Below are 144,179 nucleotides of genomic sequence, written 5' to 3'. Positions count from 1 at the left end.
ATTTGATTTCATACAATTTTGTGTGAGCACAGGAAAGTACGAGTAAGTGACCGCTTATATCAGTAGATATGATGTTACATTCGGTTAAGTAGGCCATGCAGACATCTATAGACTTTGAAATTTGAGATTTTGTTAATGTGGGGATGAAAAAAGATATCCCACACTCAGCTCGATATAGAACCTCTGGTCCGTCACAGGCCACAGCGCAAAGTATGGCAGCAGCAAATCCAGCACTTACAAAGAAAACACACGCTACATCCGGATCCACTACAATGGCGGCGTGGTGCGGGGCGTCATGGGCATCGACAGCGTGGGCGTCGGTCCGGCCACCGTGATGCAGTACAAGTTCGCCGAGATGAACCATGCACATGGCAACCCGAAACCCGAAAAGCGCTGAGCTACCCGAAAAGCGCTGAGCTACACGCGCATGCGCACAGGGTACTACAAAGGAAAAGTTCGGCCTCGCAAGGAACGGACATCGTCTGCGCCTGCGGCTTGAAACGACAGAGCCTACGTCACGGGTCTCTCCGTATAAAAGAAGCCACTCAAGCCCCGAAGCCTTCACTTGGCCGTAGCGACGAAAGTGCAGTGCACGACACTAAGCATCGTTCTGCTTATCCTGCAGGTTAGCGCAAAGCTACTGTATTTGCATATATTCGTGCTTTTTTGTCGCTGCTGCCGAGTATCGTGAGGTTTATTGGGGCTATTTGTTGAATTTCTATTTTTCTCGCCTGTTATTGTTAAGTACGACTGCCAAACTATGTCGAAAGAACTGGCCAAGATGAAGGATGAACTAAAGTCTGATTTTGCTAAAGTAAGAGACGAGATGCGACATGAACTGAAATTGTTTCGTGAAGGTTTAGAAAGAGATCTACGAACAGAAAACCGCGAGCTCAAAAATGAGCAGACTAACATGGCAAAAAGTCTGGATTTTGCACTTCACACAATTGAGGAACTGAAAACAAAACTAATGAAATTTACTGCGAAGAATGCTAAACTTGAGAGTGAAAACGCGGCTCTGCACGCTAAGTGTTCTTCTTTAGAGAGCACAGTGCAAAGCTTAGAAAACCGACTCGTGCAAACTGAGCAATACTCTCGTAAGACCAACCTAGAGATTCAGGGTGTAGTGAAGACCGAGAATGAGTGCTTGAGTGACCTACTTTCCAAACTTGGCTCTACGATCAATGAACCAATCGCTGTATCGGACATTGAAACGTGCCATCGTGTACCTACACGCAGTAGTGATCGGACGAATATAATCGTCCAGTTCAAGAGTCGTGCGAAGCGGGATAGCGTTTTCCACAAAGCCAGAAAAATGCGTCTCACAGGCACAGATCTTGGGTTGGAAGGCTCTTCTTCGGTTTATGTGAATGAACACCTTTGCCCTGCCCTGAAGAAGCTTCTCGCGATGGCCGTGAAAAGAAAACACGCGCATCACTGGAAATCGGTGTGGTCGTTTAACGGCAAAATTTTTGCAAGACAAACTGACTCATCGCCCGTTCTCCAGATAAGGTGACAACAGCTAAGAAAACAGCTGATGCCTGTCAAAAGTTCACTTATCAGCGTATAACACAAGCAAGTTTAGAACAGTTCAAACATGACGTTATGAATCACAATTGGTCACATGTTTTGAACAAAACAGATGCAAATAAGGCATATAACGAATTTATTAGAGCTTTTACCCATATGTATGCCAGCAATTTTCCAATGAAGACTGCTAAACATTCTAAAAAAGTAAGAAAGCCTTGGGTTACTCATGAGCTTGCAGAAATGATCAAAACAAAAAATAATCTCTATCATTCCTTCTTGCGCACGCGGTGTGAGTTAGCATTACAAGCATTCAAAAAATTTAGAAACAGGCTGAATGCTGAACTAAGAAAGGCAAAGGCGGCGTACTATGAGGACTTATTCGCAAATGTTTCGAGACAACGCCCAGAGATTGCGTGGCAAACGATTAATCTTGTTCTAGGTCGCCGCAAGGACGATACGCACCTGACATCGATGAAGCTGGGTTCACGTGAGATAACAGGCAGAGCACTTTCCGATTACTTTAACCACCACTTCGTAACTGCACAAAGCGATATTCCTGAAGGCAATGATAGCATAGGGGTGGCATGTCATAGCGATGCTGTTCGCGAAAGCGCTTTCTTTGTGCCTACTGATGAATATGATGTATACAGTGTGTACATGGGACTGAAAAACAGTAAAGCTTTAGATGTAAATAATTTGCAGATTAAACCTATAAAGCATGTCTTGCAATTTATTATACTTTCCATCTCTGCGGCAAACTCTCTGCGGTTACCGGTACTATGGCACGTTGCCGCGCATTTCTACCTACGAGAGCAAAACTTCAAATATACTATGGTCTCTTCTTATCGTATATAAATTACTCTTACCTTGTCTGGGCTACAACATCTAAATCTAACTTGCAGAAGCTGGTAATACTTCAAAAGAAAATCGCTCGGTATATAGAGAACGTTAATCGACTTTCACCAACAGAAAATATATTTCTTAAATACAGACTAAACCGCGTAGATAAATTATACGAACATAGATTACTAGACACGATTTACTTCTCATCCGAATATGTTAAGAATTATTTGACATCCCTTGCTCAGCTAGAACTCTGCACTCATACAAAACATGCTACACGAAACCCCGAGGTATGGAAGGTACCATGGTCTCGAAACAATTACAGCCTACAGTCTTTAACACATAATATACCGACTGTACTAAACAAATATAGGCACACAGCTACGCTAAACAAAGATGGTTTGCGTGACTACTTTCTTTCTTTATAGCGACCGATCAGTATATTGCATTCAAGTGTAAAATGTCAGTTTATGCATACCTGCGATGTGTAATGCTTGTTGTGTATTAAACCTTTCATGAAAGTGTTGTGTATAAAGCCTTCTGTGTATATGTCATGTGAGTGATACTGCCATGTAGGGGACCCTGGGCCTCCGTCAAGCTGCTACGACAGCTTTTTCCCCAGGTGTCCCTCCAGTTCCTTTTGTTTCTGGTAAATGAAATTGATTGATTGTTAATCGATTGATCGATTGAAACAACTAAAGGGTCATTACACGGCATGTTATCCAACGTTCTTACGACCAGCATAGATTTCGGTGAAAAAATCTGTAGGTGTTGGTGGCAGCATAAAAATACATTTCTCGCATTAGTTTGCTCACCAGAAAATTTCGCGCCACAGGGCGCAGAGATGCCATTTTCAGTGAAAACAGGTCCGTAGTGTACCGTGTGGCATTTTCATTTAGTCATTTATGAGATGAGTGATTGATGCTAGTGTTTTTTCTTCAGTGTTTAGGTTTCTCTGATTGTTCAGCTATATTTTTCTTCAAATAATCAGGTGTCAGAGAACAATAAGGGCATATAAATCTGTTGTCAAATTTTAAGATTTCAATAGCTATAAAAGCAATGCTAGATATATCTAGCATATCGAAGTTACAGAATGTGTGAGATAATATAACACATGATCACATGAAATATCCTCTCTCCACCTATGCGGAGTAGCACTGCCGCGTCGCACAGTCACAATGTTGAAGTGGACACCAACCTCTGTTTTGCGTCTCTCTGTTCACTACGCGATCATGTAATCAATGCCCAATAAAATAGTTAAAATACCGCTAGCACCCGTAGGCAGAGTTGTGGTTCACGCCTAGATTTGCGTGTATACCTTCCAACCTATCTTCGCGTCATAAGAAAAAAAAAGGACGCCGACCAAAAAGGCGTGTTTAATAAAATAAGCTTCGACGTTCCTGATTCCTTATGGAAATCTTGTTGGCAAACCTAGTTCAGAAAGTTTTTTGAACAAGACTTTTGAACAAGACTTGAGCCGGAACATCTGAACTTAAGCACAGCGTCTTGGTCAGCGACCTCATTTTTCTTTTTGGCATGAACTTACTACGATACCAGAGGAGATGCCGTCAAACCACCAATTTCAGCCTAACCTTGCAACACATTTATTGTCGCTGAAGGTTGCGCGGCGACTTTTGTAAAAATTTTTTCCCAAATCCCCGAATAACTCGCCGGACTATAAATAAAGTTATCGTTCTTCTTCTTTCTGGAAACTTCTTGAATATCCGAGTACCCTCAGCGCCGACAAAGTCTTCCTTTGGATCCTGCCTTTTTATTGTACAATTTCCGCTACTTAGAGACATTTTTATTGTTCAAGAAATCATGTGCTTGCACAGAGATGTCAATAAAGCCACGCTGACCAACGGACTTATGCCGAAGAATAATTCGCATTTAACATGTAATTTGACAAAAGGCAGCGACTACCGACGAATTGTCCTACAGCCCATAGAACGTGCATGCTGTGGATGCCGTTCAAACGACAATAACAATAACGTCTGCACAGGTTAAAAACAATAATTTATCGCTGTCGCCCACCAGTGCTGCATGTCACTGTAAGTAATGCAGAGGCCTCATGGTGCTAGTTGTCAAAACAAAATGAAATATGTCAAAATCATCACTAAAGAACTAACAATACCGAGTGCGTCTACTCGGTAATGTTACTGCAAGGCGAAGGTGCTCGTAAACATGTCAAACCATGGAATGTAAAAGAACGGCGCTTTGACTGTGCTGCTTATTATCGCGTTATGTAATACCCCTCCTTATTTCTTTCTTTAGATTGCATTACACTGACTGGAACTTTCTTTGACATTGACAGCATCGAAGTTGCGGGTACTAGGCTATGCATCGGTGGCTGCGACGCCGCGGTCGATTCTGGAACATCCTTTCTTAGTAGGCCCAGAGGAGAAGTCCAAGATTTGCACAGGGCTGTTGGAGCTACGCGCACTGGTGCTGGATATGTACGTACAGCATGAGAACTCCTTCCAAACCCACCTCTACTTTGCATGTGTGGCCTAGAGAACGTTAACGCTTCTATTTATTTTCATGCGCAGAACTTCTAATAGACATTTAAAGATTTTGTAAAAGGGTAGTCAAAGGTGTCATCTGGCCATAAAGAGCAATTTATCTGTCTCAAATTTCTTTAATACCCAGGCAGATGTAGTCCATTACCCTTGTCTACCAACCCTACCTGTTCCTATCTGTACCTTTTTCATACTGATCGCCACGCAGTGGCTTTTGCATCGCAATGCTCCCTACATGTCTCGTTTATTTTTTTCTATTTGAATACAGTTAAAAAAGGGTACCAGAGTTAAAGGAGGACAATGCGTGACAGGGGTCCCTGTACCTGTCACTTTGCAACATCTGCATCTTCTTGCAGAAGCTAGTTCTCGATTAAAGTTAGAGATAACATTGCACTACAACGGCACATTCGACATTTGATAATTATACAGCAACAAAAGTTCGCAAAACGCAATACTCGAGAAAATTTAGGTATATGAAACGCAAGTCATGGAATATGAAAGTTATGCAGAATAAATGTTATACAAAACTTGATGCTCGTTAGTCACAAGCAGATGCACAAAGACGCAAGAAACATTTCGAAAAACGAGAACACCCGTCTGCGCACGAGAAACCAAAGTCACGAGAGATGTGTATTCCCCCTGTGTGAACTCTAGTTTCAGCGCACAAAGTTATCAGGAACACAATCACACTAATACATTGAGTATGTGTAAAATTAAGACAAATCTTTCTTATTTATATGGTCTGACAGTGTTTTCCGGTGGTACAGTTTTTCTTTTAATATGAAATTAAAGAAGAGGTTGGCACCTTCACTGACTCCGGCTACTCCTCTTCGTAGGGAAAGCAAAACTAAAAGCACGAATAACACTAAACCCGCCACGGTGGCTCATTGGCTAAGCGTTACGCTGCTGAGCACGAGGTCGCGGGATCGAATCCCGTCCACGGCCGCCGCATTTCGATGGGGGCGAAGTGCGAAAACACCCGTGTACTTAGATTTAGGTGCACGTTAAAGAACCCCAGGTGGTCCAAATTTCCGGAGTCCCCCACTACGGCGTGCCTCATAATCAGATCGTGGTTTTGGCACGTAAAACTCCATAATTTAATTTAATTTTAACGGGGTCGCGGGATCGAATCCCGGCCACAGCAGTCGCATATCCATGGAGGCGAAATGCAAAAATGCCCATGTGCTTGCGTTGTAGTGCACGTTAAATAACTCCAGGTGGTCAAAATTAATCCGGAGCCCTCCACTATGGCGTGCCTCATAATCACAATTGGTTCTGGCACGTAAAACTCCAGAAAGAAGAAGAACGAATAACACTAAAAAACACTGAAGGACAGTCAAATTGCACGAACATTTCCTAAGTTCTACACACGAGTAAAGGAACACAGAAGATAGTAAAACGACACTAAGAGATGTACACAGTACTGTAAACAAGTAAAAGTTCACAAAACAGTGAAAACGCTCATAAGTTGGGGGTATTGCAGACGAGACGGCCTAACGTATCTTGCACATAACAGAACACGTAACAACATACGACAAAATCGAAATTAAGCGTAAATTGGAGATATACGACCTGTCGTATTTAAATGAAAAAACAGTCGGCTCAACCACGAACATGTAGCATGAGCAGATGATTTTTGCCTTTTCTAAAAAGATTTTAAAAGCTGCAAGTGGTCCTTTCCGTAGCATTTTTTCAGAGTGATCGGTCAACGGTCTAAGTACAATAAATCAGTCTTTACTTTTCGCCTCACAGTATCGTGTCGCGGGCACTCAAGAAGCAAGTGTTGTACATCTTCGACAGCGTGGTCACAATGACACTGCGGACTATAGTATTTATTGCATTGAATTTTGTGAGTTGGTATGATTCTTTAGAGTGGTGTTTTTAAAGCCACTTGGTTGTAGTTAAAAATCGAGGTTGTGTTCTCATTTGCTTAAGACATACTATGCGGTTGCTTGTGGCCATAGTTTCTTCTTGTCAACGTCATTTGTCATCTCTTGTTTCATATGATGTTGCAACTGAACTGCAATTATCGCTGATGAAGATGGTTTTCCGGTGTATATGCTGAAGTGGTGCTTATGATAATAAACGTCATTAACTTGTACCATCCTATATTTCATAAGCAGTGGATACATGCGTAGATCATAAACTGGTCCTTGGTAATCTTCATAAGTGCACAGTATTATCTTTTTTTTAATAATGCGCTCGTTATTTTTGTTAATAGTGCCCAGTATTAATTTCGTGTAACACAGTCTTCAATAATAAAAATATGTTTTGACTTAGCCGGAGAGGTATGAAGTGAGCTATATTGAAGAGGTTCCCTATAGCGCAACAGGTGTGTGTTGCTGGTTTATTAACGTGTTCATTCCATGAAAGATCGTCTGGAAACATACATCAAGAAACTTCTGCTCCTTAACCCAGGATATGGCAATTTCGGCACTTCATCTTTCTCTGCCCTTACAGTACGAAGTTGACTGCAACGAAATACGTAGCCTTCCAGCAATCATCTTCAATTTGAACGACAAAGCCTTTGCGCTGCAAGGAGAGAAATACATCATAAGGGTAAGCCCAAATTATACTTTCCTGTTACTGAGATAGCAATGTGCTTATTTCCGAGAGAAAGAAGCGGTGCTACTCACAAACAGCGCAATGCTCACGAAAGCCGCTTGCCTTGTCAACGCAACATGCTTGTCATGCTCTGCTCTTTACCAGATCCCGATCGAGGGCGGCACTGTTCAATGCTTCACGCGCATCTCTGAGTCGGATGACTTGGGATCGCGACTATGGATCCTGGATGCCGTGTTCACGCGCAGTACTACACCGTGTTCGACAGGAACCAGAACCGCGTTGGATTCGCCATGGCAGTGTAGCTGCACGCCTTCGCCGCCAGTGTGGAAAGATATATCGAACTGCGGCGTTTGTGGAGAGGCAAAGCGCTTCACTAAGCAGTGAACCAAATAAAAGCGTCAGCTCCCAACGGCCTTTCTCTTTCACACTTTTACTGGTATAATTTCCTTAATTTTCTTTCATGTGTGGGAGGCATGCTTATCTGTATGAGCCTGCTTTCGCACTGTTATAATAGTTGTTTCTCGTAATCGTTCTCACAGTCGTTTACAGTACATCACTACCCATCCAAGTCGAGCTCTTTTGTCAAGTTCCCTTATTTTATTGCAGAAAATACATGCAAAATCTTTAAATTTGGAGACCCCTAAAGCTCACATTTAATGGCAACACTTCCGTCAAGGTCACTGATCAGTTCACTTTTCAAGTTATTTAGGCAAATATACAACATCAATGTCGCTACCAACACCACATATAGAGTTTTTTTTTTTACGTCAAACAGTTTTTTAAAGCATTCCAAAGTTACTCGAAGCACGTCACTACACAATAATTATCCGCCCTAGCGGGCATCATTTGCAAGAATAATCAAAGCAATTCATTCGCTATTTCAACTAATTACATTAATTGACTTCTTAGTTACACACTTTAGGCGCATGTTTATATTGGAAAGTTGAAGTAAATTGTCATGAAAGTCTAGTTCCGTGTTTCTACATTTCAGAACGGGCTTGTAAAGGGAAATAACTAGCGTCAAATTATTTGTTCAATTTACCTAATTGCGCACGCAGAACAGCGAAGCGCGGCTCGCAGTGCAGCCTTCCTGTGACGCAGTGGGCGGCGTGTAATGAAGCTTGCCTGTACGGCACGATAAAGCAGCTTATCGTGCCCCTGCCTCTGAAGTGACTATGCATCCAACCGGGAGTTGCGCACAGTGCCAATCGAAATTAAATCGTGGGAAGAGGGATGTGCGGAGACAGGTTCATTTAACGCCAAGTTCTTACGTCACGTAGGGTTTGGACAGAGAGCTGCATTTCGCGGTGCCTCGTGCGTAATCAGGTAAATTGAACGAATAATTTGACGCCAGTTATTTCGGTCTGTATGGCCATTTTTAAATGCAGAAACGTGGAACTAGACTTTTTTGACAATTCTCTTTTACTTTCCAATATAGACATGCGCCGCCAAGTTGGTAACCAGGAAGTTAATTAATTAAAATAGTTTACTTAGTAAAGAGATCGCTTTGGTTTTTATTGCAAATGATGCCCCCCTCGGTAGGTAATGCATCTGTAGTAACGTAATTCAAGTGACTTTTGTAAGCTTTGTTTAAGCGTTCAAAGTAAAAAAAAAAAAAAAACACCGTAGTTGTTGTCCGCAGACGCGCTGATGCGTGCAGTACGAGTATATGGAAGCTAATAGCGAAGCCGATGAGAGCAACATTAAAAAACGTAAGGCTATAAGCACCCCACCTTAAGGCACACCACGAACAACGTGATGATGGCTAGTATATCACCATTGCTCGTAGTCTTAAAGACAATACGGTCACTGAGGTAGCTTACAAGCCACGTGTAAATAAGGCCACCGATGTCCAAGTTGTCAAGGGCGTTAATTAAGTATAACTTCAGGGAGGATATTATCATACGCACCCTCGATGTCTAAGAAGACCCTTTCTACAAGTCACCTACACTTATTTGTTTTTACTCGATGTTCGACACCAGCTCTAGATTCGATGAAAGAGCGTCCGCGTCGCAAACCAATTGTGAGGTCTCAATATAGGTCGTTCTTCTAGAGAAACCACCAAAGTCCGGCCAGCACCATCTGCGCCATCAGATTTATCACGCAGCTCACCAAGGTATTTGGCCAATAGGATGAGTACTCATAAGAAAATGGTGACCAGAAAGCTTGTTTTTCCACTGTTCAGGAACGGCGCCTGAGATTTACGCAGTATTATAAAGTGAGGATAGAATCTTACATGCCAAGTTGAAACAGCACTGCGTCAGAGATATCGTCGGCGCCAAGTACAGATTATCGTTTTGAAACAGCGAGAGCATCTTCAAGCTCCCACAGGGCAAAAAACGTCGAAAATACATTTTTTATTAATATGACTGTACATATCTAATTCTAGGGGCCGAGAGCTAGAAGCTCCAACACTTCCAAAATCTTCAGCAACTTCCGAAACCTGGTCGGCATAATTTGTGAAGGGCCAGAACTTGAAAAGGGTGGCTTTGCATACCGGAGGAAAACAAAGACTGCTCACGCCATGCCAACCCCTAAAAAGCGGCTTGCGCAGGTCTCAAGTCGAACAAAATGTTCCCCAGCGTTTCCTTCCCAATTTGCGTAGGTAGCTTTTGACATGTCGTTGCGCTCGAACAGTATTTGGTTCCTCTGTGGTTCCTCGGCACGCTTCGGCGAATAGCCAATTGGCGATCTTGACAAAGATGTGCTGAGAAATTTAGTGTCGTGTCCCGCACTGAACATGCGATAAGACCTTCGAGTTCACACAGCGAGCTGAGGTTTCCGCACCTCTGCTCGAAGAACGTTTTGAAAGCAGACCATTCAATAGAGCATAAGGTATGAGCCATTTTAGATGCATGTTCGTACGTAATTTTGGTCGATATTACGATATTCGCGTGGTTGTAGTTTTTTTTGCCGGACGTATGTCATATCTCAGCATATGCACAGCAACACTTTAAGGGTAGCTTCGGTTTTCTGTGACCATGGGCGCTATAACGTCAAATGATTCCAAACTGTTTTGATTCCAATTTCTGCAATCAGCCTCGACGATTTGTCAAAACATTTTCGGGTCACTCCCAACTTCGCCTGTCTGTAACGCGACGTCACGAAAACCGCGATAGCTCCCCATGTGAGATAACGTTTACACACTGATTAAGCATGATTAAACCGCACAAGAGAAAAATAATCATTCTTGATTCGACGCCTTTTCACCATTAGCCCTCTGCTATTGGTCCAATGTTTTCTGGCTACGCCCACTTCGCCTGTCTGTCACGCGACCTCACAACACCGCGAAAACTCGCCACGTTCATGTGACGTGTACGCGAAAAAAATGCACTCATATGCCGAACAAAACTGGAAATTTTTCTGAATAGCCACAGACTGCCCCGTTCCGAAAGGAATATAAGATGGCTGCCCGCCGATCACTCAAGGCCTCGCTACTCGCAGCTGCCGGTGAGCATGTATTTATTTGCGCATGATAAACCTTTTTGCGTGGCAGTAAAACGTTATCGAGCCCTTTCAGCATGCATACGACATCGTTCTGCCAACTCTTCCTTGCTGAGGATCCGTTTTAGCGGCATTCTTATCCTTCCGTTGCACGCCACCGCTATTTTCGACCAGCCACCGCAAGCTAAGGCGAAGCGGACCAATCGGAGAAACCGGCACCACCCTCTTCATGCGGTTATTTTTTTTCACTGTGCTGGCTCGGCCCCATCGAAACCCTCTTCACTAGAGCGTGCTCCTCGCCTCTTGTCAGCCAATTAGATAAGAAAAACCGCTCAGTGTAGACAATGTTATTGGTTTTGAAAGCGAACAAAGGTGACCTCCTATAAACGAGGAGAGTGTTTGATTGGGTTGTTCAGGCAACGCTGCGAGTCACCACCTGATGCTTGCGTCGGTGGTTACGTAAATTTGACGTCAGGAGTTTGGAATCAAAAGAATTTGGAATCATTTTACGTTATAGAGCCTCATAACTGAATGTATTGCGCTAGTGGAAATGTGTAAGTCATATTAGGTTCGTATATAGCCAGCAAAAGGGAACTTCAACATACCCACCCGCCTCTGTAGCGCAATGGCTATGGCGTTCTGCTGCTGCCCACGAGGTCGCGGGTTCGATTCCCGGAAGCGCCTGTCGCATTTCGATGGGGGCGAAATGCAAGAACGCCCGTGCACTTAGATTATTTATGTGCAGATTAAAGAATCCCAGGTGATCAAAATTAATCGAGAGCGCTCCACTACGACGTCCTCATAGCGACAATATTGCTTTGGGACGTTAAACTCAATGAATCAATCAATCAACACTTGAACATGTGCCGTTGAAAGAGTGCCAAGAGACCACGTAGGCTGATGGTATTCCACTGCACAAGAAGAAAATGGTGCATTCACTGTTATGTCCATTTTTGATTGACAGTGTCAGTGTCGGGACAGATTACTCTAACGCCTACAAATGCAGCTCAGGTGCGTCCAAACCTTGAACGATAGGCGTTATATCTGGCGTTCTAAGGCATAAAAGTGGCATACGCGCATAGTATTGACAAGCAGCTAGAGCATTTCCGCTACATCTTTTCATTTTCATGTCCATCAACAACCACCTTGACTGAGGAAGCCATGAACTCACGGCTGATCACAGGAGGTCTAGGTCCCATGAGGTCTAGTCCGTACGTCCGTCCGTCCATCCGCGTCTAACCTCGCTAGCACCAACTTGGGTCACTGGGTATTCTATGGTCTAATGGGTAGAGCATCGAGCTGCTTTGCCGAGGGAACCTAGTTCGAAACCAAATGTCAGACCAACTTTGGTCACTTCGTATGTGGCATTGGGCATGTGAATCTCTTCAATGAACCTCCTTGGGGCACGTGTGGCTATTCATAATGATCATCATACCATATAAATTAAACATAACATAACGCTAATTTCACCCGGAATACTGTAAGTGAAATACCAAAACGTGCAGAGGCCGAAATACTCTAGACCGCGCGAACCACGTTCTCAGGACGTGTCTCATGACACGTGGCACAAAATCGGCTGGATGTGAGGCTGCGTGACTACTTTTACAGCTTCCATTTACTTCTCTCCAACCGGTGGCTGGCTCAAGCTTTAGTAGCTACTTCGGCCTTCAGGAGTGCCTTCTATACAAGTATGTTGACTTCTGTACAACAGCAATGCCCCTAGCAGATGTCCATGAGTGACGTGACTCGGCCTCGCCGTCTCAAGAGCATGAAGCAATGTATATCTGGGCTTGATAACGGCGTTTGCTCTCGTTCACCCATCGGTGAGTCGAAGTCACACATAAAGGACTTCACTCACTCGTCGGGACTGTCTGCTGTCATCTGGAGAGAGATAACAAAGTAATATTATGTTAAGCTGCATTCGTAAATCACGCTTCCGAAAAAAAAAACAAAGCAGTGCTCTCTTACCGTGACAGGAGGCTCTGTAAGCCACAAAAGACACAAAAACGAGAGGCACGTGGCGACGCCGCCATAAAGTCCCCGCTGCAGCGCGCCGAGACGTCAAATCATTTAACTGTGTTTACTAAAGGTGTAAAAAGCTGTAAATTGAGTTCTACTGTCTAAAGAAGCTAAAGACTCAACGTTGACAGTTACAAAACCTTTTGCTGCCTCCAAGCGGCTCAAATACCAGAAAATACTTAAGTCCATGACGTCACAGTGATGTACCGGCGCTGAGGTTTCGGCACGAAATTCAAAGTGGGAATTTGGCCTTCATTTTCTCTAGCACCTAAATTTTTCATTCGAAATAGTGTTAAAATACTTAACGAGTATAAACTGATTTAGGGTTCCCGTTTAATGTCCCTTTATTAGGAAAGTCCGCATGCTGATGTGTGTATGCGAAGAACAAAGCCAAGCGTATGGATGTGAGGGTATTGTTAATGCGCATTATCCTTAGGCAACCCACAACCGCAAAGTTTTCGGAGACGGGAATGCAATAAAAAATATTTTGTCGCAGCCAATGCATCAGCCCTCCAATCGAAAGGTGCGAGAGTGGCTTTACCGTAAGCAGACTACATTGCCCACATAAATTCCGAATTCAGCGGCAAAGCCCCATCGAAATTTAACTTTTTGTGACTTCCTTAGTACAAAAGCTTTTGCAATTGGTTGTACTTTCCTGACGCCCGTAACCTGCGAAAGGAGTGGCCACAGGACAGCTTTTCTGGGTGGTCTGGTACTTCTGGCTATAAGCACGGCTTCTTCGTGTTCACATTCTCCGTTAGATTTTTTAGCGAAGCACGTTGGGGAATCGAAACACCCTTTGAAGCCAAGTGCAGGGATGCGTTTTATACCCTCCCTCAAAGCTACATAATCTCATTCGTTACACTAAATGTCGGTGGGAACGAGTATCCAATGCAGGATGACCTTGGCTGCCATTTTCGTAAGTTCTCTACTTTTGTTGTGCATGCGCGCCTCACCCTACGACTGCAAATAAACGCTTCAGCTTGGAGTCCAAACAGACGTCAACGTGGTTGAACTTGCGATCGGCTCGATTCGTATCCGCAGTCATGACTGAGCGAATGATACGAAGTTCAGCATCACGCAATGTGACATTATTACTAACTAAAATTCAGACAAGTAGTATTCGTTTTGTGGTTGTATTAGGTAATGCCTACTTTGTCGCCAAGCACTACTGCGTCCTTGTGTGCGCAGTTCCTTGTGTGAAGAGTCTGTAGAGTTCGTGAGATCGTGATATGACTTGTGACTAAGAAAGCCAGGCATCTCCAATGCAGAGGCATGGAGGCGAACTATGACCATCTTCCGAGCTCATATTCAAGTTTTCGGGGTATTACTCCCCCTGACTCAGTTCTTTCAAGCCGCAATGTCTGTGCAGCGCGACGAGCGTCAACCACGCTTCACTGTGCCTCACAGCATAGCGTATCGAGGTTAGTGCAGGCGGTCAAGTGTACGTAGTGCCTGTCTGGGTGATCGAGCGAGAGACTCTCTCGCTTAGTGAAGCGCTGGTATACGCCTTGTCCTGTAGAAGCTTTGGCACTCGAAGCCCGTCTACGAAGGACCGCTCTTACCAATTTCAATCACACAAAGTTTACAACTCGTAGCAGCTTACCTTTTACCTTCATGTCGCACATTATTTAAAAATCACATGCTCGTTTGCTTCACTAAGACAGTGGAATAGTCTCTCATATGTACCTAAATAATCTCTATCGTCATATTCATGAAAATCTCAGCTCAACACTTATTTCATATATTACTGTAGATGTCAAAATGTCCCGTTTCATTACTTCTGTTATATATCCGTTACCTGGTCGCCGTAATTTGTCTTATATCCCTAAAGAAATCCCATATGACACAAATGACACATCTCCAATAATATCGTATGACTACATGAGAACATACATGTTTCACATGTGTTCTCATATGATCATACGAGATCATGGGATAGGTGTCTGTGATAGGAATTAAGACTGTGTTTGAATTGCACGGCCGAAGGTGCGTGACTGTTGTGCGAGGAAGAAGAGCCAGGGCCAGGCGCTGAAGGGGCAGCCATGCCCCCAGTCTGAGCTGCTTGGTCTGGGCTTACGTCCCGAACGAGCCGAGCAGTCCACCTACCCCAGGCCGGTGTTCCTGGTTGAGCTGGGAGAGCGGTCCGGGCTGTCGCTGTACCTGGGCTGAGCCTGTGCCCGGTCTGAGCCTGTGCTTGGTCTGGGCTTTCGTCCCGAACGAACCGAGCTGTCCATCTACCCTAGGCCGGTGTTCCTGGGTGAGCTGGAAAAACAGGTCTGGCTGCTCGTGTGCCTGATCCGGCCTGCTCCACTGCTGTGTGGGCATATGACGCCGGCGTGTTCCGGTGCAGCCGAGGAGTGTTCTGGTGCAGCCGTGGCGGGCTGACGTCCCGACCCAGCTGTCACGCGAGCGGCTCGTCGTGTGCCGGGCCTCCGCCCCGGCCTCTATCCCCTGCGCCACCCGCTGCTAGAGTCATCACTGCGACTCCTCGTGATGTGAGTGTGTGATACCGCCACGCAATTGACAGCATCCTACAGTGACGCTTATGTAAGCGACAGACCACTTAGAAGTGAATTTTGTGTGTTATTGTGTACGTCGTCATAGTCCCGTCTCCGTGTCATTAAAGCCTCTCTGTGTTCATTGTGTCATCTTTGTGTGTTTGAGGGCTGGGCCCACAACCTAATCGTCACAATTTTGGCGAGCCTGCCAGGATTCTCAAACGCACAGGAGGAACGATGGAGATTGAGAGGCTGTACGTCATAGGGAAAGACTTAGGAATGACAGGAGTGGAGCTACAACACTGGGTTGACGCAAAAATCGCGAGAGAACGGGACCAGCGCGCCCAACATCGCGAAGACATGAAAGCGCAGGCAGAACAAGAGCGCCTACGATTGGAAGCGGAAGAACGAGTGCTAAGGCTCAAGATTGAGCTCCAGGAAAAGACTGCTGGCGCACAAGGCGCGTTGAGTGACCCAGCTACGCAACAGTCGGTTACCAGGGCAGCTCCTGAGGTATTCAGTCCTCATAAGTTGATCCCCCCGTTTACCGAAGGCTGAGATGATTTAGACGTCTACTTGCAACGTTTTGAGCGAGTGTAAACAAGTCAAGAATGGCCCCGGTCGAAATGGGCACTCTCTCTCAGCCTTTGCCTGACACGAGAAGCGTTGACGGTCATAGGACGGCTTGATACAAATTCAGGCCTAGGCTACGACCAGCTGAAGGCTACTCTCCTCCAACGGTTTCGGTGCACAACTGAGGGATAACGAGAAAAGTTTCGAACCGCAAGGCCTGAAGACCACGAGACTGGCCTGCAATATGCAGGAAGAATATCCGGCTACTTCGACCGCGGGGTTGAAATTTCCCACATTGAGAGGACCTTCGAGTCGCTCAGGGACGCCGTGATTGCTGAACAGTTTTGAGAAGATGTTCTGCGTCGTTACGAGTGTTCCTGAAAGAAAGACATTGTAAGACCCTCGCCACGTTGTCGAAGCATGCCGATTGTTTTAAAGAGGCACATAACCTGACCAATCTAGGTGGAGAGAAGCTCTACAATGAGTTCGCGTTAGACTCTGCTCGCAAGACTGCAACCCCAACGGCGGCGCCGCGGACAACTAATCGATGTTTCATTTGTGATAAAGCAGGACATCGAGCTTCGGAGTGATGGTTCCGGACTAAAGAAAACCCTGATGGTCACGAATGGTCCGGCAGAAAGGAACAAGGTGAACCCTCGAGTAGGAAAAATCAAGGACAAGCTGCGTGTATGCTGGCTCCGTCGCAAACCGAAAAAGCGACAGAAGAGCGTGGCGGATACGTCGTGCTTCAAGACGGCGAAAGAGTCCCAATAGTCATCGTGACGTTAATGCCACCAGGCCCCAAATGTGACGGTGGAAATCTGCCAGTGGAAAGAGGCTTTCTTGAATCACAACCAGTGTCTGTCTTACGAGACACTGGTTGCAATACCGTGGTAGTGCGGCTCTCTTTGCTACCTCAGGACAAAATGACGGGAACAAAAGGCGCGGTGTTCTTCCTTCATAGCATGATTCGCTACTTGCCGGAAGCAATGGTACATTTAGACACGCCATTCTTTACAGGTGTCGCGCGAGTTAAATGTATGCGCGACCCTTTGTATGACGTGGTACTGGGAAACATTGAGGGTGCCCGCCCCACGAATGACCCGACCAGTTCATGGTCTCCACAGAAAGCTTACAGCGAGAAGAAGAGTTACCCTGCCACGAGGACATCATTCACTACTCAGAGCTACGAGCCATAGAGGACCGCACGTTGTCCCAAGCTAAAAACACAGCCACCTCCTCGAGACAAACAGAAGGCGATGAAGAATCTGGTGCCGAGCTCATCGCTGTTTCCTAGGAAATGAAGACACCGTCGCTTCCCACACTTCCTGTCATGCAAACCGCAGTCACTAGAGTAGAGCAAAGCAAATTAAAATTTTTACAGAAGGACGATGACTCTCTCAGGCCATTGCTTCGAAAAGGTCGGCAAGATGATGATTGCGGATGGCCACGAAGACGAATATTACTTACATGATGGCGTTTTATACAGGAAACACAAGTGTCAGGTGGACAAATACTCGACCAACTAGTGGTGCCAAAAGATCTTAGGGTGAACGTGATGAAGCTGGCGCATGAAGGGATCCTCGCCTGTCACCAGGGTGTGACGAGAACGATGAACCGCGTAGTTGCTGAATTTCTCTGGCCAGGGGTCCCGTCGGAGACGCAACGATTTGTGAAATCGTGTGGCGTCTCTCAACGAATGGTGCCACGTCATTTAGTCGGACCCGCTCCACTAACGACGATGACTGTAAATGACACCGCACGAACAGACAGTTATGCGACCAAAGGAGCTGTTACATCAGCCTGTACTGAAGGCTCCAGACTTGAGCAACCACTTTTTGCTGCGCACGGACGCCTCTTCGAGAAGTCTCGGAGCAGTTTCGCAAGAACACGACTGAAGTTTGCTCCCCGTGTCCTACGCTAGCCGGACGCTTCTCCCGCGTCAAGCTGCCTATTCCACAAGTGAGGGAGAGAGCGTGTGCTTCGACATGGTGTGAGCTTTGGATACTCCGCCGTGCTAGAACCCTCCTCGACTTCTTGAACTTGGGGGAAATATGATAGGAGTTAAGACTGTGTTTGAATTGCGCGGCCGAAGGTGCGTGACTGTTGTGGTGCGCGATGGACGAGGAAGAAGAAGAGCCGGGGCCAGGCGCTGAAGGGGCAGCATTTATTTTCATTTTTATACTTATGTATTTATAAATTAATTTATTTTAAATTTCTAACATAATACCGCCCGGTTCGTGGCCTATCCCCCTCAGTGGATTGTGCCAAGTGTTGAGGCATCATCATCATCATCATCATCATCATCATCATCATCAGGGGCAGTCATGTCACCAGTCTGAGCTGCTTGGTCTGGACTTACGTCTCGAACGAGCCGAGCAGTCCACCTACCCCAGGCCGGTGTTCCTGGTTGAGCTGGGAAAGCGGTCCGGGCTGTCGCTGTACCTGGGCTGAGTCTGTGCCCGATCTGAGCCTGTGCTTGGTCTGGGCTTTCGTCCCGAACGAGCCGAGCTGTCCATCTACCCTAGGCCGTTGTTCCTGGGTGAGCTGGAAAAACAGGTCTGGCTGTTCGTGTGCCTGATCCGGCCTGCTCCACTACTGTGTGGGCATATGACGCCGGCGTGTTCCGGTGCAGTCGAGGCGTGTTCCGGTGCAGCCGAGGCGTGTTCCGGTGCCGCCGTGGCGGGCTGACGTCCCGACCCAGCTGTCACGCGAGTGGCTCGTCGTGTGCCGGGCCTCCGCCCCGCCCTCCATCCCCTGCGCCACCCGCTCCTAGAGTCATCACTGCGACTCCTCGTGATGTGAGTGTGTGATATCGCCACGCAATTGACGGCATCCTACAGTGACGCTTATGTAAGCGACAGACCACTTAGAAGTGAATTGTGTGTGTTATTGTGTACGTCGTCATAGTCCCGTCTCCGTCTTATTAAAGCCTATCTGTGTTCATTGTGCCATCTTTGTGTGTTTGAGGCCTGGGCCCACAACATAATCATCGCAGTGTCATATGTGTCATGTCATATTTTTGGCAGGGATATATATTACTATATATTTGAAAATGACCTGTTTCATTACTGATGTGTATATAATGCTTACCTGCAGTCGTTGTGTTTTTGAATATTCTTTTATTCTTGCTGTGTTATACTGCATGTGTGTATTTTTTCTTATTCTATTCCTTACAGTAAGCTGATTTATGTGTTCACCCTCCTGCAATTAATGACTAAGGGTTCCGTTGCAGCCTCAGACTTCGTCTTTGTTTAGGTGTTTCCAACTGGCAGTATCCTGAATTAATAATAAGCTGCATGTGTTTTTGTGGTAATGCTGGTGGAGAAGATAGTCACCGGTTCGCTTCTTCATTCACAGTTTCCGCATGTTTACTGCAATATTATATACTATGAAACAAATCGTTCACAGTTGATTCGAACAGTAATTTTTCGAAGTTATTTGATTCAAAACAAATTGCGGCGCCTTCCCTTCAAACTTTCGCAAAAAAAAACACAAAAATCCCTGCTATGTTTCGTTCTTTTTTTAACGAGCAGCCAACGTAACTGTCTGTGACTGAACATATGCTGTTCACATAACTCTTCAGCGTGCGTGCGTGCGTGCGTGCGTGCGTGCGTGCGTGCGTGCGTGCGTGCGTGCGTGCGTGCGTGCGTGCGTTCTCCTTGTAGTCACCATCACTGTCCTCTTTTTACAGTGAAGCTGTTAAGGGCTCACTCTTATATGGTCGCGTCCGGATGTAGAAAACAACTCTCATTGGCCGTATGCTGTATGTGCGAGTGAAAGCACGCGAGGGCAAGGGACGCGCGCTTTCAGGGGGAGCGAGCGCACGGCGGAGAGCAAACGCGATTTCCCAGTGGAAGGGGAGCGGTGGGCGACGATAGCATCGAGGCACCCTAGACTGTGCGTGTGCGTGCCCGCTCTCCCACTGCTGCGCATGCGCGCAGCCCTGCCGGCCTCTGCCGCCTGGGCCGCCGACTCTCTCTGGGTCTTGCCCGCCTCTCCTCTAACAGTGTCGACAACGGCGTTTAGCCGTTCCGTCACGTAGAAATAGCGCTAGTCCTATTATCAGTTGCCCTTACGACTCGCCATGGCCCAGCCGCGTGCCGTTCGTTCGGAGGAACAACGCAACGAGCGACGGTGAACTGGCGACTCAATCTCTCACGCGAAAGGAGGACAGCGGGAAGGCAGCGCGGGAGGGAGGGGTTGCGGCTTCTGCTCTGCGAGCAACTTGTACTTTGCGCGGCGCCAGGCGGTCCCGCGCACCGTATCTTGAAAGCGATCTGCTACACGGCTCCTACCTTTGTATGCGGTGTGCTTTCGCCGCTCAGTTTCCGTTGAAACGATAGACCGCATGAACCTTCGGCCGCTGCTGCTGGCGCGCTCGCTCAAGCCAGCGTTTTTAAAGCGGTTGTGTGCGCTCACACAAACAACGCGCAGAACTGTTGTCGACGGTGGCGGCGTTTTGCACGCGTTCACAACGAACGCGTGCAGCGTTGGTGACGTGTTTATGAAGAACGTGCCAACCTTTGCCGTACACCCTATGGCGGTGTACCGTGGCGACCATAAGGCCATGGTCCCTGTGTCACTAAATAAATGAAAACCACCGGATCATATATATTTCTCATTCTTTATTAGTTCAAATAACCAATTATACCATCACATCTTAATAGTCATAATTAGAAATACATAATCCCCACCATAGCACAGCTTCGCTGGTCTTCCATCTCCACCCTAGTGGAAGGTCTGACAGTTTTCCCCTTCCCCAAAGTAAACTTCCAACCGAACTCAGCCTGGTCAACCACCCAACCTTCCCCTATCGACCTCTCTCTCAAAACGTTTTATATCCTCGGTATTATGACTTGATAACTATCATTCAACGGAACCTACTACGGCTACAATGATGACATGCGGCGGCAAAGTGGAGCGATCGCCGTTAGTGCGGCTGGAATATCCCTATACGAAGCGCTCGGCATAATCTAAAAATTCCATACCGAACCTTTTGCTTTTCGCACTCCGCCAGTGGTCCGAGCGGCGCTCCACTTACGTCATAACCGAAATGGGCCTCTCGTGAACGGTTGATGATAAGAAAGAAATAGAATCGAGCGAAATAAATCCTTACTTTATAGCGCACAGCTCTCACTCTGTAAAACGCTGGCTAATTGTTGGGGCAATCTGGTGAACTGGCGAGAACGCAAACAAAAACAGAAAAACCCGATGGTTTTCCCTTCAACATGCTGCGACCTGTACACGACCGCGCACGCGAATCCACGGTTTGGTTATCATGGAAGACACTTCGGAACAAACACAACGCGTGCGTTTTGACACGCGCCGCGCACGTCAGCGTGGCACGGGTCGGAAGCAAGATTACCCGGACGTACAGTGCGTTGGCCCCACGTAGGTCTAAAAAACGCGACGTGGACGGGTCTTGCGCCTCTTCACGAAAAACGTCTTGTGTATCAGCTCTTCTTAGATATGTACACCAGGACATGAATATTTTGCTGCCCGTCGCACTGAACCGCGAAGGCTTTTGTCACCGCGTGAGAATGGGCTGCTAAGCATCTCTCTATTTGTGCACGTGCACGTGGCAAAATACTGACTTCTGATCATAATCAGGTGCGATAAGCAGACACCGTCCCGCAGAATTCCCGCGGCTGTGCTTGCAGCAAGGCAGGATGGCGGAGGGGGCCGTAAGGCCAGGTGCTTAACTAAGACAAAATGAGTTTTGTGCAGACCGATAATTTATGGTACATTCGACTGATCGTTTTCGAGCGCTCGGAACACATTCGGCTGGTTCGGAACACATTCGGAGCCGCTCTCATCTTCAACCTGGTAGCGCGAGCGAAACCTGGCAAAATTCTAGTTACGTGGCTTCTGAAACTTCCGTTGTTGGCGTGGCGTCTGTCACCATGGTGCCTCTGAGTATGCGCGCCTTTTTTTGTTTACAACAGAAGAGGCGCTGAAGTGTTTACTGTTACGGCCTTCGATCGCTCTGGCGAGCGACTGCACATTCGGCTTGATAAAACACGTTGTGGGGCTAGCTGGTGATCCATTATGTTTTCTTTCTTAAGAATATAATTCAGCGCTACTTTTTAAGACGAGGACACAGTCCCCGTCCCTGACAGGTCTTTCTGTGTCCTCGTCTTAACAAGTATCGCTGGATTACTTTCTTAAGAAAGAAAACATAGTAGTACATTCTGCTTGGATATAGTTTATTTGGTTCCGATCAAGTTCGGGCTCCGCGTCGTTGCAATGCGAGTCAGAGCGCTATAGGGACCAACCGAAAGTACCATTAGTCGTCGCTATCAAAGCGCACGATGACAAACCAATGCAACCATCGAGAACTTACGCTTGACCGTCTGCAGGTTTTTTTTTTTTCTCCACGAAGCTTGACGCGCTGAGAGGTGACGGCAACTGCTTTCTACAAAGTGACATGAGGGCTCCAAGATACGTCTTTAATAGTAATGAGCCTTAAAAATATATTTCCTGGTTACAAAACGCTTTGCCCATTAACACGACGTGAGATTGCACTGGCTTGCTCGTGAACGCCCCAATGCGTATAATTGTGGCAAAGTCTTGCCACCTAGTTTGCAGAGGTGCAACAATATCGGGGCCACAGCTTTTTGAAGCCTGGCACAGACCTAGCTTAGCGCTCTTGCACATGTGCCCTAAATACTACAACAAATAAGATACGTCACCAGGCACAGTTCAACCAGACATCACGCGTACTGATATAAAAATGGGAACTGGTCTTGTCCTTCAAGTTGAGATTCATTGTTGCCCCTTTAGATAAGGTGTGGAAGTCTAATATACCGGGTGTTCAAAATTAAGCTTTACGGAATTTTTAAAAATCGCCTGTGGCAGGTAGCATAATTCTTATCGTTGAGCTGCGTTATTCGAAGAGGCGAACATTAGTAGCACGAGAAATCGAAACACATATTCAACTAATTAACAAAAATTTACTAATTAACTTAGGAAATTATTTTACGACACACATTGCAATTTACGAATTGTAGCCGGTGAGCTTGCAAGACGCATCCACTTGAAATGAATTTCCAGGATGACACCAGTTTCGAGATATTATTTCCCGAAGTGTGGGACGATCGAAATACATGGGCGTTCCAGTTACTTTTGTGCTTCAATGTATAAAACAGCATTCTGCCAAAAAAAATTATGGGCAGCATCAAACTAGTGGTGCGAAAACTGAGCAAACAGCGATGCTGGCGACCCCACCTAGCTTTATCTCGGTTCGGCCAAGTTTTTGCGAGGTTATGCTTCGAGATTCGGACACGTTTTGCGCAAGATCACCCCGGAGTCATCGACAGCCCAAGGAGCAACGAACACTCGGTCATTAAAGTATCTAGCTGGACGCTTCTGGACGCTCAAACGCTTTTGCTCGGTTTCGCGGGCTCGTAACTCCGGATCTTCTGCGAATCGCCGACGTTTCGCTGCCGCTTCGGCGGCGCGATACTGGGGATCGGACCGAAGTCATCTAACTCGCTCTCGAGTAGCGGCGCGGCGGCTTTCGCGCCGCGCTTCCTCTTCTTCAGGAGTACGCTCTTCTTCGGCCGCCCCATTTTCGCGACGATGTGCTCGGCGCGGAGACAGCGGGGATTTTGTGTCGCCGCGGCGGCGACGCGAAGCTATATATCCCGTGGGTCGGCGCACTGACGTCACGGCTTAGCTCCGCCTCTGCGCAACCACTCCGCACGGCGCGGTGACGTCTTGGCTCGGGAAAGCTAAGGCGAAGCGATGCTGCGCGCGCGATGACGTCACGGCTCCCGCAGCTGTGGCGAGGCTCGGTGTGGTGGGCGCAGCAGGGTCGAAGCGTTGCTAGGCGACGCATGGTGACGTCATCGCTAGGCGGAGGTTTTAAGGCTTCCACTCGACGGACCATCCTAGTTCACAGGGGTATGTGCCATTGCGCTGGCACCCTTTTTGCACTACCACCAGCATTGGCCCACATTTCGGCGTTACACCTGACGGCAAAGGCCAGGTTAAACAGCTTCACTGTTAAAAGTAAATGGAACAACAGTGCGTTTTTACGGCAAGTTTGATGGCGCATATCTCCAAACTGGTTTCATTCATTTCAAGTGGATGCCTCTCGCAAACTCACCGGCTACAATTCGTAAATTGCAATATGTGTCGTGAAGTAATTAACTAGGAAGTTAATTAGTGAATTTTTGTTAATTAGTTGAATATGTGTTACGATTTCTCGTGCTACTAATGTCCGCCTCATCGAATAACCCAGCTCAATGATAAGAATTATGCTACCTGCCACAGGCGATTTCTAAAAATCCCGTAAAAATTAAGAATGAACACCCTGTACACTGCCACAACGAATGCAAGTTTCTTTCTTTGAAAGTAAAGCGAAAAAAAAAAAGAGTGAGGCTGAGAACAGATGTGGTTCCAAAGAACTCAAGAAACAAGCACCAAAGGTCCTGAGTGCGCGCGTTGAGACTATGCACAAATGTAGCCACCTCTGCGACTCTCCAGCACCGCTGCTGTAGGCGCTTGTGTTGTAGACGCCGATAAGAAGTGCACTTTCAGAGCTGGGAAAACACGGGGAAGGCGGGAGACGGAAATTCAAGACGATGAGCAAAACGAGAACAAGGTGAAAGCAAGAGCCAACGCTTAGACAAGTGGACTTATCTTATGTCGCCATGAAAAAGACAAGTCCATTTGTCGAAGTGTTGCTCCTGCTTTCATTTTCAGAGCAGAAAGACGTTAGCTCCCAGCAGTTACGATCGTGCCGGCACTTCACCGCAGGAAAGGCCCCACCATGGCGTTCCAGGCAACGCTTCTCCTAGCTCTCACTTTGATCTTCGGTTCACATGCGCAGTTTAGGTAAGTTAATTGAGATTGTACTAATTACGAAAAGAGGGGCACTTAATTCGTTAACCATATGAAAATTTAAAAAAAACCTGCAGCATTTTTGTTTACGCCTAAAAGAATTTTCACATGGTTGCATATTTCTCAGGGATGTAATAAATTGTCAGCATTTTGTGCGCCTATCATAGTGGTCAAAGCCAGAAGAAAAAAAAATCGGGGTAGCTTGCACTAGTGGCGCAAGGCTAAAGACACAGCGGAGCTGATTGGTTCCTAGCTGGTCTTGGTTATACGAAGTGATGCTAAGTTATACGAAGTAATGCCAAGTGATGCTAAGTTATACGAAGCTGTATAAGCATTTCCTCGTGGTCCGTGGCATCGGGAAACGCCTCGCGAAGCACTTGCAGTCCGAGCACACGTAGGGTAAGTGGGGCGAAAGCTATGCACAGTGTACGGGCGGCGCGCAGCAGACGACACGGCGCATGCGCAGTAGCGCGCAGCTGGTGGGAGCTCGGCAGAGCCGCCGCCAGAGGCGCCTGCTGCAGTCACGGACTAGGGTGCCTCGATGCCAGCGCCGCCGTTCAGGGTGGAGACAACCCCGCTGGCACCGCCATATTGAATCACACGAGCTCAGACTCAGCTACGCTTGCGTTCATAAATAGTGTTACTCGCGGCGCACTTCCAAGTGCTTTGCCTTGATGAGGATTTTTTTATCGGTATCGCATCTGCACATCTTTATAACCAATAGCCGTTAACTCGTCGAAGGTCGAAGACGTAAATGTATGGCGCCGAGAACATGCCCCAAGTTGCCTAATTCAATCACATTTAATATTCCGTGTGTGTGTTTGAAATACGCACTATTTTTTTTTTGCGCTTCGATGCTTGGTATATAAGGTTAGCGACCCCCTTTGTGTGGAAGTTTTTCTTTTTCGATGTTGTATTTTGGTTTACACGTCACGCCTCCTTTACCGTAGCCAGCCACTCGCGCACGGTGGTTAGTTTCCCTTGCGTTGCGTGTGCTCTTTGCGTTCGTTGGAATTATTTGACGATATCTACGCGCAATTTTGCTTTTTTTTTTTTGCCCACAAAACTGTGTGCTGACAGGATTAAGCTGGTGTAAAAATAATTGCGATGTGAAAATAAGGTTTAGTTAGTGCTGTAGAGAAAAATGTAACGTATTTTGTCTGTGTCAATCTTGCGTAGTACACACAAGAAACCAAACGATGCACAAAATACATTTACTTAGTAATGTCTAGTACAGTCAATCATGAAAGAGTGCAATCATGAAACATGAAAAATTATATGTACTGTGTGGCGCCTGAAAGTTATGTTGAAAGACGAGATTAAAAAAAATTTTCGCAAGGTAAGCTCGACACACACAATTCGGGATAGGGAGAGTTTTTTTTTTATTTATTCATTACATGGGGAAGGGGGGGGGGGTTTCAAGTGAGTACATCAACCTTATTACACACAATATAAATCGAAAACAAGAATACAAACAAGAAAACGCAACCGCGGGTAATATTAATCAAGATATCCAGCCAGAATACATCAGCTACCATCGAATACGTCGCATCAGCCAAACACATCGATGGCTGAGTACAGAACATTTTATAAATAACCATTAGAACACTGATAACTACATTGAAAAAATAAACAATACTGCATACATATCGCGTACAAAAACCGTAAATGAAACTAAGACAGTCAAATACAGATTAGCAATGTTTTTCACTTCGAAAACATAGTCCATGATGATGTAGGGCTGTTTACTTTAACAGACGGCGCCCATCCTGTTGATTTCCCTCGTACTGGTCCTCTTCAAAGTGTTTCTAAGTACAAGTAAAACAACAAAAGTGATTATTGATATGAAAAGTTGCCTTGTAAATACAGAGAACCCATTACAGTGCTTAAAAATAAATTTTCGCAGAAGTAATGCTGTATAACCTCGCTTCACACGTTTCGAAGAAATGCACAGGCTACAACCAACGCCACCTATATTTATTTAGGAGGCGTTGCTACAACAGACACCTTGCCAGAAAGCGCCCAAACATTTTGGTCCCATGATGCCCCTTAACTCTACTACACCTGGGCATACCGAGCACAGTTATTTAAAGACCGTCACAGTGCCCACTACGATCGGGGATGAGCACGAACGACCATCGGTTTACGAGCACCACGCTACAAATATATTCGTCTAAAAAATCAGCTATATAACGTAACAACCTGAGATCCGCAAGATATCTGTTGAGAAATCAGAGAAAATCACAATGCTTCGCTTGCCACGTACACAACAGCCGCTCTCCCCAGAAGAAGCACTGCGTTCTTTAGTCCCAAATAACCAGTAGCGAAAAAAGAAACTTAGGGGGAAAAAAAAGAAACAAGAGACACACGATGTGTGCTTCCCGTGCAAAAGTAAAATAGGTGGTTTACATGACGATTTGTAGCTAATGTAAGACTATTTCGCGGCGAAGCATTTTCGTCAGTCCTTAAAATAAGGGTACTACTCGCATAGACTGCGCCGATCAAAACGGCAAAAGCCTATGCGACGCGCGCTCGCAAACCATAGGCTACTCAGACAGCATCGGTGCAGTGCTTAGTTCGTGAGCGAACGTAGGTACGTGAGCGAGGATCAGAGAATACTTTATTATTTAAATGAAAGACACGGTGCGATAGTCTAAACTTTCTTGACACTTACCTCGCAAATGTAGGAGCTATCCGTTGCCTTCGGGTGATACCGCTTTACTTGGGCTTCCCATCTCTTCCTTCGCTCTGGATCCCAGGGGAAGCGTAAACAACGAAGCCCTTTACGCGTTCAATCCGGTGCACTTGGGAACACAACAGCCCGTCATGTCGACTCGATGCACTTGACAAGCTTGTCATTCATGCGGCTGAACACTGTCCAGCAAGTAGAAGCGTCAGCGAAGCATCCGCGCGCACTGTGTCTCCAACTAAGCAACGGCACCAAGCAATCGCAACCGCTCGCTGTGATTCAAGATGGCGTCGCAGCGAGAAAGTGGCGGCGCGGGGGCGGTCAAAGGATGGCACCACCCTGAACGGCGGCGCTGGCATCGAGGCACCCTAGTCACGGACACCGCGAGCGTTCGGCGCTAATGCAGGGAAACGGAGAAGCCCGGATGGCGTCGGCAGCACCTCTGCGCGTTGCCTCATTGGTGCTGCTACAATTTGTTTCTCTCTCTCGCTCTCATTTTCTTTCTCTCTCCCGAGCAGAGCGCGCGACGCGCGCACTCTCTCTCGCTTTCATTTTCTTTTTCTCTCTCCCAAGCGTAGCGCGCGACGTTCCGCGAGATGGTTGCTAGGCAACGCAGTGGCAGGCGGCACACATTACGGCTGGCTTAAACAGCTCCGCTGTAAAAACGAGCGTCTGATGACACAGAATCTATATTGCCGCGCAGAATGTTGCCTTAATTGTTGACAGAGCTGCGGCTATACTGCTCGCGCGCGAGAACACCGATGCGCCTCAAAGAGCTAGTTGGCATTGTCCGAAGAGAAATGTGCGTGCAATTGAGCCCGCATGCTCCTCCGACCACGAAAACGATGAGCCAAAGAAAGCTGTTCGCTTTAATAAAGGAATGATGCGCTTGAAGGCGTATATTTGTTGCAGCGAAGATATATGCTGGGGTTTGGTGTTTCATTGCGTAATTCCGTAAAGAAATGAAGACATCTTTAAGGGTATGTTCTGATGGCTATAAGTATAAGGCAACTAGTTTATGTGTGCTGTCGACATTTGAGCTATTCGGCAACATGATGACGACGGAGGCGGCGCCGGCAGCAGCAGCAGCCAAGCCGTTAATTTACTCCTCTAATAATATCTATGAAATTCTATGTGACAATGCACCGCCTTCGGGAGGGTCGGCTCCGGTCGTAACGGAATAGGTTGTAGCTGGAGTACAAATGTTTCAATTTGTTTGTTTCAATTTCCTTGCTGTTTTTTCAACTTTCATTTCGAATTTTTATATGTGCATGCCTTGGCTGCCTTCTCGAAATGCAGGAAAATATATTCGATATATCCTCGCTTCTGATGCAGTTTTTGACCGCAATGAAAAAGAAATAAAGTAAGAAGAGACCTAAAGAACGTGAGAGAATTTGGGTGAAAATAAAAAAGAGCGATCACCTTCGATTTCGCTGAAACTTGCCATTGATTAATCTCCTGTCATTGGTACTCTGTTTTCTGCCAATCGCACCATTTTGTTCTGAGTACAAAACAAAGCAAATGAAGAATGAAGTAAAACTTGGTGCTGTATAGTTGTGTACCGCATGGCCTCTCTCTTAGGGCACCACGTTAGGTTTCACGATGTCTGCTCCTAAACCCTACTCCACGTCCGATTTCAAAGGTTTCAATTAAGTGCTATGCAAAGAGTCATATGATGGATGAAATTTTATTTTCTTTCCAACTACGCGTGAGGAACTGTTCACGTTCTTCTACCTTCGTAGAAGTTTTGTGTCAATTGGCTTCGCGGTGACGCACATACATATAATTTCGTGTTCTGCATCCCGTTTTTCCACATATACCTACAGTAAATATGCACGTACCCGGCAACGCGAGCTTCTTCTTAGGTTTGATAATGCACTTCGGTCCTAGGATAAGAACAGAGCCGGTCACCTGGCACATCAGTAGGGCCAGTACAGATAGGGCTACTATAAGCCATTTCGTCTGCCTCTCCATCACTCCATCGTCTACTCGGAGAGAAAAACACCCAAAGCCCGGAAGTTGGAAATGAAAGCTTCGCCCTTTAAAAAATTGTCAAGAAACCACTCTATGGCGCTTTCCTCTCATAAGGCAAATTTGGCATTACTGTTCATGTTGTAGGTATGTGCAACTGATTGAATTATTTATATTAACAGTGTTTCGTTTAAAAAGCGCGAATGCGTATTTGGTGTTTGTATTTTTCACTGTTCAGTTTGTTAATATATTCGTGTTGAAACCCGTCCGATACAGCTGATATAAAGACAAGGGTCCCAAAGTCAAAGACGTAAGGAAATCGGCGAAGTAGTGAAATAGAGCATGTAAAGTTTTTTTAGATAGGAAATAACTTTTGCAACTGACTTTTAAGTTACCATAAGGATGAGGATGATTTAGGCGCATATGAACGACTATTCCACCGTTTTCGTGCAACAAAATGCATGTCATTTTTTTCATAGTTAGAGTGACATACATGTAAAGCAAAATTGCCTTGAGATCAAACCCTAGTGTTATTTAGATTGATAAGCAAGATATATAGCCTGTGAATTCGCAAGAAAGTTTATCACTAAGTAATTTGTAAAGTAAGATCACTAGATAACAGCTGAGCAAATTATTAACAGGAAGAATACAGTATACACGCAATAAGGAGGTATCACTCGAGGAATAGTGGCTATAAGTAATAATGCGAATAACCTTTTTTTATGTACTGAACAGAAAACAAAACTGACAGTAATAAGAATTAGCCTAAGAATAAGTACCACGAGTAATAAGATTATGTATGAGACCAAAACGTAGGGATAATAATGCCTCTTTAGAAAAAAATGCACCTGATTTGATTAGTACTCGTATGTCAAACACTGTCGTTGTTGTTGTATGCAAGCTAAGTGATAAGGAAGCATTAAGTGAAAATCTAATTTAGTACCAAGCGATTACACTTAATCGAAAGCCTTAATGAGGTGGCCATTGAGAGTTATTTCAGGAATACGAGGTAATGCTCTTTGAAATGGTAGTACGACCTGAACGTAGGATACATTATATTGTCGCGTATATCCTGTTGTAGTACACGCTGAGTGAGTCTCCAGGCGTTAGCACTTTACGAAGCGTAAGCGTCGACGCGCGATGCCAAGACGAACCTCGTTCTCCTCGTCTTCACTCCCTTGCTCTGCCACACCATGTGGCATTACTCCCTCCTCAAAAAAAAATATTGAAAAAAAAGAAGGAAAACATATATAGGCTTGACGTGAGAAGGCCGAGGTGGCCTAGGACGAACACAAAGGCTATAGTCACAATATGAATAGTGAAGACACTTGGGTAATTCATTGATATAACTACATAGAGAGAGAAATGAGGTGAAATAGGCACGGAAGTTAACGTGTAGAGAATCTACTGGTTTTCTACCCAACATTGGGCGACGTGATATAAATTCTGAACAGTAACGGACCGATATGAACCTCATGAGAATTCTTGGTTAACAATTTTGCATCCAGAATGAGCGGCTGCTGCACGCACTTTTATTTCTCGGTTAAGTTAGTAACTTTTTAACGTAGTGCTGGACTGGTTATTCTAATAAATAGCAGTTCGGTAAACAAAATGTTATGGTTTATAGTATAAAAAGCTCCTAGAACAGTCGAAGAAACTAAGTCAACAAAGTTAACAAGATTCATCATCATCATCATCATCATCATCATCCGCCTATATTTATGTCCACGGCACGACGAAGGCCTCTCCCTGCGATCTCCAATTACCTGTCTTGCGCTAGCTGATTCCAACTTGCGCCTGCAAATTTCCTAACTTCATTACCCCACCTAGTTTTCTTCCGTCCTCGACTGCGCTTCCCTTCTCTTTGTATCCATTCTGTAACCCTAATGGTCCACCGGTTACCCATCCTACGCATTACATGGCCTGCCCAGCTCCATTTCTTCCGCTTAATGTCAACTAGAACATCGGCTATCCCCGTTTGTTCTCTGATCCACACCGCTCTCTTCCTGTCTCTTAACGTTAAGCCTAACATTTTTCGTTCCATCGCTATTTGTGCGGTCCTTAACTTGTTCTCGAGCTTCTTTGTTAACCTCGAAGTTTCTGCCCCATACATTAGCACCGGTAGAATGCAATGATTGTACACTTTTCTTTTCAACTACAGTGGTAGTTCTCCCAGTCAGGATTTGGTAATGCCTGCCGTATGCACTCCAGCCCAATTTTATTCTTCTATAAATTTCATTCTCGTGATCAGGCTCCCCTGTGAGTAAGTGACCTAGATAAACATACTCCTTTACAGACTCTAGAGGCTGACTGCCGATACTGAATTCTTGTTCCCTTGCCAGGCTGTTGAACACTATCTTTGTCTTCTGCATATTAATCTTCAACCCCACTCTTACACTTTCTCGGTTAAGGTCCTCAATCATTTGCTGTAATTCGTCCACATTGTTCCTGAATAGGACAAGGTCATCTGCAAACCGTAGGTTGCTGAGATATTCGCCGTTGATCCTCACTCCTAATCCTTCCCAATCTAAGAGCTTGAATACTTCTAAGCATGCAGTGAATAGCATTGGAGAGATTGTGTCTTCTTGCCTGACCCCTTTTTTGATAGGTATTTTTCTACTTTTCTTGTGGAGAACCAAGGTTGCTGTGCAATACTTGTAGATATTTGCCAATATATTCACGTATGCAACCTGTACTCCTTGGTTACGTAATGCCTCTATGACTGCTGGTATCTCTACTGAATCAAATGCTTTGTCATAATCTATGCAAGCCATATGGATAGGTTGATTGTACTCCGCAGATTTCTCTACTACTTGGTTGATGACATGGATATGATCCATCGTAGAATATCTCTTCCTGAAGCCAGCCTGTTCTCTTGGTTGGCTGAAGTCAAGTGTTGCCCTGATTCTATTTGAATTTACCTTGGTGAATATTTTATACAATACTAAGAGCAAGCTAGTGGGTCTATAATTCTTTAATTCTTTAACGTCTCCCTTCTTATGAATTAGTATAATGTTGGCGTTTTCCCATCTTTCTGGCACAGTTGAAGTCGTGAGGCATTACGTATAAAGGGCCGCAAGCTTTTCAAGTATGATATCTCCGCCATGCTTCATTAAATCGACTGTTATTCCATCTTCTCCAGCAGCTTTTCCCCTGGTCATGTCTTTCAAGGCCCTTCTAACTTCATCGCTAGTTATAGTTCATCGCTCTGTACCCTGTCCATCACTACTTCGAATGAAAGTAGCTTGGCTGCTCTGGGAACTGTACAGGTCAGTATAGAATTTTTTCGCTGCTTTTACTATGTCATCGAAATTGCTGATGATATTACCCTGCTTATCTTTCAGTGCATACATTTTGCCTTGTCCTATGCCTAGTTTTCTTCTCACTGATTTCATGCTGCGTCCATATTTTCTACTTCCTCAATCTTTTCCACGTTATAATTTCGGATATACCTGACTTTCTTTTTGTTGATCAGTTTCGACAGTTCAGCGAATTCTATCTGACCTCTCGAGTTTGACACTTTATGTTTTGCCGTTTCTTGGTTAAGTCCTTTGTTACTTGGGAGAGCTTACCTACTGGTTGCCTTGGTGCCTTACCTCCCACTTCAACTGCTGCTTCTGAGATCAACCTAGTTACGGTTTCATTCTTTACCTCTATGTTTTCTTTATCTTCCTGTTCTAAAACTCCATATTTGTTTGCGAGCACCGGCCTAAATTGGTCTGCTTTTACCCTTACTGCGTCTAGGTTAGCCTGTTTCTTCATGACTAACTTTATTCTTTCTCTCTTCTTCAAATTGAGAGAAATCCTAGACCTCACTAACCTATGGTCACTGCACTTTACCTTACCTAACACTTCTACATCCTGCACTATGCTGGGATCGGCAGAGAGTATGAAATCTATTTCATTCATTGTTTTTCCATTAGAGCTTTTCCAGGTCCACTTCCTGTTGCTGCGGTTCCTGAAGAAGGTATTCATTATTCGGAGCCTATTCCTTTCCGCGAATTCTACCAACATCGTTCCTCTATTGTTCCTAGAATCGATGCTGTAGTTGCCAATTGCTTGCTCGCCAGCCTGCTTTTTCCCCACTTTTGCATTGAAGTCGCCCATGACTACATTATACTGAGCTTGCACCTTTCTCATTGCTAATTCAACATCTTCATAAAACTGTTCTATTCCTTCATCATCGTGACTAGAGGTTGGGGCGTAGGCTTGCACAACCTTCATTCTATACCTCCTATTCACCTTTATTACGACGACTGATACCATCTCATTAATGCTCTAGAATTCATCAATGTTGCCCGCTATGTCCTTATGGACTAGAAATCCTACTCCGAATTCGCTCCTATCTGGAAGAGGACGTGGCCGTTAGTCAGCACTGTATAAGCCTCACCAGTTCTTCTCACCTCACTAAGTCCAATAATATCCCAGGCAATACCTGATAATTCTTCAAATAGCCCTACTAAGCTAGTCTCACTCGATAAGGTGCGCGTGTTGAAAGTGTCCAGGTTCAGTTTCCATTGGCGGCCTGTCCGGACCCAGATATTCTTAGCACCCTCTGCCGCGTAGCGGGTCTGACCGCCGCCTTGGTCAGGTGCTCCGCAGCCGCTGGGGACTGAGGGCCATGGGTAAATTGTAGGAGTCATTTGGGAGGTAGCGGCCGAATACTGCACCAGGGAGGTATATTCCTGTTTTGGTAAGGGAGTGACTTTGTTGAAGCTTAGTGGGCCTTCCTAATTTGGTTGCACCTTGACTAGTATAGCCCCACTAGCTCTCGGCGATATTTTTTTTTTTTTTTTGCCGGTGTCAGGCGCTACTCCATGCCTGAAAATGTACTGGACTGGAGGAGGATTCGGACTTACGACCTTCAGCTTACTATACTAAAAAAAAAAAAAACAGAACATTACACGTCTAGGTATACAACACTCTAATCCTCCAACTTAACTGCAGGTTGACCCTAAATAAATGGTCATTGCAATGTCATATGCGGCACAAACGCCATTAACTGTCTGTGCGTACTCTACGTCCGTTATTAACGCACGCAATAGTGCCACTGAGAGCCTCGTTGACTTCACAGATGTACTATCAGCCTCGCTCTCACTTTGCGGTCAAAACTCTTGCGTGCGACACACACATTAAAAATACAATTAATCGAATAGAACACTACACTTCTATGCATACAACACCAAAATCCTCCAACTTAACTGCAGAATGACCCTAAATAATTGATAATTGAAATGTCATATGTTCGTACTCTGCATCCGTTATTAACACACGTAATAGTGCCACTGAGAGCCTCGTTGACTTCACGGATGTACTATCAGACTCGCTGTCACTTTGCGGTCAAAACTCTTGCGTGCGACTCACGCATTAAAGAAACAAAAACAAAACAACTTGCGCAAATTACGCGTTCAAGACTACAAGAAGATTCACGCTTATTTATAAGAACTTCCACGCACTAAATGAAACTCGAATGCAGCCGTCTTCTAAATACACGTGCGAGACACGCACAGCCTTAGACATACCCTTACATAATACGTCGAAGAGTGAAAAAAATCTGTAGAGTATACCATTACTAAAAGCGATCCGTGCAGCCTGTTTCTAAGGCGCGGTACTCTCTACGTGCGTGCGGGAACAACCATCCGGCGATTTCTAAAATCAGCTGAAGTAGACTGTAGAATAACCATGTATCTAACCTGATACAGCGTTAATTTTTTTTTTTCAGAACTCGCGAAATCCGAAAAGAAAGTCTTAGTTTAACGGAAACTCACGCGAACTAACTACATGTCTCTGCGAAGAAAAACCACTGACGCTATCCTTTCTCGAGCGTTCAGCAATCACGTTTTCCTGAAAGCCAACATCAAATTAACTCGAAAATTTATCTGCCTCTACCGCGATCAGAAGAGACCAACACTGCCCTCTGCCTAAAAGAACGTTCCTAAAACTCAAAGTTGTTCCAAGGTATCCTCGCAGAAATGAATAATAATGAATGCAACTTACCAAACGTGCCTCGAAAGAAAAGATTGACTGATCATTTAGCGTAATCAATCACTTATATCAAAACTAAGAAAATCAAACTACACCTACGAAAACCATACTGGCAAGGCTTCAGTAAGTTTTTTTCTTCTCTCTGTCTCTCTCTCTCTTTAACGCAGCTGCTGATACGATTAAGTAATAACCTCTCTACAACTTTACTGATCGATGATTTAATACAGACCCTTTATTTATTACCCTTTTTTTGGGTACAGGAAAGAATTTCGAATTTTGTGCCAGAATGAGAACGTCGTGCAATTGTAGGCCCTCTTTTCTACCTTGTTCGTAGTTATTTTTTTTTTTTAAGCCGAAACGAAGGCGTGGGCTTAAAACGGCCCTAAAGAAGAATAAGTTAGGCCGTACTGGTAACTATTGAACAACGTTTCTAGAATGCCGAAAATATAAATCTTGCTGTGAGCGGATGCCTTGGTAAGGCAGAAAATACGTGAATACGAAAGACGGGCGGCGACGGCCCCTTCAATTTCTAGCACCAGCTTTTCGTGACGTCCTAGATTTTGACAGCGGCTCTTGGGGTTTGGTTAACTGCTTAACGATTGAGAAAGACTACATTGTATTCTTAAATCGACCAATGTTTACAGAACGTTTTCCGCGCTAAACTGCTCGAAACAGTGCAGGACTTACTGCACATAATATTGCGCCAGCTTTCGCTTCACTGTTTCGCATATGGGCGAAACTGCAATTTCTTTTTCCCGTTTGTAGTCAACAGCTTCGCGCAAAAGGAAAGAAAATTGTGCTTCAAGAAAATACATTGCCATTCAAGAGGGATTTTGAGCTTCCCTTTAGCGTACCTTTCAAGAAGAAGCTCGATTCTGATGCATGAATTGATTTCGCTATTTATTACAAAGGTTTTGCTGAAAACAATGAAATAGCTAGGGTACAGACAAAACATAACCTTTGTTTAAACTTTACTGGTATTTATTATACAACAGTTGGTAATCTCGCGACCTAAAGCACAACTTTAAAGGAATCCGAAGTACTAGAAGTTCGTAAGTTATGCTACTGTTAATCTAGATAGAGCATGTATGCGTATGACATGTATTTCGAGCAAGAAATCGTAGTTGAATCAAACAATCAAGCTTCCCCGCAGGTGCCACGGCACTAATCTTTCTTTCTATCCATTTAGTGCTATGTGAAATGGTATGAGCAAGTTTTTCTCTAACCGCAATACTTCGCTAACTCATATTTATCCAGAAGAGCATTAAACATTACAATGAGCGTAATTATGTGAACCGGCGGGGAGTTCGCAGCTTCCCATGTCGCCTGCGCAGCGAAGTTCAACCATATATCACAGTCAGGCATTTTATATATGTATGTATGCATTTTTGGCAAATGCATATTTATAATTGCCAAGAGTTATAGACGCCAGCAACACAAGACTATTGGCACTCCTATACATGTAAACTAGTGCGTTGAAGCGGGTAATGGAGATTTAGGACACGTTGGAAATGCAACAGATCTATTGGAGATATTGCAGGTCTTATTATTGGAGCGAGATCCCGTGTACACGAGATCACCTTTTCCTTTTCCTAATGCACTTGCTTTCCTTTTTTTTTTTTTCAGTATCCAACTGGGATGGAAAGACCCCAATGTAACAGCGATTCTCGGACGCGCTCCTGAGATCCCGCTAACACTGACCAATTACAACAATGTAAGACTAAAAAAAATTCAAGAATGTGCTTACATGTCCGTCAACACTCCTAATTAGCTGATAATTGATGCGCAGTGCATCCCAGTTTCTTGTAGTTCAGGGCAAATAATTTTGAAGAACTACGGTTCCCCAACATTCATGTTATGACCGCATTTCTGTTGTCGCTTACTATTCCTAAACAGATGCAGTACTACGGCGTCCTGACTATCGGCACCCCGCCCCAATCTTTCAAGCTGCTCATGGATACGGGCTCCAGCAACTTTTGGGTGCCGTCGGTGAAGTGTGATCAGAGCATGGCCTGCCGTAAGTATACGCAAGCCCACTATGACTTTCCTTGCGCCCTTCAGAAAACTAATTCACAACCCTCGGTCTCTTACCTCCACCCGATCGCAGGCAACCACGCAAAGTACGACAGCAGCCAGTCAAGCACCTACACCAAAAACGGACGGTACATCCGGATCCGCTACAGTGGCGGCGTGGTGCGGGGCGTCACGAGCATCGACAACGTGGGCGTCGGGCCAGCCACCGTGACGCAGTACAAGTTCGCTGAAATGGATCACTCAGACGGCAAGCTGTTCAGGACGGCAAAGTACGACGGCATCTTCGGATTGGCCTTCCCCAGCATCTCGCAGAATAACCAGTTGCCGCTGTTTGACGCCATGGTGAAGCAGGGCGTTGTTCAACAGGCCGTGTTCTCGCTCTACCTGAGCAAGCAGCCCAGCGAGCAAAACGGCGGAGAGATCTATTTCGGAGGCATCAATGCGGAACGCCATACGGGTGACATTCATTATGTGGCCGTCAACCAGGCCGGTCACTGGCAGGTCACTATGGACAAGTGAGCCCACTTGCTAACTCCGTCTGAACACTTGGTCGATTTAGAAGGGAATGGGATAGGTAGATTAAGCTTTTATACAACGGACGTTGGCCAGTATGCGCGAACCTTGACGTGGTTTTAATGTTCTCTTTGCACTTTCGTAGTTGCCAAGAGTCTTTCGACAAAGATGGCTTCTTGACAACAAGGAGCCATCATCGGAGAAGCTTGCTTCTGTAACACCCTCTATATTATACAGAATAGCCAGTTTACTCGAAGTACTTATGTGTGCGTGTAAAATTAGAAGGTTCACATGACAACATTAAACGTCATTATTAACAAACGAGTAAACTCGGATATAACTTTGGCTCTCGTGACTCTGAAACCTGCGATCACATGCTTGCCTATCACCAGGACACCGGGAACCTGCGAGCGCTAAGTGATTCGTGGCGCACAGTGTCGAGACAACGTCGAATGCTGAACACTGATTATGTTCTCAGCGCCTAATGACGAGTGCTAGCGGTGTCTCCGCTAGGGCTTATTGGAGACGTGTGAATGGAGCGATCACACTTAAGATAGTGCACAAGCGATTATGACGCTTGTAAGAAGTAAGCAGGCGATCTGCAGGTGCCTGGAGAGCAATCCGAAGGTGGATGCGCCGTTCGGAGGCGCGTAGGAAGTGTATGTTGCTTGCTGCAGGCAGCTCTAGCCTTGCAAAAGTTCCCGGCTCCGCCCGAGCGCCACTTATCAAGTGCGGTAGTACCTAAAGCCCGTCACATTTCATCTGGTAACACAAAGACACTTGGTAACACAATGTAATACTAATTGCGAGGGTAGATTTGAACCGGGGCTAAACAGGCTGCGCGCGATCCGTTCCACGTGGACCCACAACCCTCACCATTCGCATTCTTCCTCTGCGTCACAGAGGAGCAATTTAAAAAGCCCAAGCACCTCCCAAAGTCACGGAAGGATTCGGTCAGGCTGGGCGAGAAAAGGTTTCTTCGTTTTCTTTTTTTCGTTGTATGCCGGCTCCTTCTTGCACCTGTGCAAAAGCCATCTCTAGCGAAATCAGAAGAGCCCCCTGACCATTCGCTCCTTCCTGAACCCACAGGAGCGACAGAATAGTGGCGCGAAAGCTTAGCGTGCAGACCTGCACGAGAAATTCGTTGTCCACAAGTGCAGAGGGCCAAAGCAATGAGATAAAAGTATTGAAATGATAGCTCATGCTATATAGCTAAAATTACGGAAATAATAGCTAGATTCATTTCAGGATTTCAAACAACAAAATAATTATTTTGCGGCAGCCTTCCTTTTTTTTCCCTCCTGCATTATTCAAGTAATATAGAAACACTTCAGAAAATAAAAGAGTGGACCACAGATGAGCGAACAAAACTGCTTCAGCACCGCATCCAAGACAAAAGTTGAAAGGGTAGCCGCTGCGGGTACATTTCAGAAAAGACCGCAATAGAGTGACTCCATTAACGTGTTCGTATATGTTTTCATACGGCACCGTTCACGTAGCGATATACGTAGTGCATAAGTGCTGCTGTAGAGCATGGGGAGGAACGGAGCGGTTTCCAAAGAGATTTTTCTATGGGTTTTCGATATACTGTGGCCTGTTCTCGGAATTTCTTCAGTGCATTTTCATTATCTCTATCCTGCACAGCATGGACGTTCAAGGCACGACGCTCTGCGTCGGTGGCTGCAATGCTGTGGTCGATTCCGGAACGTCGTTCCTCAGTGGACCCAGAGCAGAAGTGGAAATCCTTCACAGGGTCATTGGTGCTGTGCGCACAGATGCTGGATACGTAAGTATAGGCAGCTGAAACTTTACCGTGATGACGTGAATGCTTCCGCGCCTCGTAGGTGTTCGCTGATATTTCTTGCTCTATTTTCTTGCGACGCAAGGCGTATTCTCACACTTATGTCATTAAACCTTCTTCACGGCTAGCACAGTGCAAGTGTCTAGTCCTACACACGCAGACATAAAGTATCCGTGTTCTCACCACGACATTTGCGTTTTTTGCTACCACTGCAGAAACTGCGGAGAATGATGCATAATTTTATGTCCATGCATCTTCTGCTTACTTTAAATAAATTGGTGTCATTAAACTATTGTGAAAAGGACACAATATAGAGAGCAAGGCATACTGGCGTGATCATGTTTGTTACATAAATTACAGGTGTTAATGCCGCCCTCCGCATCAAAGCTGTCTACCCGTGTCCCGTCCACATTCACATGTGCGCAAAAAGAAGTGAACTTTGTGCTTCAATGCATAAAACAGCGTTTTCCTCAAAAAGTTAACTGGAACGCCCATCCATTTCGTCGACCACTTTGAAAATTAATATCTCGAAACTGGTTCAGTCCTGAGAATTCGTTCTAAGTGGATACGCCTTGCGAACTCAGCGGCTATAATTCGTAGATTGAAAGATGTACCGTTAAATAATTAATTAAAAACTTAATTAGCGCAATTATGTTAGTTATTCAATTAGACGTTTTGATTTCTCGTGGAAGCAATGGCCGCCTCATCGAGTAATTTAGATCAAGGATTATAATTGTGCAATGTGCCACAGGCAATTTTTCAAAATTTGGTGCAGCTAAAATGAAACACCCTGTAGACTGGCTGCTTGAATCAGCAACTCGGCGGTGGCCTTGGGGGCGAGTTCAGAGGGGGATGGGCGAATAATTGTTTTGGGATAGTAGCCTCAGAAGAGCGTGCGTCGGTGTGATGCGACGTGACGTGTGTCCATGTGGCGTTTTGTGACGCGTGCGTCTATGTGATGGCTTGCCCGAACTTGGCGCGTAGATCCTTCGCCTGTTCACATCGGCACTGTCACGTGGCAGACGCAATTCGCCAGTCCGCGTTCGAGTTAATCCGTGCTTAGCCATGCGAGGCACACGCACTTTACTCGGAGCACAGGCGAGCAGTTGTGCCTCGAACTGAGCAATATTTCGTTGCTTCGTACGAACTCAGTGTGTTGTCTCGGCTCGCTATAGCTGCGTGTTATGAAGCTGCGGTCACCATGGTAAGCTTCGCCGCGCGTTCTCTGTAGCACAAAGCCTAGCGAGCGGAAGACGCAATTTTAATTATTGCAAACTGGTATGTCTCGATCGGCTCCCTCAGCCTTCACTCATTGTTACATGAGCGCTTGTGTGTGGAGCTAACGTAGCTCACTTATTTCTTCAAAATTAAGCTACGCATTTTTTACACGCATTCATTTTTGACGCTTGCAGTACGAGGTTGATTGCAACAGGATACCCAGCTTGCCAGCAATCACTTTCAACCTGAACGGCAAGTCCTTCCCACTTCAAGGAGAAGGATATACCATTAGGGTAAATACGCACTGTTTATTTTTTATTCCTTTAAGAAATGTTGGGGGTAAAGCGGAAAGACTCTAAGCACAAATAAACCTAAGGATTAGCGACAGCCTACCTTGTCATCGTCTCCTAAACAAATCCTATTAAATTCCGCCAGCTCATACGTTCATATTCAACTGCGTAGCTTCGATGAAAGGCATGAAATTTCTTTCTCACTTTTATGCCTTCTGCACGCTCTCTTGTTTTTATTTATGAGTTATTTCTTTTGATTATTATTCTTGTAGATTTGATCCTATGACGTTGGAGTGGCTACTTTTGTACACTGTTATTTTGTTTGCTGAATGAACTCTATCTTGTCTTTTTGCCAATCATGTGCATACACTACCATTTCCTATTATTTTTGCGCAATGTTCTAATGTTTGTATAAAATGTTGTGTTTACATTATTATACTGTCTATTTATCATGTACGTATATTATGTTTTGTTATATATCCATTTAATCCTTACTGTGCCACCCCCCTTACACAATGCCTCATACAAGGTCTGTAAGAACATTTTAAATAAAAGATCCTCCCCAACCGCACTGACACGCGGCACTTGTTTCCAGATTCCGATCGAAAGCGGCGGTGTTCAGTGTTTCACGCGCATCTCTGAGTCGGATGCGTCGGGAGCACGCCTCTGGATCTTGGGCGCCACATTCACGCAGGAGTATTACACAGTGTTCGACAGGAACCAGAACCGCGTCGGATTCGCCACTGCGGTTTAAAAGTGCTTCTTCGCCGCCAGCGTGAAAGAATGCGACTCTTTCGGCCGTGCGAAACGATGGCTCTTCACTTCGATAGTGAACTGAATAAAGCATGCCAACCGTTCCTACGGTGTCATTATTTCTCCCATCTCCATGTGTGCAGCGCGCTGCACACAAACGGAAATAAAAGGTACGATGTTCCGTAAGCACAAGGGTCACGCGACACTTTGTTATGCATCGTTTACACCAAGCTAAACGTGCTTGGCGCCGAACGTACCGCAAATCGCTTTGTTTCACGATAAAGTTGCACGATGAAAGCTTCAACTGGAATCAGCCAATCGGCAACGCGATCATTCGAATGCACATGTCTTGGACTGCGTGGTCACCTGCGTCAGAACGTCGTCTTCTCAGTCTCGGACGACCGTCCCGAACAATTGTCAAAGTTGTGCAGGCCTGATAAAACGGGACGGAAGGAAAATCGCACTTGCCTGAAACACCACCAGCCCTTTCTGACACGCGTCGAGAATGATGTTTTATTCTCTTGAGTTGTCCTGCGGCAAGGCCTACGTAGGTCAGACTGGCAAGGTGCCTCAATGAACGACTTAAAGAGCGTAACTTTAATGTCACGAACGCTTTCCGGGGGCATCTTGAATTGGACTGCATGGAGTGCGGAAAGGGCTGTGCAACGCAGAGGTCGCGGCAGGCTGGCAGGAGAAACATTATAGGCAAGAGTAGGCAAGAGAAATGGCGGACTTGGTGATCGGTGTTTCAGTGTAGCGTCCGTTTCACAAAACGAACTTGAATTGGTTTCTGAGGCACGTGCACCGTATGCTGTAAGGTTCGAGGCAAAAAGGGGTCCTTTCATATTGTTACGGGGAGAAGAAAGGTTTTTAATATGTCTACAGGCTGTTTACTACGCGTTCAGTGGCGTATAATTGTTGATGTTGTTCATGTTTATTCTTTTTCAAAATGACTCATGCCAACCAGGAAGATTGCCACACAAACTTTTCATTTGTGTTGATTTGTTGGTTGGTTTTCCTTACGATTGGCTCGTGGCCCACTAGGGGAGATTGGCCAAGAATCGGGTGAGTTGGGAAAATAATTAGTGGAATCTAAAAAGAAACACTAATTAGAAAGTTTAAATAAATCAAACTAAAAGTAGAATGCGGTAAATATTTAAGCATTTAGCAAGGAAATCGTCCTAATTCAATTATAAACTTCACAGCACCTGCACAGACATCCCTATGACAATGTTCTAGGGAGGAAGCTCTCAGGGACAGAATATCGGGAATGGCAAGGTTCAATCCGACACAATGAAATAGACCTTTCAAATTAGGTTTTGTTAATGATAAAAAACGACGGCCTGATAAGAAGTTGTCTATCCTCTCATCATCACCGCAATATGAGCACAAGGTTGCCGGACGCCAGAACAGATATATGCAGATTATAGTATAAGGTAAGTACTTGACAGCAGAATTTAGTGAACAGGACTTCAATTTTTCTACTACCGCAGAGGTTTCTACTCCAAGAGAACAGAAGGTATCGGTAATCAGTAAAATTTGTTAATGATAGGTTCCAAGAGTCTTACATAACTGCACGCCTCCTGAACCTAGCAGCAGTTATGGCAGCTGACACAGTAAGGGTCGAGAAAATGGGACCACTAAAGGCCACTGTCACCAAGCTATCTGCTGTTTCATTCATAATTAGTCCTTTATGACCAGATACCCATACCAATATAATTAGTGCTAAGTGAAAGGGTATTAAAAATGAAATGTATGTGAAATGTGTGAGCCGCTATTTGCAGTGAGAGCTGAACATAAAGAATTCGTTACTATAAGAACTGTCAATAATGACTAATTGACTTTTCGTAGGGCGAATATAGACCGTTTTTTCATGGGCGCCGCCATTGCGTAGGCAGTGGCGCCATCTATGGGCAGTTGGCATGCTGTCTTGGGCGCACGCCCGTGTTGTATGCTGTGGTATACGCTCGGCGGCAGTTTCTGGTGGATTTTTTCGCACTCGCGCGGTCTATTTAGCATGAAATGGCGTCTTCTACGTGGGGAACGGTCCTGTGAGGCGTAGTGAAGGAATTTAAGTCTGAAGTAATTAAGCGGCTGGAGTAACTGCTGGTGTTAGGGCGGACGGAGCACCCAGCGCGAGGTGCGCGCGTTTGTTTGAGCTTACTATCAGCCTCGGATATCAGTTAGGTAATTCTGAAAATTCGTTTCACGAATGTTACCTTACTGCAGCATTCTCAGCACTGTAATTCTAAGCTCTGGTTTAGCTGCAACGAGTATAGTTACGAAACATTTGACGATCCTAACAGCGTGGGTACCGTTCTGCTGGAGAATAAGTCATGCTGTTTTCTTTGACAAGCGCTCAAGATGTTATGTGTAGATACACTGGGCGACTGCCTTGTTTGCTGGGCAAGGTTTCCGCCAACAAATAAAATAGTTTGGTTAATAATAACCGCATACCGTACAGTGTGAATCACACTTTTCGAGTGGTCAAACGACCAGCTGCAGACTGTGCGAGCGCCCGAGTCAGTACTAAATGCTGTGTTATAGATCTGTTTGTTCCATATGGCGTATGGTCCAAGTGATCCAAGCATGCGGCACGTCCATGCTGAGTCTTATTGTGTCGTTATCCCGTGTTCTGTTTTATTTTGCCGCAAAAGGAGAACATATGAACTCTTTTTTTTTTATATACTCCTAAGTTCAGTCATTTACGACGCATTCACTCACGTTACGGAAATTGTGTCCGTACAAATAGCTGTTGGATTCTCTTTATGCTATCCCCTTTGTATATTGTGCCTCACAGGACAAAAAAAGGCAATGCCGATCTAAGCACGAAGCAATTGTGTGTATCATGTTGGTTTGTCAACCGCAGTGGTCGTTGTATTGAGCGAAACCTTCGGCCTCTTGCAGGAGGCTAACGTAGACATAGTGATTTGAAGTCTACTAGACTTAAAATGCGTGATAACGATGCCGGTGACTGATGGAAATGTTCCACAACAACTCTTCGTCGAGTGAAAACCGACACATCCAACATAGTTCACAACACATACACACACCGCGGCTGATGATGCGCGTCGCATTTTTGCACATCCAAGATAAATGTCCAGATACGTAGCTACTGCTGCACCTAAAGGCTACACAATGGTTGTCCGACGACCTCGTAAGAACTGACATCCCGTAAATTGCACTCAGAACTAGCTAAAACACCTCGGAATCGTTCCGCAGCGCGCGACCGGCAACACATTCAAGCCGCGCCGCGCCGCGCCGGCTCGCACAAGCCAGAGAGGAGGAAAGGCTCGTCGCGCGCCCTTTCCTCCTCGCCCGGTGAAAAGGTCTATAAAAGCCAGCAATTCAGCTAAAAATACCGGTATGAAATCAGGAAGTGTTAGCAAGAACGACCAGTCATAAGCGGAAAATGCCAATTCCAGATTTTTCGGTTTGTGAGGCATCTGTCGCAATGTTTTAGCGTTTATATTTAGCTCCAATAAATGATTTTGTAATTAACCATTTAATACACTGTAAGACAGATGCTTTGCGTTGATCAGATAGACATCGTCGAATATAATCTGGAGATTATAAGTGGGACCTAACACAACCGTACATCTAAGGGACCAACAAGTTCCTCTACGAAGACCACCTGAGGAGTATAGAACCGAGACGAGGAAGATTGAAAAAATAATACAGGCTGAGAAATAAACACGATTTGTCATTTTATAGGGTATTCGTGCATATTTAAGAACGTTTGGACAGTTAATAACCGAAATCAACACAAAAAAGACGGTAAGCATGCTTCTAGGTGTAATACTTTGTTGGCAACGAAATTTGGCAAACCAAGGCATAGGCGTAGAGATTTAGATTCCAGAAGTAAAACAGGAAGTAATTTATAAACGGGTGCCCCCGAATATAGGACATCACAATTACGAAATTGGCCGCAGACATTTTATAGATTATCAGAAGAGAGTATCTCCACGTCCCCGATATATTTTTGCAAAGCCTTATTAGCATACCAAACACAACCCTCGGTCTCTTACCTCCACCCGATCGCAGGCAACCACGCAAAGTACAACAGCAGCCAGTCCAGCACCTACACCAAAAGTGGACGGTACATCCGGATCCGCTATAATGGCGGCGTGGTGCGGGGCGTCACGAGCATCAACAACGTGGGCGTCGGGCCGGCCACCGTGACGCAGTACAAGTTCGCTGAAATGGATCACTCAGACGGCAATCTGTTTAAGAACGCCAATTATGACGGCATCTTCGGCCTGGCCTTTCCCAGCATCTCACAGAACAACCAGTTGCCGCTGTTCGACGCCATGGTGAAGCAGGGAGTGGTTGGACGAGCCGTGTTCTCGCTCTACCTGCGTAAACAGCCTAGCGAGCAAAATGGCGGAGAAGTTTACTTCGGAGGCATCAACACACGGCGCTACACGGGCAGAGTGCATTGTGTTGCCGTGAACAAGGCCCGTCACTGGCAGGTCACCATGGACAAGTGAGGTTTCTCTCATGCTCTCTTTGTAGAAATGGCCGATCGAGAGGAGTAGGACAGCGGAGCCGTAGCTTTGCTGGCAAAGCTGAAAGTGATGACTTCTTCCCAAAATTACAAAAATAAATTCTGGGGTTTTACGTGCCAAAACCGCGATATGATTATGAGGCACGCCGTAGTGGGGCATTCCGGATTAATTTTGGCCTCCTATGGTTCTTTAACGTGAATGGTACGCGGGAGTTTCGTATTTCACCCCATCGAAATGCCGCTGCCGCGGCCGGGATTTCATCTCGCGCCCTCGGGCTTAGCAGCGCAACGCCAAAGCCGCTACGCGACCACGGCGATGGTCCAACTCCTGCCCTAGTTTGCAGGTGTTGAAGGAATATGAATCATTGGTCCCTTAAATACTGGTGCATGTCTCGCATCGCAGTTAAATAACAACGCTGTCTTTGTTTTCCGGCGTGTTACTCTTAAGCAATACATCTATTCATGCGATCGTTAGACGTAAATATACGTAGGTGTGTGTGGGGGGGAAGTGGGGGGGAGGGGGGGGGGCAGAACATTATTTTTCATTTTCGTTGAGGGTACACAGGAGCACTTAATCATCACGTGGTGCTTCAAAGTGGAAGGATAGGGCCGAAAGTTGGTGGTGGTGGGAATATTGGGTGGGCAGGGTCAGCCGTCCTGGGGTGCATCGATGCCCCGCTTCTACCACAAACATACCACGAACATTTTCCTAACATTTTGATGCTAAGTGGATGCGATTGTTGGAACTGACAGATTGGGTTTGAGCAGGCTTCTCATCGCCTTGATTAAATTACTTACACGGCAAACTCCTAGTGCATCAGAAAATTTCCCGAAGACCATTTTTCCTGCGTTCTCGGTCGCGGGGAAGTCAAAGACATAGGTGTCGCCTTTCCGGTGAGCTGGTGCACAAAGGTGAGCAGCAAACGGGCATGACAGAGTATTTCTGGTGATGAAACTGTCACGTATACGCACCTTTCATCTCACGTCGCGTGCCCGAAAAGTCAACTTAGCAAACACGTGCGCAGCACTGTGGAAGTTACAAACACAAGGCAACACAACCGCGCCGCACTGTCTAATGCACGTACATGTACGGCCACTTCAACAGCTCCTACACAATGTGGCGGAGGTGCGGCGCGGGTCTGATCAAAAGGTGTCACCACCCTGAACGGCGGGAGGCGTCACTGACATCGAGGCGCCCTAAATAAGCCATCCCATCTCGTCCCCCTGTTTGGAGCCGCTTCGTTAGGAGGAAGAGGGCGCGGGGGGGGGGGGGGGGGGGGGGGGGGGGCCTTTTGACCACATAGCGACAAAGATGTTCGTGGCATGAGCAGGAGGACATCTAGTCTTAAGCATGTCGTATAATGCAGAAATGATAGTTTGAATAATAGGGGTCTGCGAATATTCGAAACTTTAGAATAACGAATCGAATATTTGTGTCCTGTTCGATTCGGTCTTCGAATCGAATAGCCACTATTTGTAAATGCGAGAATCTTTTGATACTTTTCGAACATTTTAAATCGTCAACTGCGCCCAAGTAAACATAGAATTAGAGCAAAAGTACGGTAAATTTTCACACCCGCGGGCATAGTATAGACATAAAGAATGAGAACTTACGTAGTGGAGCAGGCGACATCACTTAGGTAGCCATACTTTACAGGCTATACAGCGATCATTCGCACATTCGCGGTTTCTGAAAAGTCTTGTGCATGTGAAGAAACTGCTTGTTCGCTCCTAATTCTCCATTTGTGCTTTTAATAAACAACGCTTCAGAACGTATTATGTAATGACAGAAACTTGTTAACATTGGAAATACTGGGATGTGAACATCGTATTATATTCATTGTGATAACGGCTGTTCATATTCGAAAACTATTCGAAATGTATTCGATATTCAATTCGATTCGCTTCTGGTACTCCAATTCATATTCGATTCGGTCTCAAAAATCACTGTTCGCACACCCCTATGAAGAAACATCCGAGATGATGATAAAAAAAAATAATGCAATGCCGCGTGAACTATACGTAGCGATCTTGCCAGAAGCGCAATGCAACAGCCTATGCGTAAAGTACTGGACCGCTAGGAGGAAGACTATTTTTCATCAGACTCCAAGGGCAAATTACTGAAGAATAATTAACCAAATCAAATGGAATAAAATTACGCGCGATATCCTCAGTTCCCGCATTCTTTTTTTTTTTTGTCATGCTGAATGCCACAACCTTCTCCTTGACAGCGTGGACGTACAAGGCACGAAGCGCTGCACCGGTGGCTGCAATGTCGTGGTTGATTCCGGAACGTCATTCGTCAGCGGGCCCAAAGAAGACGTGGAAACTCTGCACAGAGTTATCGGTGCCAAGCGCACGGGTACTGGATATATGTACAGCCGCCCAAATCTTTAACTAGCGTGCGCGAGCGGCGACTTTCTGTGCGCCAGCACCTTAAATTAGGAACAAACTGACTATGCTCTATGCTATCTGACTATGCTCACAAAGCTCGTGAAGATAGCATTGTCATTTGTAAGTTTGTTCCTAATTTAAGGTGCTGGCACACAGAAAGTCGCCGCTCGCGCACGCTAGCTAAAGATTTGGACGGCTGTACGTCGAGCGCGTGCTCTGTCTGAACCCATTTGGTATAGACGAGAAAACGATCGCCAGAAGGCGCTACTGCGCCTCCTGACAGCGCCCCCAATGTGGAAATGTCAAGCAGCGCGGTCGCGCCGTGGTGCAGTCTCCGCTTTGTTTACATTGTTTCGCCCGCGCTTTCCTTCGCTGCTCGTGCTCACGGCGTTCCGTTTTCGACGGCGGCAGATCGCGTGCTTGCTGAACCGCGATGCAAAGACTGCAATGCGGTTTCAAGAAGGTTGCCGACGCCGACAGCTTTTTTCGTGGCGGCAACCTCAAGAAGGGGGAGCGTCTGCTTCCACACGTGTATGGCGTTGAACAAAATGTGGGCGGTGATGTGACGGTGAAAGGCAAGTGCGTGTCGGAGGTGTCAGACAAGATTGCATACGACATCGAGTTAGAGGTACACACCGAGTTCAGTAATTTAGTAACTTTTATTTCTCTATGGTGCAGTCACAAAGCGGTCATGCATGTTTGCAGAGATGTGCAGAGACGGTGACGATTGCGGTTGCACACACGGCTGCTCTCATTTTGGCTCCCAGGGAGTGGCATCAGCACTGTCGGAACAGAAAGAACACATGCATTAGGCACCAATAAGCCAATAAAATTAATTAACGATGTAAGTACTACATATGCGCATAATGCCTTATAGCATGCTGTATAAATATTTAATGTATCTCATGCCTTATTCAATGCAGATGTTAGAGTCATGGCAACTCATTGCATTAGTGAGCAAGGTATCTTTTCACTGCTCATGAGAAATCGCTCGTACAAACTGCTCCGCGAAATGAACCCAGATCACGGTAACCAGCGATTACCTTGGGACCAGCAGCACGAGCGTAGGAATTTGCGATACATGCCTCATCAAAGCAAATCTACTTTCTGGTCGGGCGAATTCCCCGCCGCAGCTAAAGTAAGTAACAGGCGGATGTCACTGTACGATTCAACTACGCGACACATCTCAAACAAACGGCCATGCGCTAAATATAGGCATATTACTATTGCGTTTTTATCGAGCGGCCGTGATATTGCACGCGAATGCGAAAGTACGTCACTTACTTGACTCGGCGCTCTGCAGTTATCCACGCTTGTCGTCTGTCCTTCTCGTACTACCTACCCGGAATTCTGTAAGACTTCACGGGCGGCTTTCGACCTTTCTAGGCTGTTGTGGCAATCAAGAACACATCAGTATTAGGTGCCACCTTTCCTGGTAGATGAGGTCGCGCTCGCCATCGCGAAAAGAACGCGCACGATCGCTCGCGTCGTTGAGAACACGGGCGCGCGCTGGCCCAGCGACGACCTTCGACATTTCCATCCTTCCGCCAGGGGAGCATTCGGCGCTGGTGACGCACGGGCAAACTTTAGGTTGCCTCGTCTATAGTATATCATTGGGTTATCATTTCAGTTATCGTCTATAGTTATCATTGCTAACACGATCCCAGCACAACACACCATCCTCGCATATCCACATGCTCAGCACCCAGCGGTATTCACAACACCTGCACGTGCCCTCTACATAGTACAGGTTAACCATCGCTAAAGCAATGCTTATAGTAGTACGTTTTAATAATGAGCAATGGTCGTTCTTCAGCCGCTGCGGGTCAGACTATAGTCTGTTTCGCGCTTAATAGATAAGCGAAGAGGATACCTATTGCGTCCATCGTCCACTTTTTAAATATTTATTTATTTATTTATTTATTTATTTATTTATTTATTTATTTATTTATTTATTTATTTATTTATTTTTACATACTGCAGCCCTGTTAGGGCTATGGCAGGAGTGGGGAATTATACAGTTGTAGAGCGTACACAAATTGCAAATATAAGCAGCACGAAGCAAGAACAAACAACACAAAAAATAAATCAATAACAGTCAAGCTTGAGCAAGAAATCGTCCAGAGGAAGGGAGCGAATGGCACCAGGCAGAGAGTTCCAATAATCAATGGTAATCAAAGGAAAAAAGCTATATTTAAACGCATCTGTTCGTGACCGATAAGGTACAATATTAAGATGGTGATATCTCCTAGATGAGGAAGGTTCCACAAATTTTATGTATTTGCTAAGGCAAGAATTGTTCGATGAGTTAATTAGTGAATGCAATAGCTTTAGGGATTCTATGTTGCGACGGGTGCTGAGAGTTGTTAGATTTAACTCTGAAAGTTTAGAAGACGGAGAAAAGTTGCTGTCATAACGACGGTAGATAAACCGGATAGCTTTTTTCTGGACCATTTCCAATTTCATGGTGTCTGATTTCTTATGCGGATTCCATACCACACAAGCATACTCCATAAGTGGCCGGATAACTGATTTGTAAGCGACTACTTTAGTATTTAAAGGAGCTGTGCGCAAAGTACGCCGTAAGTAGCCCAGCTTCTTAAGTGCTTTGTTGCAAATATAATTTATATGATGAGACCAAGACATGTTATTAGTAAAATATATGTTATTAGTAAAATATGTAAATATGTAAAATATGTAAATTATGTTATTAGTAAAATATCTCCATTCTTCTTCCAGTTTCGTATTTCTACTTCACTCATCTCGAACTCACCCTAAGTATAAGCACCCGCTGCTCGTTTGAGGGCTTAATTTAATATCAGCAGTAACTTAGGAAGCGTACTGTCAAAGGTGTAGTGCGATACGCTATGCAAACGTGTCATGTGCTTGAATACCCTGTCGGTATGCCGCAACGCTCAATGGTCGGTGTGTGCACTTGGTTTTCTCGTCGTGACTGCATTTCAAGACCTCACAAAGTGAAAATCAAGGGACGCGTTTGGATAACATCGATATCTACGCGCATGACACGAACGCTCCAGATGAGTAAGAATGTTCTCTGCGAGAGTATGCGAGAGTGCACCGCTGCGTCTGTCGAAATCCCGAAGGCGGCAACTTGTAGATTGCCACCTCCACACGACAACGCGGAGCAGAATGAGTCAGCCATTTAGTATCAATATGCAATCGTTTTAAAGGGACCCTGAGCCACGCCTCGGGCTTGGTGAAATAACATAGTCCGCGGGTAGCATACGCTGCTGTGAACATCTCAGCCAAGTTTTGCTGTCGTACGCGGTGCTTGGAGCTCGCAAGCGGAGCGCGAAGTCACCTTTCTGCGGTCGGTTACACTGCGGCCGCCGCGGGGTGCCGCCACGAGTCCAGTCCGCTGAGCACAACCGTGTTTGGCTTACGATTAGCGCGTCTAGAGTGTACTAGAATATGGTCGAGTGGGACGAGCGGCTGGGGCGGCGCATGCTTTGCCGTGAGGCGCCCGACGTGGAAAAATACTGGGGCGTCGCTGCGGTCGAAGTGGATTGGGCCGCATCAAGGTCGCGCCGTTGTAAACTGCTGGCGATACTGCTCGGCAGGGTCATTCGTACTACTTCGCGCGCTGGTATTTGCGTTCAGACCGCTCAAATGGGGTTCATAATTGCATATGACATGTATTTATGCCTTAAGAATAAATTAATTTATTTCTCTTCTTTATTTATTTTTTATTATTTTTAATACCGCTCGGTCATTGCGCGTGCATGCGGCCGCAGTGTCGGCTTTCATTCTACTATGTTATTGTACGGTTCCCATCGGAGAAAAAATATTTTTATCGTTGTTCAAGCAGCATATATCTCTCGTGTGTATTGTTGCACATAAAGTTTTTCATCAGTAGGTCCTGGGAAACGCAGAAGGAGAAAGACATGGAACCTTCCTGCTTGCCGCTTCAAACAAATAAAACATAGCTGCCCAACCGGTGCCTTGTCCTCAGATTTACGGGAAGTATTGTTATAAAAAAAAGCTGCAGCCCAACATTTCATTCAAATTTTCGCCTTTCTCGCGTAACAGAATGCGGAGTAATCGTTATGGGGTCATTTATTGCAGTCGGACCTCGAGCGCCGAAAACGGTTTTAGTTAATTAAATCAAATCAAAGGGGAATTTTATTAGACAATAATATAAAAAATGCGTATAAAGATATTTGGTCCCATAGCCTAAAGCGGCCATTCTAATGCTAATATTTGGCCGTAAGCCGTACGTGAATTTTTTTTCCAGTCGATACTTCAAAAAAAGAAAAGAAAAAGAAAAGAAAGCCTGCGCGGTAGCCTAATTAGTGGCTATATAGTATAGTGGATACGGTCTTGAGCATGCGGGTTCAATCCAGGTCGCGGAATTCCATGGGAACGAAATGAAAAAAAGACTCGTGTACTTCTATTTAGGTGCACGTTAAAGAACCTCAGGTGGCAAAAACTATATAAACCGGGTGCCTTAATCATATGGTGGTTTTGCCAAGTAAAACCGAAGAATTTGCTTATATTAAAAAAGAAAAAAGCAGGTGGCTGCGTTCTTCGGCTTATTTCTGGGTGTGTCAACAACATAAATTATTCTCGAGTCTGATTTCCGAGAAAAACATGTTACGCTTATCCTACAACTCATGCATAAATGTAATGCCGTTCTAAAATGTATGACCGCTTAACTCAGCAGCTTGTATATTATAAGCGGCTGCTTTCAGTTATTCGGTGCACTATCATAATGACCATAATGAAACAATTAAAGGAACGGCATGTCTCAACGTCAACAGATGCATATGTGCAGATCTGTTGCGTTCGTTGAAGAAGATAAGTGTGGCGCCACGTGGGGCACTCAGTTTTAATGGGTTGAAAACACACGGTGAGGCTGTCAAAAATTCTTGTCTGAATCAAGTTAGCAGATTTACAAGCTGCCCTAAAACGGGGCGTTCATATTGATTGAGAGCTAGGAACTTGTTAAGCAGGACTTATTACCACCCGACCGTTAATTCTCTCAGGAACTGCGCCCCTGCGCAACAGCCACGACTCTGCGGCAGCACAATCATTCGGAATAACAGTCCTCACTTGCATGCAGTCACTCACCTTTGAGACTTCAATAGTGCTGTTATGCGTTACATTCGAATGGAAACGACTATTCGGCGTCGTACACACACACACACAGATATATGATGGTTTTGCCTGCTATGAATATTATTTCTGCGAATGCGAGTTTTATTTGCAGTATTCACTAGTAAGTGTGTTTGTTGCTGCAAACACGTGCGCTTATTCCCGGTCGGGAGTTCTCACTTTTTCAATTATTGTATTTAGAAGATTTGTTATTTTTTCCCTTACATATATATCGTGAATATATATGTCTATGTACCCTTTGATTTAATTACCTAGAAACACATTGGTCATTCTTCGCGCCACGCAGTTAATAAACCTGGTTTATTTCACTCTATTATTGTTTTCTTCGATCATTGTCCCTGATCAATATCCAGCAACAAGAAGCGCGCGTAAAATGACACGGTATCAATATTAAAATTTTCAACGTAGCCTTCATGGTGCGGAGATACCAGTTACTTTTAGAGGACAGTGGTAAAAACAGCAGTTCACCTGGCTAAAACTACATTTGGTACAGGCCGTCAAGAGTCATGGGCACACCGAAGCAACTAAAACATTTAAAAAAATGTACTGCACAGAGGTTCTGCGAGAAAAACTGGGCGTCCCGCGCTCGCTAGCAGACGACGCGCTTGACAACGACAGCAAAATTGAAGACGTCGCGTTGTATAATCCATGCCTCAAATATATATGTTTGGCAAAATGGTGTAAACATAAATTTGCAGTTGAAATAAAGCACTATTTTAAGAGCGTACTATGCGCAATCGGCCTCGGCGCCCGCAGCGAAAGTACGTCGAATATGCCGCGGAGCGCGTCTCCGCCCCAATCCAGTTCGCTCGCAGCGCCCTCGCACTATTTTTCCACACGCGGCGCCTCAGCGGCAGAGCGCCGTTCGGCCCACTCGACCATTGTCTAGTACACTCTAGCGCGTCGTAAGCCTCAAAATCGGAAGTCATGGCGTCTACGTCAACATCCAAAATGAAATTTGAACTGCGCGCAACGGTGACATTTCGAAGGCGCAGCGTTGCGGCCGAGCCCAACTCCGCCGTAGCCTTCGCAGTGCAAGGCATTGAAGAAGGAACAGAAGCACAGCGGAGGCCGTGTTTGATTACCAATAACTCCACTTCGGCTGAACGCATTGGAGTACTTTTTGCGGCAAAGTATTTCTGAAATAGCCTATTTTAACTTCAAACGCCTTTCTCCACTTCGATAAAAGGTGGATCAGGGCCCCTTTAAGATAGTCGTAATAGACGAACAACTTTTGGAAATATCTCAAGATTCTACAGAGAAGTCTGTGTAGTTGACCTTCACATTTGTGTATTTATTGTTTCTATTCTGTGTGCGTTTCCAGTACGAGGTAGACTGCAATGGGATTTCTAAAGTACCATCAATCATCTTCAATCTGAACGGGAAAGCCTTTCCGCTTAAAGGAGAAGAGTACACCATCAGAGTAAAAATGCACCCAACTTATTTCTTCCTAAAGACCCCGATGTTCTTGTTTCTTAATGAAAATTAACACCACTAAAATGTCAAGCATAAATTAGGCCTTTAACGACACCTTTCCAACCTCTCTAACACGTTCCTCTTCTCTTCAGATCCCGGTGGAGGGTGGCGTACACTGCTTTACCCGAATCTACAAGTCGGATGGATCGGGATCGCCACTCTGGATTCTGGGCGCCTTGTTCACGCAGAGTTACTACACCGTGTTCGACCGGAGCCAGAACCGCGTCGCGGCCGGATTCCCCACTGCGGTCTAGTCGAGCGTTTTTCAATTTTTTTCCCCGTCTCCAGCATGGGACGACGCGTCGCTGCACTGCACGGTGGAACAAGTGCCAGTTGTCAGCCAATAAAAGTATCGTTTTGCAACATGGCGTTTGTTGCCTGTCCATACATCAGCCGCCATGCAGGTCACTGCATGTGCACGGATGCGAATGACGCGTTGGGCCACTGTGGCTTTCTCGTGCCGCAGTGCGCACCATTGAACAGGGACTCGCGCCACGACCCCGCTCCACACCCATGTACTCAAAGTGAAGCACCGACTCGCCAGACGTGACATACTCGCGTCCCGTATGTGTTACCCGCACACCAAACGCCCCACGGCGGTCAACTCGCGCGTGGTCGGAACAGCTGCGCGACCAAAAAGGTGTCATCGAAGCGCTATAGATTCTATCACTGGCGTGTTATTAAAGAATTACTATCATATATTATTGATACGATTTCAACAAGAGCATTACCTTTTATTTCGAGTGGTTTGCGCGAACTGATGTATGCAAATAGAATGTAACTTTGTTGCGTGTATAGTATCTGTAAACGGAGTTGACGCCTCGCTAGGCATACTTTACCCTTTAGCCTCGTCCTCCTTTGTTTGACGCTGTCAAACGCACGGAATGGACAAACTGGAACGTACCAAAGCAAAGAATGAAAACAATAGAGTGAATGGCAGGAAGGTTTGAAGTGGCTCTTTGCCGCAGCTATGGCTATCAGCATCCTGCTGCTAAAGCACGAGGTCGCGGGTTCGAATCCCGGCTGCGGAGGCAACGTTCAAATTTAAATTGGAGACGGAATGCAAAAACGCTCTTGCACTTCGATTTAGGCGGATTCCAAGAGGCCTGAAGCAATTCTGTGCACCCGACAAAGGCGTCTAGATTTGCCATAGCCCGTGTGTCGCTTTAGGACGTCAAACAAAAATTAATTTCTCAGGTGGTTTCTGCGCTTTTGACTCTGGTACTATTTATTGCCAGCATGAATAAAAAGACTGAATATCTCATAAACTTGCGCCGCACAATTACATGTTCTAATTATACCTTCCTCGGAAGAGTTCCAAAAAGAGCTAAGGCCGTAAACATATTCCATGCAATTTGCGTAGAAGCTTGCCTCACCGTTAGACTAAGATTAAGTGTATCGTGAAATTTGAAAATTTATTTGAACAGCTTTAGACATTTCGAGTTCCAGTGCAATCACATAATTTGCTCAACGTTTCCTGACGAAAACGAATCCCTGCGGTCTGGCAACTTCTTTGTTTATCCTCAATCAACCAGAACGGGCGCACCGTCCCGGAGCAGTTCTTCGTTGATCTCCCATAGAAAAAATCCGGGATGGTGTCGAGGTGTCATGCCGGCAAGCATAGCTATAGCATAGTGGGAAGCGCTCGCACATATTGCGAAGACGGGTCGCACAAATATAGGCGACGTTGCAGATAGGCGACTCTCCGGCATGTTCGATACTGAACAAGATACGGTTGTCGACATAGTGCATAGGATCCAATGCGACAAGCGACCATGCAAGCTGCATGCAGCGTTTGAGGAAACAGTAAAAAAAAAAAAAAAAAAAAAAATGCTAGGGTTTTACGTGCTACGATATGATTTTGAGACATGCCGTAGTGGAGGACTCCGGTTTAATTTTGACCCCCTGGATTTATTTAACATGCACCCAATACACGGTACACGGGTGTTCTTGCATTTCACCCCCATCAAAACGCGGCCACCGCGGCTAGGATTTGATCCCGCGCCCTCGGGCTTAGCAGCGCAACGCCAAAGAAACAACGCCAACACGGCGGTTGAGGAAACAGTAATCAGAAACGTCTACGACGCAGCGGTATAGGATAATTTGCGCTGTGCGCATCTTCTACACGAAAAGCCACCCGCAGGCCTGCTTCCATTTGGTAGGGCCCCAAATACAGGACGAACCGTGGACGAACAACACTGCAAGGCCTTCGTATATTCATTGGCTTCATCTATTTATTCCACACTGCATGCCTCGTGCATAAATCATTAAGTTTTCCCATCTGGGTGGTACGTATATTGGAACGCATTTTCGCGCCAGAAGGAAATTTAAGGCGTCATGCTATGACCCCCCCCCCCCTCACCCTCATGTTCACGAGGATGGAAAGCCTGCACGGGGCAAAAAAAAAAAAAAATGCGGTTGTATAGGTAGTCTAATTTCTTGCGTTACAGAGCCCTCCATCAATCTTTGCGACACCAAGCTGTCGAAGATGACCCATACATGACAGTTCATTCCACTTCTTTTGACGCTCAGTGTAGACGGTACATACAGCTTGTAGTGCTACTATAGGAGCTGAACTCGGCCTGCTAGGTGCTTCACTTAACTTGAACCTAAAATGTGAAACTCATAGACGGATCAAACCAGCAGCACATTGGTCGCAGTTGTCGCGAGTTACTCGGAATACTTATGTGGTGTTTAGTTTTAGCAAGCAGCTTCTAGACAAAAAGAAATTGCAATTTTATTTGTCTTTATTACGGAACATAAGTTGTAATTGCGAAAAAGAGCAATTTTTTTTTATTTGACAATACAGTATTCACTGTATTTAACAATACAGGCGATTCAGCATTACTCGGGGCAGTTGTTTCGACTGTCGGTGAACTTATACCCATTACGTCACTCATTCTTTTTTTTTTTTTCAAACTCAAAAGAGCCTAGGAAATATGACAAAATATTAAGAACAAAAGGTGAAGGCACTATACGAGCATGCATTCACGCCTGGAATGGAGCGCTCTGAACCGTGTTTTCAAAAAACGAATCCCGTATGTAAGCTGCGAAGAAGCGACCGGCCACGGCACCCAGTCAGAGCCTGACAAATAGTAAGATGGTAAGCCACCGCGGTAGCAAGCAATAAGCCTCGTGTTTCTCGCCGATCATGCTATAACCTGTGCCATGCGGACGTATAGTACGTTGAAAACACGCTTGAAAGCGCTGCAAACTATAGGCGCACGTAAAGCTTTAGTAAGCTAAGCCCTCAATGAAATTTTTCGCATTTCGTCAGCTTTCTTTTGAAAATTCGGAACCATGTAACATGGAAACAACTGCGTCAAGTGTTTCTTCCAATACATTATCAACAATAAGTCAATTTTCTGCAAAACTGAACTTATCTAGCTTACCAAGCGCGCTTTAAAAGATCAAATATTCTGAGCTAACGACCCGATGATGCCCACTCTCATTGATCAGCAAGTCACGGCAGGGTAAGCGGCAACCACACGGAACGCATATTCCGAGCAATTTCGGCGTGGCGTCTACCACCGCCGGTGCATGCGTCTATTTCGCGCAGCGTAATGGCTGAAATGCGTTCTATATGCGACATACACTTTTGTAGATAAGCACAGAGCACACATTTTTGCCGGTATTAAAACGCGGTCATCGAGAAAGGCAAAATTGGTGACGGCTAATATACGTAGGAAGCGCGTTCCATGCGGCTGCCGACACGCTGCATGCCTCCTCCCGCAGGATTGCGCCGCCAGTTTCAGGAAACGCAAGCGACCAGACGCGTGCTGCCTTCTTTTATTATTAAATATTGTACAAAGGAAAATACGAGTCAACGGCGATTTCGTGGTAGAACAAAGTAAACGGTGACTTTGTGATTTTCGTAGTTTGAAAAGGCAGGCGTAGAATTCACGGACACATGTTTTCACATGTCCGCGTGTGAAGCGGTCAAAAACATGTCATGCCCAAACAGTTACCTGTCGAGTGTGTCTATATGACTGACGGGTTTGCGCCGCGTTCCCTAGTGCAAGCGCAGATAGTTTTAAAGCGAAGCTGTCAAGGGAAGTTCCACAACGGTTCTCGTGCGGCGGCGTGATGTCTGTAAAAGAACAGCCAGCGACGCAATCAGCGTCAGAGCCCCGAAGCGGCGTGCGGCAACGTGGATATTAATCAAAGAACATCCAGCGACGCAACCTGCGTCGGAGCCCCGAAGCGGCCGTATGACCATGGGGTACACGCCATAACCAGGGCATCGGCAAGAACGCGCAGCCGGACGCCGGCGTCGGTGATGAGCTATCACAAATGCAGCGACAAACACGGACGCAAGCGAAAGACGAGGACAAAGAGTGCTGTTGGTGCTCGCTCTGCTTTGCCGTTCACCGGACCGTTTTCGTGTCGCCTGATTATTTATATAAATCACGCCCTGAGCGTAGCCTGCACTTCGGTCGCCGTCAAGTGCGCGGAAGTCGCGGCGATAGCAAAAGCGTGCGACATGGCCAGGAAGGTGGCAAAATAGCAGATCGGCTGGTTGTCTGCAGTACGCCAAGGGTTTGCAGGTGGTGGGACGGGACGCAAAAGAGAGAGCGGTGCCGTGCGTACAGGAGGTCGTGCCACGTAGAAGGCGCTTGATGGTTGCCCGGGATCTCTGACGAAGGAAGCCCAAGGCCTGGCTGCCTTTCAGCGTAGGTCAGAGGGGCGGAGACAGGCGGATGCTGTTGTGCATGTGGCATTGGGCATTGGGCAATAATAGGCAGCGCCTCGGAAACTTGCTGCTGAATGGCGTGTCGAAGCGAGGGAGCGAGTGATTGCGTAGGCTCCGGGATGCACGACACAAGGGACAATTGGCGTGCCACTTCTTCGCGAACAAACTGCTGTATTTGCTGCAGCAAGGAACTGTGGTCAACTGAATCATCGCGAACGGTGAGAGCCAAGATGTTTGTCGTGTCGAAGTTAGAGCGCCGCGTGTAAATGCGTTGTTTCCTCAGCTCGTCGTAACTTTGGCAGAGCTGAATCATGTCGGCGACCGTTTGGGTGTTCTTCGCAACGAGCTTGTGGAAGGCGTCGTCTTCGAAGCCTTTCATAATTTGTCTGATTTTGTCAGCCTCACTCATGGAAGGGTTGATGAGGCGGCAGAGGTCGACGACATCTTCAATGTAGGCGGTAAAGTTTTCGCCAGAATTCTGGGCGCGACCACGCAAGCGCTGTTCGGCGCGGAGCTTGCGCACAGCGGGTCGGCCGAATACCTCTGCGAAGCTCCTTAAAAGACGCTCAGTTCGCAACGTCAACTTCGTGGTTGCGAAACCATATAGAAGGGCCACATCGCTGAAGTAAAATATGACGTTGGCGAGTTTGTCGGCGTCATTCCACTTGTGCGCGCTCACACGTTCGTAGGAGGACAGCCAGTCCTCCACGTCGTGGTCTTCGGTGCCACTGAATGTAACAGGGTCGCGCTGCCTTGGTACGCCGGAACAGATGACAGCCGTGGGTGGCGTAGCTTCTTGCGGCGCCATGTCATCAGGCATAGTCGATGCTGGATGTAGAATCCGGGTAGGGAGTTCCAGGGTAACGAGTGCAACCAGCAACCTCCACCAAATGCAAGCAGACGTCCAGGGCGTGATTTATATAAATAATCAGGCGACACGAAAACGGTCCGGTGAACGGCAAAGCAGAGCGAGCGCGAGCACCAACAACCGGTAGTGCACCCAGGATCTCTGCCAGGGGGGGAAGCAAGCACTTTGCATAATATGCAATTTCCTTGCTTTAGCCAGAGGAATCCAACAGCAAATAAAGTGCCTAATAATTATAATAAAGACATCAAGGATGATGACGATGTTTATTTCTTCAGCGTGTAACTCAAAGTAATTTAAGCGTGAATGAATAAATACAAGACAGTGATAGAGTGTTTTTGTTAATCAGGAAAATTCGACCTCAAGCCACCTCCTGAATTCTAATGACAATGCGCACAGAGCACTGAAGGTACACGTTGGATTTGTGGGGCTGGACGCGCGTGTGTGTGTGTGTGTGAGGGGGGGGGGGGTTACAACACCCCCCCCCCCCGTCGGTGCGCCACTGCCAACACTCTTCGTCCTCGTCTTTCACTTGCGTCCGTGTTTGTCGCTACACAAAGAAAAAAAAAAACTTTAGGCGGCCTTACTGTTCCCCGTAGGTGTCTTTAATGGCGCTATAATATATATATATATATATATATATATATATATATATATATAGCCCCTAGACCTTAGGTTAACGCACGTCCTTCTCCTATACCCCACCCAGAGGAGCAACTGCCGATGAGTCCTAACGCGCCGGTGGAGCGTGCGTTAGGACACGAACAATGAATGGCTCATACCCCCCCTGTCAACGCGGCCTCACCATTACGACGACAGAAGAGAAGTGAAATTTTATGCTGGAATGGAAGCGGCAACGGAGCCAGCTGTAGAAGATGACGACGATGACGAACGCGTGAGCAGTGACACGATCACGTTCGAGCGGTTGCGCCTAGGGGCGCCAACAAGCCAGCTGTGGAGAAGACGACGACATTCGAGCCATTGCTGATGATGATAGTAAATCATCATAACACTGGGAAAGACCTGACGGTTAAGTGGCCCTTTCCTTAACTAAGCGTATGCTCCTATATCATACGAGGTCTGTTAGAAAAGTATCCGACCTTTTTTTTTTTTTTTTTTTTTTTTTTTTTTTGCGAACACCTCATGGATATGAAACACGCGCGCTTGCATCAGCCGACCTTGAACCTTCGTGCGCATGCACGAATTTTTTCCCGCCTGCCGATAGCGTCAGTCGCTGGGGACAGCAGCGTTTGAGTGAAGTAGTGCGCAGTGCTCTGGTCGATTTTTTTATTGCAAGGAAAATGACGTAGTGACTGGAGCAGCGCTACTGCATCAAATTTTGCCAGAAACTGGGCGACAGCCAAGTGGAAATCATTCGGAAGATTCAGACGGCTTTCGGTGACGATGCTATGAGCAGCACACAGATTAAGGAGTGGTGCAACCGGTTTAAAGACGGCCGCACATCTGTGGAGAGCGAGCCACGCTCCGGACGGCCATCAACATGCCGAATTGGCCAGGTCATTGCCGAAGTGAACGCTGTGGTGATGCGGGACCGTCGTGTGACTATCCGAGAAACTGCGGAAGAGGTGGGCATCAGCACTTTTTCTGCACATTTCATTATGACCAAAGATTTGGCCATGAAGAGAGTTGTGGCGGAATTCGTGCCGAAGCTGCTAACGGTGGAGCAAAAGCAACTTCGTGTTGAAGTCTCACAGGTCATGCTGAATTCCACAAACAGTGACCCCGACTTCATGAACAACATAATCACTAGTGACGAGTCTTGGGTGTACGGGTACGTACCGGAAACCAAATTCCAGTAGTCACAGTGGAAGCATTCCACGTCACCAAGACCGACGAAGGCCCGCCAACTGCGCATCAACGTCAAAGTGATGCTGACTGCTTTCTTTGACTCCCGCGGTGTGGTACACCACGAGTACGCACCACAGGGTCAAACAATCACCAAAGCGTACTACACAGGGATGTCCTCTGTCGTCTACGTGATGCTGTGCGGCGCAAGAGACCGGAGTTGTGGTCAACAGGAAATTGGCGCATCCTTCACGACGCTCCTGCACATTCCTCACACTTGATTCGGACTTTTTTGGCGAAAAACCAGACTCCTGTAGTTCAACAGGCTCCTTACTCTCCTGATATGGCCCCCTGCGACTTCTGGCTGTTTCGCAAAATCAAGAGGCTATTGAAAGGAGCGCGATTTCAGACAAGAGAGGACATTATTGCTGCAACGACAGCTGAGCTAAACTCCATTCCAAAAGAGGCCTTCTCGGAATGCTTCCAACAATGGCAGCACCGCTGGGAGATGTGTTTGGAGTCCCAAGGAGACTACTTTGAGGGCGTTTAGGTTTTCAACGCTTCAGTTATGCCAGTTTGTTTTCTTCGGCCAAAGGTCGGCTACTTTTCTAACAGACCTCGTATCTATCCTATACAACTCTTGAACCATTACCATGCTTTTAGACGGGTTTTTATTATTCTCAAGGTTTCGGAGACATCTCAACTTCCGCTTGCCTGAGGCCGATTTCCGATGTGCTCCTTGAGAAGCATAATGCCGCTAGGTGCTAGCACCATAAAATTGAGCAGAAACCATCGACGATGACAGTCAATGTAAGCGAATTGCCGTACGCTTTTAGAAAGCTAATCGGTTTATTAACGGAATGATGCGCTTGAAGGTGCATATTGCAGTGAGGGCATTTAGGTAGCGTTTGTTGTTTCATTTCGTAATTCCTTATAGAGAAGAGAACCAATAACCAGCGCATTTCTCGCGACCCGGGGTCCTCTACTGCAGCCGCCACATCGGTAGAAGGAGGCGGGAGAAGAGGAGGGCAATCCTTACCCAGCCCTCCACCACAGCCATCTAAACCTTCGGACGCCAAGTTCCACCTTCGCACTGTCACTCATTGCCTACCTTCACAACCTCTGGAATAGCCCTGTATGTTTAATGAAACTTGACAAAAAAAAAAAAAAAAACTGTCAGCCCTTCCACTGGGGTGGAGATGGAAGACCAGCGAAGCTGTACTATGGTGGGAATTATGTATTTCCAGTTACGACCATTAAGATGTGATGGTGTAATTGGTTATTTGAACTACTAAAGAATGAGAAATATATATGATCCGGTGGTTTTCATTTATTTAGTGACCACAGGGACCATGGCCTTATGGTCGCTACGGTACACCGCCATAGGGTGTACGGCAAAGGTTGGCATGTTCTTCATAAACACGTCACCAACGCCGCGCGCGTTCGGTGCGAACGCGGGCAAAACGCCGCCGCCGTCACAACAGTTCTGCACGTTGCTGGTGCTGCTGCATGTCCAAGTTTATACAGCTCCTCAGAATTTTGAGAATGACAGCCCATAAACAAATGTCATGAAACAAAACACCGGCAGCGCATGCCTTTTATGTTATATCTTCTCAGACTCATTGAGTCGCCAGTTCCCCTTGCGCCCGGTCGCAAGATACGCATTTGGTGCCGCAGCTAAACGTTGCCTCCCCTCCCTTCCTCCCGTTCCCCCACGGCCTTTCGCGCGACGGAAGAAGTCGCGTTTGCTCTCCGCCGTGCGTTCGCTCCCCGTGAAAGCGCGCATCCCTCGCGCGCTTTCACTCGCACATACAGCATACGGCCAATGACAGTTTTCTTCAACACGACCATCGGAGACTGAGCCCTTAACAGCTTCGCTGTAATATTTATTTTACCGTTGCAAACGCCATATGCAAAACTCAAAAGTTTGTGAGAACTACGTTCGCACCGAAGGTATTTTAATTTATTTACTGTTGGAAACAAACGCGTCCCGCAACTGGGTTGCGCGAGAGCACGCGCTCTTTTTATCGGCGGTGAAAGGTATAGCGAGCACAGCATGCAGGAACATGTTTCGGATATAACAGATGATATAGAAGTACGATAAGCTCGGATATAGTGCAAGCATTTGAAAAGGCTGAGGTATACAGTGAAGGACTATCGCCCCGGATATAGTGAAGCATTTGCAAAGCCTTGGGTATATTTCGGCCAGCGGCAAAACAGACTTCTATATGACTTCTGAAGTGCGGGGAACTCGCTTTTAGAGCTTCGCCGTCTTTGGTGCATGAATTGCTCGGATTGGCATACATCGATCCGCCATGTTGCGACCTTTCTGTTGATAGTCCGCGTTTGTGTTGTCCTTTCCCTTGTCGGTGTTTTCTACGCCTGCTTTTCAAACCTTCATTCTTTAGCAACTTGCTCTGCTTTCTGTCGTTGCGAGACCTCACGGTAAGTCCTTCTCCGAGAGACAGTAGGGCGCGATCCGTAATCTGAAAAAAAAAAGAAAAATGAATATTACCAAGCAGTTTGACACCCACATCACTGAGCCGCTTCAGAAATAGCCCGGCCACATCCCCACCTTATGCTGCCAGGTGTTTCAGCGAGGTAATTCTGAAATCAAGGGTTTGCCGAAGGCTAATCTGGTCGGGAATGATCATAGCATAATTATGTTAAAAAACAGACCCCGATCAAATAAGAAAACTAGAAGGTTAAACAACAAAGGACGTTACGGCTGCCGAGCGGAAGCCGTCTTGTTCAGAAGGCGACACATCACACGTGCTGGGGACAATATTGCACGACGATTAACTATTCAACCAAAGTTCACAAATTAACATATTTGAGTACGGTATATGTCACATGGTGCAATTGTGTAAATGAAGCTGTTCAGTGCTCAGCACGTACATGTCCACTTAATTAGTAATTCTAAGACTGTAACGTCAGTTTTCAGATATCCGTATATGTGCGTTACGAGAAACGTGCTTGAGAACTTTCTAAGTTGCAGGTGTCATTAGGGCGCCGTAGAAAAATTTCAAACTGCCTTCGGAGCCTTTCAAAACATTTATTAATCGACCACTGAATTAAATTTTAAACCTGTTGCTGCAAACAAAACGGCTCGTCATTTCTGTTTGAAATTTAACACACGTATGCAGTTCCTCTGTGTTCAGAATCAATTATTGAAATTGAGAATGGTCTTTGCCTGAACTAGTTAGATGCACACTGCAAAGAAGGTTTCTAGCAGAAAAAATTGACATTGACATCAGGCAAAGACACACGACACACCGCTGGACAGCTAATGAACGTTTAAAATTTGCTTCAAGGCATATCATAGCAGAAAACAACCAACGCAGTGTCATTTCTTCTTGTCACGCCCATATTTTCTAAGTTGAGTGGTTTTGCGCAGGTAGCCTTTCTTTCTTCCGTTAGTAGAATCGATGGCGCGGTGATGCCCTATCAATTCCTCCCGTTTATAGCATCTAGTCTATGGCCATGTATCCTGAAATTTCGTGCGTCAGCTTGACATTACTTTTTTTCTAAAGTATTGATGTGAAATAATACGGCGCAATGGCAATAGCGTTGGTGGAGCGAGATGCCCGGCGGGGGTGCCTTCTAAAGATATGCTGCATGTTCTGTGGTTCTATCGTTTAGACACCTGCCCGTTTGTCCAATGTATCGTCGGCCGCATGATAAAGCTATATAGTAGATCAGCCCTTTCTGGCAGGCAGAATATTCTTTTTTTCTTCTTTTTCCGGATTGGTCACTTCTTTGGGCATTATTGACCCTTTCACACATTGAATAAGTCGTTTGAGATTAAGCAAACCCCCTTCTTTGTCTGCTGTCTTTTTTAGCTAATTGGGTTAGGCCGTGTGAAGTCGAACGCCTTTATTACTGAAGTGCTTGGGGCCTCCGAAATCATTCGTTATACAGGCCACTTCGTTGTGAAGGTCGCGCACCGCACAGCCCACAATAGAGCCGGAACAGAATTATTCCTTCGTTATACAAGTCATTTCGTTGTAGAGGCGTTCGTTGTTGAGGCGCTCGACTGTATATACAACGCAGTGGCGCAACGACGGGGGGGGGGGGGGGGGGGTTCGGGGGTTGTAACCCCCCCCCCCCCCCTGAGGCCGACTTAACCCCCCCCCCTCTTTTGCTTAACCCCTTTTCTTTCCTTGCACATTTGAGTACTGCAACTGCAAGATGTAAGACGCGCAATCGTCTGCACACTCACAAAAAGCGCATTTTTTGACAATTTCCCGTGAAGAAACTGAAATTAGTGCTATTTAGATGGTATTGGCAAACTATCAACCCCCCCTGGCAGAGATCCTGGGTACGCTACTGATACAACGGCAACTTTTCTCCTGGTGTTTTTTTTTTTTTTTTTTTTTTTTTTTTTTTTTTTTTTTTTTTTTCTTTTTTCCTTCTTCGGCTTTGCTGCTACGGCATCCAGTGCTCTTTTGGCATTCTACGGCGACTGCTGCAAGCACGCCCTTAGCGTAGCCAGCGTAACAAAGCCTGGTTATCCGGTGCAAGAAGTTTCCTACTGCATAATGGCATGGCTTCAATAGATCGGTTTATAGAGCGGTCGTCACGACGGCTCGTTTAACACATACCTACAGCGCAGGATGGGGCACGCGCAATACGCATGTCCGTGCTGATCGGAGCCTATCGTCGGCAGGCAGTAATTCCCAAGCTGATATGGGCCTTGTGCACGAAGTTATCATTAGAAGTGTGTGAATATTGTGGGCGCGCGACTATGAGCTTCATGTTCAATCTGGTACAATCGCTATCAAGTGTCAGGGCTGCTTGCGGCGAAAGAGGCAAAATGAAGTGGTTTCTACATTACGCATGGAAAATACTGCGGCCGCATTAATAGTTGCGTGTTTTGGATCTTGCAAGAACGGCGCGTCTACGGGTACCCTTCTAAACGAGCGCCTCGTGAAGGTACAGGCAAATATGCATCTGAAGTAGAAGGTACATCTGAGTGCGTGAGGTTAAGAGTGATAATGAAGTCACGAAAATCACAGGTAGTGGTGACGTAGCATCACAAACCTACTATGCAAGAGTCAGTCAGCCTGGTGTAGTGGTTGCAAGCCACACAATGATCGTGTCTCCGAAATATGGACACACGCCGCACAGGCCATTCCTTCCTCTTTCACCCTTGGCTTCTCATTCGGCACAGGATAACGAAATTGGTCTTCTGCAGTCGGTTCTCCAAGACGCAGTGCCCCTCTCGTCGTCTCTGCCGTATTATCCCGTCGTCTAAAGCTCTTGACAAGACGATCATAACGTAGCTTTGACCATAGATAGCACCTACACGCACATCGATGCCACGTGATCACCACACCCCTTATTATCATGGTCCCCCCCCCCCCCCCCCCCCCTAGAGGAGCCCATGCAAACAAACCCATGCCAAGAGGTCGCACCCCATTTGGCACTATAAATCATCATTTGTTGCACGTTTGAGGAATTGACGTCTCGGTGTGCTTAAGGAGCCAGCAGCTAACACAGCAAAATAAAAAAGGGGCGGGGACAACCACTTTGTGTCAGTACTCATTTGAGGATCCAATGAAGAAATTTTAGAGATGGGGTGGTGGAGTAATGCATTGGATAGCCGCACAGGGCCCCACGAAGTTCCCTGAATGTACTCATTCCGGTTTAGAGAGCACCGAACCGGTCCGAACTATTATCATTTCCTCTCTGGAACTGAACCCGAATTGTAAATCGTGAACTCGAACCAATCCTGAAAAAAAAAAAAAAAAAAAAAAAAAAAAAATCGGTTCCGCAACTTGCTTCCTTGTTTCTTGCAAGGAAATAGACCAATAGTTTGAGACCAATAGTATGGCATGAGCTCGCCATAAAAATGAGTTCCGAAAAAACTCGGTGTGCTATTTGATCTGACTCCAGAGACGGAGTGATTCAGATGACTGCGATGAGCTGATCACGGACTTGAATGCATCAAGTAGCTCCGAGGAGGAGGACAGCACAAGATGCGCGTCGCCACGTGATGGTCCCATGGCAAGTAGCTCTACTATGAACAGCACATACGAGTTTGTACTTTAATAAATATTAGTTTTCCACAATTCACTGACGTGTACATGTGAGGCATGTTTATTCCTTTACTGCAGGTTGTCCTCTTATGAGGACACATAGTGTTACCCTTAATACCGGCTTTAAAAATATGGAATTTTTTGCTTTATATTTTCCAGCACGTAAATGAATATATGAAAAAAATGTACCAGTCATTATTTATCCATGCATCAGAGGATTAACCTCTTTAGCAGATAAAATGTCCCAGCAAAGGTTCTGGAGGATGTCGAGGAATGACCAACAGCACTTAAAGCAACCTATGTCTAGTATGGTCCTTTTTTCCCGACAAAAAGAAAACCTAATAAATTTTTAAAATTACGTCTCCACCAGCTGTAGCAGTGATTTCAAACGTAAACCTCGTCATCTAGTACACTGTGCATCTTACGTACACTCAAAGCCAAGGCTTCGCGCTTGGATAAGTAACGAATATGCACTTAAAAGCTGCGGATGCGTCGGATAGTGTCGTGCAAACGAATTGTCACGTTTTCTGAGCCCGGGCTTCATGCTGAAAAAAAAACTTTTTTAACTTTTTTTTTAACCACTGGAAAAAAGAACCACACAAAACCAACATCTCTTTAAACAGAGTTATTGGTCATATCTTGACATCCTCCACAACATTTTCACTGATCCCTTATTTATTAAGCTACTTAGAAGTTAGATAATTAAATTTAAGTATTTATTTGCACAGAATAAACAAAAGAATCACGACTAGAATGAATAACGCCCACCAACATACAGTAAGATTCTTTCACGCAAGACCCTCCGTTATTGTTTAATTCTTGGCTGGTTAATTCTGGTTGAGCTCAAAGTAATGTGAAAAATCTTTCCCTAGATCGCTGCTTCTCGAGAGCACCAGCATCAAAGACCGAAAGATCCTTCTCATCAAACAAGCTAAAATGATGCACAGGCCAAGCTGATTCAGCAGTCATGGACATTAAACCAGGCCACACTATTTTCCAACATCTGAAACTACCTTTGCGTTCCCACACATTTTCTCCCAAGGTTTGGCACAATCAGGGAAAGCCTGGGCTGTAAGCGTGTACAGAAGCAGAATAAAAGTGTCCCAGCTGTTTTGCTATTCTGCATACATAGCCACACTAAACAAAGTCTGCAAAAATTACCTGCAGAAGTAGCCAGTGGCTCGAGCGATTGTAGTGCAACATGCGACACTGCATGTTAGCACGCTTATCTAATAACTAGACTGCAAGATCATTCCTAATGTTTAGTACGAGGCGTGATTCAGTAGGTAGTTTTAACAAGAAATTTTCTCTTGCAAAGAGAACAGTTTCCGAAGAAGGCAGGTAAACTGCCTGCCAAACCAGCCTACAACTATGGTGGTTAGATGTGGCAGTGTGACGGACGCCGCATGTGCGCCGTGGGAGAGTAGCACACGAAATGTGATAGAAAATTTTGACCGCCGCTAGGGTTTCTCTGAGGCGCCGTCATCGTCGGGAGCACGTAGGGCCCCCCAGGCGGCCATGCGCACGTTGAGCCAGCGCGCCAGCGTGCAATGTGTTGACGGTATTCTAGAAGTGCACCGTTGATTGAACGCGTTACTTGTAAACATACCTCGAAGCAGCTAATGTTCATCGAAAAAGCACTTGTCACCGCACAATCAATGGTGAAGTTGTGGAAGTGCCGCGAAATCAGTCACCCGCACCTGACACAGAATGCTGTCCCGTGTTTCCAGATGTGCCGAAATATCATGCAGAAGGGAATGAAAGCTCTGTGAAAAAGAAACTTGTGTAGAGTGGTGCTGCCGACTTTCAGAGATAATTCTATGTTACCCGCCACGGTAGCCTATAGTTGCTACTGGCGTTGTGCTGCTGAGCTCAAAGTCACGGGTTCGATTACCGGCACAGCGACCTCGTTGCGATGGAGACTGAATGCAAAAATGCTTATGTGCCATGCATTTGGCACACAAGAACCCCAGGTGGTCTACATAATACATGCACGGCGTGCCTGACATGATTAGATCGTGGTTTTGGCACATAAAACATAATTTAATTTTAAATTACAACATTCCATATCATGGCTGCTGTTCATGGCAAAAATTAAGAGCACGGCGAAGGCGAGCAACAAAGCTGATGCACTGACACTGTTTACTCCGGAAAAGGTTTTGCTGTATATATCGCACGTGTGCGTGACAAATGAAATGAAGTGGGCACTGTAACAGAACACAGATCAGTTAAGACGAAAAAAAAGAAATTAACACGCACACTAGAAAAAAAACAGAAAGAGGTCAAACGCAAGCTTAATCTCATAAAACATGGATGATAATTCTATGTCTGCGGGAGAGCTATTCAGGGCTGATTGAGAAAACTTGAGCTTGCCTTTACATTATATATATATATATATATATATGCTCATCAGTTGTCTGGGTGGTGCAAAACAATATTTGTCGTAAAGCATTGCTACATACAAGACTGAAGGTACGAAATTATTTAGTTGTGGATGACACGATTGCAATATAGGCTTCAACTAAAACAGGAATAACAGCATTTTATCTGCTACTCAGCGTTACACTATCAGACGCGTGCCGTGACCAAGAAAAAAAGGTGCACAGTGTCAGACATTCCTGACATCAGTCACCGACATATGACAAGTACAATGCGCTCCTGTCTGTCATTTCGCTGCTTCTCACTCTTTTTGCACGAACATGCAAGGCTTGGCGAATGGATAAAAGCACATATGAGCACAATGTATCCAAAAATTATAAACTCTCAAAGTAAAGGCGATAAGGCAGCCCGCATTCGGCTGTAGCTGCGCCTATACGTATACACTGCTGCATCGGCTTAACGCGCTCCCGTGGCGCACACAGCGCCCCTAAGAGGGGCGCCATGTTTCAACGACATTTTGTGCAGCTCCACGCTCCCGCCCGTCACACTGCCCTTCTAGCCATCATACTACAACAGCACACTTGCTATTGGGGCATTTGTGGCCTGCAGCACTACATGCTGCTATATCACTGCTCTGGTCACTTGTAATATTTTTTTTTCCAGTGAGTCCACCAGCAGCAGCATTGTGGAAAAGTATTGTCACCATCTCTAGTATCCAATTTTACAATAACTGCTACAACAACTATAACAAAAGTGCAACTAAAACGAAGCTTAGCAAAGAAGCATGTTTATTCTAGCAGTTTCACAACAGGCAGTGTCTGCTTGACATTCGGCAGCATCTGGACGAAAACGGTTCACACAGCCAGCAATAAATAAGGCAAACTAGAAAAAGCACATAGCCCAGCCAGTCCCCCAACCACAGGAAGAATCACACACATTTACTTTGTACTCTCTGCAGTTCTCCACCCATGACTTGGCTCTTCAAACAGCTTATTTTGGGACTACTGACACAGCAAAGAATAGCATAGCAAAACAACCTACAAGGATTCCCCGAGTACAAACAGTCCAGCACATGACAAAATTTAACAAATTAAAGCCATGAACTAGAGTAACATGTGACACTTCAAGCCCACCATTCATTCCATCATGCTACTTTTAAGCAACACAGCAAAACAAGGCTCAGCCATTGTTTGAGGCTATAATACTATAATCCAACATACCAAAAACAGAAAGCAAAATGTAATGACCTTATCAGCAAATACAGCTGTAGCAAGTTTAATAGACCAGCAACTATTCCTTACAATTTGCCAGTTGGAATGTAAACTTTCACTCTGTGTGCAACAGTTAAGAATATTAGTCTAGCTTACTGCATTGCAATGGAATCACTCTCAGTTTGTCAAATTCAAATTTGTTCCAGCCCATGTTTACAAACAATACTTAACAGGCTGGGGACTTTCTTACCCACGAGAGTACAAAAAATAAGCAGCAACAACACAAATGTGCAGCCTCATGTTAACACTGATACAGCCAATCGTAGCCTGTTCAACCTTTTTGAACAATGGCAATTTGCATTCATCTGAAGCATGACTTGTCTGTCAAGGTTAGACTATAGTTTCATGACAAGTATATATTGTGCCACAAACTAAATCAACCTATGACAGAGCAACTACAGTATCACTACAAATCTGGTCTTCGAATGCCAGTAAGTCTACGACAATTGTATACTTATTGTACACTTTTAAGCAGAGTCCAGAACATCGTGCATGTTTCTGCCATGCTCGGAAGGAGAAAGAACACACAACTGGCTTTATATGAAACAGCAAAACACGAAGCCATTAAAAAACTACAACCCACATAACCTTCAAATGACAATGCAGACAAGCAAACATTCGCTAAAATGAATGTGACAGCACAATTTTATTTTACAATGGCTTTACAAACCTCAGTCAAGTTTTTCTACTCTCTAGACAAACATCTAAAAATACATAACTCTTGTAGGCACTGCAGTGTTTATTTTTTTTATTTTCTGACATATAACTTGCAGCTTGCAGTTATAAGGCATGAAAATAGACATATTAAATGCACACATCACCCAGCAATGTGACATTAAACATCTGAGAACAATGACATATTTTAATAAAAGGGTGTGCAGCACGTATGCAGATGCGAGGTGAACATGAGCTCAAGCAGTGATACAGAAAAATAATCTATGCTGCCTTTCAAGGCAACCATTGAAGTGAAAGGAGGTAGGGTGGCTTAGCGTTAAGTAACTAACCAGCGTCAACAGAAAACTGTAGCAAACAATATAAGCAGCATCAAAAATGGTTCAGCTGCCTTCCAGCACCTGCTGTTTCAAGATTATCATGCTGACATTGTGTAGACACCAGACTACAGAAGAAGCCACAAAAAATGTAGAATGAGAGATATGACACCTCAGAATGCTTCAGAAGATTAACTTATCACTCTTGTTTTGCGTCACCATTGTAGAACAAATTGTTGCTTCCCAAGATATTGCAAGAGAATAGCTGTCATGCACATTACTAAGTGCTGTAATTCAGTGTACAGCAAAGCCCCTGTCACCAATATGCATATCGCTTGATAGGCCAATTCACAAGTCAAAAATAGGAAGAAACTTGTTCTACATAGATGTGTCATCTACCTCCACAGGAGGCACAGTGCACGAGAACATCCAGCATTTAAAATGCCAAAAGCAAAGCACCTTGCTGCCAGAGTGGAAGTACATATGCAATGCAAAAGCACAAGTGGCCATCAAACCCTGGTATTGCCTTTTGCTTTTCAGGGGCTAGAGAAAATGGTGACAATGTTTTTATAAGGAGCCAACTTGGAAATACGTACAGCAGTGGAAAACAAAATATACAAGAAAGCAAAAATTTATGAAATGGTAAGCATCACATTAAACATATTTGACAGATTTTGGTGCACAACAATAAAACTTCCAGTGCCTTACAGCAAGCTTGAATATTCCCCTATTTTCATACAAAGCACCTCAACAGAGAAGGCCAACATAGTCCCTACAATACGAGAAGGAATCAGCAAGTCAGAAAAAAGAAACTGAATGAATTTGAAACTTTTAAACAGCAGTTCAGCACATTGAACTGCAGTAAGAAAGTACAAAGCTAGTCTTGTTTGCAAAAGAAAAACAAAGCAAATACTTGAAACACCAATTATTCAGTACAGGGCTAAGAATAATGTGCTATCAATTGACTGACTGCTGGTGCTTGACTGTTCAGAGAACATACGTGAATACTCAATATCACCTTCATATATGGCCTTGCACTTTGCAGAGTTTACATGCAGCAACTAGACCCCAGGTTTAAAAAATGTATGCATTAACTACCAAGAACACCAAATGCAGTAGGTCGCAAAAGCAGCATAGATCCTAATAAATGCCCTGAGTTAAAGCACACTAAGGCTAAAATCTTTAAAATATGGTGAGTTATTAAGACAGACTCAGCTAATTCCTTTAGCTTTATCAAAAACTTTATTCTGACAAATTTGCCCACAAAGCTTCAAAAACAAGGATGATGTTTAAATCAAGTTAGCAATACCTGCAAACTTTTGACAACTAAGAATGTATGCTTGCAGCAGATGAGGGTGTGACAACTGGTACGCACTGAACAATAATGCATTATTTTGATGAGATCCAATAAGCAGAAATGTGAAGACACGTGAACTTCACTTCAATTGCCTAAACTGTGCCCTCAAAAGTCCTAACAGACAACAAGATGGTTGATGAGCAGTGGACGAAAATGTAGATGTGCTTCCAGTGATGCTGCACTTTTCAACAGGCAAATGTCCGCTCAGTCACACTCCATTTGGTCTTACTAGCAACTTATCTTCACATGTTGCATGGACACTGGCCAAAGCAGCATTGTGGTTGGTCTCCCGAGATGTTCCACCACCACCCCTGATATCAGCTATGTGTGACTTATCTTCCAAAGCTGCTAAGCTATTTGCCAGAGTCATAGTACTTGTAGACCAGCACACCCGTGCCCAGCAGGAGAACAAGGCCAAGAGATACGCGCTTCAGCAGACTCCGCCGCTGGCCCCAGGCTTCTGAAGAGCGCTGCTTCTGCCGCATGCGTTGCAGCATCTGTGACGTGCGCTCCACCCTCTCTCGTCGTTGCCGCCTGCGCAACTCTGCCTCCTCTCCGGTGCTGCATACAATACAGGGGCATCATCAAGAGCACCTTCCTCTCAAGCCAGCATGAGCTAAGCAACCAGACCATGCCTAACCAGGCTCACACCTTCACTGCCTAAAGCTTGCAGCAATTGTTTACTTCGCAGTCATGCAAAACCAACTGGGGAGCCTCCAAAAGCATAACTACCTTTTTACTATGCTCATAGTCATCATTACTCATGCCTCATTTTCATGCAACTCAAGAAAAGACCGAATGAAAAGCAGCAAATGGGTCATGTAGCTTAGACCATGTGAACTGGCACTAGCAATAGGCATGCTAAGATAACTTTGTACTACTACTTTAATCGACCAGTACAATCATGTTTATATTTTTCAACAGCAGTATGCAGTAGCTGCACCAGCTCTCTTATAAGAATGGGCATTTAATATATGTAGAAAAGAAAAATCCATATCTCCAAGCAGTAATGAAGCAAAGAGACACCATTTAACACCTCAAGAGCACTTAATGTGAAATTTCAACGACAATGCAATTTAACTATCCCTCATAGCATGTACTTCCCCCACAAATACTCGCAATAAACCAAAGCAACAAATCATTCACAGTACTTATGCTGTTAAAAATCAGGCATCAACCAACACAAACTGAGGGGGGTGAAAAAGCTCATCAAATTGTTAAAGCAAGTACAATTCCAATTTAAGTTTCCTGTGAAGCCCACACACCCACATTTCAGTTTGCAAAGTGCTGTAAATTTGTTAAACCGAAACTAGCCAAGCTGCAAACAGAGCTAGTTCAAAAGCTGACAAAACCCGTCTTATCCTTTTGCTAGAATAACTGCATGGGTACAAGGGGTGTCACCTGCTCTAAGCCTTTCAGTAAGCTTTGTTAAGGATAAAAATGTATCAGTGAACTCCCAACACCACTGCAGGAAACATGAACACTTCTCTTTATAACCGCCACAGTGGCATAATATTATGGACTATGGTGTTGTGGTGCAAAGCATGAGGTCGCGGGATCAAATCCCGGCCATGCCGGCCGCATTTCGATGGGGGCGAAATGCAAAAACGCTAGTGTCCAGTGCATTGGGGGCACATTAAAGATACCCTGGTGGTCAAAATTAATCCCGAGTCCCCAACTACAGCGTGCCTCATAATTAAATCGTGGTTTTGGCACATAAAACCCTAGAATTCACCCAGAATTCAATTCACTTCTCATAATGTGTTATAGTTAAAAAGCCTGTAGAGAGTGATGTAGTTTAAATCGTTCCAGCAAAAAGTCTATAACTGCATAAAATTTGTGCGGTGTCCCCTTGATTTCTAAATATAACATGTATCTTGAGGCACTTTCCATTAGATCTGTACTGTAATTGGTCCGGGCGACTCCAGATCAATTTTAACCACCTGTGGTGTAGAATCATTTAATACACATGTATGTTCGAACAGCAACAAGACAGACCTCCGGGTGTTTACTGGTGGTGCCTGTCAATGGTCACACAGTTCCCTCAGCAATGTTTTTTTTTGTTTTTTTTTTTAACAGCAGTTTATATCAGGCAATTCTTCCTAAAATGAATGGATGTTTGGCAATACATGTGAAATTGTAAATTTTTCCTGTACCTTAAACAAACTTCAGATTTCAAGCATGGAGATTCGAAGACATAAAAGTGAAGAATTTTTTTTTTTTTTTGTTAGCTGTGTAGTCTAATCGCAAGAAACAAGCAACAGAATAAATCACAAAACCAATTGGAACCCAGACTGCTTAAATTAAAGTTACAGTTGCATTTAAGATTCTGTAGCAGGAGAGCAATGGTGCTCAAATTAAAGGGACCGACAACCAATTTTGAGTTACCCTCTTCCTGTGGCACAACGGAAAGTGAGTTATCAAAGTTACCAAGGCTTGCCGCAATTTCTTCAGAATGTGAAAAGAAAAAAATGCCACCAGAATTTTCCATCTGCAAACAGTTTTTAATTTACTATAAGCAGACACCGGCCACACTGATCACTAAGAGAAATGACAAATAGCCTCTCAAAAAAAAAAAAAAAAATACTGAGGACCTGGAAATACATGCAGCTTTGGCAGCAAGACGGCAAAATCTAACTGGCTTTTGCAATATTTTCTTATTGTGTGATGCACCCCAGTGCTCCATTAGGATAAGGCAGCAGGAAATCGCAAGACACCAACAGGTATTTTGAGACAACAAAGAAGACATGCCACTTGAAAAGATATAACTAAAAAAAAGTTGAAAGCAGGAATAGAGAAAGAGAAGACGCACAGACATGCAAGCTGACATGCCAGGTGGAGAATATATTGGCACTGGGACGTGCATAATAGGTGCCATGACATTAAGTGGAGCACATTCAGCACCACTTCATAACAAAAGCTTACTACACACACACACACACATACATATATATAATCTTTTTTAAATAAATCCAGAGGTTCAAAAGACCTTATGGTAGCAAAGGGTAACATCATGTGAAAAGCAAAGCATGCATGACAATGACTCAATAATATACATTTTGTGAGCTCATGGGGCCCAAACATTTTTTCCAGACACTGGCTCACCACCATGTGACCCATGTCATTTTTGACGACTTCCTGTGCCAATTAAAATTTAATTGACTGTTTGAGACATCATTCTCGATTCCATCAATATGATGTACACTTTTCCTCTGCACCATAATCTCGCTGCACGTTCCCATTGGTTGCCGGTACCTTTATTGGAACCTGCCCACACACTTTTTGTAGTACGCAGCTGAAGTAAACAAGCTTTGCCATGATAACATGCCGCAGCATCAACTGTTAGGCACAGCAGGAACAAGCAATACCTGAACACTCGGACATCATGCTCAGCCAATAGCTAATATGAGCAAGCGCAGGCAGCTGCACACTGTGCAGCTGCAAACTGCTCAAGCAAAGTATCACGATGTAAAATAGAAAATATACCAATGTTAGAAATTACAATTTTGTTCCAGTAAAACAGGCAGCCATTTAAAAAAGGACGCAGACAGGCTGGCCCATGCTATGAGAAGAAGAACTACTCGCCATTCTGTCCTGTGGGTCCAGTTGGTGTTGAACACACAACAATAAATGGACAGCCGACAGTTGATTCATAGCCATAATGAAAACACTCCATCGATGATATACACACGTCCCCTTCATTTCAGAGCTTAGTTAAATGCTGCTGTAGGATACAAGTGGCCAGACATAATACAACACTTACTGCCATTTTCAAAAAGGATGATGTGTGCTTACCCTGTGCAGACACTCCTTGCAGGTGCTCAATTTGAAAACACAAAAACAGCTCTTTTCTTTTTTTCTTTTTCACAGGATCTAGACATACAGCCGTAATTCTTAAAGAACCAGATTTTATTTTACAAGCACGTGTGATATGCACTGGGCTCCTTGCGAAACCTCCCAGTCAACCTACACAACAGAAACTTCACCATAGCTACAATCCTTTCTCAAGGCAAAAATATGGTGTCATGTAGTACAGCTGCCTGGAGGAAGTAAGCCTTTACAGCAAGATCACTCCCTGCAGACACCTTTACGATGCTATGCCAGGTTCACTATCTCACAGCACTAGTGAGACATTGTTCCACTAAGTTTACTGCACCAAGGAGCAATATCAACTTCTCGCAAAAATATTGTAGATATGGTCAGGACACTTCCAAAGGAGGAACAAAATTCTGCAATACATTGTGAACAGGCTTCTGCATTTTCAAAAGTGGTAAAATTTATGCCCCGTGATATACAGTGAGCACCTGTGTAAAACCAACTCAAGCAATACTACTATAGTCAGTGGGTCAAGTCAAGCATACCGAAGCTAATGCCCCTTTGCGAGAGAACTTTACACACGCACCAACAAATCACTTCATGTTTCCCTCCCCTTCGTATCCACATCCCAACCTCAAAGGGAGAGAGTGAGAGGTTTTTGCCGAGATGCAAGCAACACCTATGTCTGTACAGGGATTAATTTCAGTGGACCGTCTACCACTGTGGCACACACCTGCTCACATTCTCAGAGTCGGCAAGCAGGTTGTTTGTACCAGAGGTCAGAATCATACCTCTCCTAATCCTTCTAAATCCCCAGCGTTCTCTGCACGTGTTTGTGCTTTGAGCTGTCTTTATCCACACATCGCTGGTAATGGCTGCTATTGAGCATGGCAGATGACTATGGCATGGTCATCGCTGAGAAATGGGGCATCTCCCTTTGGTGCCTATATGCTTCATAAGGGAACTATTTTTCAGAAGTTCGAGCAATAGATGAATAGGAGGTGCAGTGGCAGGAGCACCGGAGCATTTTTTGCATTCTTGACTTGTCACTGACTACAGTGGTGGACAGTTTGTAAGAAAATTCTCAAATTGCAAGACAATATTATTGCAAGAGGCAATACTCCCAAAACTGGAATGGGCATCATACACACAAATAAACAAGCTGCAATTATTTCCATACAATTTTCAATTCTTTCCTCTCTAAAATACAGCTTTTTTTTTTGTATACCATAATTTTTAACACAGTAGATGCGTCTATAAAAAGATATGGCCACTTTTCACATTCTCTTCACACTATAGGAAGGCACACATTAAATGCAAGAACTAGCATAAACTTAAGAAGAACCATAATCTGAGGTCAATCTACCGGGTGTTTCAGCGAACACTTTCAAAAATTTTTAAATTGCCTGCGGCAGATAGCACAATTCTAGTTCATGAGCTGGTCTACTCGAAGAGGCGAACATTACTTGCATAAGAAGTTGAAATGCATAATCGAATAATTAACAAAAATTCACTAATTAAGTTTTTACCTAATTACCTGATGGCCCATTTTGCAATTTACAAATTGTAGCCGTGGAGTTCGCACGGCGGATTCACTTGGAACGAATTCTCAGGATGACACCAGTTTCGAGATAGTAATTCTCGAACTTTGCAGAGAAATGCATTGGCATTCCAGTTACTTTCTTAAATGGTTCGCTTTGTGCATTGAAGCACATAAGTAACTGAAACGCCAATGCATTTCTCCGCAAAGTTCGGGAATTAATATCTCAGAACTGGTGTCATCCCGAGAATTCGTTCCAAGTGCGCAACTCCACAGCTAGAACTTGTAAATTGCAATATGGGCCATAAGGTAATTAGGTAAAAACTTTATTAGTGAATTTTTGGTAATTAGTCGATTATGCATTTTAATTTTTTTTTTTGCAAGTAATGTCCACCTCTTCAAGTAGACCAGCTCATGGACTAGAATTAAGCTATCTGCCACAGGAAACCATTAAAAAATTTTTCAAAGTGTTCGCTGAAACACTGTATATCTTGGGACTGATTAAGGCGGTGGTCCCACTTCGGCGGCACGATCCCCCCGTTTTCAGTACTTTTGGAGTAACCGTCGCGGCTCTTTTACTTAGGATATAAAGTTGTGGTATATACCATAAAAAGCTTAATTCTTGTAGATTCGAACTATATATAATATAAGGAAATTGATTAATGTGATTTAGAAATAAATGCTCACGAACAAGCATGAGATACATGGTTTTTGCGAACTGTGTCTCAGTTGTGACCATATTTAGAAGAAACTACCGCACTTACTGCATTGCGGCTTGCTCTGTAGCTTTAGGACATAATTATCTAGTTCCTAGACGTAGCAAATTAATTTTTGATTTTTACTTTTTGGATAATTTGCTTTTGAAAATTGCCAAATATTGCAATCTTCTGTTGTAAACAGCCCGGCAACTACATGCTCAAGGAAGCTAAATTTTGGATAAAGTAGAGCTCAAGGAATTTCCATTTAGGACACAAAATTTCATTCGTGTAACTTTATTAGCTTTCCTAATAATGCGGCCGAAAAGAAGCAATATTTAGAATTCTGGTTTTATTTTTGCCCAGTTTTGTGGGAAGGTAATAAAGCTGCGAAGCTGCGCTTTAAAACTAATAAAGTTACATGAATGAAATTTTGTGTCCTAAATGTAAATTCCTTGAACTCTACTGTATCCAAAATTGAGCTTCCTTGAGCATGTAGTTGCCGGGCTGTTTACAACAGAAGATTGCAATATTTGGCAATTTTCAAAAGCAAATTATCCAAAAAGTAAAAATCAAAAATTAATTTGCTACGTCTAGGAACTAGATAATTATGTCCTAAAGCTACAGAGCAAGCCGCAATGCAGTAAGTGCGGTAGTTTCTTCTAAATATGGTCACAACTGAGACACAGTTCGCAAAAACCATGTTTCTCATGCTTGTTCTTGAACATTTATTTCTAAATCACACCAATCAATTTCTTTGTATTATGTATAGTTGGAATCTACAAGAATTAAGCTTTTTATGGCTTATACGACAACTTCATATCTTAAGTAGAAGAGCCGCCACGGTTGCTCCAAAAGTACTGAAAACAGGGGGCTCGTGCCGCCGGAGTGGGACCGCCGCCTTAACACAACACTTCAAAAAATTTTTCAAGATTTGTGCTCCACCTATTTCATTTAGCAAAAATGTATATCACTTCCAAAAGTGAATGATTTATAGGTTACTATACTAAAGCAACACCGGGGCTATCAGACACACTGCAGTGGTGGGCTCTGGATTAATTACTGCAACATAAGGTCCTTCATTGAGCACCTAAATACAACTAAGTGTCTTTCTTTTTTTTCTGCATTCTGCCACACCAGGATACAGCTGCCACAGCCAGATATCAAACAAGCAACCCCAAGGTCAACAGGATGCCACAGTCACTAAGCTAGCATAGTGGGTGCTCCAATGAAGGCAAAATATAGTTGGGAAGTCAACAACCTATGATGTAACCAAAGTTCAATCATAACCACCAAAGGGCAACTGCTACTTAAATATTTGTGCCCAGCCAGACAAGGCAGCAGATGTGAAACTCTGTTCTACTTGTTTCAGCTAAAATATATAAGAAAATGTTTGCTCTCGCTTATTCATTATAATAAACTTCCACTCATGTAGAGTGTTGATGAGTAGCACATGCATGCAGAGAGGAAAGAGCATTTTCACCACGACTTCTGCTGCAGGGCCAAGTGCTTGAATTCAAGACTTGCCATAATGGGCAATTCAGTTGCCTGTTAGCTCTTGCAGTAAACCACCAGTATACACTTAATCTACACCTTTCAAAGTTGCAGGGAAGGAACTAAAGTGCACATTTCATGAAGGAAAAAAAATTATGCAGATCCCACGCACTGTGGCAATCAACATTATGCAAAGCATTTTGTAGGCAGAAGGCTATTTATCATTGTTAGGTGTTTGCAAGCATTACCAGATGGACCAATATGTTCATGTAAGGCGAGCAAGTGTCTGCAATGACAGCAACAAGGTGCTGACAGTGACGGCATATCTGATTAATAGTATTTGGGCAAAGAAATATTGCAAGTTCCATTATGCTCTGGGCTGATCCGAAAGGTACATACACCTCAAAGCACTAGCTGCCTCAAGCAAATGATGGTGAATAGTGGTGCACTGTCACATTTATAAGCTACTTGTTATTATGCGATACGACACACGTAAAGGGCAGTGGTAAAGTTGACAGTTATTCACAGGTTTGTTTCCTGCATCTGTGGCCTAAGGACAATTGACACTCATGATCTAGTTCTTCTAAAGCAAAATGTTATGTGACATGAACACATGCAGCAATCGTCTCAAAGCAGTAGTTGGCATTGGCACGAGAGAAGTATGCATGGATCTATGAGAATCAAGCTTTTGTGCTGGGGGCCCTAAGTTCAAATTGGACACTTTTTTGTTTTGTTTTGTTTAAAAGGCCTGAAACAAGGTGAGACAGGAACCTACCTACTGTGCGAAGTGCCTGGTACAAGACAAAGAAAGCTTCACATTATAAAAGCTATCAAATTCATAAAGTCGTGAAATGATTGGGGATTTGAACAGCATTTAACTCCTTGAAGGCACTCTAAAGTGAATTTCAATTTCTGGTGTAAGTTGAGCAACCTAGTTCACAATGTTGTGGTCCATAGACAGTGATAAAGGGCTGTTTGACAGTGACTATGATGAACAATAAGTGTGAATAATTTTCGACCCTCTGCAGCTTTCTCATTTTTCTGACTGAAAAAGTTGAAAACGTGATCCTTTTTCTGGCATTATAAATAAGATCAATGCTTGTTAGGTTTGAGTGCAAACTGTTTTCTTACCAAGGTGTGCATTAGAATAGGCTAAGTACAATTTTACATACAAATTCTTGTGCGATTTGCAAGTTCTCGGCAGTACTTAATTTTGTTGCATCAGCAGAGCATCAGTAACACTGCAACACTTCACAGAACATTCAGTAGACTCATCTTTGCATCTAGGTGGATGTTCCCACTTTATATATTGCCCATGTCTTTGTTGTTGTTGCCTGCATTAATCAGATACAGTGAAACAAGAACTTATTTTCTTGGAGCAAAGCTTTCCTTGTAGCACAGGATGGTGCCAGTTATTACTTTTGGCACAATATGCTGAGTATGGTCCAACACGGCACAAGGATAATCCTATGGCGCAGAATGGCACAAATACCGTGGCAGTTCCACCCCTGCATCTGAACTCCATGCCATGAAGTGAATTTGAAACTATGTGACCAGCCCTTAAGTGGAGGGACACACACAGCAGTCTGCATTCATTACGTGCTAGAATGAAACACAACCACACCTTGATATAACAAATTTGTACTGTAGTGTAGAACTTCATTACATTGTAATTTCATTAGGTCAAGATTTCTATGTTTCAGGAGCAAATAAACACTACACAAGTTCCTAGAACAGTCCTTGTGGATGCCATAATTTTTTGTAAGCATTTATGAACAGAACCCTGCACAAAGATCACAAAATAATCAAGGGATCAAGAGGACTGATTTGTGCGCTTGAGAGAGCGTTAAGAGCAATGCAGATCACACCTACTGCTAGCAACCACCATCACGTAGCACAACATGTCAATGTGTATCATTGTGATGTCAATGTGTATCGTTGTAAACACCAGTTTGTTTACAACGGTGTAGTGAGTTGTAAGGCCAAGACCACTTCAACGTCATTCAGGATAACAATGTGACGACATGACACCAAGACAATTTGCGTTTCTTTCATCATCGCCAAGGCACTTGAAAGATGTTCAGCCTGCCTCGCATCTTGAAATTTTAAAATCTGCAGACTTAGGAGAGTCCTGCAGCTACTCGCTCAACTCGCCCCAACTTAGTCAAAGTGTGCAATCCTTAGCAAGCTCCCTAAATTATATGCAACAACAAAGATGGCGCAATGATGACAACGAAAATAAAACAGTGCCACAATGCACTAACGCAACGTAACATAACGGATGGACAGACAGAGCAAACCGTGTTTCAAGTTCTTAACTGCTGTCACAGTAAAATGTTGCATATGGTACCCCTATGCTATGTTAGTTAAGTGATGTACTTAAGCTTTTTTACATAAATCTAAAGTTGAGAAGTACAGCTAGCTTCAACTAGCCCTTTACTGATTTTTCATTTCTGAGGACAATGATACATAGGTAATGTAAAAACATGCTCCTTAGAAAGAACTAGGCAAAATACTGTGGATTTAATTTTTCAATGATTTACTCATAATTTCCCTTGCGCAGCAATCAAAATTAGGCATGCGGCTGGAATACTTGGCACTACAGCTCCGATTCAAACAAGAATATGAGCTTCAGTATGACTTCTTCCAGAATGAGAGCCAATATCTGAGGCAGGAACTGCAATATAGTGTATGTTGAGCCGGCATACTTTGGTAACTATTGAGCACATTGCTTTTTTTACAGCATGAACTTCCCTTACTGATATAACGTCTGAGCCCTACCATGTGCAAGGGGGTACCATGTGCAAAGGGGACGACAGTATATTTCGCACGTGAAGAGATGGAGAATAGTAAAGAATGATTGCACCATATTTGGGCTAACTTTTATCCGTATACGTTTTGGACACAACACTACCATAAAAGTACTAAAAAGTGCAGGGCACATGTCTCCTCCAATGCTGCTGTCCCACTAAGTACATTGCGAAGGTTCCCAGACCAGCAACCAGTGTGAACAGTTCTCACTGCACTTAAGCCACTGCGCATCATTGCTCCTCAAATTTTTAAATGCTCCTAGTCAAACCAGAGCTCAGCACCATCACTGATCTGGGAACTCCTCAGTGGCTAAGGCTGTCTGCTGTTGACCATAAGGTCATTGTTTTTATCAGCAGCTGTGACATAATGCAAAAACATTGGTGGACTGAAATTTTGGTGCACAGTTGAGGAATACCTGGTGATTTAAATCATGCTTCCACAATGGCAAAGCAGCCACTCCTACTGCTAGAAGAGGCTAGGAAAGCCAGAGAAACTAAAGACAGATGGCAACACCAGACTGAAGCTCCTTCAGAAGTTCTCAGACCAGCTTGCCAAGATGTCCCAGTTTTTTAGATGCAAGAGCATCTTATGCTTGGGGCAGTGTCCGTTCTGCGGCGTCCGCACCCATACTGCGCATGCGCAACTCTCCCTCATTCTCCTCTCCTACGCAGGTGTGCGCTCTCCTCCTCCCCTCTCCCCCTCAGGTGCGGCGCAGCAAATCATTGCATATAACTCTCTCTCTCACTCTCTCTCTAAGGGTACGCCGGTAGGCGGCGCAAGTGTCGCGGCGCAGTATAAAGCGCACGTTCGATGTGCTTCCATCATTCTCTCTCTGTGCAACGATGTGCGAAACGCCATGAACAACGTCAATGTCAGCGCTAGTTGCAGCGGCAGCGCCACTGCCGTGGAGCAGAGGAAGGCTCGAGAAGCCAAACGTAAACGTCAGCTTCGGCAAGCGGACCCTGAACTTCGGGCCAAGGAAGCCGAACGTAAACGTCGTCGACAGGAAACTTCTACGGAAGCAACACGGGCACGGCACGCCGAAGTGGAATGTCAGCGTTATCAAGCCGACCCCAAACTCCGGGCTCGGAAAGTCGAAGCGCAACGGCAGCGTCGAGCGGCAGCTCCCGATCCCGAAGCGACGAGGCAAAGTGAGTCTGCGGCCAGAGCAGCAACAGGTTCGAGGCCATTACAACGCCCGGGCTTCGACGATGCTGACGCACGGTTCAAGCGCGACTTCCTCGATCGGAGCTTCGGGCACAGCTGCAACGTGTGCGACCGGCTTTGGTTCGACAACAACCTGAGCAAGGTCGGGAGCGCCTAGAACGAACATCAGCGTAACGCGGCCGTAAGCGTGCTTCGACGCAACAACCCTCCTCTCTTCTCAATACATTCTCTCACTCTAACTTTCATTGGGTTGTGTTGCCAAGTGAAACTAAACGGAAACTCGATGCGCACCCCCCGCGATGCTTTCGCATTCCACCATGGTTACCCGTAGGGTGAGATGCGATTTTTTTTTTACGTAGTCTACTTGGGTCAGGTTATTTGTTTATCAGTAAAGGAGGTAGATTGCATTCTAAAAGAGCCAATGACACAGCCTAGAAAATTATAAAATATATTTATAGAGCAAAACCGCCAATTTACAAGAAAATGCTTTGAAATCCATGGCATTGTAGTACTGACATATTGATGCTGAGGTTTTGGCAATGAAATTCAGAAAAGTTAAGTTCTGCCTTCATTTCCCCATTAGTAATCAGCATTTTTCCAACAAGGGAGTGAAAATAAAGTTTGAAAAAAATACTTTATTAGTCTAAAGTTCTAAACTGATTTAGTTTTGCTCATTTGTGCCCCTTTAACCCGGAGCCTGCCACTAAATGCCAATTGTGATGCTTTCATTGAAGATCACCACCAAAATGCAGCTTTTTAAGAACCATGCAGATGGGAAAAAGCATTTGCAGATTTTTACCAAAAATTAACATGAAAGAAAAACATAAAAAGTTTGCAACGGACAATCACTTTCATAAGAGTGCCCATTTCAATGAGCTATTGATGGCTTGATTGCATCCTGACTGAATATTCTCCATGTCAACAAGTTGTTTAAAAATACAATTAAACACTTTCCCGAAATCTGAAATTGTACTGAATGGAAAAGCTACCACCAGCAGGTTAGTCTCAACAGGCGAGCAGCGAGCGCATTTCCTCACCAGATTGGCACAACATCGGGACAACCCCTGTCCCACCTGCAAGGCAGTAGCAAAACGACGATTGTGAGAACTGCGAGAGAGCTATGTTTGCTTGAAACCACTGGCGCCATCTAGGAGAAGTGTGCTCAACTATTTTATGCTTTCTTTTTTTTCTACTGGGTGGCGCAAGCATTCCGTGCGTGTTTTAGTTTGTTGCTTTGTTTCGAAGGACGGAGCTGTGCACGCACGATTTTCAAAGAGCAACATCCTTCTTCAAAAATGCCAGGTAAGACGCCCATTGTGTTCTCCGTGCTTCTAAATACGTCAGGCTCATATGAGAAAAATTTTATAGTTCGTACCGTATTGTAAACAATTATGTGTTCGAAAATATGCAGGCATATGCAAATTCATTAGGCTTAGGCTTTAGAAGCATGGCGTCGTGTGTCGTTCGTGTTCCAATGAAACGTATTCATTCATTATGTATTCCTTCGTCCTTGTAGGGGAACGAAGTCTCACCGCTGAAGAGGCATTAGAGATGTTCTTTAGCCTACCTGACGGTTCGGAAAGTGATGTGTCAAGTGATTCGGGTGACGAGTTTACCGTACCATCAACCTCGGCTTTGGCTCCGATAGAGTCATCGGAAAACGACGAAAACATCGAGCCACCGCCCAAGAAAAGACCCAAGAAGGCATACGCACGAAAAAAGAAACCTAAGAAAGCGCGCGCTAAGCCCATTGATCATGACAGTGACCATGAAGAGGAAGAAAACGATTCCCTATCAGCAGGATGGATAGCCGGGCAGCCTTGCGACATTCTAGTGAGCATCGCAGAAAATCCACCCACATACTCGCAAAAACTAAATGTAGACTGCAGCGCATGCGACGCGTTTTCTCTGTACTTCGATGAAGAGGTGTGGAAGATGATTGTTGAGGAAACAAACCTCTATGCTCTTCAAAGAATGATGCCAAACTGGCGCACGCTGACAGTGAGCGAGCTCAAGGCTTACATAGGGATGCTCATTCTAATGAGCATTCATAACTTGCCTCAAGTGTATCTGTATTGGAGTTCAGACAAGTTTTTCAATGTTCAAGAAATATCCAATGTAATGTCGTTTAGACGTTTTCAACAGATCACTCGTTGCCTGCATCTAAACGACAATTCAAAGATACCCGATAAGACGTCACCAAATTTTGATAGGTGCTACAGGGTGAGGCCTCTAATGGAAATGCTGAACATCAATTTTCAAAAAGAGTACAAGCCTTCCTGCTACGTCGCTGTCGACGAGTCCATGATTCTGTTCAAGGGTAGATCGGCAATGAAGCAATATATGCCGCTAAAACCAAAAATCAAGCGCGGATATAAAGTATGGAGTATCGCTGACAGCCAGACTGGTTACCTCTGTAAATTTGACCTCTATCAAGGCCGCACAGAGCGTAGGCCCACTGACATGGGACTCGGTGAGCATGTAGTGCTTTCTCTGACAGAAGACGTGGTGGACGCAGGTTCACAAGTTTTCTTCGATAATTTTTTTTCATCAACGAAGCTTCTCCTGCGCCTCCGAGAGCGAGGCGTATTTGCTTGTGGAACGTTCAGATCCAACAAGAAAGATCTGCCCCAAGAGGTGAAGGTTGACAATAAATTCAAGCGTGGATCATTCCTATACAGATCCAAAGGGCCAGTTTCTGTGTACCAGTGGCGGGACTCCAAGAACGTCCATGTGATGTCCAATTATCACGATCCCCAAGAAGAAGCTACGGTGGAAAGGCACAGACACAAGGCACAGTGTCCTTACATGTGTCGCAACAGACTACATTGACCACAATTGCAATGACAACTCTGGCAAAACAAAGGAACAGTCTGCTGCCAAGAAGTGCTGTATAACCCTTTTAAAAAGCATGGCAAAAATATATACATCTGCATAGATGACTACAGTGAGCAGAGCAGAGATATCACAGTGCATGTTAGCGACACACCCAGAGTCAATATTACAAACTCAGCAACTTTGATAAAGAACATGGTTGCAGGAGACAATAACATTGGTATTGACTTAGCTGCCAAGCTTCACTGTTGTTTTAACAAATTCAGATTCCAATATTTTTTTTAGGGACAGGCCATGTATCAAGATACTCAACTTTCGACCCCCCGGTTTCATTTCAATGAAAATTGGCTAAATTATTACGACAATGATATAAGGTGCCATGTTAAATATCATTGCTGTAGCTTATTGTTCTAAAGAGTTATGACTCTTACAACGTGTAGATGACTATAGTCATTCACAAAACCTACCACTGAAAAATTACCAGGAGGTTCGTTCTCCATGTGTGTTATATAATTTTATGAGGTACCAAGGTATTCAATTGTGGACCTACTTTTTACAATTCAGTGTGCTTATTATAAGAAAAGAAGTCACAGTATTGCTTGAAAGATGAAGCATTGATTGCAATAGCAAAGTATTACACAAGTGCACAAAGTAAGGTTTGTAGTTTTATCAGCCAAATAATTGCAGTAAACATTTATTTACTAATTAAATTAGAAAGCATATTGTCACGTGGGCACAGGCAAACATGAACCGATATCACTCGATGACCGCAAACACATGCTGTTCACAATGCTGACGTGATGAAGAGCGCAAACCGAGGGAAGCGAATGCTTCTGCTGTATCTCCCTGCAACATGTCTCCGAAACTTGAGATTACACAACCTCTAGCACTAAGCGCACGCAGACAGTGCACATGCAGCCACCAACCATCTCGGCTGGCCCAGCCTTTGACCCCTTCCGGAGATTACCGTATTTTCCGGTGTATAAACCATGCCTTTTTCCAAAAATTTTCATTGGTGAGTCATACAACAGTGCGACTTATATGTGCAATAAAACCATGTGTGCTTGCATGACCAATACAGTATGTATGTTTTTGTTTTTTGTGAGTACAATAAACCATGCGTAGCAGCATTATGAATAAATTGAATATTATATTAACAGTGGAGATGTTACTGTATTAACAGTAACAGGTGTATTAACAGTAACAGGTGTCCAGATATTGCTGCTGTATTAAAGGGGCCCTGAACCACCCCTTGGGCTTGGTGAAATAACATAGTCCGCGGGTAGCATACGTTGCTGTGAACATCTCAGCCAAGTTTTGCTGTCGTACGCGGTGCATGGAGCTCGCAAGCGAAGCGCAAAGTTGCCTTTCTCTCAAACACTCTCTTTTCAAAGAAGCCACGTTCCCCACTCTTTTCTGGAAGCTTTATTTGGCAATAAAGCGGATTCCCATATGCAGCTGCTATTAGTAGTTGAGGTCGGCTACGTAGCATAGATACGCCGCCACGGGGTGCCACCACGAGTCCATTGGCTAAGCGCACTGCAGCTCGCTGAGGACATCCACGTTTGGCTTACGTCTAGCGCGTCATAAGCCTCAAAATCGGAAGTCGTGAAATATACGGTAACATCCAAAATAAAATTTGAACTGCGCACCACGGTGACACTTAGAAGGCGGACTATTGTGGCCACGCCCCACTCTGCCATAAACTTCGCAGTGCAAAGCATCGATTGCAGAAGGAACGGGAGCACAGCGGAGGCCATGTTTGATTGCCAATAACCCCGCTTCTGCTAAATGCATTGAAGTACTTTTTGCGGAAAAGTATTTCTGAAATACCCTATTTTGACTTCAAGTGCCTTTCTCCACTTCGATAAAAAGTGGTTCAGGGCCCCTTAAACAGTTAACATCTGAACCATTGGTACAGATGTTAGATCGTAGGGCTTGCCATGCTGCCTACACAGCAGCAGTAAAGGCCATCACTGTCAGCATGGCTTCCGCGATATAGGTGCCTCCATGATTGAAGGTCACACTATAGTTTGCTGTTATAGTTTAGTTTTTCTTAAAGAAAAGATTAAACCCACAGAACTGATGCAATAGATAACTAAAGGGTGCCACAATTTTCTAGCGTTACAATGTGGCACATAAGATCTACCCATTACAAAAAGCACCAGTGGTTATCACCATGATCAGTTGCCTGCAGCAAGAAGTCACAGTGCTTCCGGTCGCTATTTCGCTTTTTGCATGCGTGTGTTCAGGCTCGTTCAGGTGTGTTGCGATCTTTCACCTGTTTGTACCAAGCACGAATGCCAGCAACATGCCTACAAGATCACGTAAAAGTTGGTCAGAGGGCGATGGCGGTTACCCATCAATGAAGCTTAAGAATGGCACGACACAAAATACACAAACATGAAGGACTGGTTATTCTGTGTCGTGCCATTCTTAAGCTTCAAACTATGTACCAATTAGCCCAGCAGAGAGTTAATTACCCATCGATGCTGCCGGCTGAAGTGGCTGAAGTTTTGAAAGTGTGTCGGAGGAAGAGGCCTTTGATCGCTTTGAGTGAAGTGCAATAAATATTGGGTTACTGCACCCAAGTTCGTTGAAGATATTTCCTGGTAGAATTTGCAGCTCACAAAACTTTGGTTTATGGAAATTTAGCGCCCTGAAATATCTAAAGTCAACATTTCGTGAGGAGTGTACAGTGCTTAGCTATTGAGACACGATACTTGGAGGGCGTGGCTGTTGGCAGTTATTGTCCCACCAGTGGGCGCTGGGGACACCGAGCTAATGCACTTTTGTATTACAAGAAAGCGAAAACCATCGTGACGTACTGCGACTGCATTCGGTTAAGTAGCGTTCACCCAGCACTTGCCTGTGGTGCAAAAAGTGCTGGCCGCCATAGAGTTCGAGTATCACGTTTTAATCGCTGAGCGCTCTACGTGCGCACATCATTTCATCATGCCAACTGAGTTATTATAGGTGCGTCTTATATACAAGCGCAACTTTATACCATTTTTTTTTCTTAGAAACTTGCGAGAAGTAGGGGCGCGACTTATACAAACGTGTGACTGATACTTGGAAATTACAGTACCTAAGACAGGGCATGGCGTCGCACGACTGGGCTAGAGGAGACGCACTCACTTGCCCCCTTCCTCCTGCCACTTTGCTTACGCACTCGAGAAGATGGTGTGTGTCAAGCCAATGTCCTTCTCCGCTCACCCCCTCGCACGCTTCCCCTCACACTCGCAGCATACGGTGTGTGGGGCGTGATAGGATCTTATCGCACTTGGACTTTATACGGAGCATCACAGCAACCGCAGAGGTGAAAATTCACTTTGAGGGTCCATATAACTGCTATGTGAAGTGCTTGCCCCAGAACAGTGTGGCTGGATCATCCAATATCGCAGCGACATCAGAAACATATCTGCTGTCATACAATGCCTTTCCTTTCTGGGCGCTGTCACCACATAAATGAGCGCATAAACGGAAAATCGCAGCCCCGTCCCCTGTTATCCTTGCTGCTACTGCCAGAAAGTCAAGCCGCATCTCCCATCCCGATTCCAAAATCCAGCGCTAGGAGGCCCCCCTATAGACAACACTCACTGCGTATAGACACTTTGCAGTGTCCTCTTGCAAGGCCTGGAGCCTGAGATTCACCATTACCATGCTTTTCAAAATAAGGTTGTTCATGGACATAAGCTCGGACTCAGTACCATACACAAAGTATGTGTCAACGTTAACAGAAGAAAAAAATGGCTCAATCAGCTGCACAAAAATTCCCCGCCCAATTAAAAAACTACTGCGGTTTTCATGCTAACTGTGAAAATGTGACAACAGCTACATAAATTTCAGGCAAGGAAACCAGCTTGCACAGGGAGTCAATGCAACAGAGAGTGTACTAACAACAAGCATGCGTGCACAGGCACCTAGTCAGTATGATGGAAGGTGCCACATATAAAATACAGGGCATGTGACTAATAGCCAGAGTGCTAAACAGACGAGTGTGCTGGCTGCTTGCCACCAAGAAAGCACCTCGTAGAGAAAACAGCATTTGCTCTTAAATGTTGGCATGCTACTTCAGCATGTAGTACACACAAGAGGAAAACGTGACAAGAGCAGTCGCACAGTGCCAGGATACAAGTCATGTGAAAATGCCAATGCTGTAAATTGACCAACTTTCTTCTAACAAGCTATTAACTGTACAAAGAACAAAAATGCTGGAACAGCCCTATGTCTTATGAGGGGCACCAAAAATAATGACGTTCTCTTGCACATGGATGCTTTGAAGTGTCTTAAAATAAATAGGTAACTATCAGAAGTGTAGGCCTTCCACATGCACACTAAGCATTGCAGCTCAAATTAATTCATTTATTGTTTTTGTTATATCATGAGCACCTATTGAATGTCTAGCAATTATTTATTTATTAAAAACTGATTTAGCAGAAGGATCAATTTGGGCTCAAGGAAATATTACATATACTACAATAGAACACAATACAACACAATAAACAAAATACAACACATTGCAGAGTGACCCCAGAGGGAAAAAAGAATCATTACACTAAATGAGCTCTAAACTATGTGACATTGTGTTCTAAAGCTTGACTCTTAGGCAATACCAATCTGTGAAAGTTCATGGAAAGAAGTATATACCTAAATAAGTTACATATTTATATGAAAATATAGCAGAAAGTTTTAGCACTCTTTGAAGAAAAAATAATCATTTACGATTGGCATTTGCAGTGTGTTGATGTGTTAACCCTAGCTAAGATCATTAGTTCTCTATAGACCTAGACATCTATACTATTGGGTTACTGCAATGATAGGTATGTTATTAGTAGTATGAAGAAACTTCGAAGGACCACTTGTGCAAGTGAAGCACATAGGTCAGCAGCTCTTTTTTTTTTTTCTTTTCTTTAGAATTGAAAGACCTTTGCTATGACTCATCAAAAAAAACTGAGAAATCCTGAATAATGATACCAGATAGCGGTATGACCTCAGAATATATTGTGCAGTTGTCCACATATACAAGCGTATTTTTACCATATCTTCTTCAATATAATTTATAAATATAGGAAACAAAAGAGGGCAAAAGCACAGTCTTGGAGGATGTCAGAATTTACTCCTTGCCTGAATATTACGTGTTCAGTGTTCCGCAATATTGTAAGCCATGCAATATGCTGCTAATGAGCAAGCACACTACGTGTTGCTCCGACTTTTGTAAAGCTAGCTCGAAGTGCAGGGTGCTTAGCTTTCGCCTCTATGTGAAATCGGTGATATGCTATAACAAACGGACAGTTAGGAGGAAGCACTATTCACGTGGCAGGGCTGACCGCAACGTTTTTGTGTAAGCAATGCAACTTAGAAGGCCAGGTCCGTAATATAATGCTGAGGGGTGTAATTTAAGCACAAACACTTCGCAAGCTAAATTATTTTGCCTGAAGTTCCACTGCATGTTTAGTCTGAAAATATGCTGAAATAAATGCGAAAGAGGCGCCTTTCTTGGTGAAAGGTAGCCTCGGCCATCCCAGCACGGCAGATTGATGCCTTCTACTTACACCAGCACCTTCTGGTGGCACCTTCTGTCCCTATATGAAACTTTTGAGGAAGTTTTCAGACCAGAAAAGGTAATGAAGGAGCTTGGTCATACTCTTGTACACCATGTTGATAAAGAAAAATGCCACTGCATTTGTTATAATTAGGCTAGTGCAAATATATATAGCAATTTTTGGCTATTTACACAGCCAAACAACATGTATGGTGAAAGCTAGGAGTAACCCGTATACTTTTTAGAAAGGCTGCACATTGTACAGTTAGCAAGCCCTTCTTGTTCAGTGTATGTATCTTGAGATGCATTATTTAAAAGGTGGATGTTTACTTCTTCACGATAATCACTTTTGGTTCACATTACATAAGAATTGCAAACCTATTTACTCCCATCTTTTCCTCTTTGTCAATCGTACATAGTATATGTTTTGAAATCAAAATTAACTATTGCCTGTTGATGCCCATCTGGGATCACCACTACTACAATGACACTGCTTGCAATAGCATTGAAAATACGAGTTGCTTCCACTAGAATTCATCACTACGTTGATGCTCTACGAGTGTTAGAAAGTATTGTAGTAACATTTAGACAAGCTTCATGCCGTTAGCTCAGGCAACAAAGGAGGTTGTGTAAAATATAGCTAGCTCATCATTATTTAAACATGTCTGAGCCTGCTCCGAGCTAAAATGTCACTTTCTTTTGAAGTCCACAAAAATATTCGCACAGGAAAAAGCACTGTAATTGTCAATGCATATCTACTGCCCTCATATGCTTGCAAGGACTTACAAAAAAAAAAAAAAAAGTTCATAAACATGTAATACTATATGCTTAGACTATATGTAGCACAATAAATCACCACCTGCATGTTAAGCTACTGCACCCATCCCCCAGCTGTGGAAGGCCTTATTCTAGAGACAGGTAGAGCTGTGTTTTCATCCCACAAAGCCAGAACACCATTCCATATCACAGAAAAATAAAGGAGTCTGAACCCCACCTTCAGCTTAGTGAACAAAACAGTCTGCAGATAGCATACACTGCTGTGAACATCTCAACAAAATTTTGTTGTCGTGCACAGCAAGTGGAGCTCACAAGCAGACAAGAAGTCACCTTTTTCTCAAACACTCTTTTCAAACAAAGCCTCCTCCTCACCCTCTTCAAGCTGCTGGCAGGTGCCTTATTTCATCATTTAGCAAATTCCAATAGACGGCTGCTGTCAATCAAGAAGGGTGTTTAGATGAGTGTGCTTCTTCCTACTGTTACTGTTCCTATTTATTGATGCAGTTTACTAAACGGGCTGAAGTAAGCGAAAATCTGCGTTTCGAATTTCGATAAGAATCATGTACTTCCTGCTTGGCCGCGCCTGCGCGCGTAGGAAAGAAACTTTGGCCACACTGTTTATCAGTGTCGTAGCCGTTGGGTCTCGGTAATTTCGATTAGTTTTGAACACTTACCTAGATTCGAACAACACAAAACTTAAGGTCAGACCACATGTACGCTTGTCAGCATGTGCTCACTCTTGTCAACTCCAGGCTAGACGCCTTGGCAGACATCAATTCGTAGCGAGTTTCAAAATGCGCAATTTGGACGTGGCTACTTCGCTAAGCTGATGTGCGCGCAGTTGACGTACATTTCATTCGACCCTCTGAAATTGTGTGATTGCTGTAGTATAGAGATAAGTGCGAAAGGAAATGTGCTCCTCATGCCACTCAGTGTGAGAAAACAGCCTCATCCTCCGAGCTTGGCATCTATGTAAACATACAAAATCAAATTTGAACTGCGCACCACGGTGACGTTCAGTAGGCAGAGCATTGTGGGTCCACCCTGCTGCGCCATAGCCTTCACAGTACAAGGTATTGAAGGAGTGGGAGCACCGCGAAGGGGATCAAAGGTGATCTTAAATTGCGAATAACTTCGCATTGGATGAACGCATTAAAGTACTTTTTGCTGCAAGGTATTTCTGAAATAGTCTATATTTTAACTACAAATGCATTTCTCGACTTCTATAAAAGTGTTTCAGGACCCCTTTGAACAAATTGTTCACGTGTCTTTCTGGCCACGAGTATATTGGTACGAAAAAACAGTGATAACTGAGCGAAAATGAATTACTAAGGTAATTACTTCACAAGTAATTGATTTGCTGAATTATCCTCAACAGAAAACTCCCTCCAGCATATCAAAAACACTAGTACAGGCTCTACATTGGGTTTCCAACAGCCAAATTGGAGCTTTTAGGCATCTAATTCAGAATATCAGAAATGATACATTGGGCTTTGTGTGGTTAAGGAACCTAGAGCCATTGCAAAAGAACACTTCGGCTAATTACTGGGCTATAAACCCTCATATACATCCTATGCCATGCCACTAGAGCACAAATATAACACAGAGCATGCCACGTCACTGGCTATCCCGCAATTGCAGTGGCATGATCGTGTCTCAGGAGGTGTACGCCAAAAACCACAAGTGAAGCCCTTACAGGCTTTAAAAAAAAACACACACACTATATGACTGTATTTTATTCACACCACATATTTCTCCTATTTCCCCCCTTGCCCGAGAGGGATTAGCCCGAGATGGATGTGTGCATCACATTTATGAATGTATGCACGTTCCTTAACAGTTCTACCAACATGTTTCATAGTGCAAAGCAACACTTAAGCTACTTGATGAAAAACTTCTTACTATATTAATACTCATACATTTTTCAGATATGGCTCAGCATTGCTGAGGACACTCAAATCATGATCTTTGTCATGGTCATTATGTCAAATGAGAAAATGACAATGCATTATTTTCTAGGGACAAATCCTTTCTGCGAAGTCTGCATGAATAGGCACCGGGCGCGGGATGAATTTGGACCGGTGGCGCCTTCGTGCGGCTGCGCCGCGAATGTATGGCATGTGGCGGCCGGGCCGCGCGCAGCAGGCGCTGCCTTGAAACCTAGTCTGATCAAATATGTTGCGTTTTTGGGTGCACCAACAGTTACTGAAACATGACTGAAACTGGTTAGGCCATTAAATTCAATCGTTGTTCATCGCGGCATCGCGTTTTTCAGGCGAAAAGTCTGTATATGTGCGGTCTGTAGGCAACAGCGCGTACAGTGCTCAGCAACTGAAACGCGATACTCGAATCGCATGGTCAGCAGCGCTTTTTGCACTGACTGTAAGCGCTGGGGACGCCAAACTGATGCATTGTGGTGTAGAGTGAAAGCGAGAACCTTAGTAACGCATTATGACTGCATTTGGTCCCACGGCACTCACCTGTGGCGCAAAAAAAAAAAAAAAAAAAACGGCGGCAGCCGCGCGCTTCCAGCGCTTCAATCGCTGGGCACTGTACATTTCCGACGCTGATTTGCTATGATGTAGTTGTTCTAACGTTAATAAAAGAGCCGTTCATACGCAAGAGCTTCGTGTCCCACTTGCCTGTCTTCGCCTCCGCAGTGTAACGGCTCCAGAGCTTGGGCACCGAAGGCGAACACTCAGATTTGTAGTTATTTTGCCGTCTTATCAGTGTATCAGTCTTTCTTTTAATGTACATTTTCCTTCGTAGCAATTCCAAACTCTGGTTGAGTCCGCCACACGACTGTGCTGTGCATCGACGGCGAACGCCAACGCAGTGCGTGTTCACACTCGCCGCCACCGACGGCTCCCGTCGCGCTAAGCTATATAAAATGGGCCGTGACTGAAGATTGGGCTAGTTTATAAGCAATTAAGAATGGGGAAGCATTGCAAAGATAAAAGAACTACAACGGACAGAGAACGACTGACACATGTCCGATCGGCGAAGCAGCTCAAGAAACAGAATAAGGAAGACGTATGTCACCTTTTTTTTTTCTCTCAATAATTTTTGTGTTCTTCGCCTATTTACATGATTAAATACGCGAGAATGAGAACGCGCACAGCAAAATAACATCTGGAATATTACTGCTGGAGTTCCACGTGTTATCTTGCCGCGGTGAGCTCCGTTCGCGTGGTGCATTTGCATCGCAATTTGCGCTAGTTTTCTGCTTTATATATTACTCGATGTCACGAATGTGATCTGCCTCGTACAAGTGACGACCTTTCTCAAAAGCAGACACACGAAAATGCGTTTTCCGGTGCGTCAGCCCTTAAAACCCGCAGTGCCAAATCACTGGAAGCACCGAGCGCTTTCGTCCCGTCGTCTGCTTCACATGCCAGTGCTCTGACAGCTGCCGTTCGCGGCGCTGTTCGCCAGCATATCGCCGGCGCGCCGCTGGCGCCTTACAACAGCCGCCCGGTGCCTATAATGAACAAGTACATGGTAATTTACTACTGAATCCCCCCGGGGGTACTTATCTAGCGAGTTTCGTTGGAAGGATAAAAAAATTGCAAAGATGAAAATGCAAAAGTTAAGCACCATGCCCCGCACTAAAAATAAAACCTGCAATACTGCAGTTTCCAAGTTTGTTCTATGCACTCCGGTGCAAGAACACAAGTATCGATTCTATTGCATTAGGAACAAGCAGACTATCCTTCAAAAACATAGGTGCTGCAGAGGTGAAGAGCTATTCCTTTAACTAGATCGATTACTATAAAATAGGTAACAAATTTCTTGCAGCATAAATGCTTAAGCAGCAAATAGCAACCATGCTCCGATTCAAAATAAGCACAGTTGCTACCTGAGCCTGACCCCTCTCTGTCACTCGGAAGCCATCCCAAAGTGCAAGATGTGAAATGGGGAGATGATGCGCACCTTTTCCTTGGAGATGTCTCCTTTGCACCCGGTTCACCTGCCAGAAGATCCTTGGCTTCACTCGAACTGTTGGAGTTCTCCTCAGAGGAACGTTTGAGCCGAGGTGGCAGCGGCGGTGGAGAGTCACCAGCCCCAGTTGGTAGCCGGCTGCTGCCTTCCCCATTCTCACTGGCATCTTTCCCACCACCCACAGTGTCCTCATCATCACCTTCATCCTCGTCATCTGAAGAGTCGGTTGCTTCAGATTCAGAGCTCTCCTCAGTGATCCCATTGCGCTCAGGGCTTCGGTTTAGCACCCGCTCATCAGTTGTGGGGTGGGCATCCTGGAAGAGAAAAACCCGTCCAAATGGTCTCCGATGCCTTGGCAAAATACACAAGGCGGTGCCTACCTGCTGGCAGCAGGACAAGGCCCGAGCGCCCTCCAGGATGGCCAGGTAGGAGAAGCGCAGCTGGTCTGGCGTCTGGATCAGACCCATGCGGTACTTGCGCATCTCCAGCAGCACTTCCTGCACGTCCACCCGGTCAAGGCGGCCCCCATTGGCTTCAATCTGAAAAACATTTTTTTTTTGGTCAGATGTCCTTGCCGCACGCAGCTTCCTTCACTGATCACTCAACATGTTACTCATCAAGAAGTTTAACAAGTTAGTCATTTACTACAATGTTCAGGCTTCCTAAAGCACTTTCCCTTCAGTATCCACATAGCAAATAAGCCTCTTTTACCAGCTATGTTTCCTTCTATCTAAACCTTCATTTCAACAGTGTATATTGCAGGCATTCTTTACTTTCTTTTCTGCTGTTTTTCAGCAACATAGAAGATTTATTATGCACACCACCACACGCTTTTTCTTCATTCTGCCATCATACAACTACACTAACTTGTTCCCTAATACATACAGCTGCTCCTTGCAGCATGTGTTTCCAGAAAAAAGCATTTGCAAATGCTTTAGTATTAAGAAGTATTAAGCGAGAAGTATTGCATTGTGTCCCTGGAAGGGACACAATGCAATACTGTTAAAACTTAATTCGCATTTCATTTCATGGGAATCACAAAAACATTGAATTAAACGGAGTTCAATTTAGCGGAAGTAAAAAATCGCACCACCTGATAGTGGAATTACAGTAGCCTATAGTGCATACATGGAACAACTCCTGTTAACTTACAAAACTAATCAGGGCCTCATATAATGCAACAATTCTCAAAAGTTCTACACCAATTCTTAACTGCCATGCCAAATGACCTCTCCTGGTGATAACACGAGGATGTGATATTAATTTGAGGCTGTGTGGACGCTCAACTTTCACGCATCCCCTGATATTGTTTTCGCCACATGACTCGTGCCTCCTGTAGTCCGGCTTCGCGACGCGAATTTGCGCCGGCGGTGGTCGATGTAGTTGATTAGTATGAGAGATGACGCGAGTGTTGTGCTGCTAATGCCACCTAATAGTGGGGTTACTTGGGCACAAAAGGTAGCAGCCGGTTCCTCTTTGGCTTGGGGTCGACCAGTTGCGTGGACGTTTCACGCGCTCACCGGCAGTTTGTAGGACTGTCCTGCGAAAGACTTAGGAGTAGGACACCGGAATGGACGAACACAATTGTTTAATCGTGCTGCCGTTCGCATGACCGTACACGCGAATGATTACGTGTTGGTGTCCAGCATGGGAGTGAACATATTCGCTCGCTATCCAGTCACGGTGAGTCGGACATCCTCGATTTGTCGCACACCCATCGATATGTTCTATCAGTAATAATTCGGCTGGCTAGATACTGGTGTACAAAAGGCACAATAAGTGCCCTTGTGATTGCATTACTGTGCTGTCGTTCCTTTGTCTCAAGAGCAAGTTTGAGACTTCACAAGGCTTGCCGTATTTACTTGTGTAAGGCCCGCCCTCGTGTAAGGTCCACACCCCCACACTGGAATGCAAAAATTTGAAACAAAGATTTGACTAAGCATCACACGCATACTCACACGCTGATTACAGTAGAAACTCGCTGATACGTTCCCGCTTAACCCATTAGGTACCAGCGTTAGGTACACGCATATATACACAAAGCATTTATGCAGGTTTGAAAAGCCGCGCCAGAATCACGGCGACATACTTTTCGTTAGCTTAGTGTCATGCTTGGTGTCATGCTTACTGACACCAAGTGGCAGAACTTCACAATGTTTAATTGGGAGCCGCCAAAAAGGCATGAAACAGTGGTTCTGCATTTCAGCGCGCCGACATGCAACGCTCCCGCGGGTAAGTGGATTTATTTATATAATTCTGTTTTGAAATAGCACAATGTACACGTCTCTGTAGAGTACTTGCAGTAGGCGGCCTATGGTGACTATTTGAGAGAGATAAGTTGATGTGTTGTTTGTGAAAAAGCGCGTTAGTTTACGTGTTGCCATATGGTCACGCTGGGCTTTCAGGCTCCGCATTTTGATCAATTGTGTTACTTCATTTTACGCTTTTTGTAGAATAATTCCGCGACAATAATGCGCCAATTTATTGTCTGCACAGGTTGACTTTAGAAGAAATAACCAGAATACTTGAAGAGGACGATGAAGATGTGTCGGCTATCTACATTGAGCCACCAGAGGCTACCATATACTCAGACGAAGATTCCGCAGATGAGGATTCTGGTGGTCTCGTAGACAATCTTAGTAGCAGGCAGCTTAGAGCGAGTGCTGAAACCATTCTTGCGGATGGTCGTCGTATTGGTGGATGTGATCCTGATGGAGATGAAGCAGAGTTTGAACAAGAAGGCACTGAACCACTAGATATCTCCTCAGGTGTAGGAAACACAAGCGCTGACGCGAACTTAGCTTCAAGTTCCAAATGGAAGATTTGTGACCTTGTGAAAAGTTCCGCAATATTTCCAGACCCAAACTTCACCGCTTATAGGGACCTTTCACCTGTAGAATTGTTTGAGCTCTTTTTTGACGAAAGTGTCATAGATATTTTGGTACAACAAACAAGAAGCTATGCTTTGTTTTTGAATATGCCGGACCCTGAGGTCACAAAAGAGGAGATGAAGTGTTTTCTTGGCGTGCTGGTTCTCTCCGGTTACAATCGCTTGCCAGGAAAGAAATGCTACTGGGACAGTGGAACCGACATGCGTCACGAAATGGTATACAGTTAAACCTGCTTATAACGAACCTCCATATAACAAATTCCTGGATATAACGAAGTTTATCTATTCCTCGCCATTACTCCATAGAAGCACATGTATTTGAAACCTCTACGTAACAAAGTGGCAGCTGGAGACCCCCCTCGATATAACGAATTTTCCCCTCCGATAACAGAGATATTTCGCCCCAAATTTTGTCATTTTTGTGCAAGCAGCAACTGGAAGCACCTTCTCCGCCGTGGCGGAATGCGAAGCGAGCGCACGTGTGCGTGCGTGCGTGTGCAAGGCGGGCCTGCATCTCTCGACCCAGCGATCTTGCCGCATCGGGCGTGACCTTTCCCCCTCCCTTCATTCAAACCTGATCCTGCCGCTGGCTGCAGCTGGCCTAGCCCGCCAAGCCGGCACTCTCTCCTTTTCCAGTTGATGTTGCCGACGTGCTGGTACACGCTGTGACACATCACTCGATGAGCGCGGACACGCGCTGTCAAACGCTGGCGGCGTGTGGAAGCACCGCTGGAGAAGCGAGCGAAGTGACCTTCGTGCTGTTGTCATCGCTTCAACGCAAACTGAGCGCCGAGAACACACAGCACGCACAAAGCTACGAGCCGCCGACGCACCTACACTGCTAGACTCTGCCCCAACGCAGATCGCTTTCAAGATACGGCCCGCGCGACCGCGCACCGCCGCGCAGTACGCAGTTGATGCCAGAGTACCGTACAACGCCGCCCCGCTATCCCTCCTCTCTCGCCGGTGCTTCGAGCGCAACGGAAGAAGGCGTGCTTCCTCCCTGCTTTTCTTGCGCGCGAGAGATTTAGACGTTGTCGTCAGATCCCCTCGCACGTTTTCACTCGCACATACAGCATACGGCGCGCGGCGACTGCGTTATTGCCCTTGGACTTTATACGGAATATCTATGAGCCAATCCCAAACCAATTTTAGGGCCACAACGCGTCATAGACACCATCTTTATATAGCAAATACGGATCTCAAGGGCCATACTTTTGCTGGCGGAAACCGAAAATACGTCATAGTTGTCGCCTCTGGCACTTTGGGCGGCCAATGCTATCGTCAAGCCACCAAGCCAAGCGACATGAAAAGTCAAAATGGCCGCTCGGGCCAGCTCAGGGTGGCAGTTCGCAACGTATGATGCGGGAACGGTCCCACAGTTGCGACGCAACAGTGGGGTTACCAATGCATTGGGTTCTATGGGAGCTGTGCCGGGACCGACCGAAAACGACGTAATAGCCGGGAAAACGCAGCATCCGGTACCTGGTGCGACATTCCAAGGACGAGTGCTTCGACCAAAACGGAAAACGGGTGCGCGTTACAATTGAGGGCGCGTTAGAATAGAGTAAATACGGTAAGCGTTTTTTTTTTTTTTTTTTGCAAATTTTTGTGCCGAACCTGCATATAACGAAATCCTCTTTATAACGAAGTTTTTTGGGAATTTGTCAATTTCGTTATATCCCGGTTTAACTGTACAACGCCATGCGAAGAAATCATTTCATGCAAATCATGAGGTTTCTTCACTGTGCTGACAATACGAGCCTTACCTTGAGCGACAAGCTGGCAAAGTTGCGCCCCCTGATGAAACTTCTGAAGGCGAAGTTCCTGCAGCACTTCCAGCCTATGCGTCAGTTGAGTTACGACGAAAGCATGATAGAGTATTATGGTCGTCATGGCTGCAAGCAGTTCATACACGGAAAGCCAATTCGCTTCGGGTACAAAGTGTGGTGCCTGAATGCGAAAAATGGCTACCTTGCAAATTTTGAGGTATATCAAGGGAAGCAGAAAGACACTACCACAAGCACGCAGTATGAAAAGGACTTCGGAAAAGCAGCAGCACCTCTCCTAGAAATGGTGGACGAATTTCCGGTCGAAGTTCATCATCTGCCATTTCACTTTTATTTCAACAATCTCTTCACCAGCTTGCACCTTCTCAAGCACCTGAAAGACAAGAACTACGAAGCCACGGGCACAGTGAGGCTAAACCGTGTGCCGAAGGAATGCCCCATCGGTCAACCTGATTGCATCAAGCGCAAGAGCCGTGGGTAGGAAGAGCACGTGCTTTCAGATGAGGGGATAATCATTGTCCGCTGGATGGACAACTCTTGTAACAATCGCAAGCACTGTGCACGGCGTAGAGCCCATGTCCTTTGCAGACAGGTATTCCCGTGCACAGAAGAAGAGGATCGAAGTGCCTCGCCCTAATGCCGTTACCCAGTATAACAGCTTTATGGGAGGCACTGATCAGATGGACGCAAACGTAGGGGCCTACCGGATTGCAATTCGTGGCAAGAAATGGTGGTGGCCGATATTCACTTGGCTTTGCGACGTAGCCATATGCAATGGTTGGGCACTTATTCGCAGCACAGGAGCGAACATCACTCAACTGGAATTTCGAAGGCAAATCGCTCAAAGCTACCTCACAAGATGGAATAACAACCCAAAAGGACTTGGCCGTAGAAGAACGTCGACGCTTGGGGACAGTGCGATTGGTGGCCCACGGTATGACCAAACAGCCCATTTCGTTGAAACCGTGCCTAACGGCAAAAGGCGCCGGTGCGCTGGAGACAGCTGCAACAGCATGGTGCGCACTCAGTGCCCAAAATGTGACGTCGGCATGTGCATTCCATGCTTTATACCATACCACAATAAATAAGTGTCCGACATTTCACTAATGTTTTCCGCAATGTTTCAAGGCCTGAAATAAAATTTTTCACTGTGCGATTTTTGCTGTAGCCTCAGCGTGACCATATGGTCACGGGCCACATTTTCTTAACTAAAAGAACAGTCACAATGAAAGTTTTAGTGTGCCTTCTTGAGACACACATCTGTGACATCTGTTTCGACTAATCTCATAAAAAAAGAAACCGGTCCCTAATGGGTTAATACGATTTCCCGGCTCCTACGTTCGCAATCGCAAAAAATAAACATAACCCCATAGAGGAATGTGTTAATACGTTCCGGTTAATACGTTCCCGGAAAATACGATTATATTCGGCAGCAACGTTCAGCATTGCAGCAAACTGCCGTCGTATGATATGTTCTGCAGCGAAAAATTATCATTCAGGTGTGCAACAGGCCGCTCTCATGCGCTTGTGACGCGCTAAGTGGCAGACAGCCGCCACACGGCTTCTCTGCAGTGCTAAATCTCCCCCCCCCCCCTCCGCGACTTCTCTGCAATGCTCGTTCGCCCCAAGTGACGAAGCGCGGCAGCAGCGGCGAGCGAATTGACCTTTGCGCTACCTCGCCCCTCGCGTCAATGCGAACTACTAAGCGGCAAAAACAGGCAGACGCCGCGCGCGCCGAGATCGTAGCGAAGGTGGATGGCGGACGAAGCCCCTGAAGGCGGCTGCGACAACGAAGGCTTGCACCCACCGGCTACCTTCGCCGAAGCCTTTGCAGGCCTGTAAGCCTTACAAAGCTTCTTTCGCACGAAAGACAACGAAAATGCGGACAAGGATCTGCAATGTGCGCAAAAGGAGTTGTTCCTGTTCAAGGGTGTGACGCACCAGCAGAAAATACAGTCGAATCTCGATAATTCGAATTCGAAGGGGCCCGAAAATTTGTTCGAATTAAAAGGACTTATTTTTGACGTATTTGTGCACCATAGCGCTACGTACGAACGGTGCAAGTCGTGAAATATCGCGGCGCGCAGGCACACAGTGAGCAAGGGCCACGGAACTGCCTACGCCGGCCAACGCTCGCATCCCGATAGCGCCTCTTCCTCTTCACAACCACAATCTCTCTCTCTCTCTCGCATCCCGATAACGGCAGTGAACAAAACTTCAGGGAGCGGGCCGCGCCGGCACGGCGACGCGCGTGCGCGGTGACTGCGTCGAAGGTGAGGGAGGAGGGCGGCAGGGAAGCGCATTTAGCCTTGGCAACCCCGTCGCTTCGGTGGCTCCCCTTGCCCTCCCTCTCAACTCCCTCATAGCTCCCTCACCTTAGACTCTCCATGCGCGCCAGCCGGCCCGGCGCCAGCTTAACCCGCTCCCCTAAGTTTCGTTTTCTGCCATTGAAGCGAGCGTTGGCCGGCGAGGGCAGCTTCGTTGGCCAGACTGGGCCTCCGCGTTGCTTCCCTCTGCGCCGTCGGCGTGTACTAAGACGTCGGCGCATACACGCGTGTTCCGGCGGAACGCTAAAACGGCGACCTTACAATTTTAGAGAGGAAATTTTCTCCTTGGTTTTTTTTTTTCTTCCTTTTTTGTTTCTCCGCGTAGCATTGAGGGGTCTCTCCTAAGCTTTTGCTTTATGGCGGTGTCGGAGCATTGCCAGTCGGAGGTGCCTCCACGTGATTTGGCGTGCTGCTAAGAGCATTGTCGGTGCGCGGTTATGTTCGAATTAACCGTCGCAAATGCTTTCACGTTCGAATTACCGAGCGTTCTCGCCCATTGGAGTACACTTAACTTTGACGGGACCACAGCGTCAGTTCGAATTAACGAGATTTGATTGTAACTATGTTTTGCAAGAAAGAAATGTTTTCTGCCTTTGCACCTCAATATGGGATAGTCAGCTTCAATTTTTACTGGATTCGGATCTACGTTTTCCCGGATCGTACGTTTATTTTTCGCATATTTTTTGAAAACGTATAAACGAGGTTCTACTGTAATTCCCGCAAGCCGCTACCCAGATGGCGCTATCCATGCCCGAAAAATCGGTTGGTGCCTGTATATGTGTTCATAGACAGCCACCAGTGGTTGCATTTATTTGCATAGCAATCTGAGCCCAGTTCGAAGTTTCAGTCAATAGCCACAAGCTTGCCTCGTGTAAGGTCAGCGCCTGGTAAAAATTCCGGAAAAAAAAAAGTGCAGGCCTTACAACAGTAAATACGGTATTTATATTTATAAGACGCAGAAAAACAAGGAACTGCTAGAAGTAAATAATCGAGGTATAATATACGAAGCACTGTTTTCAGGGGCTATACACCTTGACGAAATTGTGGATAATGATAACGGTGTAACACGTAGGACAGACGGACGAATAGACAGAGCAAACCCAGTTTCAAGCTTTTAACTGGTGTCAATGTAATATGATGCACAAAGCTTCTTATTTTTTTCATAATAGCATAGAAGTAAGCGCTCACCAGTACAAGACAAGAGTCCACTAGGCAAAAGGTCCCCGAGCGGCCAATGCCTGCACTGCAGTGCACCACAGGTGGCCCTACATCAACATCCAATGCGCCAGACTCCCGCACAGCTTGCAGAAAGGCTAAGAACGCTGCTGGAGACTCGGGCACCCCGAAATCAGGCCAGGTCGTATAGTGTAGGTGCAGTACCACACGCTTCTGCCCACTCTGCAATGACAAAGACACCACCATGTTCATTCCCAAATTCCTGTACCCTGTTCCAAATGGCTTAAAATATATAATGCAGCTGGGCTGAAACTGTGCTATCACAAGCTTAGTAAAGTAACCTTGTCATTGATTAATGCCAGGCACAATGTCTAGCAGCATGGCAGATGACCGAGCGAGCCAGAGCGAGTTTCATAACATCGCTATAGTATTCTGCTCCCACATAATCATCTACGTTGTGACGTCATGACACACACATCACCTGAGAAGCAAGACCAAAACTAGTTCTTAGAAGTTTTGTAGTCAACGCTCGATACAACAGATCATAAAAGGTCCATTACATCCAGTCCGTTCTATCCAAAATTAGGGCTGCAGTATGTTGTGAAATAGTGGAACTTACATACGTACAGTTGAACCCACTTACAACGAAACCAGTTTTAACAATATATATCGGATATAACAATGATCAGCCGATGTACCATCAACTTTTGTATGTGTTCTATGGTAAAATAAACCACTTACTACAAAGCTCCCGTGCCCAGTTATCGGTTATAAAATTAAATCTGGCTACTGGGTGTGTGTGCGCCAAAAAAAAAAGGACGCAAAATCCTCGGGGGAAAAAAACACCAACCACTTCGCCACACCCGCTTTTGTCCCGGCACGCATTACCTCGGAGGTGGGGGGGGGGGGTGTTAGCCATTCTGCCAGCCGCACAACCCGCACACATACTTGTATCACAATGCCGTGCAGTCGCTTTGCCAGACCAGCATTTTTTTTTTTTCGTTTTTTTTCCCCGAGGTCACATCCTTTTTCTTTTCAGCAGAGACATCCAGTAGTCAGATTTAATTGTTATAGCCGACAATGTGGCATGGGAGTAGAAGCGATTTATTTTGCCTCCTCTGCATTTTTCATGCAACCGGGTTATAACAATTATTCGTTATAATGCAATATTCTAGGCACTTGAATATTGTTACATGTGGGTAGGACTGTGCCACTGTTGAACCAAAAGGAGATAGCAAAAACAAAGAAAACATCGAAATTAAATAAATACCTAGATAAACAGAACAGGTTTACGCAGTAATCATACTTGCTCTCCCTTATTCACAGTCATCCTGCAGAATGACTGAACCGTCACAAGTTTACCCTCCCCTCCATGTCATGGTTTCTCGTAGAGCACCAAGTCCCCAACGTGAAGTTCACTTCGTAGAATCTTTGTCGTATAAGGCCTTGTTCTTTTCGTGGTATGCGAGGGAATTACGAACAGCCGCCTTTCTTGCCTCTTCCACATTTTCGGGCTCGCTTTTTAGCAGTGGTCGATAAGGTATTCCATACATTAGAAAAGACCTAGAGAGAATGCCAGCAAAGCTTAAAAAGAAAAAGTATTGAGAGGCAGACATAGACAAAGCGACAGGAAGGTGGCTGGACTAACAACTGATCTTTATTCTTCAAAAAACAACTTCCCCCAAGTCCACATTGATCTCAAGAATAAAGATTAGTTGTTAGTACAGACAATTTTCTGTTATTTTGTCTATGTCTGCCTCTCAATATTTTTCCTTTTTCAAGTTTGCTGGCATTCTCCTGTACCACCAAGCCCAACAAACCACTCACATCAGAAAGGAAGTTCGCTATCTTGCCACTTCGTTTGGAGTCCTGCTGTATTCATAAACAGCTTCCAAAAGACGTTGAATCCACGGTTGGCGAGGCGGTTCATTGATCTTGCATTTGAGTCAAAAAACTATAGTCCAATTTGCGCATTCATGCCGTTGCACTGTGGATGCTGTGACGATGGGAAGAACTGATGAATGTCATAGTGTTTCAAGAATTGTTTGAATTTGCCTGCAGTGAATCCTATGCACGGTCTAGAAGAAATTCAGCTTTCCAGCAACAAAGATGTTTTTCAGGCAAGATAAGTAATCATCATACACCTCAATTTTGTCAGCAAAGGCCCAGACATAAAGTGTGGTGTGATCTATTCCCAAGTGAATGCTCTCACATGCCGTATCCCGCAAAGCCACCGACAGTGTCCACGGCGAAAAGGTCGAAAGGTCAGTCTGCAGGTGGCAGAGACTACTGTGACCCAAATCGTTTGCTTTTGGTTTCTTGAGTCTCTAGCATGTATCACAATGACGAATGCATGTCGAAATATCACTGATAATCTCTGGCCAATAATAATGCAGTGAAAGTAATAAAGTATTCGCAAGACTTTCCCTCCAATATGGCCAAACTTGCAGTGCGATTTCTGCAGACAATGGCGAGGCCATTTTCGATCATAGTCTTTGCAATGCGGACGGTCATCTCAGTCGTTTTAAAGCTCTGGTATGGAAAGAAGTTGGATGACAGGACTCTGAGAAAACACGTCTGCTTCAATGTTATCGCTGCCTTTCTGATATTGGATGTTGACATCGTACATAAAGTATAGACCACTTATAACGTAACCGCTTATAGTGCAGGACCGGATATAGTGCGGTCTTTTCAGACTCCCGTTAATTTTCCCATAGCACTCCATGTACACGTATCGCTTACAGTGCAGTTGCGGGAAACGAAATACCTGTTACAGTGCGGCTGCCTGGGAGTAGGGAAGTCAGCGGAGACGGCGAACGCTCCCCTCAAACAGGCGCCCCAAGGAGTGCTCGAGGAAGAAAGAGAGACGAAGTGGAGGAGAAGGGCACATGGTGCGAACGAACAGCCAGTGAGGCTGAAACCAGAATCTTGAGTGCGAGTCGTGAAATATCACGGCATGCATAGCGAGCGAGGGCCACGAAACTGCCAACGCCGGCCAACGCTTGCTTCACGATAACAGCAGTAAACGAAACGTCAGGGAGCGGGCTGCGCCTGCACGGCAGGGCGAAGGGCGCATGCGGAGACCGTGGAATGTGAGGGAGGACGGCGGCAGGGAAGCGGATTTCGCCTCGGCAACTACGCCGCTTCGGTGGCTCCCCTCGCCCTCCCTCGTAGCTCCCTCACTTTCGACTGTCACCGAGCGCGCCCTCCGCCATGCAGGCGCCGCCGCTCCAGCCAGCCCAGCGCCAGCTCCCCGAAGTTTCGTTTTCTGCCGTTATAGGGAAGCGGGCGTTTGCCGCTGTGGGCAGTTTCGTTGGCCGGCCTGGGACAGCGCTACTGCTTCCCTCTGCGCCGTAGCCGCAGCGTGCAAGGTCAACACATGACTAGAAAGTAGAGGAAGCATAAAGGAGAAAGAAGGGTTCACTGGCATTTTCTACGGGCGGTTACGGTAGCATGGCTGAGACGTCGGCACATACACGCATGTTCCGGCGCAACACAGAATCGGCGACCTTGCCATTTGACAGAGGGTGAAATTTCCGCCGCGTTTTTTTTTCCTTTCTTTTGTTCGCGTGCGACATTGAGGAGTCTCTCCTAAGCTTTTACTCTATGGCGGTGCATGAGCATTGCCGGTCGAAGGCGTCGCCGCGTGATTTGGTTCGAATTAACGAGATTAGACTGTAAATTGAATGCAAACGTTCTAGCCGCATTCCTCAACTGTCGCATATGTGTGGCTGGCGGCTTGGTGCACATGTTTTGCATATGTGCGGGCCTTGAAAATTGTTGCTTTGGTTATAGTGCGGTACCGGTTAAAGTGCGGATATTCGCGACTCCGGTGACTTACGTTATAAGCGGTCTACACTGTAGTAAGCTACAGGGTGTTCCTTTCCTTCATTATCTGGTTGTTTCAGTACAGCTCCGATGCCTACACTTAGGGCATTGCAGTAAACAATGCATGGTTTGCCGGCGTTGAATATTCTCAGTACTGGCTCTTCAGTTAGCTGTTTCTTCATTTCATTAAAAGCCTTTTCACATTAAACGTCCCATTCCCATTGAGTGTCCTTGTGTAGCATTCTCGTAGGAGCATAAGCTATATTGCTAAAATGGGGCATGAAACATGGAAATGTAACTTCAAAAAGTGAAAAGTTACACAACATGTCATAACAGTTCACATTATTTCCTATATTGGTCTTGTGAGCAACCGATGGCGCTGCTGCGAGCGGCACTCCAGTTACATCAGTTGGGGGAGCCGCCTTTGTTGTCTGCTACGCTTCGGCAATAGAATAGGTTCATTTTCACGAGTTTTCTCGCACTCTCACTGCGTCTCACATAGCACAGCGCTCTCCAATTACTGTCTGTATCTTTTTTTCTAGTATAAATAACAGCATTAGGAAGACAACAAACGCTGTATACAGGGTTATCCCCACGGTGGGCGGCGGTGGTTTTGCCGCCCACCATTCCCGCCCACCTCTATGACCACCTGCTCACCACCGCCCACCTCTCGGGCTTCAAGTTTGCTGTGCTCGGGAACAACTTTCTATGCCTATGCAGTGGAAGCTACGAGCGCAAGGGGCCGGCTTCCACAAGCGCGCTGTTACGGGCAAGCGTGGACGCCGGCGGGAACTAGCAGCACATGCTCACGACCCAGAAACAAAGGCCGGGAAGCAGGCGGTAAACGCGAACAATCGCGGTACTAGATCTCGGAAAGTGCGACCACGTGGCATCCCCGAGAGCACGGAAGACGAATTTCTCTAACCGCGTAGCTGGTACGGCCGCGGGAAGAAGCGCGAAAGAAAAAGGAGGCGTCTGCAGAAAGAATGGCAAAACCCGATGCGTCATCGTCACAGCAATACAATTTTTTTTTTTAATAAACAACAGAAGTCACAGTTTCGCCCGAAAGGTGAAGCATCGATTGCGATAGCAAACTAATGGACAGCCATACGAAGTAAGGAGAGTAGTTTTATCGGCCATATAAACTTGTAAAATAGGCATACGAACTAAATTAACAAGCATGGTGCAACGTGCGTGCAAGCAAACATGAACACATCTCACTCGACGACCGCACAAACTGGCCGTCAAAACGCTGGAGTCAGTGAGCACAGCAGCAGCAGCGAGCGAATTGAGCTTCATGCCGGCACTCCCCCTGCCACAGATGGCTTTCAAGGTACAGCCGCCCGGGCAGGAGCGCGCGGCGTAGTACCCAGCTAGAGTCACCGTATAGGCTCTATGTGCGAGTGTGAACCGGTGATCGCGGCTCAATCAGCGCGCCGCCGCGCTGATTGAGCCGCGCGGCGCGCTTGAGCCGAGATGGAGCCGAACGTTGCCGCGCAGTGGCGCGCAACGTTCCAAAGGCAGGGTGGGGATTGCGGCCAAAATTCGGTCAAAATTCGGCCAAAATTCCAAAGGCAGGGTGGAACCTTGCGGCCCGGCGCACACGCCGGGCCGCAAGGTTCCTGGGGGGAGGGGGGGGGAGGCCAGCTATAGAAGCTACAGAGTTACTGTATGGGAACCTAAAGGAGCCTATACAGCAACTCTATAGCTGGCCTCCCCTCCATCTAACTCTCCCCCCCCCCCCCTGAAGGAGCTTATGCAGTAACTCCAGTCTCCCTAACCTCACCCTCATTTTATTGCAAGTCTCATTACCATTTTCTAATGCTAAAATACTGTTTAAGTTAGCATAGAACTATTTCTGCAACATACTTTCAGACTACCGGGGACCACTCGGAAGACATCACTTTATCAGCATAGAAATAAAAATACTGCTACAAAAAAAAAAAAAAAATACGCAGGAACGCCTGAGAACGTTTTATTGCGCCTTTGTCATCTACCGTTCCCATACTACCCCCCCCCTTTTTTTTTCCTACGGTGTTTAGCGCTCCAGCTTCAATTAAGTACCAGCCAGCCTGAACTTCTCAACTTTCTTGTTTTAGTTTTAAATATGTATGACGCGCTTTCAGAACAAAGTATATTGAAAACAGTGATCTAAGCCATGCATTCGCAAAGTGGGTTCCGCGGAACCTTCCTGGGTTCCGCAGGCCACTCTTCAGGGTTCGGCGAGCCACTGATAAATTTTTCTTAGTTTCACGCTCGCCAAGTGGATAAGACAGCGAACGCAAGGTGCGCTCGATCCAAAGAACCTCCATTCCCCATTCCCGAGTGTCAAAAAGCACAATTGCATTGTGTAACAGGAACACACGAGTTGCGCAATAAATCCGCCAGCAGCTCGTAGCCACCCAGCCTCCGAAAACGGGCAGCGCGCCTAAGCTTTTGCACTTGAATCTCGGAGGCCGTAATTTACCACCATGCGCATTTCTTCCATTTGTAGATCGGGGCCGATAGTGTGCGCGCTGATGTATACGTCGGAGGATTGCAGAAATAAATGCACGGAGCACCACAAATGCACGACGCAAAACACCAATAAAGGTACTAGCGTCCAACCGCAACGAAGCGGCGGAGTCCGCATCCGTCTGCATCGTCATTTGTCGTCAGCGGAAATCGTACGTATGTTTTGATTACGCACAATGAAACGTGTCTGACAGCAACCGCGGAACGCTTGGTGCCCTTATTTTGCCCTTATTCTTGCGTTTATCGCTGCCCACAACACCGCGTAGGTGGCTGGCCGCATGCCCTCATAAGTGCGTAGTCGCCATCCGTGAGCGCGTCGATAGCGGCTGCGGTTTCGTCCGCAGTGATTGCGGCAAAGAGTAGTTTCGTTTCGACTCTGTGCGCGCGTCTGCCGCGTGCCTTCGAAACTACGTAGTCGCCATCCAAGATCACGTCGATAGCGACCGTGGTTTCGTCCGCACATGTTGCAGCAAACCGTATAGTTTCAGTTCGACTTGGTGCGTGTGTCGGCCACCTGCCTTCAGAACCGCAATATCGCCGTCCATGGTCACGTCAATTGCGGCCGCGGTTTCATCCGCAGTGGTTGCGGAAAACAGTAGTTTCACTTTGATTCAGTGCAAAGCTGTCGAAGATGAAGCACACCGGCTACATCGTGATAGATGGACAATTTGTTGGCGACCAGCTCACAGGCGACAAAATCAGGATGTACGCGTGGTAGTGAAAAGCGTCTCAGATGAAGACATTCCACGGCCTCGCTGCGAGCGCTATACAGTAACCTCGCTGTTACGTTTCCAGGCGCTGCGTTTTCCCGGACGTCGTTTTCGGCCGGTCCCGGCATAGCTCCCATAGAACTTAATACATTGGTAACCCAGTTGTTGCGTCGCAACTGTGGGACCATTCCCGCATCATACATTCCGAACTGCCACCCCGCGCCGGCCCGAACGGCCATTTTTACTTTTCATGTCACTTGGCTTGGTGGCCTGATGATGGGATTGGCCGCCCAAAGTGCTGGGGGCGACACCTATGACGTATTTTCGGTTTCCGCCAGCAAAAGCATGGCCTTTGAGACCCATATTTGCTATATAAAGATGGTGTCTATGACGCATTGTGGCCCTAGAATTGGTTTTGGTGCATAGATCTTCCGTATAAAGTCCAAAGGCGATAACACCGTCGCCGAACGCTGTATGTGCGAGTGAAAGCGTGCGAGGTGAGCCGACGAACAAAGCTACATTTCGCGCATACAAGAAAAACAGGGAGAAAGCGCGCCTTCCGTTGCGCTCGAGGCACCGGCGAGGGAGCGAGGGGGGCAGCGAAGTCACAGGCAAAGGAGAGATAGCGGGCGGCATTGTACTCTCGCATCAACTGCAAACTGCGCGGCAGCACGCGGTCGTGCGGACCGTATCTTGAAAGCGATCACCGTTGGGGGCAGAGTGTAGGCAGTGTAGGTGTGTCGGCGGCTCGTAGCTTTGTGTGTGCTGTGTGTTCTCCGAGCTCAGTTTGCGTTAAAGCGATAGACAACAGCACAAAGGTCACTCCGCTCACTGCTGCAGCGGCGGTTCCTCACGCCAGCGTTTGACAGCGCGTGTCCACGCTCATCGAATGTGATGTGTCCATGTTTGCCTGTGGGCGCTAACACCATGCTTGTTAATATAGTTAATAAGTGAATGTTTACAAATTTATACGGACAATAAAACTACTATCCTTATTTAGTTTAGCTGTCTACTAATTTCCTATCGCAATCGATGCTACGGCTTTCGAGCGAAACTAAGACACACATAAGAACTAAAATACAGTAAAAGCTCGATGATACGAATCTCACGGGGTCACGAAAAATATTCGTATTAGCCGAAATTCGTATCATCGAAACACAATTAAATCTACTGTAGAATCTCGATAATTCGAACTCGAAGGGGCCCGAAAATTTGTTCGAATTAAAAGGACGTATTTTTGAAGTATTCGTGCACCATAGCACGATGCATGAACGGTGCGAGTCGTGAAATATCGTGGCGCGCAAGCGCATAGCAAGCGCGGGCCACGAAACTGGCCACGCCGGCTAACGGTCGCTTCCCGATAACGACAGAAAACGAAGCTTCAGGGAGCGAGCGGGCGGCGCCGGTACACGGGTGCGCGCGGAGACCGTCGAAGGTGAGGGAGGAGGGCGGCAGGGAAGCGGATTTGGCCGCCTCAACTCCGCTGCTTGGGTGGCTCCCCTCGCCCTCCCTCTCAACTCCCTCGTAGCTCTCTCACCTTCGACTCCGTGCACACATCTCCGTGCGCGCCCGCCGCCGTGCTGGCGCCAGCTTATTTTAGCCGCCCCCTGAAGTTTCGTTTTCTGCCGTTATCGGGAAGCGAGCGTTTGCGGGCGTGGCAGTTTCGTTGGCCCGACTGTGCCTCCGCCGCTGCTTCCCTCTGCGCTGCTGCCGCAGCGTGCAAAGTCAACATGTGACTAGAAAATAGAGGAGAAGGGTTCACTGCCATTTTATCCGCGTGGCTGAGACGTCGGCACCAGTGTGTGCTAGAATACGGTTGTCTAGAACACTCTAGTCGGCACGTACACGCTTGTTCCGGCGCGATGCACAAACGGCGACCTTGCAATTTGAGAGAGGGGTAAATTTCCGCCGCGGGTTCTTTTTTTTTTCCCCGTTCCTTCGCGCGCGGCATTGAGGGGTCTCTCCTGAGCTTTTGCTCTATGGCGGTGTCGGAGAAATGCCGGTCGGAGGCGCCACCGCGTTATTTGGCACGCTGCTAAGAGCATTGTCGGTACGCGGTATGTTCGAAATAAGCGCGTTGGAATTAACGAGATTCGACTGTAGCTAAATTAAAGAGTCAGAGGTGAACTCACTCAGGCACATGTACGTAAAAAGCATTTATTTCTTGAAGCGCCACCGCTTCAAACTCTTCGCGCCCAGTCGCGGAGTCCGCGCTGTCCGGCGCCGCGCCTCCGCACCAAAAGAGAAGGAGAGAAAGCGCGTGACTGCGCGCTGTTCTCTTTCGTGGCCGTCGGTGGGGCGACGTTTATTCGTATCAACCGCCGCAGGCTGAAAATCTAATCGTAACAACCGTTCTCTAGCAGGTTGCAAAGTAATGGGGCTCGGCCGGGACCACAGAAAAATTCGTATCATCCAGAAATTCGTATTAGCCGTGATCGTATCATCGAGCTTTTACTGTAATATTGTGTGCAGTTCAACACTACTCTCATTTCTAAATTTTTTCTGTTTCTCGGGTCTTGCGCTTCCCGGCTCTTATGGGTTTTTCTTTACGGTCCAAAAACGTATCAGCGGGGTTCTACTGTATAAGCAGTCACGAGATGACGAGAATGGCAGCTTCCGCACTGCTCTTGTGCAAAATAGAAACATGATTTGCCGATTCATTCAGTGAATAAAAGCATGTTGACGTAGTAAGCATTTGTTTATTGGTTTCTTGATACCCTCGATAATTCGACATTCAGTTAATTTGGACATCTTTTTTGGTCCCCTGAAATTCAAATTAACGAGGTTTTACTAAAAAAAGTAGAGTCAACACTAATTCTAAGTCCTCTTGTGATGAAATGTTATAATTAAGTGTCCCCCATGCAATAAGCACCGAAAACTACCATTCTTTCTCGGCATATATCTTGGTTGCGATGCTGTCTTGTCATGGCTCCTAACTATTGCACCCAGTTTGGACCACGTGTGTTGCATGTCGCCGTCAAAGTAGCCTGCCGAACGCCACCATTGGCCCCCAAACATGTTGCGCGCTAAGCCTACCCTCTTAGCCTCTCGATTAGGAAGGGGGGGTTCCTTGGCACTTCATGGAGCTTAGCAGGGTTCCCTGGGACCAACATGCTTGAGAATCCCTGATCTAAGCAAAGGTTGTCACCTGATTTTATAGCGCTAATTCTCATGGCTGGAGGAACTAACGCGGAAATAGTGCTCGCTACCCATGCCAGAGCAAAGAAAGAAAGGGTTATGTTGGGCCGACTAACTTGCAGGAGCAAGCTGTGTCACGATGGAAGTAATTAAGTTTAATTAAAATTATCTTGCAAAGGTCATCACAGCAGCACAAGACTACATAAATGTTTTGCCCGCTAATTTTGTCCGCCCTTCTACAAGACGTTCCAGACTGCATTTCAGGTCAATGCTGCAAAAGCAGTGCATGCATTAGCGTATTTACTCGCATAATGATTGCACTTTTTTTTTAATTGACGCAAATTTCGGGGTGCGATCATTACACGGGGTAAATTTTCCACGAAATAATATTTTGAGCACCGAAAACGCAAACAAGTCGTGTATCAGCTATTATGAACATAACCAAAAATAAAAGTAGAGTAAGGCTTACCTTTGTAATAAATGCACAGTAATAATAAACTTTGTAATAAACAGATTACGCAGGAACTACATGCATTGCATATTGCCCTTTAATTTTTTCATTCACTGACCCCCCAACTTTCATTCAGAGTCTGAAGCGTCACTGGCGTCAGTGTCGTCGCCGCTTGATTCCCTGTCGGAACCGGCAGTGTCATCGCAGTCCCACAGAAGGTTATCTTCCGTTCCGTCGAGCGCGTTACATATGCCTGTCTTCTTGAATCTGTTGGCGACCACCTCGTCGGAGATGCTACTCCACGCTTTGACAATCCATGAGCAAAGGACTTCCACGGACGGTCTCCTGATTTTGCTGCTTGGCGTGAAATCATGGTCACCCGCCGCCATCCACTCTGCGTACAGCCTCCGAATGTTGTCCTTGAACGGTTTGTTCAGTGATACGTCCAGAGGCTGTAGCAGCGACGTTAGACCCCCAGGGATCACTGCAAGTTCCGTGCGCCACTCCTTAAGTTCAACACGGACACTGTCGACGAGATGGCCTCGAAAGCTACCCAGCACAAGCAGTGAAGGAAGCAGAAGCGCTCCTGCTCTTCGTCCCCAGACCGTCCTAATCCAGTCTACCATGAGCTTTGCCGTCATCCACCCTTTCTCTTGAGCGCGGATGTGGATCCCACGTGGAAACTTTCCCTTCTGAATAGTTTTCCGCTTTAGAATAACATATGGCGGCAGCTTCCGCCCGTCTGCCGTCACTGCGAGCATCACGGTGCATCGCTGCTTCTCCGCACCACACGTTTTTTCGTTGACGCACCTTTTTCGTTGACGGTAGTGCTTCGAGGCATGTCGAATGTCAAAGGTGTTTGGTCCGCGTTGCCTATTTGTGACAACAGGAAGCTGTTCTTCTAGCGTATTCTTGTGACAAACCTATGGAAGTCGATAACTTTGTCTTCGTACGCGGATGGGAGTCGCTGGCACAACGACGTCCGCCGCCTCAGTGACAGTCAATTTCGCCGCATGAAGCGTGTCGTCCAGCCGGAACTAGCGCAGAAGTCCTTTGTGGCAATTCCCAGCCTCCGGGAAATTGTGGGTTCCTGCGTCCGTATCATTTCTAACGACACTGCACAACCGTCTTTGCGCATGTCCCTCACGTATTCGAGGACTGCCTTCTCAATGTGAGGGAACTTGCCAGTTTTGGGTCCGCGGAAAGCCCGGCGCGTGCTGTTGGTAGCCATGAGCTTCTCACGCCGAAATGCCTGCCAGCAGCGCGGTTGCCAGGCTCGAGCGCGTAATCAACCGCCTTCAGCTTAAACGCGGCAGTGAAACTTGCGTATCGCCCCATCGTGAACCGGCACTCAAACAAGCAACCGCAAAGCACGCCACCACGTTACAGAATGGTGAAAAAACGCGGCGATGGAGGCGACGCAGCTTTTTCAAGAATTATGGGAACACGTCGGCAGCTTGTTGCTGCGGGATGACAACAAGTCAACCAACAGGCGGCTGCTGCTGTAACACTGCGGGATATCAAAACCACGTGATCAAAACCAACATGGTGGCTGACGGAGCTAATCGAACACGTTTTTTCTCGTGAGTCATGGAGGTCGTGAGTGTGTCATGCGCGTCAAAACAGTTTCTTCTGTCGAAATAATGAATTATTTCGTTTAAATCGGTAAATTTGCGGCAACAGCATAGCCATGTCCGCTTTTAGAGGACAGAAACAGATGGGCGCGTCAGCTGCCACAGGCGTAGAAACACATGACGGGCATGTGGTGAAAACTACGGCATTTGTGTTTACTGCTATGCTAATACGGCACGTTTCCGCCAAGGGTGGGCAAAAATTAGGAATCTGTTTGGTGTGTGCAGTTCACTTGGCGAGTCTTGAATAGCTATCTACGTAATGTTCGACAGATGGTAAACATGATGATCATCAGCTAGACTTGGCACACGACATATCGCTGCGGCAAGTTCGGGGTGCGATCATTACGCGGGGGGAAAAAAATCGAATTTTTACGACAAAATTTAGGGGTGCGATCATTACGCGAGTGCGATCATTATGCGAGTAAATACGGTAACACCACTGCAGCGACCATCTCATTTCCCGAGAATGGCATCAAACGTCTTTCGTGATAGGCTTAGTAGCACGCTGGGCAGAAACAAAACGGGAATGTCTGTGGCCAACGGAGCGGGCGACCGAACACGCAGCACACGCTGGACGAACAGAATGTTACACTGCAGACGCAGTAGCGGAAGGACAAATGCTGCAGTTCATCGTCGAAAAAGGGCTGACAAATCATTATGAGTGGGCCGTGACAATGGAACAGCAATGACAAGTAACCAACGATGTACATGCACGTGCACATATTAATGACTAAAACGGATGACACCAGGTGCCATCAACATTAAGCGTTGTGACAACAGCAACTGCGCTCGATTTAACAGAGATTACTGTCCTGGAACATTCCCTAATATACTGTTCTACAAACCCCTGCAGACTCTCATTTCAAAAACTCGAGAAGAGCAGGTCAGTCGACAGCGCCAACTTGCCTTCATGTAGCGAGCGAGCGAGCGCGCGCAGCAGCGGAGTTCTTTTCTTGTGGGACAGAAAACCGCCGCCGTACAGATACAGCAAAAAACTTGAAAGGGTTAATTTATCGTATTGCATAGTATTCGCCCCGAGATCTTCGAGTGGCGCCCTTTCGCGTGTGACGTCACTGGGGGACTCTGATGCCACGCCGCGCGCTCGCTCGCTGAACGCAGCTTGATGCTGTAGGCCATCCTGCTCTGCTCTTGTTTTTGAAAAGCGAGTCTGCTGGTTTTTTTACCAGTATGTTCGGAATGTTCCAGGACACTATTCCCTGTGAAATCTAGACAAGTAGTCGTCACCACGCTCAGTGTGGATTGCTCCTGGCGTCGTCTGCTAGTCGTCAGTGTGTATATGTGTGTGTACGGCGTTGGCTTCTCGCCATTCCTGTTCCAGTTTCTATGGCGCACTCACAACGATTTGTCGGACCTTTCTTGATAATGAATTGCGGGATTTGGCCTTCAGCTACGGTGCCTGTGCTGTAATAGCGTGTTTGTCTGTTCAGTGCGTGCTGCATATTTGGTCACCTACTCCGTTTGCCACCGACATTCCGATTTTGTTGCTGCCCAAAACGTTAAGCTTATCACGAAAGAAGTTTGATGCCATTCTCAAGAAACTAGGTGGTCACTGTGGTACATTAATGCATGCACTGCTTTAGCAGCATTGCAGCAAAAGGTGGTTTGGAATGTCTGATACAAGGGCAGATAAAATTAGTGAGCAAAACAAAATTACGTAGTCTTGTGCTGCAGTACTGATCTTCGCATAATTTTTAATTAAAATGAATTACTTCCACCATGACACAGCTCGCCCCTGCATGTTAGTCATCTCAGCGTAACCCTTTCTTTCCTTGCTCCTACCGTGGGTAGCGTGCACATTCCCTGGGCTAGTTTCGCCTAGCGATGATAATTAGTGCTATCGTGTAACAAAAACAGGCCACAATCTTTTCTTAGATCACCGTGTCCAAAATATCTTGCTCTATAAGCGGGTCATACCTATTCAAATCTAAAACAATAAAATTGATAAGTTTAGATTTGCTGGGAACTATACCGAATAAGTTGCTGTAAACACACAAAAAAATGGAGGGGAGAAGGGAAGGCAGACGTATAAAGGTGAAATGTTTACAAGCATTTCTGCATTTTTTAACATATTTTTATTAACCCTGATACAGTGTAGACCGCTCATAATGTAAGTCGCCGGAGTCACGAATATCCGCACTATAAGCGGTACCGCACTATAATGAAAGCAACAATTTTCAAGGCCCGCACATATGCAAAACATGTGCACCGAGCCGCCACGTATATGCGACAGTCGAGGAATGCGGCTAGAACGTTTGCATTCAGTTTACAGTCGAATCTTGTTAATTCGAACCAAATCATACGGCGGCGCCTCCGACCGGCATTGCTCTGGCACCGCCATAGAGTAAAAGCTTAGGAGAGACCCCTCAATGTCGCGCGCGCACGAAAAAAACAACAAAAAAAAGAACGCGGCGGAAATTTCACTCTCTCAAATGGCAAGGTTGCCGATTCTGCGTTGCGCCGGAACATGCGTGTATGTGCCGACGTCTCAGCCACGCTGCCATAGCCACGTGTAGAAAATGGCAGTGAACCTTTCTTTCTCCTTTATGCTTCCTTGCACGCTGCGGCTACGGCGCAGACGGGAGCAGTGGCGCTGTTCCAGGCCGGCCAACGAAACTGCCCACGCCGGCAAACGCCCGCTTCCCGATAACGGCAAAAAACGAAACTTCGGCGAGCTGCCGCCGGGCCGGCTGGAGAGGCGGCGCGTGCACAGCGGTGGGCGCACGGTGACAGTCGAAAGTGAGGGAGCTACGAGGGAGGGCGAGGGGAGCCACCGAAGCAGCAGAGTTGCCGAGGCGAAATCCGCTTCCCTGCCGCCCTCCTCCCTCATATTCCACGGTCTCCGCGTGCACCCTTCGCCGTGATGTGCCGGCACCGCCCGCTCCCTGAAGTTTCGTTTACTGCCGTTATCATGAAGCAAGCGTTGGCAGTTTCATGGCGCTCGCTCGCTATGCGCGCCGTGATATTTCACGACTCGCACTCAAGATTCTGGTTTCAGCCTCACTGGCTGTTCGTTCGCACCACGTGCCCTTCTCCTCCACTTCGTCTCTCTTCCTCGAGCACTCCTTGGGGCGCCCGTTTGAGGGAAGCGTTCGCCGTCTCCGCTGACTTCCGTACTCCAAGGCAGCCGCACTGTAACCGGTATTTCGTTTCCCGCAACTGCACTATAACCGATAGGTGTATACATGGAGTGCTATGGGAAAATTAACGGGAGTGTGAAAAGACCGCACTATATCCGGTCCTGCACTATAAGCGGTTACGTTATAAGTGGTCTATACTGTAAAATGTTTTCCAAGTGGCTTCAGGTAGTAGGAAATCTCATGTATTACCTATACCAATAATTTTATGTTCGATCACCTATTGCGTGGTCCTTAACTCCCTGTCAAATTTATTCAATTCACTAAGTTTTGACCCATTCAGGTTAGTACTGGCAGAACACTGTACCTGGACAATTATCCTGTGGCTCTGAGATATACAAAGCAAAGTGGTTGATTATCCTCACCTCAAGGTCAGTAAGCATGAGTTCCCGGAGAGTGTAGTTGGTGGCTGGCTTTTCCCCAAGAAAGGCCACTTTGAGTCCTACACCAGTGAGCACAAGCTCTTCATCCTGGCTCATTGGCCAGTACTGATGGCACTTTACCTGCAACCATGGAAGTTATTTATCATGGGTTAAATTACAAGGAGCAAATAAAAAGTACTCTCTATGTCACCAGCCATGTGCAACAGAAAACCAAGTGAGCAAACTGAAATGAGAACAGCAAAATCCCAAAATGGTGCCTCACGTAGGTCACACACGACTAATTCGTAACTTTTATAATGTACACACTGATATTTGCAACAAAAACTAACATTCTGCTTGTCACACATCAAGAGAACCCAATTTTTTTGTGCTTGTTTAGAACTGCACTAGGCACATATGCTCACTTTACAGCCAATCAGCAAATGAAATAAAAAAATGCAAACACAGCGCACAGTGCATTTAGTGCAATGGTGCACTGGGAAATTTTCATGGGTGCTTGAAAGGATGTGAAACCATGTATGATAGGTTGATTTCATTATCTCTAGCGCAAATCAGTCGAATTTTATTCATTTGACCTGAACCTGTCATGCAAACAGAAGCTTCAATTTCATGGGTGAATGGGTGCTCATGGTTGAATTAAACAAAGAGTTCAAAACAGACCTTGAGAAAACTCCTTGAAGCATTGAAGATTATTAATTTATTCTGCTGCAGCACTCTTTTAAAGATGTTTTGGAGATGCTATCAATGTGTTGAAACTGAATTTTCAAGCAGGGTGCAGGCTTAGGCTAGCTCATTAGATATATTTAGACTTAATAGTGCAAACTTTTGAAACTTGAAACGTGCAAGTGCCATAATGTAGCATGCACATCATGTTGGACTTTCATGCTTTTTGTGCAGATTTCGTTCATATCACTTAATTTTCAATTTTAATGCTTAGTTTTCTTTTCAACTGTTACAGACATTTTTTGTAGCTTTCCCGTCAATTGTATAAAAGCACCCAGTTCAGAAAGAATAAACCAGTTAAAAGTCTGTGCAGTGTTTGTCCTTTTTCTTCTCTGGTGTCCCAAGTTTTACATTCATGCTGTTAGTCTAAATAAACTTTCAATGGACAAAATTGGCATCTAAAGGGCATATACACTATAATGCATGGTCTGCATTATTTCTGTACTCAAGGAACCACTCTGCCAGTCTTTACCTCCACCACCACCTCACTTCCATGCCCAGCTCACTGCACAAGATTGTGCAGCTGCTATTGAGAGCTCAGAAAATTCAAGTTAGCGCCCCTAAATGTAGCACCCTTACAAAATGGGTTATTGTAGTTGATGAGCACACAGTTTCTAGTCCCGTTTACAGTCTCCTCCGCCCCCCCGAGCATCACGCCTAACAGCACTGTTCTCAGCTCTCTGCAACTGCTGCTTGCCATTTTGCTCTAGTGATACCTATTTGTATTTGCGACAAGAGACATTTTTGGCATATCGGTCAGCACCTTTACCTTGAGAGGTTGCACATATATATATATATATATATATATATATATATATATATATATATATATATATAATGTACCCTTCGGTGATTCCCTTTAGTTCAAATTATCAGCGCTTTCACAGTTATAACCTTGCCAAGTTAACCAACGGGATGAATGAGTGTTCTAATGAAAGTTCACTCCCACACAAGAAACAACAGGAAAGATGGCAGGGTAGGGATTCCATAACACTCTTAGCAGATTGTGAAAGATCCATGAGAGTAGAAGATCCTTGACCAGCACAACCAAGAAACATGCTAGTACTTCAAAACGCAATACTTACAAATACAAAACTCCTACAATCAACTGCAAACTTAACTCATGGCTTAACTTTTTTATATATCCCAGTGCATTTCACCCTACTACTTCATCTCAAGACAAATGAAGGCTCGAGAAACACATACACACAGAAAATTATTTTGGATCAAATAGTCAATTCTAAACAATGTTTCCCTCCTAGAGGGAAAAAATGAGCACACAAATGAGTTTACTTACAGTGTTTTTCTCAATGATACGATTAAGCATTAAAATGGCCTTGGTCTGCTGCTCCCAGACCATGAGCCAAAAATGGCTAGTAGTTGTCGGTAAAGGTCCCTGTAACAAGGCAGAAAGCAAGGTATGATTCAAACATTTCAAGGGCCCCTGCAACATTTCTTATGAAAGATATCAAAGGGTGTCTCAACAAATCTGCACCTTGTATGAACAGTAATTGGTAATCAAATGCTGCGGCTGCCATGCCTTTCGAGCCTTTCTTTTCTTTTCATCATTCATACAGCATTTAAAGCTGTGCACTACATGGAACTACGCCCACCATGTTCAGCACATCCTCCCATCAATCTGTATCAACATGACGAAGATCATGTGGTGCAACCCTTGATCACACCGCCCATCTTGAAGGCCATAGTATTGGCACATTGGCATCATTCTACACCACCAAATGGTGCCACTGCCCAACCTGCAACGAAGTTTCTTCCCCTCAGCCAGAGGCACTGCTCAGTCGCGACGTTTAAAGAAACCTGCACAGTAGACATCATGTTTACTATCCACCATGTTTCCTCTAGCAAAAAGTGAAAAGAAAAGTGGTGAGGAGACATTGTAAAGCTGAAGGAAATGGTAGGCAGCCTTTGAAGCAATACTGTGAACTACCAGCTGCATTTATAATCGATATTTTGCACATATGTTCTTGATGGTATAGCATAGCGAATACGCTAGCTTTGTTGAATTCAGATGCTCTTTCACACTTCTGGCTTTTTCTAAACCTAGCTGGCAACATCAAAGAGCAATACTACAGTAATGCCATATTCCGACATGATACACGGATTATTCGTCCTAATTGTTTACCATATTTTCGTAAGGTTTCCCACAGGGGCATTACAGTTTTGAACTGAAATTTGTGACTGTAGTAATCCCCCATGGCTATACTCTGTTTCATACATAAAAGGCAACACTGCAGCTGGTACGCAAGTATTCCAATTATAGAGGTCTCACTTCGTGCATTTCGCAGTGCCGTTATTTTTAATAAGCAACGCTTTTCACGAAACAACTCCACATATTACAACAGCAACTTCTCAACGAAAGGTTACGTCGTCACATATTTGTTCGCCTTTATGTTTGCAGTATGTGACAAACTACGTTTTCATCTTGAGCGCAAGTGGTGCGCTGTAGCTGCTGGTAGTATAAACACGTCACTCCACTTGTTTGGTGGTAAATGGGTTCAGATGTCAGACGTCTTCCATATAATAAATGTCATATTTTGCGACACAAAAGAGGCAATTTTACACCGATTTATATTGCAGCATACCTATATTTTTTTCTATCTGTGGCGCAGTATTTTTTTTTGCAAATGTGAGCTGTGAAAGGAGTAACGTTGCCTGTTATATATAAAACGAAGTTAAACTGATAAAATAAAACAAAATTTGCACGGCTTTCTTCAGCTATTCTGGCTATAAAAATAATCATTGCCTTAGTTTTACATACATTTCTGTCTACCTTTACACAACAGTAAGATCTTAATTTTGGTTACCCATAAATTTACTTTACCAAGAGAAATTGAAGTTGTCACGTCCGTTATATGTCAATAACTACAAAAGAAACAGAAGTATAACATACCCAAAGTCGTTTTGACATGTTTCAACATAAAGACTTCAGTTTCTCTCAACGCATGTGCAGAGTTGTCGCAATGTTTCTTACACAGTTGCTGCAGGATGTTCAAGTTATTCAGCCTGGTACAATATACAATGAAATTGACAATAGTGATATTGTGGTAAAATGTAACCAATAATTATTTTATTCACCCTCGGCAAATTTATCAAATGCTGAACAGCCTTGACAAGCCCTGTAACAGTTTCAGAATGATTTAGTAGTCTCTGTTCATGGGCTAATTGTTTAACTGCAACAACACTGTTTCCCAACACTGTGTTAGAAAACAAGCAAAAAGAGAAAGCACGGAAAATAAATAAGCCAATACTACAACGTGCACAATACACTCAAATGCAAAATTTTATTGCCCCAACTTCTTCAGAACTGCTATGCGTATATTTTCCAAAGGCTCAACAAATGGAAAGACACAATAAACTCACCTGAGTTAAAATGTAGGTGCGATTAGCTGCCTTCACTTTAACCAGGCTGGCATTAATATAATCCTTGTCCCCTCGTTTTAAGATGACTCTGCTGTGGTCATCTACAAAAGCATAAGCATTGATTCAGCCCAATTTCTTTTTGAATCACTTTTGATCATCTTAGCTAACTTGCAAATTCAAGGGTACAAAGAAGGGAGAAGGGAAGAACAAAAAAGAAATTAACACAAAATGCTGCCATAGCCCTTCAACAAAGCATTTTTATTTGATGTCAAGAACCTCACCTAGTGGTTCCTGAAAAGAATTAATAGGGGAAAAAAAATAAAGCAATAATGTACACCTAAATGTAATTTGCAATTTCTGCATGCACCATACTGGATCTCTCTTCACAAGTGCATGCGCAGAGGTGCATCTAAAGCGATGACTGAGAGCCCCTCTAGCAGCATACCCTAATGTGTTTAATGGCTTGTTGGCTGGCTAGCACATAGACAACAAGAATGGACACTTACATCCACTGAGTTGTTCATTCTTTGTGTCTAATGTGCAAGAAAAAATTTGGTAATGCGGCATCCAAAGCTCAAACTTTGGCTAGCCAGACCTTGCTCTTTTTGCATCAGTGCTCAATGACACTCACTCCTCAGCAGCACCACCATAATGTGTCCCAGTAGACTACACCAAATCTAACAAGCTTCCGTTGAACCTTTACATTTCTAAAGCATCCCACAAGCGCCGCATTATGTCAAGGTCTCACAATGTAGCCCCACAAAGTACCACAAGCTAGGCTTCCATAGTGGCTAGGCTTTACAAAGTATAACTGCACTGACATCATATATGTCATATCATTGGCCAGTGAGCATTTGGGTTACGGGTTATTAATGCCACCCTGTGAAATCATGCTGCAGAGGTAGAGCAAAAGCACAGTGCATAAACAGACAGCACACTGCTAGTTCGTAGTACCAAAGAAAGCATGCTGTGTTAGAACATTTTAAAAAATGAGCAACCATGGCTTGCCTTATGTGCTACGTACACAATTGTGCACGCAAAGGTAGTGCGTTGAAATAAAAAGCACTGACTAAAGTTATAATATTTAAAATATTTTTCAAGCATATTGCACTTCTGATTGGACCTATACTGCAAAATATGTGTAGAACGTTTTCGTAAAATGAGTAGGAAGCTAAAGGGCTGGATGTTTGCTCTCAGTGCCAATTTTTCACATTTTACATTAGGCATATATTTCAACCGTCTGGATAGGTGCTTTCCAAGAATGCTAGACAAAAAATAGTTAGATTCTCATATCTGATGTTTCTATAAAGAGCTTTCGCATGGAGTCCACATTCTTTAATTTTGAGAAAACTCAATAAAGAATTGAAATTTCTGAATTTCTTCTGCAGCTGTACGGTTTTCATGATTGTGAAGAAATGTGATGAAACGAAATTTTCATTTGATAGAATTAACGGGCATCTGAAGGGGTTAATTGCAAGATCATAATTAGGTATAAAATTCTTATATACCTGTGTAACACTGATGCCTCACAGTGAGACTGCTATGGGCCAACAATATTTTTTTTATCAACGTAAATTGAAGCATGAATGAAAAAAATAAGATGACAGCTCTTGAGCTTATTTCTGGCAAGTATGACACAATATGACTGCATTCTAAGTGCATGTACAGTCCCCGCGGAAAAAGATTAGCAGAAGTGACTGGTGGCCGGAGCGGCCAAATCACGACATGCGGCAGGGGTGGCCATCAGAAAACGTGTCGCGATTTTGCCACTCCGGCCACCAGTCCCTTGTGCCGCATTTCGTGATTTTGCCGCTCCGGCCGCCAGTCACTTGTGCTAATCTTTTTCCGATGGGACTGTACATGCTGCAGCTTTGAAACTCATGTAGAAGAATGAGCTGCATCAATGAGACACAGCAGCAAATGCGAAAATGTAATTATATTTCCTAGGTTACTTTTACTTGTCCAGATTTCCCTGATGCCAATGATGCAGTAAAAATTTATAAAATTGTACTATCATGAAATATCAAGTATACCAGTGGCCCCCTCTTAGTCTAAGAAAATTTACACAGAATTCAAGATGGCACAGGAAAACTACGAACACCTCTGACTAAAGGGTGTTGACAACTTTCTCCAAATCTTATAGTACACCTTTCTATGTCAATACACTTATTGGCTGCTTCACATCTGCCCCTGCCACCAACACCCATTCATTTTTTTTTTCTTTTCTAAATGGCAATAAATGCAATGATGAGCTTATAATGAACCAGACTTACAGATACAGCTTGGCCATGCCAACATGCTCTTAATTAAAGATGATAGCATTACAAAAGCTCCTTTAAGGGAACTGACAACCAATCGCAATGTGCAATGGGATTATAACGCACACAAAATAACTTGAGAGGACACACTGTAGTAAAACATCATCATTAAAGGAATACTGACAAAATTTTTGTCTCACTTTGCTTTATCAGATAGCTGCCAATTCCGTAATGATGGCATTAGGCAGCCATTCCTTAAGTAACTAACAAACAGAACTGGACCACTAATAAAACAAATTTAAAATGCAAACCAAATATAATGAAGCTTCTTGATGTAGGGGGTGCTTACAAGGGTACCTCTATACCTCTACAGGTCACAAATATCAGGAAGTAGTGGCAACATGACATCAATTCTGGAGTTTTACGTGCCAAAACCACAATTTGATTATGAGGCACGCCATACTGGGGGACTCCAGATTAATTTTGACCACCAGGGCATCTTTAACGTGCCCCCATTGCACGGGACACAGGCTTTTTTTCATTTCGCCCACATTCTAATGTGGCCGTTGCGGCCAGGATTTGATCCCGCGACCTCGTGCTTCGCAGTGCAACACCATGCTGCTAAGCGACCACAGCGAGTGACGTCACTGATGCATGGAATCGTGCACCAAAGATACTAAGATGACGTGGGGTTTCGAGCGCTCGCAATAGTTGCGTGAAGCCGCTGCCCTATTGGCCATGTTTTGGCCGGATTCAAGCCGTTGCGTGCACATGCGAAACAGGGCCTGCAGAGACCACATCCAGACGTCAGAGAGTACATATGTGTTCCTCTCTGCCAGCAGCCACCCCTTTGTCCGTCGCCGGCCAATGGTTACTTCGGCTGATCAAGGTCACGACCTCGGCGCGCCCGTGCACTTCTGTCGTTTCGATGTCCTGAGCGAGCCTTCCAATCATGGCCCCCATCTGTTCTTTTTCCCCATTTTGTCTTCTGTGGGGTGCAGGATGGCAGGCACTGGCCGGAGGATAGGTGGCCACTCTAGACTGGGTTCTTCGTTCTCTGTCGGGGTGCGCAGCAGCCACCGGCGACCATTCGGCCATGTTGTATAGCAATTAGATTCAGATTAAGTAGCATTGTTAACCTTGTTTTATCGAACTCCAGCTTCATAAATAAATGTTCTTTCCAGAGAGCTTCGCCTAGGGTCCCCCTTGCTGCATGCATGGTCTCGCCTTCCCCTAGCTGGGACTGGCTAAGGGTACACACGCGGCAGACCACTGGCACACAGAGCACCCAGAATGGGTGCAGGACCCTGTTTACATGGAGGCTTGTGCTGCTCAAACCCACGGTGGTCGTTCAGCACACACAATCGGAGTGTGCGCATGGTGAAGTGACGACAATGTTCACCAAAAAAGGAGGACCAACAAAGGATGAAGAACTTATGCAGTTACTGCAGCAGCCTACTACATGTTGTAGACATATTCCAGTGTCGTGGTTGAATAGATTGCACCAACCAATCTTCTTGGTGCTAAAGCCACATTTCCAGCTGCCTGCTATCGCCATCACTTTCAATAATTTGTTGCCAGCATGCTTTGGTGCATTCATTTATGAATGATGCATAAAATAAAGTAAGCCCTACTAAAAAGAGTAGCAAAATGCTGGTACAGTCATAACGAAAACAAGCTGTACTCATTTGAAACACAGTTTGGTAGCATTACGCGGACTAGTTGGGTTTGTCCAAAACATGCAAGGGGAGGTGGGGGGGAGTGCCATACTTGTCTCCTCCTACATCCCCCGCACTACCCTTTCCAGGGTTCTTGCTATCTACAGGAGATGGCCAAAAAAATATGCCCATTGCATTTATAGCACATCATTAAAGGGACACTAAAAGGAAATACTAAGTCGACGTGAACTGTTAAAGTACCATTCCAGAAATCTCGTTGTGCTTGTTTTGTGCCAAGAAAGACTTAATGAGAAAATTTTGACGGAACGCATACCTTTAGCGCAATTCAAATCGCCCATCCCCCCCCCCCCAATGCAGGGAGTGATGACATTGCATATGCCATCACCGCCCTTTCAGTGAGTAAAACAGCAGCCGAGAGACGGCACTAGGGTTTTCTGCGCCAAATGCCAACGAGCGGCCGTGGGGAAACTGAGCCAAGACAGAGCACTGAATTCACCACTGCAGCTGCTCTTGGTCAAGTGCCGTGGATCGTTCAAGAATCCCGCGACATCACATTCGCAAGCCAGCAAAACCAGCGCAGCATTACGCAATAACAACTACTCAAATTCGAAAGCACAGGTTGCACAGAATGAAGAAAGCAAAACCTTTTGACCGCCTGCGTCGTCGTCAACGGTAACGTCAATTAGTACATTTTTCTAAAAATCAGATAGAACTGGACAAGCAGCATTTTCTTTCGTCTTATAATGCAATACAATTATATTTTTATTACAAGTGGTTGAGTACGAGTCAGAGAATTATAATGAGAAGTGTCTTCGTCATCAGGCTAGTACTTGAATGTCCTGGGGGAGTCTCTAATCGTGTCCTGCATTTGCCTCAATTTCTTTATTACTAAAGCCCTGTTTGCGATAATATTGATGCCCTAAATGTTCTCGTGCACTAATCTACCACTTTAACTAGACATGTGACTTTAGTGTCTCTTTATTTGCCAATACTAATATCATTTCATGCCATACACTCTGCCTCCAACACTCCAAGATTTCAAACAAACAGCTTTATACCACCTTTAATCGCTGGTATATATGGATTACAAAGTTGCAGGTTAAATTCCAGGGACTGTATTTTGTAAGGATTCTTTAATCCATTACTATTTATTGCTTATGAACCACTGCACAAGTGGTGCATCCCAACAATAATGGAGGTCGGGCATCGTGTAAACAAGGCCGCAATATCGCAGCAATTCCTTCAACTTGATTCTAGGCCACTCTTACCAGCCTACACTCACGACCTGCTGATCCCACTGATAATGTGGGCAATCATGGCACAGTGCCACATATGCAATCTGTATATAGCTTTGAGCATGCTGGGTTCCATCTACACAACTTCCAAAAGAAAGCATCGTAGGCATTATGACTGATACCCCCTGTTATATAGGCAGTTTTAATCCTAATCAAAGTCAAATTTGCATCATAATTTTCAAGGATGATCGAAACAAGACACTGCTACATAGTCCAAATGAATACTGATCAAGATGTGAATTCCAGTTTATATGACACACATCAGACATTTCTAGATGCCCTCAAACTGGAATGCCATAGTTAAATGCGCCTGATACAGTAAAAGTAATGTAGAAGGTCATGTTTAGCAGGGAAAAGCTATTTTATGCATTTAATTGATGGCAGAGAGAAGAGTTAATTCTACTAATCCTGTTAGTGACTAAGTGCAAGTATGAATTTCCAAATCTATGTATTATACTGAGTAAAAATATGTTAATGTGATGGCTTTTTTCTGGTTATGTTGTTCTGTACCTCCTAACTCACTAGGCTCGTGCATTCTAATGGCAATCTTCGAAAAAAAAAATTATGGGGTTTTACGTGCCAAAACCACGATCTGATTATAAGGCACACCGTAGTGGGGACTCTGGAAATTTCGACCACCTGGGGTTCTTTAACGTGCACCTAATTCTAAGTACACGGGTGTTTTCGCATTTCGCCCCCATCTGGCAATCTTCGACTATGCTCAAGAATCTATATTCCGATTGAAAAAGATTGATATGAGCCCATTACAGTCAAGCGTGTTGTAAACTGATTGCGTGGCAACACTCAATCTGGATTGAGTTTTACCATTAGATCAGTTTTACCACATGCAAGAACGCTTGTGTGACACACATAAAGGTAGTGAACATTCATTCCTACCTCATACACGGGCACCAAAGCAAAAAAAGCACAGGCAACAAAGCCAGCCAGATAGCTAGTGGTGAGGTTTTCGGCACTTGCCACTACAGTTTTCACGATGCGAAAAAAAATCCCATGCAACATCAGGGTACAAAAACAACACATCAAAGAATTTATACTTTGCCTTCTTGCATCTCATTAACACTTCGCAGCTTTCAAAGCGTGTAAAAATCATGCTATGATGCACGAAACACTGCATTGTACTCAGCCACATTTCATTTTCAAAATTAACATATAAAATGTATGGTTAACATACGGTCATTTCACACTAAACAAAAAGCTGCTCAATAACTTTTGTAGTTTAGGTTTTCTTTGTAGCTTCGAGCTACAGTCGGGTGGATGAAAATTTTTCCCTTTACCAATTTTCCTTCACCTTGCGAGCTTCTGCAGGAATGATTTGCCATATTCAGTTATGAACAGTGCTTTGTCACCATTCATTCACAAAAATTGTTTATGACACAATCATGTTGAAGATATGTCTCAAAAGAAAGCGGACGACATGAGCAAAAATGTGTTACATATATGTTTCAACTTCCATACAAAAGCCAAAATGTCTAATACTTATTAACCACATTTTCGGTCAGCAGCTTTACTACCCTACCAAATATGATGTCAATCTATCAATTTCTGCAACTATTCACAAAAAACAATGACTTATCTCCTGTAGAACATGCAAACAGCAAGGATGCTGTCACTGCACATCTCGTAACACACCCGACCTATGTTTGTTTTACTTTGTTCCTTACCGGAACTCATCAACATTAGTAGTCCTTCAATTCACCAATTCACATAAAGAATGGATATAGAAAACAAATGCCGCTATTCATTTTTTGGCCATGTTACCTAGCTTTACCAGAGGTTCTTGTCAGCTCCAAGTCCTTTCTTGGTTCATGAAAGGTTCCTTCTTTAAGAGCATATAGGGTATATGCCATGCATGTGACACCATGTAGCTTTCACACTGCGAGCAAGGTAGCTAATTCAAGGGTACTTCCCAAACATGTGCATCACATGCAACACAGAAAATACTGTATTCACGCGCTCGTGCCAGATTAAGCGCTTTAGACGCTATGCTCACGCTATGTCCATAGCGCAAATGCTTGCTAGGCCAAGTCATATCCCTCCTTGTCTGTCAGTCTCCCACTTTGTTTCCGCGAAACACGCTTTTCTTTACAATTCCAGTATTTGAGCAAAGTCACTGGTAAAATTGACAAGCTCCGAGAATGCACAGCCATCAAGCTAAGTTGTGTTGCCCTGCTAAGCATCAAAACAAAGGTTCCAAGTTTCAAATTCCAAGTGACAATGTGTGGTGGCCCATCTTACTCACATGGATTTACGTCTCGGTACCGATTTAAGCTCTTGTTATCCATTCGTCTTGCGTCTTTACACGTGTAGTCATAGCTGTTGGACTTGTGCCTGATCTTCTGCAACATCAAAGAAAATAATATGTGGCACAGGCGGCAAAATAGAGAGCCGGAAACGCTTCCGAAAACGCTGAAACCATCGACCTGCAAACTGAGAAGCGAAGGAGCCAGAAACACGACTGGCGTCGCGACCAGTCAATCTCGAGACAGCTGCGTATCACTGTTAGTGTCCCAGTTTTCTTAAGCAAGTGCAACTTTTCCCCTGCTACCCATAAATCAGAGTTCTAGTTTCAACAAGAAAGAAAGCCTGCAAGCAAGGGACGCAAGCCAGCACTTTTTAACGTCACCAGTGGTCCTTGCTTCGTACGTGCGTGGGTTACAAGCGTTACATTGTTAATCTGTAGGCCTAACGACTCTTCCAAATTCGATCCAAACTTTGAGAAAAAGACATTCCACTTTGTAAAACAGCTACCATAAACTGTTCCTTAAGAAATTAATGGTATCCTTCTGGAAATGAGAAATCGCGCTACCGCACAACGACGGCAATAACGAATTACGACAGCGGGTTACTACCTCGGCGGTAAACTTACCTGGTAGACTGAATTCCAAGAGTTTTTAGAATCTATTTCTTGGAATTCCTGTTCCATCCTGAATATGAGTATCAGGCGCGTTACCTGCGACACACGGCAATCAAGACATCCCTGCACACAATGATCATCACTGAAGATAACACCTACAAACGAGCAGGCTCCCAGCCTAGCTGCTCACAAGGGACATCGAACATCGCCATGCAAGCGCCGCACGAGAGCACGCTCCTGTTTTGTTTTCTTTTTCTTTTCTTTTTTTCGCCGCGTAGCGCCTGTAGCGCCACTTGCAAGTTGAAAATCGTGGAGTCCTAATGTCTTCAGTTTTCGGAAACAAGTAATATTACTTATAATGCCTCACATCTGAAATATGGCTGGAAAGTAAGGCACCGAATGTCATTAATATACCCTCCGCCGCCGCAGCTATGGTGGCTAACGATGGGCGGACCGGGCGGACACTCCCATAGAGCCCAGCGGCCGAATTGACTGCAGCGCGCCAAGCGGTCGGCATTGATCACTTCTGTTTTCGGTTTTGGGCGCGCTCATTTTGAACGCTAGCTAGCAGGCCGGCTGCGCCCCCCCCCCCCCCCCCCCACCCCCCTCGTTTTTTTTTTTTTTTTTTTTTGCTCGATTGCGCACGGTCTTCGTGCGGAATTGGTTTATTTGGTAAAAATCATGTCGAACGATCTTGTCAAGTCCCATCGAATCTGTGCCACGTGCAATTTCACAAAGTAGACTCAAGACCCCTTGTGAAATGAAGAAATATTTATTTTGCTCTATATAAAAAGCTCCTTCCGCGCTTTTTGTGCGTTCATCCAACGTTGTGAGGTTAAGCAGTAGTTCCCGTATGAAGCTCCACCGGACGGCATTAGCTGAAAAAAAAAAGTAAATTACAAGCATGTTACATTTACAAGCATTTAACAGCATGTTACAAGCATGAGTCATTTTGGTATTTAGACAGGAATACTGCGTCTAGTGGCCAAACGTGCGAAAGTGGTGAATGGGCGGCATTACAAACAAAAGCAATTCGCTTTTACATACATTGCGTAGAAAATACCCGACTCATCCCAAACAATACCATAAAATATGAAAACATCCGATTTCCAAGCATTCCCCCATTTCCGGGCATTATTTCCTGCACTTTAGCAGCACAAACACACGGGCGACTTCGCGTTTCCAAAACTTGGCCTCGGGCGACGCGACGGTACGCTATATACAGACGGACGCAGCAGAGGCTCCCAGCCGGACCATGCTAGACGTTCGCAGAATGCCTTCTACTCGTACTCAAGACAAATGCGTGGGTGCAAATCCTGTTTTCAGTCCTTTAGAAGACGGAATTTTCGAATTACAAGTCTCTGATACGTTCCTCGGCGGTATCTTTTGCGCGTTCTGCCGGTGCCAGCAACACACTCCCATGTTAATTATCACTCTTGGCAATCGCCCATCGCGTTTTCGACAGGCGCGAGTACCGAAAGAAGGTTATGTTGTTGCGGGGCCACAAAAAACGTCACAAACTTGTCCCTCTAAGACTGATTACACGCATAGGCGGAAAGTTTTCATTTTTCCGGGTGGGGGGGGCTGGGGCCCGACCAGCTTTCCGAAATCTACCCATATATATATATATATTGTACTGTGAAATAAGGAGCAGTAGGGATGTGTCTGTGAGAGAGAACGACGAGAGAGATAAGCCTTGTGTCGTGCTCGATCGGCTGTGCTACCTCTCGCTGTTTTATCTTGCTAGTCGCGAACGCTGACTTCCCCAAGTGCTTCGTAACATTGGGTGGAAGGTGCTGGGCCTGTTGCAAACCTGGATCTCCGCAGCCGGACGATCCCTGTCCCATCTCCCATGCCTGAGAAGACTCGTCCTACCGATCCACCCCCGGCACCACCTTCGGTCGTCTGTCCGGTAAGCCACGCCAACAGGATCCTCCCGTATTCAATGGCACTGACGATCATGACGCAGAGGACTGGCTGTCATCGTACGACCGAGTGAGTACCCACAACAAATGGACTGACGCTGACAAGCTTGGTTACGTACCGTTCTACCTGTCCGGGGTCGCCCATCTTTGGTTCCGCAACCATGAGGCTGACTTTTCTACCTGGACAGCATTCAGAACGAAACTTCAAGAAGTATTCAGTCGCCCTGCTGTGCGCAAACTTCGGGCTGAACAACAGCTTCGCTGTCGTGCCCAACAAAAGGGCGAAAGCTTTACCTGCTGCATTGAAGATGTAGTTGACATTTGCCGGCGTATCAACCCAGATATGTCCGAAGATGACAAAATTAAGAACATATTGAAAGGCATAGACGATGACGCCTTCCAAATGCTCTTGGCAAAGAATCCTCAGACGGTCAACGACCTCACCTCGCTTTGCCAGAGCTATGAAGAGCTACGCAAACAACGGCTTTCTACGCGCCGAGCTTCCGCTCCGGACGTCGCGCTTTCAGCTCTGAGTGACGGTGTCAGTGCTACTTCTTCGAGTTCAGCAATATTCGACCAAATCAAGCAATTTGTACGAGAAGAAGTGGCACGCCAACTCTCTCTTCTGCCAGCCAGTCAAGTGTCGGAGTCACCCTTGTCTCCTGATCTCCGTCAGGTGCTACAAGACCAAGTCGCTAGCGCCGTGCCACTTGCTCATCAACCGCCTCCTACGCCTGTTCCACTTACCTACGCTGCCGTTGTCGCAAATCCAAGGCCTCCGTCTGCAGCTATTCAATCCAGACTTACCAGCGCTTTTCCCTCACCTCCGCAAGTGGCTGCAACATATGCCCCTCCAAGCAGCTACTGGCCGCCACGTGACAGCAGCCCATGCGCCCACCTCGCCAATATATCCATCAGTCTCAGCCCGCTGTTCTCAATCCATGGCGCACCCATGACAACCGCCCTATCTGTTATTCTTGCGGCCTGCCTGGGCATGTAGCACGGTTTTGCCGCCGGCGCGGGTGGCAGTAGCGTACCCAGGATCTCTGCAAGGGGGAGGGGGGGGGGACAGTTTGCCAATACCATCTATATAGCACTAATTTCAATTTCTTCACGGGAAATTGTCAAAAAATGCGCTTTTTGTGAGTGTGCAGACGATTGCGCGTCTTACATCTTAGTTGCAGTACTCAAATGCGCAAGGAAAGAAAAGGGGTTAAACAAAAGAGGGGGGTTAAGTCGGCTTCAGGGGGGGGGGGGGGGTTACAACCCCCGAACCCCCCCCCCCCCCCCCCCCACCGACGGGGGGGGGGGGGTTCACAATGCTTGCTTTGTAAAAGCGAGTGCTCGAGGTCATCCAGTGAGGTATTTACAGGTTTACATGGTCCGTGCTTATATGTCCACTATGTCCACTATGCTTACTATTTTAACTTTAGGTGAATGTTTACTACAATTTATATGGCCACTATAACTCGTGTAAGGGCCACACTTTTCCGTCGCGATTTTGACGAGCCTTTCATGGGACCGGGCCATGTGACCTCATTTTTCCAACTACCGTAACTGAAAACCAAAACCGTAAATGAAACTAAGACAGTCAAATACAAATTAGCAATGTTTTTCACTTCGAAAATATAGTCCATGATGATGTAAGGCTGTTGACTTTAACAGACGGCGCCCATCCTGTCGATTTCCCTCGTACTGGTCCTCTTCAAAGTGTTTCTAAGTACAAGTAAAACAACAAAAGTGATTATTGATGTGAAAATTTGCCTTGTAAATACAGAGAACCCATTACAGTGCTTAAAAATAAATTTTCTCAGAAGTAATGCTGTATTACCTCGCTTCACACGTTTCGAAGAAATGCACAGGCTACAACAGATACCATGCCAGAAAGCGCCGAAACATTTTGGTCCCATAATGCCCCTTAATCTCTACTACACCTGGGCATACCGTGCACAGGCATTTAAAGACCGTCACAGTACCCACTACGATCGGGAATGAGCACGAATGACCATCGGCTTACGAGCACCACGCTACAAATATATTCGTCTAAAAAATCAGCTATATAACGTAACAACCTGAGATCCGCAAGATATCTGCTGAGAATAGAGAAAATCACAATGCTTCGCTTGCAACGTACACAACAGCCGCTCTCCCCAGAAGAATCACTGCGTTCTTTAGTCCCAAATAACCAGTACCGAAAAAAGAAACTGAGGGGAAAAAAAAAAAAAGAAACAAGAGACACACGATGTGTGGTTCCCGTGAAAAAGTAAAATAGGTGGTTTACATGACGATTTGTAGCTAATGTAAGGCTACTTCGCGGCGAAGCATTTTTGTCAGTTCTTAAAATAAGGGTACTACTCGCATAGACTGCGCTGATCAAAACGGCAAAAGCCTATGCGACGCGCGCTCGCAAACCATAGGCTACTCAGCATCGGTGCAGTGCTTAGTTCGTGAGCGAACGTAGGTACGTGAGCGAGGATCAGAGAATACTTTCTTATTTATGAAAAACACGATGCGATAGTCTAAGCTTTCTTGACACTTACCTCGCACATGTAGGAGCTATCCGTTGCCTTCCAGTGATACCGCTTTACTTGGGCTTCCCATCTCTTCCTTCGCTCTGGGTCCCGGGGGAAGCGTAAACAACGAAGCCCTCTACGCGTCGATCCGGTGCACTTGGGAACACAACAGGCCGTCATGTCGACTCGATGCACTTAACAAGCTTGTCATTCATGCGGCTGAACACTGTCCAGCAAGTAGAAACGTCAGCGAAGCATCCGCGCGCACTGTGTCTCGAACTAAGCACCGGCACCAAGCACTCGCAACCGCTCGCTGTGACTCAAGATGGCATCGCAGCGAGAAAGCGGCGGCGCGGGTGCGGTCAAAGGATGGCACCACCCTGAACGGCGGCGCTGGCATCGAGGCACCCTAGGTGGTGTTGATGAGAAGCGCTTCCCGTGGGCAGCGCGTGCGAAGGGACACACCTGTAGCGCTGCACTGCCGACCCGGGCAGCATTGCATGTGTAGCGTGCGTTGGAAAATGTCGCCCGACTATTACTAACTGATTGAACAAGCGTGGTGTGAGCGCGCACAAACAAACATGAATAGATCACACTGAATGACTGCAGACAACGACTGTCAAAACGCTGGCAGCAAGCGCATACGCCGCAGCAACGGGCGAAGGTACGTGCGGTCTATCGCTTCAACGGAAACTGAGCGGCGAATGCACGGCGCATAAAGGTCAGAGCCGTGTGGAGATAAGAGATGGTGCGGACGAGCGACGAGCGCGGTTGTTGGCAGAGTAGAAGTGCGCCCCCCCCCCCCCCCCCGCTCTCTCCGGCGCTGGCTTCCTGCTTCCTTGCTTGCGCGTGGGAGATGAGTTGACGGCGACGGCGACGACGACGCCGACGGCAGAAATCCGGTTGAAGTGTCCATATAATTGCTATCGCAATAAAATTGAGATTACTTTACGCGCGCACGATAACATTTATTCGCACAACAATGTAAATCCGTCGCTACTCCTTTTCGCGATGTCGCGTTCATGTGGTTGCTCCACTCCGCGACACGACAGCGCGAGAGGGTGTGCCTGTCGCGTCGCTTGTCGCTGTCGCTTGAATATCGCGTGCATGCGGTTGGGCCGTAAACCTCCGCGATCGCCTCCTCTCGACATCCAGTAGCGACGTGCGAAAGTACGCTGCGCGCGACAATTCGCTGTTGAGCCCGATCAGAATGAACGCACAGGAACGCGATTGCTTATCAGTTGGATGTCTCTTTTTTTTATATTGGCTGTCAAGTTATGGGTGCGGAGCTTACACGGGTGCGATCCTTACACGGATTTACACGGTAAGAATCTTCCTTCGTGTAATTGTCTTCAACTTCGCTATCACTAATACTGCTTCGCCTTCCCGGCCAAACTGCACTCTTTTTTATTTTTTAGTACTTTGAGTCCGAGTATAAGCGCTGCTGCGCACGACTTCTAGACTTCTATTTATTCTCATTTTGAGTGAATACAGCTTGGCATCATTTCGGTTACTGAGTGAATTCTATATACAATTAAGGTGTTTCAGCGAACAGTTTCCAAAATTTTTAAAGGTGGCCTGTGGCAGATAGTACAATTCTAGTTCATGAGCTCGTCTACTCGAAGAGGCGGGCATTAGTTGTACAAAAAAATGAAATGAATAATCGACTAATTAACAAAATTAACCAATTAGGTTTTTAGCTAATTACCTTATGGCCCATGTTGCAATTTACAAATTCTAGCCGTGGAGTGCGGATCCACTTTGAACTAATTCTCAGGCAAACACCAGTGTCGAGATATTAATTCTCTAACTGTGCGGAGAAATACAGTGGCGTGCCAGTCACTTTCTCAACAAAACGTCGTTTTATGCATCAAAGCACAAAAGTATGAAAAGAACAAATTATGGAATTTTACGAGAGAAAACCACGATCTGATTATGAGGCACGCCGTAGTGGAGGACTCTGGAATAATTTAGACCACCTGGGGTTCTTTAAGGTGCACCTAAATCTAAGTATACGGGTGTTCTAGCATTTCGCCCCATCGAAATGCAGCCGCCGTGGCCGTGATTTGATCCCGCCACCTCATGCTTAGCAGTCCAACACCATAGCCCCTAAACAACCACGGCGGGTAAGTGCAAAAGTAACTGGAACGCCAATGCATTTCTCCACAATGTTCGGGAATTATCTCGAAACTGGTGCCATCCTGAGAATTAGTTCCTAGAGCATCCGCCTTGCGAATTCCACGGCTAGAATTTGTAAACTGCAACACGGGCCATAAGTTACTATGTTAAAAACCTAATTGGTGATTTTTTAATTAGTCGATTATGCATTTCAATTTTTTGTGCAAGTAACGTCCACCTCTTCGAGTAGACCAGCTCATGAACTAGAATTGTGCTATCTGCCACAGGCAACCTTTAAAATTTTTTTGAAAGTGTTTGCTGAAACACCCCGTATTTATGGCCTCTGCATGCAAGAAGCGATGTTTCCATCCCTAACGCGTAAAAGTTGTAAATAATTAGAAGAGCTTTTTTTTATTTTGTCGGCAGTCGTTAGCATTGCCTACTGGAAAGAGAATCAATATTGAGACACATATCACTCACGTGCTTTTCACACGCCGTTGATAGAAGGAAGGGGTCACTGAAGTCTGCAGGTTTTTTTTTTTTTTTTTTTTTTTAGGGTCAAAAAAGCACGCAAAGTAATTTGAAGTGAGGTGAACATACATCAACATATTCATTTTCTAGGTATAGGCTATCCATTTAGTTGGATACCTCCTTCTCTTTAAAAATATAATAAACTTTGTCCTTTGTATATATATTTAAATATATTGTGTCTGTGCGTGGTGTTCTCAGGGGAAATAAAAAAAAAATGTTAAGTGAGGAAACACGGATGAGGTAGCCGCCGATGGTGCTTCTAATGCGCTTGTCCTCCTATTGTCAGAATTTGCCGAAATAAAGCGAAAGTATAAATTAAAAGCCGTGCACGTCCGCGCGAACAATGGTGCCGTAAGCTTTTAGCCACAATAAAAGTGAAAATGTGGAGGCACCGCAAGAGAATCCTTAAGTTATGTGGGTAACAGAACTCCGGTAATGACATTTTAGGGGCGGGGGGGGGGGGGGGTTGGCTATGGATCTCCGGGGGGGGGGGAGAGGCTCAGCCCCCCCCCCCCCCCGGGGAAATTCCGGAGGGGGCTCGAGCCCCAGATTCCCCCCGTAGTCGGCGCCTAGGATTACACACCTAAATAACTTTGTCACCACGGCCGACCTGCTTATCGCTGCGTCACAACGCGCTGTGCGGCCAGCGCACCTCAAAAGTGCCCCAAAAAAGTAACGAAATTACTTTTCAGTAATGTCTGGCGTCAGAGAAAGCGGCACAAACTTCTCCTAGCGAGATGCACTAGACTACGCACCACGGCCGAGTTGGTTCTCGCTAACTACGTCACAGCACCCTGTGCGGCCAGTGTGCCTCAACAGAACCGAAATAAGCTGCAGTAATCCCATAGGAAGCTTCGCAAACTTGTACGATTCAGCACGATTCATTAACTCAATTTAACTGCGCCAGGACGGCCGAGCTGTTTTTCGCTAACTGCGTCTTAAGTCTCGGTCCCATGCCGTAAGCCTAATTGTGTCGTAGTCTGTGAAACAAAATTTCTCACCTTGCCGTAGTCCAATAGTGAAGTGGTGCCTTGTCTCAGTACAAAAGGAACGCAAGAATACGCCGGGAGCCCAAGAAACCAGGCTACATTAAAGGGACACTAAAGAGAAACCGGAAGTTGAGCTTAAATGGTAGATTATCCTTTCACGATCACAGCCATACCATTCTTACTGCAAACAGATGTTTAATAAGCGAGAAAATAGCGAAAAACTGAAGGATAGGTGCTGACGCCCCTTCGAATTTCCCGCACT

At 45.5% G+C, this 144,179-nt stretch overlaps 3 protein-coding genes and 1 pseudogene across 4 annotated transcripts; 3 read left to right on the top strand and 1 right to left on the bottom strand.

The window, feature by feature from the left end:
- LOC119456986 (cathepsin D-like) overlaps positions 1 to 7,759 on the top strand; it is a 19,499-nt pseudogene extending 11,740 nt beyond the window's left edge.
- A 16,917-nt stretch (positions 7,760 to 24,676) lies between these two features.
- Positions 24,677 to 42,217, top strand: LOC119436005 (lysosomal aspartic protease). The gene is made up of 7 exons (XM_037702728.2): positions 24,677 to 24,838; positions 37,116 to 37,203; positions 37,386 to 37,506; positions 37,597 to 38,038; positions 39,681 to 39,822; positions 41,250 to 41,348; positions 41,941 to 42,217. The coding sequence occupies exons 1-7, from the start codon at positions 24,774 to 24,776 to the stop codon at positions 42,097 to 42,099; spliced, it is 1,116 nt and encodes a 371-aa protein (XP_037558656.1). The 5' UTR covers positions 24,677 to 24,773; the 3' UTR covers positions 42,100 to 42,217.
- Positions 42,218 to 42,273: 56 nt separating this feature from the next.
- LOC119456885 (lysosomal aspartic protease) lies at positions 42,274 to 56,243 on the top strand. The gene is made up of 6 exons (XM_037718734.2): positions 42,274 to 42,280; positions 46,143 to 46,584; positions 48,837 to 48,980; positions 55,395 to 55,398; positions 55,466 to 55,558; positions 55,704 to 56,243. Exons 1-6 carry the CDS (start codon positions 42,274 to 42,276, stop codon positions 55,863 to 55,865), a joined length of 852 nt encoding a protein of 283 aa, XP_037574662.1. The 3' UTR covers positions 55,866 to 56,243.
- A 7,307-nt stretch (positions 56,244 to 63,550) lies between these two features.
- On the bottom strand, positions 63,551 to 136,087 carry LOC119436004 (tyrosine-protein phosphatase non-receptor type 1-like). 2 transcript variants are annotated; one of them, XM_049673265.1, is made up of 9 exons: positions 135,854 to 136,087; positions 135,227 to 135,323; positions 127,735 to 127,835; positions 125,651 to 125,749; positions 123,613 to 123,750; positions 107,830 to 108,039; positions 100,015 to 100,173; positions 99,626 to 99,948; positions 63,551 to 65,461 (listed from the first exon to the last, which is right to left on the bottom strand). In XM_049673265.1, exons 1-9 carry the CDS (start codon positions 135,908 to 135,910, stop codon positions 65,416 to 65,418), a joined length of 1,230 nt encoding a protein of 409 aa, XP_049529222.1. In that variant the 5' UTR covers positions 135,911 to 136,087; the 3' UTR covers positions 63,551 to 65,415. The 2 variants fall into 2 exon arrangements, with proteins under 2 accessions (XP_049529222.1, XP_037558654.1); XM_037702726.2 differs by lacking the exon at positions 63,551 to 65,461 and adding an exon at positions 72,167 to 75,573.
- Between the last annotated feature and the right edge of the window lie 8,092 nt (positions 136,088 to 144,179).

The sequence above is a fragment of the Dermacentor silvarum genome, chromosome 1, assembly GCF_013339745.2.
Source record: "Dermacentor silvarum isolate Dsil-2018 chromosome 1, BIME_Dsil_1.4, whole genome shotgun sequence".
Classification (NCBI taxonomy): domain Eukaryota; kingdom Metazoa; phylum Arthropoda; class Arachnida; order Ixodida; family Ixodidae; genus Dermacentor; species Dermacentor silvarum.
Note: the sequence above shows the minus strand (reverse complement) of the source record. Positions and strands in the feature narration are given on the sequence as shown.

Bases quoted from the DNA above. Each gene is read 5' to 3' on its own strand.
- LOC119436005 (XM_037702728.2), top strand. From the start codon at position 24,774: ATGGCGTTCCAGGCAACGCTTCTCCTAGCTCTCACTTTGATCTTCGGT. The intron at 37,204-37,385 runs GTAAGACTAAAA...ATTCCTAAACAG, and splicing joins CACTGACCAATTACAACAAT to ATGCAGTACTACGGCGTCCT. The intron at 41,349-41,940 runs GTAAATACGCAC...ACTTGTTTCCAG, and splicing joins GAGAAGGATATACCATTAGG to ATTCCGATCGAAAGCGGCGG.
- LOC119456885 (XM_037718734.2), top strand. The intron at 46,585-48,836 runs GTGAGGTTTCTC...TCTCCTTGACAG, and splicing joins TGGCAGGTCACCATGGACAA to CGTGGACGTACAAGGCACGA. The intron at 55,559-55,703 runs GTAAAAATGCAC...TCTTCTCTTCAG, and splicing joins GAGAAGAGTACACCATCAGA to ATCCCGGTGGAGGGTGGCGT.
- LOC119436004 (XM_037702726.2), bottom strand. From the start codon at position 135,910: ATGGAACAGGAATTCCAAGAAATAGATTCTAAAAACTCTTGGAATTCA. The intron at 135,324-135,853 runs GTAAGTTTACCG...TTGATGTTGCAG, and splicing joins CTTGGAATTCAGTCTACCAG to AAGATCAGGCACAAGTCCAA. The intron at 123,751-125,650 runs GTAAGTAAACTC...CCATGGTTGCAG, and splicing joins GTATCATTGAGAAAAACACT to GTAAAGTGCCATCAGTACTG.